The sequence below is a fragment of the Cydia splendana genome, chromosome 9 (assembly GCF_910591565.1).
Source record: "Cydia splendana chromosome 9, ilCydSple1.2, whole genome shotgun sequence".
NCBI classification, from domain to species: Eukaryota; Metazoa; Arthropoda; class Insecta; order Lepidoptera; family Tortricidae; genus Cydia; species Cydia splendana.
In genome coordinates this window covers 9,111,092-9,233,331 of record NC_085968.1, presented here as the reverse complement: position 1 = coordinate 9,233,331, position 122,240 = coordinate 9,111,092, and the positions used below count along the sequence as shown (strand labels likewise).

Below are 122,240 nucleotides of genomic sequence, written 5' to 3'. Positions count from 1 at the left end.
TGATATAAGTATGAGACGACTCATTTTTTCTAAGTGGCCAGTTCCAGGAATTTTCAGTATGCCATAAGTAGGTACGTTTGGAAGGGCAAAAATCAATTCTATTATCAAGGTTAATTGTGTCCACTGAAAGTATTAAGTGTAAGCATGCGACTTTTACCACTTTCATCGCCCATTAGTCAGTTTGCTGAGCTAACCTTGATCGAACCTGACCGTGACCAGTGACAAATGAATAATTTCACCTACCTAGTGTAGGTAACTGTGTTATAATGCGCGTTAATAAGTACTCATACTCATACTCATATATTTTATTGCGTTTCATGTGTACAGTGGATCTTATGATATAAATACAGCCTCAACATGAACCCTGCAAGGGTATACCAACATAAACTACCTAAACTAAAAGTACCTACTTTTAGTATTAAAACAAAAAAGGATACTTTATTTTAAAGAAAAAAAAATATCAATTCAGAAAACTAGTTTTTTGGTACAATGCTAAAAACTTTCGAGTTAATATAAGTGGTACAGTCACCTGCAATAATATGTTCGAAGGCTGCAAAAATATGTGACATGCTCTTATGGTTCTACAGATAAGACCGAGTCCGATATTTTTGCGGCCTTTGTTGTGTAACATATTATTGCACGTGACTGTACAAGAGTTTCTCAAAACGAACTATGCATGTATTTGTATGTTGAATACTCTACAAAAATAACCGTAACATATAACAAATTAAACTATAATAAATCAGGTTCATATTTTCATATGTAATTTCATTTCATAAGGTCTTATGATTTTGACTCACCATCATAAAACAAATGAATAAATGTAAATGTAATGAATCAACAATTATAATAATTTCAAAATCCATCCACTACCCATTTTCTTACAGGTAACCAAAATACATTGGCCCCTAGATATGTAAATAAAAAGCTCTCTGAGGCCAAGTTTCGTAATTATGTCGAAGGGGAAAGAGGCTCATTCAAAATTGGTTACTGTTTTCACAACCGTCATAATTTGTCGAAGAAATAAACTATTATGAACAGACTATATGTCAATAACAATTTTAGGCAACTTAGCGCGTTAAATATATCTAACTAGATTAGAAACTTTTTTTAAGTACAAGTTGTACCTATAGGTAGGTACTTGTTGTATGGAAACAGGTGTTACTAGCGCCTTTTGTAAATTAAACTTATTTAATTTAAGGAGTACCAACAGTTATAATAATATAATATTATACAAACTTAGGTAAGCCAATTACAGGAACTCGCAGATAGAAAATTGACAGAATGACAAACAATTAAATTGAAAACTGAAGAAAGAAGCGCCACCGCGTAAAATGGTAAGAATATGAATCGACTTCATAACGCAAGGGAAGCCTTGGGTAAATCAGAATAAGAATTAAATTCCCATTTAGCAACCCGTTTCAAGTGAAACTATTTCAGTGTACACAACAGTGGTGGTTTTTAAAGCAAGGGTGGCACGTGGCGGCCAGCGGTCAGTCGTCACCCCGCGGTCGACCGGTCGATCCGCCATGGAAACCTCGCACTGAACGCTCAACACAACGCCATGACCGATGACATACCAGGTGAAATTGTGTTCCATTTTCAAACTAATTCGCCAAATTGATCGGCGAAATTAAAAAAAAAAAACATTTTTTTCATTTTAATTGTGTAATTCATTAAAAAAATATATATTTGGTTTGTTTGTCGAAAACCGGTGAGTCCTAATTATTTAATGTTTTTTTTTTTCGTCAATAACGGGGTACTTTCCATACGTTAATGTCAAGGATTTTTATTTTAATATAGGCTTTTAACTTCTAGTAAAATAAAACGATTATTGGAAACGTGTATCGTGACATAAAATTATTACCTGCTGCACCTAATGACACGCTTGAACCCCATTTTTGTAATCATGAAAGTCCAATGTAAATGTGTAACACAATAATGACACAATACCTATCTAATGATTGTTTTGATAGTGAGTTTGAGTATTAGAGTTACACTATTTTATTTTGCAGTTACAAATACTTAACAAAACACGAAGTACGTTTGTAAATAAGTTACGATACATTTTATTATAATACATGAATACTAAATAATGCCATAGAAGACGTTTAAAATAACACTTGCACCGCCTGGGCTATAAAAATCGCTGCCAACTTAGCTTGGTCTAAGTCTAGTAAATTTTGTTTTACACACGCTTTGGCGCAGCAGGCACTGAATATAACGAAAGCTGCTGCAACTTGATTCCAGAAATGAACTAGTCATTATTGAGATTTAATCCCGTATGTACACGATGTTTTCTTCCACCGAAACAAAGCTTACCGTAAATATCGTTACTTTAGTTATTTAGAACCAGAAATAGAAGTACTTTTATTCGTAAACACAAACGAGACTATTTATCTACATACAGGGTGATTCGTGAGACGTGAGCAGGACTAATCCTGCACATCACTCAGTAACTGATAATTGATCGATCACCGTCGTATTTAGGTGAGGGCAAACTTAATTCTCTACAATCATGGTCACCCTACAAGACCTAATCAATAAACATAAAACCTCTTTAACCGTAATGACAGCATTTTGATTAAGAAGAAAATAAACTGTCAAACTTGAGTGAGATACGAGTTCAAAAGTAACCAGACCGTGATGACAGTGGTGACATTCAATTTGACACAGAATATCGGTAGTTTATTATTCTAATTTTAGGGTGACCATGCATGTCGTAAATAAATTAATAACTTTTTTTTTTTTCAACACGACTAGAAAATTATCGTTAACCTCACTAATACTGATACGAAACAGTTGCTTATAAGTTACGAAACGCGCAGTGTTAGTCCTGCTCACGTCTCCTGAATCATCCTGTATAAAAACGTATAAAAATAAAGTGCCACAAAATGGCCTCATTTCGGCATGTTATTAGCGACTTCCATCAAGTGAGAAGAATCACGGCGGGTCTTTATACTGAATTCTAAGTAATAACCTGACTAACTCGAACCTACGACCTCCGGTTTGGCATTGGCAGCCATAAGCCTTACCGCTAGGCCACTAGAGGTGTTGTTGTCTTGCGATAATGTTAAGTATTTTTATTATAACTACGAGCATATAATTCACACCGCCTTACGTATGGTAATGTCCGATTCGCATGCCACCGCCCCGCCCCCAATGGTAACGCCAACTACGTCGTTAGACGACTATACATAAATTCTTGTAGTCGTTCTTAGTCCATTTTTATAGCTTGTTAAGGCATCCCTATCAGTACCAAGCAAAAATAGCCGAAAAATGATGCTCTTTACTAGGTTGAGCGAAAAGTGCGTAAAAATGTTTTGGTGGTACTTACAGACCGTACAGTTAGCAGCAGAAGTTGCTAAGCGGGTGAGGTGTTCAAAATTACCTTGACACGCTCTTATTTTCTTAACAATAAAGTCGCGTCAAGATCATTTTGAACACCTGGTCCATTTAGCAACTTCTGCTGCTGACTGTACTATCGACGACATTCGCGGTAAACCAGTTCAGAAATTTTTTGCCTCGATGCAAACATGCGAACTAAACTCCGCCTCACATAGAAGTAACCAGTTACGATAGGGTAAATAATTTATAATAAAATATACTGATGCCTCTTTATGTGCCTTTGGGAGTAACTGTCCAAAATCATTTAAGATATTATATATAAAACTACAACAGTTATTACTTATTACTTTAGCGTGGCTATTTTAACCCTATGACTTGTTATTTGGCTATGTTCCAACTATAAATTACTTATTATGTATTCAAACGTTATAAAATTATCATAAGAAAACGTTTATTATAAGTGGCCTTAAGTGATTTCACAGACCTTGACGAGTCTCATAAAAGTCATAAATGAAGAACATTTTTTTCAGGAGACTTTTTTGGATTAAGTATAATTGAACCGACTGGTTAAAAGATAACGTACTTATTAAGTTATTCGACCAATGGTGACTTGCGTGTTTGTTGGAAGTGTTGGAACTAAAACTGTTAGGTCATTAATAAGGAGAGTAAACAATGCACTTTCGAATTGGCCTGTCAAACTCAGTGGCGGATTTGCCCTAAGCCCGGGCCTAGGGCGGCAAGATATTAGGGGCGGCAAAATGTGACAAAAAATTCAATGATGATAGCAAGAAATAACTCAAAATGTAGTCAATATTATGGGTGCTAAGAAAGGGGCGGCTACAGGGTCTGGGGCCTAGGACGGCAAAGACTGCAAATCCGCCACTGACCAAACTACCACTTTACTGTCCCGATGTACCACATACCGGAAAACGCTGCTACGAAGTTCGGCCGTAGCGCAGCAAGCGTAATATCTAAAGGCTCCACTTACACAGTGGTCAAGGATGGTCCATGCCAAGCCATGCTTTGCAATGCGCAACTGTAGGCCTATATCACGTAGATGTTCAAACAATGGTGCATCAAAAAAAAAACGAAAAAAAATCAAAATTGCAGGCTCATTAATGGCCGCCACGGCTGACAACTGACGGCCAGTCGTCCGCCGTTGTATACCATTGCCCCCTGTACACAATGGCGACGGCGTGGCGTAGCCCATCCTTCACCACTGTGTACTGGGGCCTTTAGGGATATAAGTAGACTAGTAGAGCGCACACATATTTATCTTGAAGTAGGTATACTTAAACCCCCTTATTCATAAACGTTTACTAAAGTTGACAAGCCGATAATAATCGTTTGTCCCTTTCCGACGTATTGGTATGATGGAAAGGGACAAACTATTATTATCGGCTTGCTAACTTTAGTAAACGTTTATGAATAAGGGGGTAAGTGTTTAATTCAACGAAGGATGGGCAACGGCGGCGCGACGTGTGCTACGCCGTAGTTCATACCATGGGGCCGATTTTTGAATTTCAATCGCTCGATTTCGTCACTCGAAAATCGGTGGAAAACGGCGAAATGCTAATTTTTGAAATACGAGGGATCGAAATTGGGAATCTAGTAGTATTGACCACTCGATTTCAATTCTATTAGTAGAATTTAAACGCCTAGTAGTGGAGATATCATTTAACGAAATACACGAAATCGAGTGGTCGAATTTCAAAAATCGGCCCCCACAGCAGTAAATTTCCTTTATGTAGCGAAAAGCGTACGTAGACTTCGCGTCAGTTTCATTAAAAAGCTTTTTGGGCCCTACCTATTATAAATTGTTGAAGTTTTTTTAAATCACATATTCGTAAATTGTGATGGATATATAGAACATTGAAACTCCTATATTATGTACAGATGTAACAAATCACGATGTATTTTCAGAACTGAATTTTAAAAATCATTCTTTTTTTGTGACAAATTGGGATATTGAACGCTCCCACTAAACTTTAATAAAATCCGACGAAAGGAACATTTTATAACAAGATATCGACTCTTTTTTTCTAGAGGTACAATCAAGCAAATCAATACGTCTTTGTACTAATAAATATGAAATGTCACGATATACGTGTACAGAACGTGTGGTTTCATGAATTACGTACCTAGGTACTAAAAACTTAAGGGTTTGAGGACTTAATCTACATAAGCAATCTACCCTACTTGTTGTTGGACTGTATCAAGATGGACTTTAAAACAACACAAATATTAAGGTACCTACATCTAGAATTTTCCACCTAAACTGCCAGTCTATAAATACAGTGCTATAAAGCCATTATTACTTAAGGCTTCTAAGTAACATGTAACATTATTCGTCACGCCGTAAATGACGTCATTGCGAATGAGAATTCTTTTTGGAACAAAAGTGCTCTTTTTGTTCGTGAGCCATAATTTCCGGCGACCTTGCCGGGTTACGTTGTAATCTGATCAGATTCCTATCATCCAGGATTTACTGGAGCCTATTTTTATGCGCAACAGCAATTAGAGTGAAATGTTAATTAATTTTACACCTGTTTGTCGCATGTCTTAAATAGGAAGTCCGTTTAAAAAAAATAGGGAAGACGTTCGACCGTTAGACAGAGAAAAAAAGCTACGTAGTTATATTACTCTATAACCATCATAGTCTAATAAAACATGGTCTTCCATTCCCAGAGTGACACGGGCCTACGTCACAACAACATGGCCGCTATATATAGCGCAATCGCATATTATCATATAGCGCTGTCGCATGATGACGTAGGCCCGTGTCAGTTAGGTGACCTAGAAAAGACGGGAATGGAGTACCAGGCGGAGTATATTATTATACCATGTATAACCATCATTGTATCGGGCTGTCAGTCACAACAATTTGTATGTTTTCCAGCTTTATTTTATTCCATTTATTAATTGACATTAAGGATTATTTTTTAATTCACCCGACTTCTCTAAGTATGTTTAAGAAACGAGTTTAATTATGTTTGTCCTATTTGTCTCACAATTCAAAATTTAAATATTTATCAAAGGGCTCTTTCACGAGTCAAAACTACATTTACAGTGACAACACAAAGATACACGAAAAATTGTTAAAAAAAATCTGGTACATGCTTTTATCGCTGACTGTACTTTTCTTTCCACAGACAACAACAACTCATCGAGACAATTCTAACAATCCCAAACCAAATTAATTAGTTTGCGTTGTTTTATCACAAAGTTCCTATGGCCGCTTTCCAGTTTCATCATCAGATCAGCTCCATGTAATAATAATATTGAGTTGTCATCCAATTTACATACATGGAAATATTCAGCTACATCGGAAACCGAAAAGTGGGTCAAATGTAACTTGCAAGATTTGACCCGTACAAACATAGTTAGTTAAGTACATTAAGTACATACAAGTTAAATAAAAGCTTGTAAATACATAGGTAGCAACATTTATACATTGAACAGCCAAGACCTATACTTTATAAAACAGCTCTTATATAAAGAAACGAGGAAATGAAATTCAAGGCGCTATAGGTCATAGACAGAAATAGCTAAGAATCCGCCTTAATTGTAGATTACATGTGCGCTCGTAACATAGATCAAACTGCTTGGAATGTTTGCTGAAAGCTGCTAGGCGTATACCTACTGTAATTGCTCTATCTTTAAACTTAGACGAAGCAAAGAAATAGGTCAAGCATTGGGTCCAAGTTACGGTTGAGTTATTCTGGGTAAATTTTAGACAGTAAATAATATATATTGATTTAAGAAATATCCACCGGCTAGCGGGCCCTAAGTACTGACTCGTTGTAAAAATAAAGAAAACTTATTTTGTATAATCAAGACATTCAAGACGCTTGAAGCTGTTCGTCCGTTTTTGCTTCTAAACCGTTTATTTTTGCAGATACGGGCGCCGTTTTCACGTTCGGCAAGTCCCACTTTGCCGACAACGAGCCGAGCCATTTCTTTATAAAGAATGATCCCATCGTCGCTATTTCTTGCGGTGACGAGCATAGCGCCGTCATATGCCGTGAGTACAGTCTGAAGTTAGAGTTACTAAATAAATACTCGTATGACTCATCAAAAATAAATTGAATGTATTGAGAAGGTTCGAGAGTAGCTATTAAGAAAGTAGCTATTAGTGCAAAAAAATATTAAGCCTATATCATTTATCACCAGTTCATGTTTGCCTAATGCCCAAATCGGGATGTTTACTATTAGAATATTTCTTAAATCTACACTTACAACCTACCTACTTATAGGTGTAACTGTTAACGTCAACATCCGTAGGCGGCCGATGGTGTAAACAACCCAAAAAATACGATTACAATATTTATAAGTAATTCTAATAAATTGTTCTCGTCAGAAAATGGGCGAGTGTTCGTGTTCGGCGGGAACGCATGGGGGCAGCTCGGTCTCGGCCACAAGGATGAGGTGACGCGGCCGTCGTGCGTGAAATGGCTCAAGCCACATCGCGCCATGTTCGTGGCATGCGGTCGCGCGCACACTGTTTTCGTTACAGGTTTGTACTTAAAGAACTATCAGAAAATGGGTAGGGGTTTGTGTTCGGTCGTTACCTAAAAACCTATGGATCAGCAACAAGGAGGTGGTACGGCCAACGTGAATCAATTCGGTCAAGCCCCATTGTGCCAAATTCGTAGGTACCTTGCTTCTGGTTGCTCTAAGAAATTATGATTGCAATATTAGAATTTCACTGACTAAGAATCACCTTCCACATTCCATCACTGACAAGTAGGGTTGCCAAACATACTATAATATATAGTATTTTACTTTATTTGGCCTCCGTATACTTTATGAAATAGGAAACACATAAAGTATGCTAAAATACTTTATTTTAAACTGAAACTAGAACAAGCAAAAATGTGTAAGAAATAAAGAAATACTTACTTTATTTTTTGATCCTTTAAAAGTTTAAACCACCAAATACTAAAAAAATCTGGCAACCCTACTCACAAGAGCCAACGTTGACACCATTTCGCAGGTTTTCTGTCAGCAATCCCAAAAATGGTCCCTTCAAATTCAAACTGTCTGTGCCAAAATTTATATTTAAATTGCCTCTTACTTATCACCTGAAACATTTTGAGATGTGCCAATATTTGACGATGCGACCCTGTTTCACACCTCGTTGTTTCGCAGACACAAACTCAGTGTACTCTGTGGGCTGCAACGATGAGGGGCAGCTGGGTACCGGCGACTTGGAGCACCACACAGTACCACAGTACGTGGAGGTAGACGACCAGCCCAACATCAGACAGGTGTCGGCAGGGAGCAACCACACAGCGATACTCACTGGTAACTACCCCGCAAGATGTTTTTACTGCTATTTTTACGGGCACAGACTTATTAAAAGTCGAGGCCGAGATATGCAGGTAAGTAGTCATACACATTTTTTTTTAAGACAAGATCTGTACAACAACAGTAGCAGTCTAACAGCTAAAATCCCCCGGGAAAAGCACTCGTTACAATCAACCTGAGAACAAAGTGTTACAAAAATTTGCTAAATATGATATGTATCATCATTATTCGCTATGTTCATTTGGAATAGGTACTTGCGTTAAGCGCAACTTGTATAAACCTGTCCAGACGGTTGCTATTTATAAAACTAAAGGCACTTCACTACTCCAGGTTATGGGCCTAGCAAATTGATTTTAACTACATCATTTTTGTGTACCCAGACGACGGCAGAGTGTTCGTATGTGGCTCGAACACCGAGGGCCAGCTCGGGCTCGGTGAAGACACGAGATCGACCACCAAGTTCACCGAACTCAAGTTCATGGAGAAAATCGCCTTCGTCGAGTGCGGATACTACCACACGGTTTTTATTACAAGTACGTAAAGTTCAATTTTATTTAACATTGTAATTTACTCATGATCCAAGTTTATAGATAATTATGTCATTTTCCCTAATTACAATTGACTTCCAAAAGAAGATCGAGAATACAATCGGCTGTTTTTATTATAAGTAAGTACATATTATGTATTTAGATCCGATCCCAATGTTAGAGAATATACTAAACATATGCCACAAGGAGAATCCCACATAAATTGGGTCAGATCGACGAATGGCGCAATCGCTATTCATTGATCTGACCTAATTTATGGATGTACATACAAGGTTTATTTAGCAATTTATACCTATCTAATTACGAGCCTTAATTTTAGCCCAAGGCGCAGTCTTCGTGACGGGCGACAACGAAAACCAGAAACTCGGCATCCCAAACACGGCGACCACTGTATACGTGCCCGAAGTTCTGCCTCTTGACATAACTATCAAAAGCGCGTGTTGCGGGGCTTCCCATACTTTCCTCCTTTCTATGGATGAGACGAAAATCATGGCGTTCGGGTCTAATGAAAGGGGACAACTAGCAATGCCCCAGGAAATAGAGTTTGTAGCTGAGCCAACGGAAATTGACATGGAGAAAATGTTTGAGGGATATCAGTTGAAATTGGTCGCGTGTGGAGCTATGCATACGGCGTTTGTTACGGGTAAGTTATGCTTACAATGTACTTTATATGTGTTATTTGTGATCTTTCTACCGAGTTAGTTATTTCTCCTTGAAGAAAAATATAATCTGAATTGTATCCGTAAGAAGTGGCGTAAATAGTGAAATAAAAATATCATTAGTGAAATAAAAAAATTGTTTTTTTCTAGAATACTTAATCTAAATAGGTAGACCAGGTATAAATTTATTTTGTTGAGCAAAGGTACAAATAGGTAAGTATTTTTTTTGTCAATAGGCTATATTCCTACCTCGGAGTAATTAACAATGGAGCCGCCATTAACAGGCGTTCCCCTCTGTCGAAAATAGGCGGCCAATGGTCAACAACTTGTCAACCATATGTATGGACTGACGTTTATCTGACATGACGTACCTATACATTTGATGTGCCCCTCCCCCGCAAAAAACGGCAGACTATTTTGTACCGATGATTTTAGACATGGCGTCTCCGTTGGTTATATCCTCTAAGATTCCTACTAGTCAAATCAGCTTCTTTTTTAGAACTGTCAAAACGATTTGCTAATATGGAATTTATATGAAAACTAATGTAGTGACGTCACGGTAAACTCACCTACTTTTTTTATATTTCAATCCGATTTATTAAATACAATTTGTGTTTAAAAATAGCTGCTATCTATGTTTTTCTAATAATTATCTGGTGCTTTATTTCGTGCACGGTTTGAAATAATTTATTTTAAGTACAGGAAACATCCCTATTGTTGTTATTATCTTACTCAGCAGCAGCTATTGATGTGCTAGGTATGTTATGACTTCTTGGTTAATAGTAACAAATAATTAAATTCCTGGTTACGCCCCTAATGACAAACCAATCAAATCATTCAAATGTTACATAGGTATACATAGCATCTATTTCATTAAAGCAACGAGCACTTAAACATATACCTTACAAGGACGTCACCGTCAATCGTACATGCCTACTTCTATTTTAGTACATTCGATTCCATCAAATGATACCTGGCCATTAGGCCCTCCACCCGTCAAGGGTAACAAATTGATAGTCAGTATTGACGGCTGCTTTGTGAACAGTGGACATATTTTGTGGAAAAAATTAGAATTCTAAAAGTTGGGCGGCATAACATTGGAGTTGTACGTACCTACTATATCTAAGAAAGGTGTTTAAAAGTATATCTAAGACTATACCCAACCATCTACTACATACGTCACAAGTCACAAAGTACACCCCAGCGAATGTAGGTACCTATACGTACCTACTCGTGTCGTGCCTAAGTAATTGTTCCAAGGATGTTAATAACCTTTTAATCTGTAATTTAATAAATATATAAAGTCTAAAGTATTAAAATAATGGAAATGGGTTGGACGTTGGTAAATATAAGTTTCGTCCTGAATGTAGGTCATGACACATTTAGTAGGTAACGGCAGTAACAAAAAGCTATAGAGTTTCGTTAGAAACAACGCATAGTTTACTTACTAATGTGTTATATAATATTTAATATATTTAGATTATAGACAATAGATTTGAAAAGCGCGAAAATAATTTACACTTACAGAAATAGGTAAGTACGCTCAACGTTTGCCGTAGATACGCAGTCACGCACATTAACTTACACCTCTTTACTTACTTTTTTTTTTACTTTTAGAAAAACCGATCATAAGTTTTACATCTAATGCCACAATATATAACTTTGGAACGACTCAAAAAATAATCAACCTAGAAGGTTTATTAATTTGTTAGTTTTCATATATTTTCTACTAATTTATACTTAATTATTTAAGTTAATGTACCCTGGAAATACAAATGTTAGGATCCCCTTAATAAAATATAACGGTACCAAAGCAAAATATTTATTGTACGTGTTTGTTTATGTTATGACTCTTTATCGCTTTATTGATTAAACGTAACTTAAAGAATACCTAATATACCTACCTATCAGTAATAAAAATAACTACATCTCCGGGAAAACTTCCACTAAGTACAGTTAAGTTTGTTACGATACGTACCTACCTACGTATCGTAACAAATTGTTACCTAACAATATTGTAGTATTGAATCAACATTTTTTTAGATAACGGTCTCCTATACACCTGCGGCGAGTCCAGGCACAACAAGTTGTGTTTAGACGACAATGACGGCAATTCAAACGAGTCCAATCAATACTCGCCGAAGCGGGTCACCGCCATGAATGGCTTCATTGTCGACAACGTGGCCTGCGGCGGCTGCCATACTCTACTCACCGCCACTAAGGGCTCCAACGCAGACTTTACCAACAACGACTTTAACGTAGTCAGCGAAGAAACCAGACTCGTATCCCTGACGGAACTACCACCCCTAAAAGTACCCATAAACAAAGGAGACGAACTGCACACTATGGAGGATATTACCAACTCTAATGTCGACGTAAACACCGATAACATCAATGGAAACGTCGATGAAACCGGATCGATCGATTCGCTGGAAGCTAACGTGAGCGGATCGCATATTGTAAACATAAACGACCTTGAGAATGACAATGGAAGCACACATGGTATTGAGGATATTAAAGACGAGTTGGATTCCACTACGGCCGCTTTCAAAGCTGAAGCAATGCATGCCATGGAGACTATGGACACTATGCTGGATAATGCAGTCGAAAAAGTAGAGGAACACGCGAAAGAAACAACAGATAATATCAAAGCAGCGGCAAATGACGCGTATCAAGCAGCATCAGACAAAGCTCATGAGAAAATCGAGGTTGTTGAAGATGTTATAAAGAAAACTGAAGCAAAAATAACTCCTAAAATAGACGACATGAAAAAGGCGTTGCTAATACCCGACAAAATCGTTGAAGTAGCAAATTCACCACCACCGAAATCGCCTATTTTACAAGAATTGCTGCATATACCAGACTTGTCTCAAATGAGCCCGAATTTGAGCAAACATAGCGACGATGGCCAAAAAAGCGAAACCGGCCAGTCGGAGAATGAAACGATTCCTTGTGGATCGGACAAATCAAGCCCTCAGGCAGGAAAGGGGGCTAAAACACAAGCAGTGCTACCCATACTAAGGAGCGAAGACCACATAGATAATGACGATGTAGGACAAAACGAGGAGAGCGATGTTGTGGTCAATAAAATGGCCGAGAAAGGAAGATTTGCCCGCATTTTTCAGAACATAAGAGACAAGGAAAATTCTTGTATGGGCAAGGGAAAAGTTATAGAAGAAAATGTTGTAGGTATGTAAACCTACCTGTTTAGTTTTCACCCGAGAACTGTGTCACTTACTTTTTTATTTAACATATTAACATACTATCCTATCCCGTATATTTTTCCACATGGCACTCCACACACTAACACACACGCCCCCGTAATGAAAATGAAATGTAATTCTGTAGTTTGCAAGTCATGACTTCTCTTTCGGTCTCACTACTTCGTCGTAAAGCATTGTCCAATTCATGTATGTATGATAATGGTCGTTACTATAATTGTTTTTTTTTTTCAGATAACATTCACAAGGGCATCGATCACGCCGAACAGTCCGTGCACAAAGTAGAAGAGACCGTCGAGACCGAAATCAGGAATCAGACGAACTCTAGAACATGCACTATATTATAAACATGTTTCCGTCTTCTAAGTGTTTAGCCGTTATAAATAAAGTTTTTATTATTATTATTAATGCAAATTGTGCTTTTTTACTACCTATTAAGGCACATCACACACGAGCTAAATTTTATCAGAAATAAAATTGTGTCGTAAATCGTGTTTCGGTCGGTTTCCTACTACCACTAGGTACTCTGGGTAAACTACCCTATTGTCAGAGCGCCGATGGATGAGGGCGTGTGCTGACACGACCGGTTATTGTGGAGATCCTTAGGGCGTTCTCTAAATATGTAGTTCCCTTTGCTTAGCATAGCACTTTCGGCTAATTAATACAGTAATTTTATGCATTTTGCGTTTGCGTTAAATCCGGTAGTTCTGATTTTTTGCAGACGTGTTTATGATGTTGGCCCAATGAATAATACAAGTTTGTGACTTCGAGCGCCGAACGCAACTTTGTCAAATATCGAAAAACCCGCGAAAATTTCGGTTTTCTTTTAGATTTGGGCGATTATAACCCTAAAGGACTAGTTTTTGATAGTGCCTTCTCAGGACGTTTTTAAAGTGGACTAAATTTGCTACAATACGAGACTAGAATTGTCTCTGTACATCAAGTAGTTTCCGAAATAAAATCTTTCAAAATTTATAATTTTTAGGGTTCCGTACCCAAAGGGTAAACGGGACCCTATTACTAAGACTTCGCTGTCCGTCCGTCCGTCCGTCCGTCCGTCCGTCTGTCACCAGGCTGTATCTCACGAACCGTGATAGCTAGACAGTTGAAATTTTCACAGATGATGTATTTCTGTTGCCGCTATAACAACAAATACTAAAAACAGAATAAAATAAAGATTTAAATGGGGCTCCTATACAACAAACGTGATTTTTGACCAAAGTTAAGCAACGTCGGGAGTGGTCAGTATTTGGATGGGTGACCGTTTTTTTTTTTGCTTTTTTTTTTGTTTTTTTTTTTTGCATTATGGTACGGAACCCTTCGTGCGCGAGTCCGACTCGCACTTGCCCGGTTTTTTTGAAATTGTATTCGTAGGGTAAGTAAGTGCAGTGAGTATGCACTTTTGTCTCAGGCGATGCAGCTTGGCACGATTGTTCCTAAGGTCAAACAAAGCTGATTTGGCCAGGTAGCTTGAGATCGTACCGTGCCTACCCCCCAAAAAGGGAAGCGCAAGGGTCGGATCACCAGGTCCAATCTATGCTATAGGTATTTCTTCCTGCTCTTAGCAACTAGGGCAAGTAATATATCATTTTCATATAATTTAGGGATTCCTTATTCTATAAAGTATCACTTCAAAGCAGGCAGTCATACATTTATTTGGAAAAATACGTAGCGGATTGAGTGACGATTTCCATAGAAATGTAATTATGACCAAAGTCAAAGGTTAAAAATGTAAAAAAAACACTTAACTTGGCGTTTTAAACGTATGAATATAATGTGCTCGTCCTTAAATTATATGAAAATGATATATAACTTGCCCTAGTTGCTAAGAGCAGTAATTAGTGACAAGCAAAACTCACTAATTACCACCACAAGTTCATAACCATATTAGTTCATACCTACTAAAAGAAAGTTGATTTTTGTTTAAATGCTTTTAGTAATTAGTGAGTTTTAAGGCCAGCGCAAACCGGCGGAGCGCAGGGCAGATCACCGAGGAGGATTTACGCCGCGCAGCGCACACCGGCGAGGTAAAATCCCCCGCGATACCGCGAGCTCCCGCCAGCCCGAGCGCTGGCGGTCGGCGCACCAGGGAGCACTTCGGCGCAGGCCGGGGGATGCCGCCGCGTGTACTCTATCACAAGAGATTAGTGACTAGTGTGCACGAGTTCTCCCCCGTAGTCCAGGCGCTACTCCGGCGCACTCGGGAGGCCTCGGCGCATGCCGAGGGATGCTGCGGCATGCCGGCGCCTACCGCCGCGGTATCCTCTAGCGTGCTCCTCGATGCCGCGGAGTAACAATCCTCCGTGATGCTCCGAGGTCGGTCTCAAAGCATTTAAACTTATACCTGAAGGTAATTGAAATAAGGAAGAAAATACATTGATCATTTTAAAGTGATCTGCGCTGCGCTCCGCTGGTTTGCGCAGGGCTTTACTTGTCACCTGACGATTTTATGATTAAGTACCTACCCAACTTAGTGACTACTTTATTGTATCTTTTGATCCTTCTTTAGCCTACAAGATTGGTAAGCGGGCTTTGTAGACTAGCCAACTCAACACCTTTTTCCAAAACCATATTGGATTTTTAACCGAATCATGTTAAAGGGTAACCGAAAATAATCGTCACTGTTGGTCGACACTTAATCAGCATTACCTAATTAACTAGTAGAGGACCACCATGTCGCAAGACCACGGCCCGAATTGTATCCCAGGTAGGGCTACACCTTAACTAACTCTATAGAAACAATGCTATTATCTAGTTTGTAAGTATGTACACGCCAGATGGTTTTTATTCATTAAAATGTATACCTTGTTACAATACTATCAAACTGCACAACGGGACTTAATCGCGTATTTAAGTTTTAAGATTTACCTCCGACGTTTCGAGGACGGCGTTGTCCCCGTGGTCTCGGAGAAGACTGGCTCAAGTTGACATCAACATCTTCTAGCCGCGCGAGTTTTCCGAACTACCCGCACTTGGTCTTGTTTATCAGTTTGAACGTTTTGCGCACTAGGGATGTCACTCTGTCGACACACAACACTAACGATATTCGATTTATCGACTGTCGATATTCGTTTCCGCTTACATTTACTAATGACTGGATTCCATGTGGATGAGATCTTAAAACCCTCGTCTCGATTAAAATTGCAATGTTTTTTTATTTGACGACCGGTCTGGTCTAGTGGATAGTGACCCTGTCTGCTAAGCCGATGGTCCTGGGTTCGAATCCCAGTAAGGGCATTTATTTGTGTGATGAACACTAATATTTGTTCCTGAGTCATGGTTGTTTTCTATGTATATAAGTATGTATTTATCTATACAAGTATGTATATCGTCGCCTAGTACCCATAGTACAAGCTTTGCTTAGTTTGGGGCTAGGTTTGATCTGTGTAAGATGTCCCCTAATATTTATTTATTTATTTATTTATTTATTTCAATGGCTTCCCGCACTTTTCTACTGTAGAAATGGCGATCCGTGGAAAGGATTTTAGGGTTATGCAGCTCAATCCAGTGGTTTGGTCCTGACTCCAGCAAATGCTCAGCCACGGCAGACTTGTTCACTTAACGATTTTTGACAGCTGCGATATGTTCCTTAACTCTTTCTGCTATGGTGCGCTTAGTTTCTCCGATATAGGAACTACCACAACTGCAATCTATTCTATAATCGTGAAAGTTTAAATCAGTGTCTTGTTACAATAGTCATAAAGTCAATATTACTAAGTTATCATACGATTCATTTAGAGACAAAAAGTTTTATTTTGTGAAATGTAATGTATAAAAACCATCTGTCATGTCATGTCCTAAAGATTGCATTGTTATATTTTATTTCGATATGTGCAACTTTATCTGTGATACACAGTTTTGGAGGCGAGGAATCTGCATTTATTTTATACCTATCTTAAGCTGTCCTTAAACCTCCTATCAAATGGCATAAATAAAGCAGCAACATGCATGTACGTTACATCTGAGATGAGACATGAGAGATTTTTCAGAGCTTGGGTATGGTGACAGCCGTCATCTCATTTGCGAGATTTTGCGTTTTAGGGTTATAAATTGTATGGAAAAGACAGCTGTCACCGTACCCAAGCTATGTAAAAAAATATGCCAGGCGGACATACGCATTTATGCCGCCTTCAAGGTAGATAACATTCAAAGGACTACATTACAAGAAAGACATTAGTTAATTTATACTTTATTTAAAATATGTATGCCAAAACGTTACTTACAAATACCAAATTTAAACAACACATGTTACTGGAGTCAGTATGTGTAACATACACCTGACTTATATAGGTGCCGGTTCGACTATGGGTTTACAGGGTGACAGTGTTAATGCTTTAAATTAAATGTTTTTGTTTAGTTCTTGTTCTAGAACTAAGTAAATACAAACTTACGTCTATGTGATCGTACAACAAACATACTCGAGCATTTCATATAAAAAATCAGACTTACAGTTCAACAGCAAAGTGGATATTGACAAACTAAATAACTGATTTGAATAATAGTACACTAACATCTCATCCACCTGACTACATTTTGCCATACCTCAATATTATTATGATACATAAGCATATGTATAATGACATGGCAGCCTCTTTTTGTCAAGGCCTGTTTGGTAAGATATATTAATAAAATTATGAGTAACCCTTTTAGTTCATATCAGTTAATTAGTTCATAAACTACTTCAGTATCACTTTGCTAGATGTTATAAAGCTCCGAATACGAAACAAACGATCAAACATCAACCTAAAACACGACTTCTGTTAAATAAAATAAACTATTTGACGAAACATTATGAGATAACTCTAGCATGTCCCTATCAGATTCTAAACGTTACAAATGCTACAGCAATCTAACTGTAACTTTTAGTAATCATATACAGACTTATAGCCCAATCAATAATTTGATATATCAAATATCATTACTTAATCAATAAGTTTCACAACTGGACCAATCATAGAAAAATCGTTAATACTCGCACACAGTGCGAATAATAACTTAGCATTTAGTTCACAACATAGTAACAAGGTATAGAAGTGTAGCATTGAAGCAGCACCACTGAACATGGAGCTTACACTAAGCAGAACACACAACCGTGGCCGCGGCGTTGCGTGGTCAAGCATATCGAAACTTTGGTGTGTAGGTAAATCACGCAATCATTTTACACGAACAACACTTAATCGCGCGCATTTGTAAGTTTTGCGACTAATTTTTCAACCAAAATAATCAGAATATTAATTGCATGAGCTCCACTTTTATACTCTGCTATTCATAATAACGAGTTATCCCATACATGTAGTACAAATAATTCAGACTAAACAGTATACAGATTCTTGGTGGCCGAGCTGTGTTTGACCATAGTGTCTCTATGGACCTGGAAGCCGATTTTCCCGTGGATCCCGAGCTGCTCCTTCAGTTTTCTGCCAATCTCTACAGTAGCATGCTGTTTGGAAGCATCAGCTGTCCACACACCTGCAAAATAAAAATATTACTTTTACATTATGCACAGAACCTATTATAGATAGAGTAGTTTCAGACAATACACAATTTGGTATTGCATTTTAAGTTTGTATATATAAGTAGTACTGACACAAAAAAAAAATCCAAACAATATAACCTGAAAGAATAGTTTTAGCCCTTTTTACAAAATTAGGTGCAATACAGGTTGAACCATATACTAATATTGAAAATAGAATGAATCATAACACTACATAATGTAAAGTACCTTGTAAATGTTATTTTGAGGTTGTGAAATAAAGAGGATAAATTTGCATTGTATTGTATTGTACCTTGGAATGACTTACCTATTTTATCAAGTTTAGGCCTAACATTCACAACTGCTCCACAAATTTCATCAGCATTCTCGAAATTCTCCCCAATGAGTAAAAGAACCTGGAAATAAACAAAATTGACTTTTAATGTGGCCTCAGACCAGTACATAAGGTTTTTGGCAATGGAATTTTAAAAATGTTTTATTTGTGCAGTAAAATTCAAAGACTTCAGAAATAAAGATAAGACTTTAATTTATTCTGAATGAATAGAGTATCCTATGTGTACTCAGACTGAAAGTAACCTAGCAAAGATTCTCTCAAGACAGGCTGTGATTGATAACACTATGATAATATTTAAAGAACAGTAGGTACAAATAAACAATATATTGCTTTGAGTGCTTACCACATCTAACCAAAACCGGTCCAAGTCGGAGTTACGCTGTTTCTTCTCAAGACTGATAAGCCATCTGCCTCCCATCTTGTTGGCGTCATCTTCCCACATGGGACGGATGCCTTGTTTGAACACTGCATAGTCGTGCCCTTGGCGTAGTTCTGATGGTAGCTTTATGTGGTGGTACAGTCTAGAAAATATTAATTCAAATTAGGTACATGTTATAGAAAATGTAATAAATGTATGGTTTATGTCTCTAGGCAAAATATTATAAAAGCAAATGGTGCTTATCAGGTTCAAGTATTTGTCATGGTCACAGCCCAACTATGCATAATTAAAAACTGTTTGGAACCATTATTAAAAAAAGTAATAAAATCCATTGTTATATCATTACAATTTATTGGGTTTGCATTGGGTCTCTAATTATCTTTAAACAGGTAGGTATATCATTGAGCAATTAGTGTATTCTGTCTAAGCTAACTCTGAACTGAATTGAATAGAACAAAGTGAGATGGTAACACTTTAAACTCTTGCGTTTTGAACACATATTTAATTACACAAACGGGTCTACCGTGATATAATTTCATTGTTTTTACCTTTAATTCCGACGTTTCAGCTGAGTTGCACCAGCTGTGGTCACGGAAAGACTGACGTCCCAACAAATCAAACATCGGAATTAAAGGTAAAAACAATTAAATTATATCGCGGTAGACCCATTTGTGTAATTAAATAAAGTGAGATGGTGTCATTAGAATTGTCATATTTTATTAGAAATTTGAATTTAATAATGTCATTGCAAATGCCATGCATAGTTAGCTTGGTCCGGGTATTTTGGTGCTATTGTATAATGAATATATTAATAGCAGTTAACATAGAGTTAATTTACTACTGCTAAATTTTTACTCATAACATTTTTACATAGTATAAAATGTCAACAGATCTTTTGCCTAGGAAATCTTCTTCTTTCAATTTAAGAGCTAGGCTCTTGTCGGTGCAGCGTGATGAAGTTGTCTCCACCTTGGTCGGTCCAAAGGAAAGGAAATCTACATATCTTAAAATAATAAAATAAACTATAAGTGTAAGATTGTTTATCAAAATAGGCTTTTTAACATTTAAAGTAGGATCCAATTTTTACACACACACACATATACACAAACCAAAATTATAGGTTCACATTATTAAGCACTTCTTATAGCTTTTATGCAACCAATATTCGTCTGACTCATTATGCAAAGTTCTGGAATGAATATGCTACCAAAACTGGAATAAACCAGATAATAAGTGGCTTCAACAACATACCTCCAAAAGTCCTCGACTGTATCAAATGTGGTGAGTTCTATCAGGTTCTCTTCCCATGTCTTGTTTCTGTCATTATCGTAAAACCAAAGGCTCCAAGTGTTCTGTAGGGGGTGCTTGATAAGGAACTCTGGCGGTACTTCCGCAGCACTGTTGGTCTTCACATCGGTGGTCGCGGACCCCTTGAAAATACAGGTCATTTTTCTGATAATTCTAACCTCCAACAATTTCGTATTAACAATCAAAACGTTATACAAGGGTCAGTTTGAAGCCTTCTGTGCCGATTAAACCAGGGAGTAGCAAGCAGGAAGTTATAAAATGATAAAAAATCCGGTGAACACGAAACAAATGCTATAGTGAAAGTTAGTTCAGCCACATCACCAGAACTCGCAATAAGTAAGGGAAGTGTGATGTGATATTCCATAAATTCGGGTAGAACCCTTGCTTCTTGTCATATGTGATGTTATCCTACCCACCTCTACTTCTTCGGTATTATTTCCGGCCATATCACAAGAATCTCACGATCCCGATTTTTACCAAAAGAAAGACCACAGATTATAGAAAGGCAGCGTTGAGTGTTGCTAGGTCAGTCAAACAAACATAGACAATGACGGCTATGACGGCAATGTAAGTACATACAGCCTTGTATCAGCCTTTCGGCTCTCGGCTGCCAGTCTTCCAATACTTTGGCTTCTTATAAAACAATTATGTCAATTATATATAATAAAAATGTAAAAATAATGGTGATATTTTTTGTAATACATTAAATTTGATTTTCAAAGCTGTTGGTACAAAACTCGAATGTCGAATATTTCTACTACACAATATTTTTTGCAATAAGCAACCCTTTCTAATAAATGTCAAGTCAATTCCCTTTTCAATCAAAAATACAGCAAGTACCACTTTAATATTCTTCCTCGATTCCCGGTCCCGTCCAAGTATTACTCCATATTTAATAATAGTACAATCTTTGTACAAATTAAATAATGTCGGTGCAAACGTTATTAATGGACTTTTCGATTGACCCCGCCCGTTTAGGCGACGAAAGCGGTCAAAAGGCAGTTTTTAGTCAGCTGGAAACCGTTTTAAAAGATTATGTGCCGAATCTTATTTTAGCCGCAGAAGTAGCCGTAGATGGCGGGTCCTTGAAACTATTAACGGGTAAGAAGGGCACGACGGTATCAGTAAGACTGTTCGATCGTGGCCTGGTTACAGTAAACATTGAATATTACAAAGAAGACTCTGAAGAACCTTTAATAAGTTTCAAGGTAAGAATAATTCCTTTACCACCGCTATTACAATGTCATAAAACTACCTGTACTCTGACCATAATGTGCGTTTTGTGTATATTGTTACTGAGCATTATTTTATCTACAGTGCCAATAGCTTTACATTTTCATAAAATTGTAAGACTTGTGTCATAATTTTAAATGTATTGGCATTCAGCCAGGTAATGTGCTATGAAATGTTTGCCAAAACTTCTAATACAAACAAAGATGTTACCTTCAGTATATGTATATTAGAAAATAAAATCTTATTAAAGCTAATTTATTAAAGGACTAACCGAAATAAATATTTTCATAGAAAGTAATTTAGTTTGTTCTTAGAGGGTTATTAAGGTTAATATGCCTCTTATCAGTGGCGTAGCTAGGGGGGGGCGGCGGGGGCGGCCCGCCCCGGGTGTCGCCCATTTGGGGGGTGACCCGACCGTGAACATCAGTAGTGCCATCTATAAAAAATCGTAAAACTGTGGCAGATTGCACAACCGCCATTAAGGAAATAATATACAACATGCCCGCATGAGGAACCCGAGAGATTTTAACAGAATAATCCTGATCATATTTAAAGACTAAAATGTCCTATAAACTATTTTGGAATTCGCCTAGCTTCATAGTCCAGTACCAACAGCATAGCAATGTACAAATTGCAGAACATTCCCAAAAAGTGGAAACGTTCTCGAGAATGTTCTCAGAACATTCCTGCAACATGGAAATTATTGTTCCGCCATCTTGGATTTTTTCAAAAAAAATTTTTTGTCATAGGAATCTAGACGTCCTATCTCCCGCCATGCCAAATCTCAGCGCGCTCGGACCAACTTGAAAAAATTAAAAAAAAAGTCGCCATTTTGTTTTTTTTTAATGCAGGTTGTTTTGTCTCGGGGCCCTCTATGACATTTGGTCGAGCACCCCCCACCTATCACGCACCGATTAAAAGTTGCCATACAAAATAAAAGTGGCCAGTTTTCCCGCAATTGTAGCATTTTTCCAAAAAAAAATTTTTCATAGGTATTTAGAGGACTCCGAGATTCCGTGACCAAAATTTCAGCGCGCTAGGACAAACTTGAAAAAATTAAAAAAAAAGTCGGCCATATTGAAAAAAAACATGGCGGCGTCAAAAACTGCCAGGGTCCCTCTATGACATTTGGTCGAGCACCCCCCACCTAGGTCTGACCGTTTGGCCGGGCCGTCATACATTTTTCTGACCGGAAGCGGTAGACCAAAAGTCGAAATTTTCTGGGGGTAAGGATACTACACCTAAACTATCGTGAATATTCATGGTATAAACTACGATAAATAGATAAATTCTCGTTCTCGAGAACATTAATTCTCAAAAGTTACCAAAAAATTCTCATGTGGAAAGTTTCGCAACTTTGGAAAGTTTTTTTTTAATTATGTGATTATTTCTGTAATTGACAAAAAAAAGTTAAAATTATTTTTGGGTGACAGTTTTACAAATTATAGCATTTACATTTTATGTACAAAAAAATCGAAAAACGAGAAATTATCATGTGGAAAGTTTTGCAACTTTGGAAAGTTTTTTTTTAAATTATGTGATTATTTCTGTAATTGACAAAAAAAAGTTAAAATTATTTTTGGGTGACAGTTTTACAAATTTACATACATTTACATTTTATGTACAAAAAATCGAAAACCAATTTTATTTTGGCGAAATTGACGTAAATTAGTATATTTTCCTTATTTTGGCCTCAGAAATGCATGGTTAAAATCTCTCGGGGTTCCTGGTATGTAACAATAATATGTTGGCGCCTCGTAGGTTTTTTTATTCAGAAAGGTTTTTTTTTATTATGTGATTATTTCTGTAATTGAGAAGCTATGTCACTGTTTCTAATTGGGTGACTCTGGACTATTTGAAATTCATAGTGAAATGGGATTTTACAGAATCTCTTTCAAATCGCGCACTTGGCAAAAAAAGTTTTTTTTTAACGTAAATTATTTGTATATCTTTCACGGGACAATGATGACTCGGACCTTTGGGAGGCATGCGCGGAGCCCAAGCCAACATGTAGATGCCCTTATGACACTTATGAAATGTGGGTTACACCGAGCGGATGCTGTCCTTGCCCGTGTCATAGAAGGCGCGCAGAGGCAACACCCGCCAGGGTGTGGACTATTGAGAGTTCATGGAATCTAAAATGAAAGCGATGGAGTAAATTGTGAGCTATGGAATATTAAACGTAATTTTATAATTGTAAAATATTAAACATATTTTACAATTTTGATTAAATTTTGGGGTGACACCCACAATTTCCGCCCCGGGTGCCACCCATGCTAGCTACGCCACTGCCTCTTATGAAGCATATATTTAATTGTTAAAATAAGTACTTATTTTAATATTTCCCTAAATTGGCTATAATAAATAAAGAAATACCTGTGGGCAAATTTGACCATTATTTTTCTAATCTTAAGAAAAAAACAAGGTAGAAAGGCCATAGTCGGTTTTCCATAGTAAGTTGGCCCTTAAGTCAATTTGATTCGGGTTTTTTGTTGTGAGTACCTCTTATGGTGAAGGATATTTTTGCTGAGTATCAACATCCTACTAGTGACAGTTTTTGACTTATGATTTTATTAATTTTTTTCTTTAATGTATTGGTTTTCGGGATGTATTCAAGCGATTTGCTTCAATTTTTTAAATAGTGTTCTTTATTTAGGTATGCATCGATACTCAAAAAACGAATACCAGTTGTCACATTAAAAAAAGAAAAAAAAAGTAAAACAAAAATAAAACATTTTTTTTATGTTGTGGTGAAGTAGTGACACCTCTAATTTTTTTTCTAGTTGTAGGCCAGACATTGGCCTACTACTTGCCTAAATATCAAAATTTTCCAAACGGTACTTCCTGTCAAAAATTAGCAATGTGTGTGGTCAAGTTCTGTACTCAATCGGTGTTTTTCAATGTACAGTCAACAACAGAGCTATGAATACAGGCAAAGTGCCAAAAATATGTATACACGAGCTTAATGTACAGGCAATAAAGTACTGTATACATATTTTTGACACTTTGCCTGTATTCATAGCTCTGTAATGTTGTTGACTGTAGTATACAAACATTAAGTTGTCATTGGCATTTTACTCTTAAATATGACAACCTGATAAGAAATCGCAAACAGAATCGAAGAGTTTGTATACTACATTGAAAAACACCAATTGAGAACAGAACTTGACCACACACATTGCTAATTTTTGACAGGAAGTACTGTTTGGAAAATTTTGATATTTAGGCAAGTAGTAGGCCAATGTCTGGCCTACAAATAGAAAAAAAATTAGAGGTGTCAGTACTTCACCATGACATAAAAAACAAATGTTTTATTTTTGTTTTACTTATATTTCCTTTTTTTTATCTGACAACTGGTATTCGTTTTTTGAGTATTGATGCATACCTAAATAAAGAACACTATTTAAAAAATTGAAGCAAATCGCTTGAATACATCCCGAAAAACAATACATTGAAGTAAAAAATGAATAAAATAATAAATCAAAAACTGTCACTAGTAGGACGTTGATACTCAGCAAAAATATATTTCACTATAAGAGGTACTCACAAAAAAAACCCAAATCAAATTGACTTAAGGGCCAACTTACTATGGAAAACCGACTATGGCCTTTGATAAATAAAAAAATGCTATCACTGAATAGCTTATGATCCTAAATGAGAGTATGCTTAAAATAAGTAACTTCATTTTAGACTGCAAAATTACTGAAAAATGCTGTAAAATTGTTATTGGATTTGGGAAGAATCAAACTTTTCCCATTTATCAAGCGTGGCCATAGAGTTGATGTTTACCTCCCAAGTTCAGGTTCGAGATGCGTTTTTTATTAATCCATCATTTGTTGCGTTTTTAATTTCTCTATGTTTTAACTCAATTCCTCTTTTTCCAAATTTTAACAATAGCGTCTTATTAAAAATTTTAACCAATATTATTTTTTGATTGCTGTACCTATTGGGTTTAAAAGGAAGTTTTTTTTTTCAATATTTTGAGGCAAAATGAAAAATGTTTGACAACACGGGACTTACTTTGGACTACCTCTACCTCGAACAAAATCCCTTGCAATCTATGATTATTATGCTCAGTGCAGTGGGTTCCCTAACATAAGTATTCACTTTTCTATACAATCAGTTCGGGAACTTGGGTGACTATAGAATGTCAGTGGCAATTATGGCTATTTACTAGATTCTTGTTTGACTGGACTAATATTGAAATTTAAAAAAAAAACATTAGAATTCCTCTCAAACAATATGCTGTTCCAAATTGATTATTATCCATTGATAATAATATTAATAATCGACTTTCTCACTAAATGTCATTACATTTAGTGAGACTAACATGTATTTTGAAACTAGATGATGTTGACAAGTAAGGTTTATAAAAAGTAATTTATTTTGTACCATAGTATCAGGTGAAAAAAAATCAACTAGCTATTACTGAAACACACCCAACTTGTTAGTAGAAAACGGCGTGAAATTCAAATTTTCTATGGGAACTCAATCCTTCACGCCCACATTTTTTTTAATTTTCCGCCTTTTTTCTACTGACACAGCAGAGTATATCTCGTCAGGTGACAAGCAAAACTCACTAATTACCACCACAAGGTCATAGTGAACCATATTAGTACTCAGATAAGGTTGATTTTTGTTTAATAATTTTTTAGTAATTATTGAGTTTTGCTTGTCATCTGACGATCTATTCTATATGTTTTGCATATGATATAAACCTAATCTAACAATGTCATCTTGTTTTAATACCTATCCTCTAGCCACCCAGATACCTATACAAATGTCTTTCATGTCATTTTATTTTGAATCTTTATTTTGACCAATATTTGTTTTGGCAAGTTTTGAGGGTCAACTAGAGGCTACTTGGATATTAATTTTATTAAAGTTAATAAGGACATTGTTTTTGGGATGAGATTGAAATTCTTTACTAATTTACTGCTCTCCAGTATAAATGGGTGGTTTTATAAGTCTGTTTATATCAGGTTTATATGTATACCTAAGCCAGTAGAATTATACATAATATCAGAGGCAAAAGCCGCAAAACTATGTGTCTCTTTCCACTTTAAGTTTCGAACTTAGAGCTCAAAAAAGTATGAAAGCGATGGAAATTATTTTTGTCGCCGAAATATACATGGCTATACGCAGAAGATACTTGTTTTTAAATATTATGTAATGTAAGTAAGAATAGGTAAACAGCAGATATAATTTGAAAATACAAAGGCGAACTTATTCCTATTCTATATCCATTTCAGACCAAATTTATGGCAATTCTATGTATATAATGATTATATTATAGGTAATTTACACAATATTGTGCGTGCTTGATTCACTTTGTTGTTGAGCCGAGAATATAAAGGGTGTAGCGTTTAGTATGGATAAAATAAGGGCTAATGATAGAGGACCTTAAGGGTTACAGATTTGACCATGCATGTTCAGCGAGAATTAATGGTGGCTCCATACATAACATAACCATCCGAACGGCTTTCAGTCAAATCTAGTAAATATGTACCTATAACTAGTGGAATCTGGTTTGACGAAAATTATTTTTTTAGGGCATTTTTTATAAGCCGGATTTAAAGACATACCTTTTGATATTATGTTCTTAATTAAGTTACAAAAAATAAGTTAGCATGGTTCACTAAGAACACGAAATCAATGATATCACCGAAACCATTAATTTTCGCTGAACGGTAAAGTTGTGGGGACCAAATCACTCAAAAACAGTAGCCTTTTAAGTCGTCTATCATTCGCCTTCGTTTGATCCACACTGAATGCGACACGACACCGTGTATGTAACTATGCACACTCAGCACCCCTGCATACAAACATGTATGCAGGGGTGCCAAGCTAATAGCTTTGCTGACTGCAAGTACCTGTATCTAAATTTGCTACACTATTATTACCTATGTACTGTATATTACAAGATTCGCAAGCCAACGTAGCTTTCCAGTTCTACAAATGCCTTATTGGGGAAGGGATCATATGTTATTATATAAAAATATGCGGTGCATTAAATATTGCGATTGAATTGTCTAATTCTTCTGGCTTAGTCACAACCAGAAACCAGAATGTAATAAAGAGACTTAGGTCTATACAAAGTTGCGTTTCCCTAAATAATTTCAATAGAAGGTGTTCACTCACACAGTTCACTGTCTATTCATGATGATGATCCTTATTGCAACGATGTAAGGTCAGTAATCCGATATGATCAGTTCAATGGAATGATGTAAGTACGGTAATGGAATTTGATTTCTGTACCACTAGGTACAAATCTTGTCACAGTGGCAATCAATGTGAAAGCCGCTAGGGATCTCATATTATTGTCACTGTGATAAGGTACACAGTGGCACAGAAATATAATTCATTGAATGGGCAAATCGCTTAAATTACAGATGATATCACATCTATAAAACTCTTTAAACCAACTTTTTATAGGATCTAGCCTTTATTTATTCGTTTCTACTTCTTATATTGTGGGTTGCCGTGAAATCTGTGTCATCTGATAAAGTCATAGTAATCCCATAAAACTAACCAGTTAGCGATAAGGTTGAGCGTGTTTTGTTTTCTAGAACACTAAACTACTGGAAGGTTCTGTCAGAATTTCATTGGAGTGCGAAAGAGTTAAACTATTGCCGACAATTAAAAGGGGCTATAAGTTTGACGTTTACCTTACTAGCTCAGGTTAGATGGTACCCTATTTGGTATTTACCCCATACTTTTTACCTATGAATGCTATTACCAATTTATCATTTGTCTAACATTTTTTTTCACGGTATATTAGACATATAATTATTTTATAATTAAGTACCATCTTATTATTTTTTGCTACAAGACTTTTTTTCTGCTGTGGTTCTAAATCGGAATACGGATACTATTTATTATATGTACATTTGATTTCCTCTCACTGCCCCATTCGGATTGCTCACCCTGTATATTTATAATATAATTATTATTAGTCACGAAATAGTTTAAGCTATTAGATTGACACCTACTCTAGATTTATTTACGTTTAGTATTTGTACTTGTATTATTGTTATTATATTCTATCAGCATCAAAAAAACCGGCCAAGTGCGAGTCGGACTCGCGTTCCAAGGGTTCCGTATATCACACAATTTTTAACAATCAGTGCCGGATTAAGATATTTTGATGCCCTAAGCATTTCTAGGTGCCCCCTCTCCCTAGGGTCATCAAGATCACATTGATTTTTTGGTAAATTGAGAGAAGTTCATTGCCGCATTACAGCTGAGAATGGAAATCAGTCACATCATTTTATCACGAAAATTGACAGTGCCGCAGCCGTAATGTTGCAACAGAGTACCTAATGCTGTTGCAGTCGCCACCCGAATGTCACCTTTATCATAGCGTAGAAAGTAATAGAAACGCGAGCGAAGCGAGCGCGGAAATTTTTCGATATAAAAACGCAATATGATAGACAGTTGTACATTTTTACTTTTAGTATGGAAATCAGTCACATCATTTTATCACGGAAGTTGACAGTACTGCAGCAGTAACGTTGCAACAGAGTGATGTTGCTGCAGTCGCCACCCGAATGTCACCTTTATCATACCTTACAAAGTAATTGAAGACGCGACCGAAGCGAGCGCGAAAATTTTTCGATATAAAAACGCAATTTTAGTTTTAGTCCCAACCAGGCGCGAATCCAGGATTTCATACAGAGAAGGGATGGGACAGTTTTCTATCAGCCTAGCTTCGCATAGGGCTCGATATTTAAGGGTCTCAGCGAGGTTGTTTTCATGCATAAAATATGCAAGAAAGTAGAGAGCTTGGAATTGAATTGGCGAAGTGTGAGAAAGGCAGTAGGCCCAGCTGCGAAAGAGGAAAGCTTGGATTTGGATCCACGCCCAAGTGTAATTAAGGCAGAAGATCAACTTTGCCGTAAGGCAGAAGGCCTCGCATAAGACCTAACGCCGAACCGCAAAAGAGTGGGTTGAAATCGAATCTATGCATGTAATCACGACTCTTCTACTGCTACCGATTGTTTCCCAAAGAATTACGCGCCATTATTTTTGCAAATTAGCTTTTGGACAGCTAAAAAAATCGTGTGGTAAAAACGATGTGTCTGTCCCTAATTTTAAAATTTGTTCACCTTATTCAACCTGGCATTTTGGTGCCCTCCCTGAACGTGGTGCCGTAAGCACGTGCTTGTTTTGCTTATTGGTTACAAAGTCTTTATTAATTCAACCATTAAAGTCGACGAGTACAAAAAACTTTAAGCTAGCTCTCAATTTTTAAACATTATTTTTAATTTGACCTTACAATTACTCGTAAGTAGGTAAGACCGTTAAATATTTAAAATGATTATCTTATCAGAAAATTATCACCAATTACTCTAAGAAAACTACTACTCTAAGTAATCCGGCACTGTTAACAATGTATTTTTTATGTGAAACGTGAGTGAAATCTCTTTAAAAAATCCGTAGGGGTCGGATTAAAAACCGTAATTAAGTCCGACTCACGCTTGACTGTACATTTCTAATAGGTTTTCCTGTCATCTATAGGTATAGACCTATTTTATGTATTTTTTTCAAAATTTTAGACCTAGTAGTTTCGGAGATAAGGGGGGGGGAATGGTCATTTTTTGCCTATTTTCTTGAATAACTTCTAAACTGTTGATTCGAAAATTATAAAAAAAAATTATTTGAAATCCTTACAATAAGCTCTTTCATTTGATATGTAACATGATATAGTTTGAAAAATTTTTTTTTTCATTTTTTCATTTACCCCCCAAAAGTGGCCTCCATGTTTAAAATTCATTTGTTTACGTTACATGTCCGTATTCGGGTCACAAACTTACATATGTGTACCAAATTTCAACTTGATTAGTCCAGTAGTTACGGAGAAAATCGGCTGTGACAGACGGACAGACAGACAGACAGACAGACAGGCAGACAGACAGACAGACAGACGCACGAGTGATCCTATAAGGGTTCCGTTTTTTCCTTTTGAGGTACGGAACCCTAAAAATGGTTGAGTAGTTTATACAGATGCAAAGTAAAGTATCCACGGATACGGTGTGGGATACGGAACTTTGTTTCAGACTGTACAATATTTTATGACATGAACCGGCATGTTCCTCTACCCTTTTAATATTCCAATGATTTTAACAGATTTTAATTCCAGTAAAAAACGCTCAACCTTAAATAAAACAACCCTGAATAAGATATTTATTGTTGTTTGCATGTTAGCCCGCATACTTATTGGGTTTGTTCTTCCTTATTATTTTTTCAATAGTCCGCAAGAGTATTGGAGAGTCAGCTGAAAAAGTACATCAGTGTGATAAAATCCCAAGCTTATGCGCCGTTAAAACGTTGCCTCTTCGGCAGGTATTACCCGACGTCAGGTGAGTTTTCTGCCTTTCTGGTAACTGCTTTGATTTTTAAAATAATCTCACAGCCATTGTAAATAAGGATATAAGTGATATAACAGATGTAGATGCCTTCCAGTGGCGAGGCGTCCATGGCTATTCGTTTTCTAGTGAAATGACTTACCTATTTTAGGATAATTAGGCAACTTCATGCAGAAAATAAGTAGAATTAGCTTTTGTAAACCAATGAAAGCGCCCCGCCGCTGATGAACGCAAGAAAAATCATTCAAGTAGTAGCATAGCATAGCTTATACTTTTTATAATCATTCCTGCGATCAATGTTACATTCATCTTTAGCTTGAGTTAGAATATTTCGAAGAATAGCTTTTATCGACGTGATTTTTTCTGATTGTTTTATTTGGTACTAGTAATCTTGTATCAGTTTCTTCCTTTCCGTGAGTTTTCCGTAGGTTATTTTGACCAAGGCGAGTCGAGCTGCCAAACTACTATTATTTGCTATAAATCGAACTCTACTTTCCTTGCGCTCGATTCCGAGCAGACAATTTATTAAATTTACGAATAGTTAAGGTTACATTTGGCGCCATTACGCAATTCCGATGCTCATGACATGAATCATCAATCTCTATGATTGTTAAACACTTTAACGGATACAAGAAAATTATTCTATTAAAAAGCCATATATTTCAGATTTAAACTAAATACATCCGGATTCCGGAACATACCGGTTCAGCTTCAGCCATTTCGTCAAAGACCCAAGCATATTATCACGCCATAGAATAACTTTTCTTCGAAACATTCTAATTTGATCTATTCATTTGTCTATAGTCTTCATAAACACGTAGCTACATAACTAATCATGACAATCTTTAAAATGTCACTGTTAGCTATTCAAACACATGTGATGCCATAGTCATACATAGATTAACTAGGTACCTAATACTATTGCGACTTTGGGGTTGTATGTAGTCTTTTGTGTGCTTTTGAACGCTAATACGGCATATATGGAAAATTCGGCAATGTGGCACTCTGGCCCATCGCGGACATGAGACTAAATAAAAGTGTCATCATTTATGAACCAGGCTATAAGAGCTGTGTAAAAATATGTTATTAAGTATTCGTGGAATTGATATGGTTCATGATGAATAAGGATTCCATTTCGCTGAGAGTCAAAGGTAGATTTGTTTCAGAGTTTTCAGACCAATGTTCTGTGGTATTTATACATTTTCCAAGTGTAAAGTATTTAATGTCGACTATAGCTACAATGACTTCTATAGAGTGGTGAACAAGGAATATTGGGTTTTAAAAGTAAACCATGTACTTATTATGGTTGCTAGCTAAAGATTTCCGTTAACGTGAATCTGTGTTAAGTACACAGTAACACACACTACATAGTAACGAGCTGCACTGATATCCTTAACTTCATGAAGTCATATATGTTACTGGTGAAAGATAACGTAGGTAATACCATGTAATACTCAGATAATTCTGTTATCTAATACATACTACCTTCGGAATACGAAATACACCGCCGATAAATCTTGATAAAAGGAACTTACTAGATAACTTTTAAGTTTGCTTACATCTGGATACTTGGTACCAAGTAGATCGTATTTAGTTCACCGCGATGACTAATTTACCGTACACGGTAATTGACATATTTTTAAACACCTGCACCTTTTAGGTATACAATTTCTCTGTTCTCTATGTTGCTAGTTATAATGACAGCCTGTACGACGTGACTAATGACTGGTTGTTTTCAGATGAAAGACTTCTAGAGTACGATATCGACAATGTGGTGTTCGACGAACAGTCCCCCTTCCAGAGGGTGCAGATAGTGCACTCCAAGTCCCTTGGGAACATGTTGGTGCTAGATGACTTGCAAAGTGAGTAAACATGTATTAATACTATTAATAAGATGGCCGATGGGGTCGAAAAGTGCTCGAGTGGAGACCACGGACTAGCAAGCGCAGCGTAGGACGTCCACCCACAAGATGGACAGACGACCTTGTTAAGGTCGCCGGAAGACGCTGTATGCGGGTCGCTTCCAACCGGTATGTATGGAGGTCCAAGGGGGAGGCCTATGTTCAGCAGTGGACGTCTTATGGCTGAGATGATGATGATGATGAATACTATTCATAGATATATTGCAGAAGCAGAAAAATATGGAAATTCCAGTTAAGTATTACATATTGCTCACATCTATTTTTTCCTGATTCCCTTTTCTTGTTCTTCACATCGTCGTGACAAAATCGAATCGTGATATTGTGCAGCTCATTACGTTCCCTCAGTTCGATCTAATGGTACTTAGATTAACACGTTCCCTGCCGAGGTGCCCCAATGTGGCGTCATGAAGCCAGCATGAAGCTTTTTTTCAGGAGTCCGTGCTTCCACTACGGGTTCACAACTTAAAAGTGGAAGCACACTTGGACGTGTGACTTTGTCATATCATTGTGTATGGGGACAGTGAATGTGTTAATAAACATTAATTATGCTATATACGATAATTATACAATTGTATTGTCCAGGCGTTTTAGCATTTTTTTTTTCAGTAAATCTCGGAGGAAGCACATGCAATAGCCTACAAGTAGCCTATTATTAGGGTTCCGTACCCAAAGGGTAAAACGGGACCCTATTACTAAGACTCCGCTGTCCGTCCGTCCGTCCGTCTGTCACCAGGCTGTATCTCACGAACCGTGACAGCTAAAAAGTTGAAATTTTCACAGATGATATATTTCTGTTGCCGCTATAACAACAAATACTAAAAACAGAATAAAATAAAGATTTAAGTGGGGCTCCCATACAACATACGTTATTTTTGACCGAAGTTAAGCAACGTCGGGCGGGGTCAGTACTTGGATGGGTGACCGTTTTTTTTTTGCCGTTTTTTGTATTATGGTACGGAACCCTTCGTGCGCGAGTCCGACTCGCACTTGCCCGGTTTTATTTTGTAATAAAATGACGTAAATGTACGTGTAAAGACTGATTGTTACCCGCTCTAGTTAGCTGGCTAGGGCGCTAGCACACGCTAGAGTCAGACCGAGAAAAGTCTGCAGCGATTTTGATAGCCCACGCAGTGCAAGTGTCATTTTAAACGTTAACTTCTATGAAATTATGACGTGTAAAGAACACTTGCACTGCGTGGGCTATCAAAATCGCTGTAGACTTTTCTTGGTCTAACTCTAGTAATCTGATTTGTAACCATTTGTAACCTATTTACTGGACAAACTTTGAATTAAGAATTCTATCCTAAGTAGAATCCTTGTCTATAAATGTCAAGTAAATGTCACTCTCGCAGAATTTTTAAATAGGATTACAAGAATTTGTTAAGTTATTTTAATTTATACCTACAATGGACACTGATTCCCACGATTCCCTGGAGACAGAATGTGAAAAACTAGACGTGGAAATAAAATATATCATAAACTCATTGGCATGTTTTGAAAATATTGATAATAATGCCGATCAGCCTAACCCCACTGAAGCTAACCAAAACGTGCAACCTCAAGCTGGAACTTCCATGAACTCTGTAGAGTCTGTAGCCAAGAAAAGACAGAAAAGAATATTTGTTTTACCAGAGCGTAGGATTTTACGACGGACTGCCAAGATCCGTGCGATAGTAAAGATTGCTAAGGTCATAAAAACGTTGGGAATTAAGTCATTTAGAGCTCGAAAAATAACGAAGAGGCGCGTTAGGAGGCCAGTGCAAAAAATATCTGGAAACCTTAGCTTACCCTCCCTTAGACCGGAGTAAGATACTCTAGTAGTTTTAATCAATGTTTTAATCCATTTGTTACGGTTTTTTACATTAGTTTATAATATTCTTCTTTGTTAAAAAATAGCAATATTATAGGAATATGAATTGCAATGATTCCATGTATGATTTTATTGTAGAGTTGATTGTAGATATGATTTCTCCGAAACCCTTTTTTGTTGAGCAATGGAGGTATCGATCTTTACTTCTTCTATCTTTGGCCTGTACCTACAGAACGCGACAACCTGTGTACCTACTTGCACCACAAAAATTATAGTAGAAGAGCCGGCCGCAAATTTTCTAACCGACTTGATACCACGATGAAATGCACAATGGTTTCCCATAAAAGTGATGCTAAGACCGAATTCGATAGTCTGCCACGGCGGAACTTGCCGAAAGTACGAAAAAGAAGGCCACTTCCGGTGCGAAAAAGGGGGCTGATTTAACCCATCTGATACCGAAATAATAGTTAGGGCAGCAGTTAGAAATTTACATGTAGACACAGAAAAGCGAAGTCTGCCAGTATTATTTTTGCCGGAAGTGCTTGGCAGACGCTCTCAAAGGTGGCCACCAGGACCCCTAATTTAACCCATCTGATACCACCATGAAACCAATTCCAGTCGGTAGGTATGAACCCTCATGTCAGGAATATATAAGTCTGCCAAGGCTTTTCCTGCCGAAACACCTTGGCAGACGAGATTATGTGAGCAAGGTAACCATCGGTTACCCTACACTAACCCATCTGATACCACCATGAAACCAATTCCAGTCGGTAGGTATGAACCCCCATTTTAGGAATATATAAGTCTGCCAAGGTTTTTCCTGCCGAAACACCTTGGCAGACGAGATTATAAGCAATATGACCATCGGTTACCGTACACTAACCCATCTGATACCACGATGAAACGAATTCCAGTCGGTAGGTATGAACCCTCATTTCAGGAATATATAAGTCTGCCAGGGCTTTTCCTGCCGAAACACCTTGGCAGACGAGATTATGTTAGCAAGGTGTACATCAGTTACCCTACATCAACCCATCTGATACCACCATGAAACCAATTCCAGTCGGTAGGTATGAACCCCCATTTCAGGAATATATAAGCTGCCAAGGCTTTTCCTGCCGAAACACCTTGGCAGACGAGATTATAAGTAAGATGACCATCGGTTACCGTACACTAACCCATCTGATACCACCATGAAACCAATTCCAGTCGGTAGGTATGAACCCCCATTTCAGGAATATATAAGTATACCAAGGCTTTTCCTGCCGAAACACCTTGGCAGACGAGATTATAAGCAAGATGACCATCGGTTACCGTACACTAACCCATCTGATACCACCATGAAACCAATTCCAGTGGGTAGGTATGAACCCTCATTTCAGGAATATATAAGTCAGCCAAGGCCTTTCCTACCGAAACACCTTGGCAGACGAAATTATGTTAGCAAGATGTACATCAGTTACATGAAACCAATTCCAGTCAGTAGGTATGAACCCGCATTTCAGGAATATATAAGTCTGCCAAGGCTAGGGCTTACCCATCTGATACCTTGTTTGACAAGTCCAGTCTGCCAAGTCTGCCAAGGTGTTTCGGCAGGAAAGGCCTTGGCAGACTTATATATTCCTGAAATGAGGGTTCACACCTAGGGGCTATTCATAAATTACGTCATTTCAAATTAGGGGGGGGGGGGGTCTGGACATCGGATGACGGTAGCATGAAGTAGGAGGAAATGGGGTCATTTGAAGCATGATTTTTGGATGATTATAGGGGGGGGGGGGGGGTCAAAAATCGTCAAAAATCGATGACGTAATTTATGGACAGCCCCCTACCGACTGGAATTGGTTTCATGGTGGTATCAGATGGGTTGATGTAGGGTAACTGATGTACACCTTGCTAACATAATCTCGTCTGCCAAGGTGTTCCGGCAGGAAAAGCCCTGGCAGACTTATATATTCCTGAAATGAGGGTTCATACCTACCGACTGGAATTGGTTTCATCGTGGTATCAGATGGGTTATTGTACGGTAACCAATGGTCATATTGCTTATAATCTCGTCTGCCAAGGTGTTTCGGCAGGAAAAACCTTGGCAGACTTATATATTCCTAAAATGGGGGTTCATACCTACCGACTGGAATTGGTTTCATGGTGGTATCAGATGGGTTAGTGTAGGGTAACCGATGGTTACCTTGCTCACATAATCTCGTCTGCCAAGGTGTTTCGGCAGGAAAAGCCTTGGCAGACTTATATATTCCTGACATGAGGGTTCATACCTACCGACTGGAATTGGTTTCATGGTGGTATCAGATGGGTTAAATTAGGGGTCCTGGTGGCCACCTTTGAGAGCGTCTGCCAAGCACTTCCGGCAAAAAAAATACTGGCAGACTTCGCTTTTCTGTGTCTACATGTAAATTTCTAACTGCTACCATTACTATTATTTCGGTATCAGATGGGTTAAATCAGCCCCCTTTTTTCGCACCGGAAGTGGCCTTCTTTTTCGTACTTTCGGCAAGTTCCGCCGTGGCAGACTATCGAATTCGATCTTAGCATCACTTTTATGGGAAACCATTGTGCATTTCATCGTGGTATCAAGTCGGTTAGAAAATTTGCGGCCGGCTCTTCTACTATTACAGTACTTACCAGTGGCGGAGCGTCCACAGAACTCGATTCCCATCGGCTTGTCTGATATTCAGGCTCTTGGGCTATTTTCTTTTAACTTATGAAAAAAATTAAGGGCAACTCAGCTACGGCTTGCCTACGAACAATCTAGACGCGCCGCCACTGGTACTTACACATAAATGGTACTATAGGTCCGCAAGGCATGGAGGATATTGGTAGAGTTACTCCAAGAAAAGTCTGCAATAATTTTGATAGCACACGCAGTGCAAGTGTTATTTTAAACGACCAATTTCTATGAAATTATGACGTACTTATAAATAACACTTGCCCTGCGTGTGCTATCAAAATCGTTGCAGACTTCTTTTGGTCTAACTCTATTGTTCTTGCCATGAATTAATAAACTAATAATAAATTAATAAACTACTGCGTGGTTCTTGCTCCTAAAATATATTGAAGAAAATCTACTCTTTTAACAGTTTTATTTGCAACTCGGGCTGTTGAGTCGCTATCTACGATTACAATTCTCTTTTCTTTTGCTGAAACCAAGATTGCTATGGGGTCGTCCAGAAATCATGTGATCATTTTTGGCCTATTTTTGTGCGGGAGACGCTAGTGTAGTGAGGGTCTAATAGCTGTTAATCTTTATTTTAAGTTTATATTATAGGGCTGTTTTTAAATAATCAATTTCATGTTCCTTACAGATATTTCAGAGGCTGATCTCATATACACAGAAACTTTGATGCAACGAGGCAAGGAAAACTATGAAGGAAAGGAAATCGTTATTTTAGGTAAGGATTTATGTAGGTACAGTAGGTAACAGGGCTATACCCGTAAAAAGCCCGTAAACCACTACTTATGCTCACTTTGTAGGTAACACAAAAAACCATTATCAAACTGCACTCGGGAATTAATCGCGTAGTTTGATAATGTTTTGTAACACAAAAAACTTATGAATTACGTGTATTTTTAGTGCTGGCAACATGGTTCCAACTGCCATTTAGTAGTCCTCGGTCGCTCAGGGGGCCGATTTTTGAATTTCGACCACTCGATTTCGTGAATTTCGTTAAATAATATCTCCACTACTAGGCATTTAAATTCTACTAATAGAATTGAAATCGAGTGGTCAATACCAATAGATTCCAAATTTCGATCGCTCGTATTTCAAAAATCTGCGTTTCGCCGTTTTCCACCGATTTTCGAGTGATGAAATCGAGCGATCGAAATTCAAAAATCGGCCCCCAGTGGTCAATCCCCGCTTGAACTATTAAAGTCGATGCTACGAGTATTATCCTATTTATCGTCATCTACTCGACGATATTCAATCTGATCTCATTTCGTGTAACTTCTATCAGAAAAAAGATACAATTTAACCCAACACTATGATTATTGGAACATTTGACATTACATACAAACAGCAACACTCCTAACTGTACCTTATTACAAAAGACATTAAGTCCACCGATGTACAGTTAACAGTGTGGGTGATGGTAGGTACTGGGTTTGAAATAGGTACAGTATAATAAACCCATTGCGTGTTATACACTATTAATTCCATCACGATCATACTTATACCTTCCTATAACACCTATAATGGTTCACGAGTCACGGACCACCTTACAGATAGAAAAAGGTTTTAAAGTCCTGGTGGCATTTAAATAAGGTGGAATTTTGTCTAGCCTGTTCAAAAATGTTAGGTATTAGTTACTTTTGTATTTCGCTATGTTGTTCTGAACTAAAGCATTCATTCACTCGAATAGTTCATTAGTGCGAAGGGCTATTTTCATACTACGAATTTGTGACCATAATAAATGTCAAATAGACGAATATGGTGTCGTGAAAAAAAAAATACCTAAGTACCTAGGTATAAACCAATAAAATGTTACCATTAAGTACTCGCTTAGGAAAATCGTAGGAAAGTGGGGCTCCCATACAACAAACGTGATTTTTGCCGTTTTTTGCGTACTGCTGCGGAACCCTGCGTGCGCAAGTCCGACTCGCACTTGGCCGGTTTTTTAATACATATTCTGTGATATTTAATTTCAGGCGGTGGCGACGGAGCGCTCCTATACGAGTTGCTGAAGGAAAAGCCCAAATTCGTATGGATGTTGGAGATCGACGAAGTGGTGATGAGCGCGTGCAATAAGCATCTGCGTCCCATTTGCGGCGACGTATTGGAGAGACGAAAGGGGCCTAACTATGAAGTGAGTAGTCTATCAATTCCATGTTTATCTGTATCAAAGACATATGTAACTCCGTATAAGATGAATAAAGTCTAAGGACTTTAGACGTGCCTCGGAAATCAAGAAAAGGTCATTCTCGGATATATGGCGCCACACCTTTGGCCTATGCTCGGTTAGATGGCGTTGACGGCACCTTTTCATATTTAACAATTTTAACACGGGTATCAGTGAAAGAACATGGGTCGAAATCATATAATTAAAATAATATAGTATTTTATACAATCGTGATATAATAGAGAGTTTTTCAGTCGAGTACCGTTTTTAGGCAACGAAGCTTGCTGAGTTGCCTAAGTAAGGTACGAGATTGAAAAGCTTGATTATATCACTATTGTATACAATACTTTTTCTACTAGTCAACAAAAATAATACTTTAAACTAGTAGAATCATACAAACAAACCAAACCAAAAGTATACAGCTAAGATTCGCGAACAGCCGCAATACCTCCATACTGGTACGCGACCCGGCCGCCGCGCCCCGCGTCCTACGGCGGGCTGGTCAACGACACCTTCTCGTAACTCATGAGGCCCTGGTACTTGCTCCGCGCTAAATTCAATTTTTAGACAGTTGTTTTCTCGATTTTGGCCACCGTAGCCTATGGAGACTAACAAGCAACACTAAGTGGTTTTCGTAGTCTATCGATGTTGCTATATTAAGGGTGTCACATGCGCGTTTCTGACTTATGAACCAATTGTTTCTACTATACAACCTAAAATAATTAATTTGAGCTATGGTTTTGTTTCGTCCTCTTGATCGCGGCGAGCTGTGATTGGTCAATTTCATTATAGTTGACTAAACTGTATCGATATGAATATTATAGTTGAGTTGGCAGCCCATACATTAAAAATACCCAATTGCAGTTTGGTATAAGAAATCTTAATTCAAGAATTACAGTCGACTAGTAGAAAAAAATCATTTATCCATATACAGGGTGGAAAAATCGAGTGCCACATGGATGGCAACTACCTTAAATATTTAATTGTAAATAGCACATTTTGTGTAAAGGAGACTTTCCTTTGTTTTTAAAAACAATAAATTCTGCATTTAAGGATTTATGAAAAATCGCTTGCCTAAGTCGGGACTCGAACCGGTCAAATGTGACAAAAAAACAAATTTAAAAGGTAATTGTTAGTTTTCATGGCCTTCCGTTATTCTGATTGTATTTGTTATTTAGAGAAAAATGAACCTTATCAGTAAACCTTTCAATCTGCATCATAAAATACGGCACGTTATTTTTTGTCACATTTGACCGGTTCGAGTCCCGACTGAGACAAGCGATTTTTCATAAATCCTTAAATGCAGAATTTATTGTTTTTAAAAACAAAGGAAAGTCTCCTTTACACAAAATGTGCTATTTACAATATTTAAGGTAGTTGCCATCCATGTGGCACTCGATTTTTCCACACTGTATATAATTTTTTTTTTCACTTTTCATGCTCAAAAAGTGCACCTTTATGTCGTGCGTAGACGACATAAAATCGCATTTTATGCTCTAGAGCATAAAGTAAAATCATCTATTACGACCCTTATTGACTTAGCAATGAAGTCCAAATTCTGCCATACAAACTGCCAGCCCTGCCGGCGCGCCCCCGACCGGCGCTCTCCCGATCGGCGTGCCCCGCGCCTCCGACCGGCCCAAGAACAATTTTCTTTAGTCTTGAATAAATACGTTAAAATAACCTAAAATATTTGATTTTTTGTATATTTTCCTCGCAATCGAAGTGAAAAGCAGAGTGTACAACAAGGGCATAAATGTCCATTTTTACCCTCGTCTACTATTTTGGTCTTCGCTTCGCTCAGACCAAAAAATTGCCTCGGGTAGAAATGGGTCACTATATGCCCTTGTTGTACAATCTACTATTGATAGTTGGATACATTTTCTAAAGCACTAAAATTGCATTTCTACTACCTGAAGGTTGTCTGGAAGAGATCGCTCTTTAGCGATAAGACCGCCTGTTGTTGCTTAGTTTTTTATTTATGTTAATTTGCTGTATTTAATCATGTTTTCATTGTGCACAATAAAGAATATTATTATTATTATTGTACGCACACTGCAGTGACCAATAAAATGTTGCCAAAAATGTAATTCTTAATAAAAAAACTTGTTCCCATTACAGATAATCGTAGAAGACTGCATGTTGACCATAAACAAATTCATCAAGGAGGGCAAGAAAGTCGACTACATATTTGGGGACCTCACCGACATTCCCATCTCGGAGTCGGCCTGCGGCGAGCTCTGGGAGTTCATGATCACCATCCTGAACTCATCCTTCAAGATACTCAAGCCTGACGGGAAGTTTATGACACACGTGAGTACAATGTAATGTCAAATACACTTCATTATAAACCTTGTGATCAAACAGATAAGGTTCATATTTCCTAGTGAACTCTAAATCTAATGATATCTACTTTTTTTATGTAAAATGTTTGCATGAAAATTTTAATTTTTAACAAGCAGAAACGTCTGCTAACGATGCTACTAAGCTTGGAACTCCGGTAGCCGTTTAAGAAGTGTAACACTCTTAAGGTAGATGTCGCTGGGGTCCCCCTGACCCGTAATATGGTGGAAAGATTTGCTGGCTATGGATGAGGTCTTGGTGGCTCAGATGGCATAGCGCTGGAGTATCGATCCAGAGGCCGTGAGTTCAATCTCACCCAAGACAGTAATTTTTCCACTTTTAAATTTATTCTAAGCTTTGTATGAAAATGTCTGCAGTTTAGGTTGGTACTTTGAATAACACCTCCGTCTAAGTAATTTTTGTATACAAACAGGGCAACGGTGCCACCAGCTCGGAGTCCCTAGAGCTGTACGAGCAAGAGCTAGCCAAGCTGAAGCCAGCCGTCTCGTTCTCCAAGAGCCGAGCCTTCGTGCCCTCCTTCCTCGAAGACTGGATCTTCTACCAAATATCCTTCTCCGCCAACAACGGCGCCTAACAACCGACCAAAGACAACAGTTCCTTAATCATCTCCCTAAGTCATATTGCCATATATGTAGTTAGTATTATTGTTAAGCATACACGGATACAAGTATTCGAAACAGTATTTGACGATTTTTGCATTTGCAATTGTTTAGTTTGTAAGCATAATGATACACGATTCGAAGCTATATTGTTGGTATTGATTTATGCTTGTTTTGATTGTTTTATGATTAATAAAAGTATTTTATCACGAAAATTTTTCGTTTTTCTGCTGTACGGCTTAGCTCGTTGTCCAGACTTACATAGATATGGATTGTAAATAGGAAACAAATTTTTGTTTGTAGTCCCGTCAGAGAATAAAAGTCCTTTGTAACCTCATCACAGTATAATATTATAAAAGCTATGTTACAAAACAAATAAACGATAATGCTTCATTAAACTTACCTTTACAAGCTTCATAAAAAACTAAACTAGATTTTTCGGATAATATAGTGAAGTAGCGTTTTTTGTAACTTAAAACTTTATAGACAAAAGTTTTATTTAAAGCAAATTTTATTTAATACAATTCAATGGAAAAATAATAATTAATTAATCTGTACATTATTGTTTTGTTGCACAAAAAGTTACTTATTTCGTGTCGATTAACCTTTTGAACGCCACAGACGGCAATTGACGTCAACGCAAAATCGTGACAACGACGCCAAAGACGGCATTTGACGTCGATCGTTTTTTGATGAAAATCTACTGAAAAACACCCCACTTTTAGGTTGGCATTATTTATACCCAAAACTAAATTTTGGCGTCAGTGGCACGGCAAATGGATGCGCCGTTTAGCGTTCAAAAGGTATCCAAAATTAATGATACTAAAAAAACAAGTAAGTACCTATAGATTTCAAATCCAGGTATGTGTCCAATATACACTTTCAAGACATTAATCTTTACACAGCATCGAAACAATCGCAATACAAACGCGACGCAACAGCGATTGTATTGCCACTTCTACACGCTTTATACAAAACTAGTTCGGTCTTATAATAATCAGAGACAATAAGACACCAGACTAGCCAGCACAATCGCGTTCAAATCTAATGCAGGGAATTTTATTTTTCTTAGGGAGCGCGTGCGTGAGCTGTAGGGACAGTAAACAGCCTCGTTTTAAAAACTTGACGTGTCAATATTAATTCCGATTTAGGCAACCTTTTCGACGCCGTGTCAAACACAAAAGCTGTCACTCGGACGCCACGTCACCGAAGTGTCAAAACTGAAATTGAACTTTATGCATATGCACGTAGGTCTATGTTGCTCTGTGGTATGTGACCGATTAATCCGTCTTTGGCGTTGATCCTGCGGTGCGGATATATCGGTCATTGGCGTCCAAAAGGTTAACACGCACGGTCTCCGTCTGCGCAAGTTATGTTTGCATCTCGTTTTCTATACAACGGACAGAGATGCACCATGCACATTTGGACGAATAGGAAGTAAGAATCCTGCATATATAAAACATTCGTCTCTTACTACCGATTATGTAAGTGAGAGAGAGACCAATGCTTGGTCGGATATAACGCGATTGTGATACTGGTCTACTGGTACAGAATCTCCATAATCTGACAGACGTTACTCGGCTTGCCGCAACCTCGCCAATCTCTGCGTGAGATCGTCCTGCTCCTGCGACACGACCGTGGCTGTGCCCACCGACGTGCTCGGGATACCAGACGGCAGCTCCATGTTTAGTTCCAGACTGAAAATGTAAACGTTAGCGTTATGAATATATTCGTTTGGGTACCTAAAAGCAGGGACCGTTACCAGTATAACTATAAATCAAAATATCTCATAGCATTCACAATATGTCTTTGATATTATAGAATAGTATTTAGGTAAGGATAATGGTTGATCAAATTAGCTAAATTAAATGCAAAAATATACATAAACAACCGTGATACCGAAATTGAATACCGGTTAATTTGTATGAAAAATATACCAGTATTCGGTCTCTGCCTAAAAGTGTAGGATCGAAGTGGAAGCTTGAGCGAGACGAGCGACCTGAGAGCGCTTGGCGCTACGTTCCCGCCCCACGGAACGCACTGCTACTTGCTACACGCTCGCCACTCAGGCCGTACACTAAATACTGTACTCTTCATTGTATTATAAAAAATCGGAAGTGCTGATCGCAATATATGAAGCCCTAGATCCTAGATCTGAACCTGCACATAGTTTTCACATCTTGGTTTCCAGATGACAAGTGGGTATAGCATCATATTCTAAACAAATATAGCTGTCTTCTGATAAATTATTTAAGCATAATTCAGGTAAGCACCCAGTTTTACAATGCATATATTGTAACCATATGTCAAAGCTGTAATTGGATATGACCATATTGAATTTGTTATTAACCATCTTTATTGCAAAGGAACAGAGGTAAATTCATATAACTCTTGCTTTTTCAAACAATGGAAAGAAAAATAGACGAACAATCGAAGATGTTCGCAGTTATAGGCCGGAGCCACAGAACATTAAAGTAATGGAAAGTTTATTTACCTCCTAACAATGCGTGCCTTATCTTATCATTTGTACATGGCGATATTTATTAACCCCCTTATTCATATACGCGCTACAAGCCTCAATTAGCTAATAATCGTTTGTCTTTATCTGTCATTTTGATTAATATATTTGTAAGAAAGGAATAAAGAAAAAACATAATTTAACACGTAGCCACGTCTTCTTGTCGTCCGACAGTCGCGTTCTTGGCGCTGAATTATTATTATTATTTTATTATTATTATATGTAAATGCACAGGCAGCTTAAGGTGAAGGGGTGGGCAAAACCGTAAAAAAGAGGTGTCTTTGTCGAAATAGTTTGGTCATATTATGGCATATGGAGGTCTGGAAAGTGATTATTCCTGTCGAAAATACACTCAAGTATTGGATATTGTAATCGTTATGTGTCTGTCTGTTATAATGAAGTCTAGAAAGTACATTTCATAACTAGTTTTAATAAATACTTATATGCATTTTATTCCATCCGGACAGAATTTTACGACAGCATTTTTTTTTAACTTACTTGTAAGACCTTTGTCTATTTTCTAGTATAACAGTTTTCTTCCAAATAGTTGTAATAGGGGTTGTAGACCCAAAACCACCTAGTGCCTACGATTATTCGTCGGACTACGATTGCTCTGTCATATTGCGCAGGCGCTTTTGTAGCGTAAGGATAAAATTATTACACGAATCTATACCATGACATAGAATAGAGTGTACTCTTTTAAAGAAAAATCTAATATAATGCTTAAATTATTCAAAAATAAAATAAAAAATGATCTAAATTAATTTAGTAAATTACATGGATTTGAACATACTTTGATTTTAAAAAGTTTTAGATTCTAGATAAAGCATTTTGTAGCAAAGAAAGCGACGTTGCAAGTTCGTGCATTGTTCGAAATCGCCACGAGCGCTTTGCACTGTTGCCAGACTGGTTCGCTGTTTGTTGTTTGGATATTGAGAAAACTTGTCAATCTTGCTTGACATTGTGTTGTCTATCGTTCCACGATTCCGTATGAGTTAGCGTGTATTCCTTATTGTTTTATTCCTGTTACTTGTTGTTATTTGTTATTGAACTTAGTGTTTTGTGTGATGCAAGTCGTTTCGTACTAACGCACGTGTGCGTACGTACTTTATGTTTGAAAATCCCTTAGAATGGGGAACAAGAAGGGACGAAAATCTAGTGCATCAGTGAGATTGAAGCGAAAACGAAAGCAAACATGCTCCGGAATGTCGTTACAAAGCTGCTGCACAGTAAGTACCTACCTACAATAACATACTTTTACCTCTCGTGACATGGATCCGTGCGTGAGAGTATTGTTTTGATTATCAAGGTTACTTTCAATGATCAGTTTTAACAGGCCGCATACTAGGGGTTTAGTCTAGCAGGCCACGTTTCATAGAATTAGACCAAAAAAAGTCTGCAGCGATTTTCATAGCCAACGCAGTGCAACTAGTGCAAGTGCTATTTATAATTACGTCATATTTTCATAGAAGTTTGACGTTTACTGATCAATAACAAGGTACAAAAGAAGAATTTCCTTGTCATCCTTATGTCTTGCCTAACGAAATAAGAATCTAATGATCTCGTTAATTGCATGGAATCTTTATAGTATAGCTCAACTACACTTTATTCTTCTTCCAGGCCACCTGATCCACATGACCAAATTGACAGTGAAGTGTGTCAATCTGCTAAAGAAACCACAAATCAACCTGAACCGTAAGTTTTATTTGGATGAGTAATAATATTAAGTAGGTACTTATGTTTAATTTTACCTCACAGCCAGCTTAGCCTGCTTTTATGCTGGCTTGCTAGCTAGAACCAAACTGGTGGTACCCGCAGATCATCATACCTTACCCACATGTCAATATTTAACAAATTCCTTACAGCATGGATACAATTGGAACCATACTAGTAAGCCTCCGCTGTCTATTTTGTCTGTCCATCTGTCCATGTGAATGAAAGCAGTATGTCATGAACCGTAATATGTTCATATTTGAAGTTTTCAGTGCGTTTCTTCTGTTGTTACTTACAAATGATAATAAATTGCATTAGGTACCATAGTGTCTGTAGTCAATAAGTCGGTCAGCAGTTAAAAATTTCTGTAAGGCAGATACAGATGGACTGCAACCTAACTGCAATTTGTGTATGAACTGCACGCCAAATGCAATGTCAGCATGCAGTTTCCATACAAGTTGCAGTTGTGTTGCAGTCCGTCTGTACCGGCCCTAAGCAGTTTGTTTTAAGTAATACAAGTAAATGATTTTGTGAAATAGGTCCGTGTCTGGTGGCTATGTAAATACCTTCAGTCCCAATATCTATCTGTAATTTAATTGAGTTGACTTGTTTTAAGCAGGAAATTGTAAATAAGTCAAATTACAAACATGTTTTGGTTTGTCATACATGGAGTCGGACACATAATGGAGCATGATGGTTACTTGTTTGATTACGGCTTGTTTATATTTTTCATTGTTACAGATCTTTTTCTGCTTATGTAGACTATTTGAGTGAAGACACTGAAGGAAATGATTTTAATATAACACATGAAAATATACCTACTGGCCCTGAACAGTAAGTAAAGATTTTATTTTATATTTATTACATGGGTTCAAAACATTGACATATATCTAAAGACTGGCCTTACATGGGCGATAATTTGTGAGTGACACCGCTGAACAGCACCATTCTTAGTGTAATGCCCGTATGGGTCTTTAGATATATTTAAATGGTTCAAAATAAGTGAATAATTGTATCCCAACAATAACATAAATGTGAAATGAGAGCCAAGGCCAATATTAAAAATATGACTGTCGTTTTTAACTCGCCGACAAAATAATTGAGATCTATATGGGTGCCAAGTTCTGTGCTGTGTAGAAAATCCTGAAATTATAAAGGATTTGACTTGGCTTTGATTTTGTAACCTTCTCTGAAAAAAGGGAACCTATTACTTACAAACTACTTAGTACATTTTTCTTCCTCACTCTATATAGAATATGGCCGGTGAGAACCTTTAAGTTTTTGTGATCTCTAAAGCCTCCTCTCCATATCACGATATGGAGACGGGGCTTAAGATGTGCCTTGACTCCCTTCTCCCAGTGAAGCAATATACATGTGAAACTGTATTTGTATGAAATATTTCTATAAGTTTATTTCTATAAGGTAGGTTTAATTAATGTGTTGCTTTTTTATTAATAATTTTCTATAATTTCAGTGGCCATGAACCAAAATATGGCAGGAGGATTGCAAATGTGGACCAGTTCTTTGACAAGTTGCAAGAAATATCATCTCATGGCCCTCTCAATTGCGGATTAAAATCAGTTCAGATCATATCATATTAGAGACCCAGCCTACATAAAAGAAGCCATTCATGAGAAAGAGAGGAAGAAAACATCTGCGCCACCAAGAAAAAGAAAACTAGCCGCTGAAAACAGTGAAAACATACGCCCCCCCGCCGTCGTCGTCGAAATAAATAAACGATGAAAACTGGTTTATTTGTATTATTCCAAATATAACATAATAGTGTTCAAAATTCAAAATTACACAAAGAAAACCGAGATGTTGGTTTTTATTTTAATGGTTCTGCTAGGTAATGCAAAAATGACATTATTAAATATTTTTTCAAACTGCTTTTATTATGTGTAATTCTGAACACTAGGAACTTTTTAGGCTTCCGTACCCAAAGGGTAAAACGGGACCCTATCTATTACTAAGACTTCGCTGTCCGTCCGTCCGTCCTTCCGTCCGTCCGTCCGTCCGTCTGTCCGTCCGTCTGTCTGTCACCAGGCTGTATCTCACGAACCGTAATAGCTAGACAGTTGAAATTTTCACAGATGATGTATTTCTGTTGCCGCTATAACAACAAATACTAAAAACAGAATAAAATAAAGATTTAAATGGGGCTTCCATACAACAAACGTGATTTTTGACCAAAGTTAAGCAACGTCGGGAGTGGTCAGTACTTGGATGGGTGACCGTTTTTTTTTGCTTTTTTTTTCGTTTTTTTTTGCATTATGGTACGGAACCCTTCGTGCGCGAGTCCGACTCGCACTTGCCCGGTTTTTTATTTTATTAATTGCCTTTCCATGCCCAGTGGCGAATTTGCAGTCTTGATCGCCCTAGGCCCCAGGCCCTGAAGTAAGTACAGTCACGCTTTGTAATTGTTGAGCCATTTAGGCTCCTAATGGTCTAAGATCCCACATATATGGTCGACCTTCACTAATCTGTCTGGCGGATGAAACTATGAAAATATGAAAGAAAATATGTTCCAGAACATAAATAAATAGGGTTGCCTAAAGAAATATGGTCAAGGCTATTTTTAATAAATTTTTGAAAAAAAATATTTTAGGCAAATTTCAGCGATTTGTCTGACGAACGAAATAAGTTTCAATGGAAAGTATACAACTTGTACAACATAAATCATCTACGTTGCCTATCTTTTTCCGGTCACTATTATGTGGTTGCCGTGTTTAAAGAGGTGATTTTATATCTATAATTGCACTCATCTGTCTGACGCTTGAATTATACATCAAAATGATGGTAATTTTATTGCAAATACAATGGTATAGGGTTGCCAGGCTTTTAATTAAAATAAGAAGGGAAGACTTTTAGCGATAACTCATAAACGGCTTAACTGATCAAGTTTGTTTTAATTTTATTTGATTGAGTTTTTTAAGCACTATTTTCAAGATTTTTTTCATATTTTTTGGACAGGTGGTTCAAAAGCTAGAAGGAAAAACCTTTTTTTTTCTTTCTAAACTATTATTTCCGAAATGATTCACTTTATCAAGAAATGTTGTTTAAAGACCCCTATTTATTTTGAAAGGCCTATCCAACGACATCCCACACTGTGAGGTTGAATCAATAAAAAAATTGTCACACACATTTTGTTTCTTTCAAAGCGATTATATCCGAAAATATTCACTTTATCAAAAAATGATCTTTTGAGACCCCTATTAATTTTGAAATACCTTTCCAACAACATCCCACACCATAGGGTTGATACGAAAAAAAAAATCCTAACATTATTTTGTTTCTTTCGAGGCGATTATTTCCTAAAATATTCACTTTATTAAAAAATGTCTATTTATTTTAAAATTCATATCAAATGACATCTTACAACGTAGGTATCAATCGAAAAAAAAGAAAAAAATGTATGTGACCATTTTTTTCGCTTCAACCCTGTAATGTGACATGTCGTTGGATAGTTCTTTTGAAATAAATACGGTTTTTTAGGAAACATTTTTTGATAAAGTGAATATTTTAGGAAATAATCGCCTCGAAAGAAATAAAATGTACGTGAGGATTTTTTTTTCGTGGTAACCCTATAGTGTGGGATATTCTTAGAAAGGTCTTTCAAAATGAATACGGGTTTTAGTAGAACATTTTTTGATAAAGTGAATATTTTCGGAAATAATCGCTTTGAAAGAAACAAAATGTGTGTGACAAATTTTTTACCGTTTCAACCTCATAGTGTGGGGTGTCGTTGGATAGGCCTTTCAAAATAAATAGGGGTCTTTAAACAACGTTTCTTGATAAAGTGAATCATTTCGAAAATAATCGTTTAGAATGAAAAAAAAAAGGTTTTTCCTTCTAACTTTTGAACCATCTGTCCAAAAAATATGGAAAAAATCATGAAAATAGTGCTTAAAACTCAATCAAATAAAATTAAAACAAACTTGGTCAGCTAAGCCGTTTATGAGTTATCGCTAAAAGTCTTCCCTTCTTATTTTAATTAAAAGCCTGGCAACCCTTATTTATTTGTGACCGGATTTTCGCAAGCAACCCTATATAGTAGTATACCCTATAATGGACACGGAACCAGTAATGGGACAAAAAAACACAATTCCTCTAAAATAAGTATATAAAAGTAGTTTATAAACACTGGATATATTTTTATCATAAATAAGAGTCCTAGAGCAGTAAGGCTACCGCCAATACCGAAAATCGTCAATTGCGGGCATTTTTCTCTGTCACTCTAATTACGCCTTCATTGGAGTAAAAGAGTAAGATCCCCGCAATTTGCGAATTTCGGTTTTCGCGGTAGCCCCTCTGATTATATTTGAATTTTTATTAAATTCGGTTATTTTTTAAGAAATGTGCGTCAACCCAAAAGTTGTCGTGCCACTGAAAAAAAATATCACTAAAAATTCTTAACAACTTCGCTAAGAGAGGTGAGTTAATTTATTAAATTTTAATTAATGAATACTTGATGAAAACTAGAATGTGTTTTGTTAATTGCATTTACCATGAGATAAGGTATACAACACACTATGTTGTGACTCCACAGATGTAAAAAAAATAGTGGTATTTGGCCCAATCCCATTATAGGAGCTGTAAAACTGCATACCTCCTATGATGGGACAATTGACATAATGATGCTTGCCATGCCATAATTTCATGTTTTAAACAATACAGAAGTAAAATGTAGTTACGAAATATGTCAACCAGGGGGTATTCTCGGACTTAGGATAAATTAATATCGTTTTTCCAAACTTTTATTTAACTTGCCTTGTTAGTTAGTGTGGGTCAAATCTTGGTAGCTGAATTGAGCTACTTATCGATTTCCGATTCAGTTGAAATTTTGTGTAAGTACGTAATTAGTATGCAAATCGGATGATAATGCAATATTATGATAACATGGACTTGATCTGACGATGGAGACAAGAGGTGGACATGGGAACTTTATCGCAATAAACCCTAACTAATTGTGTTTGGGTATATTACAATTGTCTCGATGAATCTAATACAATAATAATTGGCTGTGGAAAGAAAAATACATTCAGCGATAAAAGCTTATACCAAAAATTTATTTTTTTGCCATAACTTATTCCCCATTTCAAAATTTTATACTGATAGAGCAATGTCCATTATAGGGGGCCCATTACTGGATCCACGTCCATTACCGGGGGCCCATTACTGGAGCTTTGGTGTCCATGACTTGAGAAAAAAAGCATAGTTTTAATTTGTTAATTATGTGGAAACTCATTGCAGTATCTTTGATACAACACGCCTAAAACATGAAAGGCGGATAGGACTTTCATCTTTTAACACTCTAAGCGGAAGACCATTTACATGTACAAGGGAAATATCATAAATACTCCAAATTTCCTCTTAAATGTCCCATGACTGGTGCTGTTACTATACCATTGTATTTGCAATAAAATTACCATCATTTTGATGTATAATTCAAGCATCAGACAGATGAGTGCAATTATCGATATAAAATCACCTCTTTAAACACGGCAACCACATAATAGTGACCGGAAAAAGATAGGCAACCTAGATGATTTATGTTGTACAAGTTGTATACTTTCCATTGAAACTTATTTCGTTCGTCAGACAAATCGGTGAAATTTGCCGAAAAAATTTTTTTTTCAAAAATTTATTAAAAATTGCCTTGACCATATTTCTTTAGGCAACCCTATTTATTTATGTTCTGGAACAGATTTTCTTTCATATTTTCATAGTTTCATCCGTCAGACAGATTGGTGAAGGTCGACCATATGTGGGATCTCCTACTATAACTAAATTGCTTATTCAATACGTACATGTCCAATTTAGCTAGATCCCTAAATGGATCAACAATCACGGAGCGTGACTATACTAGCCGCCCCTTTCTCAGCACCTATCATATTATTATAAACTGCCGTCTCTAATATCTGGCCACCCTAGGCCCGGGCTTTAGGGCAAATCCGCCACTGACCATGCCTGATATAGGGGACAAATGGGAATAGTATTATTCTCATCGGTCGCTTATACCTACAGAGCCGAAAAAAATATGGGCTCCGAAGGGAATCTACCTTGAAATGTTGAGATAGCTCAATTTAGGTACAATTAGTACCTTTTTAACATAAAAAAAAACTGAATACAGTTTTACTAATACCTACAGCAAAATTAAATCATAAAATGTTTCCTTTACGTAAAATAAGCTAAGTATAGACGGTCAAGCAAATCTTGTCAGTAAAAAAAGGCGCGAAATTCAAATTTTCTATGGGACGATATCCCTTCGCGCCTACATTTTTCAAATTTGCCGCCTTTTTCTACTGACAAGATCTGCTTGACCAAGTATATTATAAAGATTTAAAAGGTACTTCCAGGGCCCATAGATTTTTTATACCATGTATAGAGTTGACCTAGGGAAGTCTGCAACGATTTCGATAGCATGAAGAGCAAGTGTTATTTTATACGTCATAATTTATTTCATAAAAGTTTGACATTTAAAATAACACTTGCACTGCGTATGCTATAACAATCGATGCAGACTTATCTTGGTCTGACTCTAGTTGTTAGATCAGCAGTCGATGTGGAACAGAAACATTTTATTTTATTTCACATTTATTTATATTATCTTACCTGTATAAGCGCCATCTGTTCATTGAGCCGCGCGACTGTTCAACAATAGTCGCAATAGCGCTATGGATCTTAACTCTTGAATAAATACAGAGATGGCGCGCAAATCAAAACCAATCGATACAGACATCCAAGGACACTTGCTTTACTCTACACCTTAAAGCTGATACGTGCACATCAATGTCCACTTGTGTTTTGTAGTCTACGAAAGTGTTCATCGAGTTTGTTTTTAAAAGAGTTTATCGAAGGTGCACTGATCACTGACTCGGGTAAACCGTTCCACACTTTCACTACGCGGTTAGACAGGAAGTGTCGTCTGGGGTTGCTACTACTCTGCGTCCGTGTCAGTTTCAGAGAGTGTCCTCTCAGTCTGTCATTTATGTTGCGAGTAAAAATATCGCTTAACCCGGGTACGTTGTAGTGTCCTGTGAGTATTTTATACGTTTCTATCAGGTCACCGCGTTGCCTTCGCTGCTCCAAGGTTGTCAGGCCCAATTCCTTTAGTCTATCTTCATATGGTTGGTTACGAAGAGACGGTACCAATTTTGTGGCTCTTCTTTGGACTTTTTCAATAAGAATTATATCTTTTTTAAAATATGGATTCCAAATTTGGAAGGCATATTCCAGTAAGGGTCTTAATGTGTTAACTAAATCAGGCCCGTAAAAGTTTTATGAATAAGTGGGTAATTATTTAGTACTTATATTATCATTATATGTACTAATACGTCTATTTAACTGTGGCTAATAAAATAATTAGCTTAATCAATACATACCCGGCCTCATCAGCCACCTGCTGCAACAGATTGTCCACGTCACCCTGCGGCACCGTGGTGGTAGTGGTTTGTGACATAGCATTCTCCATGTACGATGACTGGACGTCCAGATCTTCGAACTGACTCTCGAACTTATCCATGAGTGTAGAGATTTTCTCAAGATTCATAGATTTCATTGCTGCATCCATGGCTTTTACTACGCCTGCCATGGAATTTGTGACCTGTAAATTTAATCATTATGATTATTGACTGAGCAAGGTTTGTTACAGCTTGTCAGCATGTTCTATTATTACAAGGAATTTCTGTTGTCAAGTCAGTTTTTTGGAAATCTTTAATAATGGTGAAGCAATCGTGGTTTGAGTGGTCTACAGCTCACAGAGTGACTTGATTTAATTATTGTTGCCTTTTTGAGTCTAGGTAAAGAAAACATAATTTGTAAGTAATTCATTTTTAATAACATTGCCTTGATTCAAAGATTCAGCTAGTGTCGTGTAATAATTGGAAAATGGCAAATTTATAAGAATTGGCTGGCCTAACTTCGCATGGGTTAACAAATTATACACCTTACTCAAGAATCACTCTATTGATAGGTGAAAACAGCATGAAAATCCGTTCAGTAGTTTTTGAGTCTATCGCGAACAAACAGACAGACGCAGCGGGCCACAAGCCACCCAGACATCAAAACTTGCCAATACAAATGCAATTTTGGTGTGTCAAAATAAAGATTCAAATTAGAATGGAACGGGAGACCTTTTTATAGGCCTCTGAGCGGCTAGAGGTTATAAGGTGTATTGATAATGTTTGAACAAAGAAAAGGATCAGAGACAAGTAACTTCTTTAAGGGGCTACCCCACGCCAATGACCTTCGATCTGAATCCCTTAGTTTTCTAATGTTTCTTGTAGCTTATTATATTGACACCAACGGCTTTAAGCAATATAGTATCCCATATTTACTTCAAAGTTCATTGTCTTCGAGATATTTGGCATCAAAGTTGAACAATTTTAGGCTAAAAAACTGGTTTTCTGGCCATAACTTTTGTGTTAATTAGTTTAAACTTAAAACCCTGCACGTTTTTCGAGACGTCAAAGACGAACCCAAATACGTAGATTTCGTACATATAAGATTCTTCACTGCAAACTAGATACGAAAAAAGTGTTATTTTAGACAATGTTTAAAAAATTCATAAAAAAATAAGTATTCATTTTTTTCAAAATCCGGTGGACAAAACCGGAGATAAAATATTGAAAAACCGATAACTGTTTGTCTTATAATTCTATCTGTAGTGCAAAAAAAGGAGATACGATTCAAAACTTATCAAAAATAGATGAAAACCTCAGGTAGCCCCTTAAGATGTTTTATAGGGATTAATTAAAATGGCAACCTTTCTTGTAGTGAGTGCTGTCTGCACTCTGCTTGACACAGCATCTACTCTTGCTGACATTCTGAGGTAGTTTAATGCTTGGTTTTTCTGCCGTATTGCATTTTCTGCATGTATCCGAGCACCTTCCATGTTTCCCTTCTGGATTGCCTTTTTAGCTTTTTCTTTTTCTAACTTTTCTTCTTTTTCACATTTTTTTGAGTTTCTCTCAAGCTCTTTCACTGCAAATTTTAGATTAAACAGATGTTCTGGAGGTGTGAGTTAAGGAGTTGTGATTGACAATTAATTAACAATACTTTACCTTAATTAATTAAAGGTGTGATGACACCTTTAATGGCTTTCAATTACAATTTTTTTTTTCAACAAAATTTACCTAAATTTGTCAAATGGGGTTGGCCCGTAGAAGTATTTAGCAGAGGGCGCCTACAACATGTTGTGTTCTGTGGTGGTTACCACCACCTTTCCAACTACATTGTCACATTATAATATCATAAAAACTATAGTCATAATACTAATAATTTCAGCTCAATGTGACCATGAACTTATGTCACTAGTAAGCAAAGCTAAGTGTGTAAACTAATAAAATTTGTAATCTACATTGTACTCATTAAAGTAATGAACAAAAGACATTTTCAAAAACTTGTATTATACATAATTGAAAAATATATCTACTTCTTCAGTGGTGGTGAAAAAAGAGAAAAGTAACACAGTTTCAAAGAATACTTAGGCATTTTTCAAGGACATGGAATGACAACAATAAAAGTAACTTTATCTCATTAAAATATGTAAGATTGAAACCATTATGTAGTAATCTCTAATCTCATTAGAAAAACAACTAGTTAATTGCATCTGATTCTGGATACTATATAATGAAAGTAAAATAACACTAGATAAATATAATTGCATCAGTCCTTCAGAATCTACTTAATCAACTGTCTGTTGACTCACCTTGTATTAGTCTTATTATGCGTACTAGGATGTTAAAAAACTTAAAAATCTTATCTTACATAGAGCCCTGTTTAATAATCTACTATACATAATATCAACATTATAATTAAAATCGAAACTTCACTAAAACTCAAAAACATTTGAAAAGGATACTTTCCATTGCCGATGAAGACATTTCGTTGCCCATTTATAAAAATATGTTTTCCTTTGAGAACTGTTTGACAGGTTTGCTGACCCGCAACGTAATTGTTTTGAAATGTAAAAAACTTTAAACACAGATAGACAAATTTTTAGATTTACCAAGAAAGAGGGATGACTCAGAAATCACAACAATTTCGTGAGCTGTCAAACTACAGATGAAGATGACAGGTTTTTATGACGTCATCGTCATACCAAAGAGAACTAGACTATAGTGAGATCGAATACACGATAAGCAGAAATTTTTATTGAGGGCTCCACAGACTGTTGCGATTTAAATTTGGGAGTATAAGGCCAAGCGCGCACCACGACTTTTTGTCGCGCGATAATTTAGTCGCAGAAATGTAACGTATGTGTTTATATGGCAGTGCGCGCATATGCGACAAAAAAATCGCAGCGATTTTAAAATTGTGATTTGTCACATTTTTCCGCGACTGCTCGCGACGCGATTGTCGCAAAGTGAATTGCAGCATACGGAGTTGTATGGCCCTGCGCGCACTGCGATAATAAAATCGCACCCCGGACATCAGTCGGCACTTCGCTCTCCAAGCCTCAACATGTCGGAACCTGCTTTGTGACACGGCACTTTGTATGGTTAGCTCAGTTTAACGTTTTTAGGATTGTCTCGAATATAGTGTAGTTTTGTTCTATGGCAAGGAAGTCTTTGATATAGCAACAATATACATGACGGGCATTCAGCCAATAGGAAACAAATTGAAGCTGATGGTGTTGCTACTTCAAATTAAATCCTAAATTTATGGAATAATATTAATAAATATTTAAATCAAAAACTTAATTTATAAATACAAAATAGGTTGAAATATATTCAAATAATTGAATATGATTTATTTCTTTGGGTTATACTTGCATATAAAATTATTCCATGAATTTCATTAGTTACTGTTATTTTGATTGTGTCATCCCAGGGACAGAATGGTTTGAGATCATTTCCTGGCTGGTTTTCGCCCTGGATGGGCATCTTTTATACATAGAACAGTGAAGCGAAGTACATCATGCTCTGGTAGCATCGATCAGAGGCTTGGTTATGCAGTAGCCGCTGCATCCATGAGCTAGGGAGCTCATGCTGTTGTTATTTTGCCACAAACAGTAAGTAGAATATGATAATATATAGATGTCCTCGGGTGCAACTCCTTGTTGAACCTTTGTTTGACCATTTCGCTTTGTTTCCAGTCTGCTGGTAAAACAATGTTGGTGGGAGGGAATATCAGAGCTGTGAGATGAGTCCACTCTAGGAATTTCCAGCTGGTGAGAAACTTAGATCATATAATGTCTCTTAGGTTAGCAGAGCACATGCTTCTAGTTATTAATCTTGAATTGTTTCTTTCAGCTGATTGGGGTTTTTCGTTTTTATGTTACTACGTATGTGAAATCAGTTCGCATATCAGAGTATGGAAGTCTGTCCATATTCCTAAAACTTCAAGTGTGTCTGGTGAGCAGTTCGCCATAAGAATTTCGCTCTTCTGCTGGATGGAGATGACGTCACTTTCAAACTGAGACCTTAGTCCTTCGGTGTTGCTCTGCGGTGTCGGGTCAGATTCCCGCTGCTGCAAATCGGCTCCGGCACAGCGGAGGATGACACGTCGGGCTTGAACTGGTGGAACAGTGTTATGAGGTTGGTGTACGCTTTCTTTCCGTCCTAGAAGCATTTCCAAATTTAAAGTTAAAGAATTTAGTAGAATCATATGTGATGGCAAATGATAATTTAGGGACTAACAAATTTAGATAGGTCTGCTTGTAAATCATTTTAGAACCATTTCTGGCACGACCCAGCTCTGTCGTCTGACATTATTAAAATAAGGTGCTTATGCTAGCTTAATGATTTACATGTAGAGTAACTGCCCGTGTTCGAATTAGTAATAAATGATGTGTCACAAAAACTAACTTTCATTCATGTCCTTTATTGCCCTGAATAGTTGATGGAAATAGGTTTAGCACCTGCTTGAGCTTTTGGTAAGATTTAGTTTTTATTTAATTTAGTAACTTTAATTGTCCGTGAGTTTCCTCAGGGAAAGCCCACAGCCGGGCTAGGAATATTTACGTGACAATTTGGCGCCCACAGATTCCGTCTTAAAGCCCTATTTGCATCATAAATCAGTTTGTATCACTGCCATCACATATAGATAAAAAAAAGTTTTAGTAGTACTTACGTTTAGGTGAAATTTTGAGCTTGTGCTTTGCTTGTGTACGCTCTGACAACGTTAAGTATAGGCTTTAGCTGTTTCACTTTGAGTTTTGCCTAAATTATTGCACGATATTCAGTATATTTTGTAAAAACTTAGAAGTAAGTGCTCGAATTTTCAGTTAGTTACATTGTGCTGACGTTTTGTCAGGAAGTAAAGTGTCAAACTTTAAGTACCATTTGGCTACTTTTAATGCATGAGATTTAGACTTAAGAGGCTGTAACTTAAGTTATTTTACATATTTTCTGAGTATTAAAAAAAATAATGTGTAATTCTAGTGCATAATTTAGTACTCATGCACTATTTTATTGTAGCTGAGCTTTTATGAGTATTGCAATTGAATTGAGTTGACACTTTGTTAAGGCGAAGTTCGGAAAGCTTTTAAGCTCGTGCAGAAATTGCTTTAAAAATTGAGAAGCTTTGTATAAATAAGTTCAGACATTTTGACTCGAAAGTTTTTTAATAACAGTAAACATATATAGGACAGGTTATTTTTACACACAAATAAACTAATTCAAAAAAAATTGTTATATTTTATTAGAAAGTATAAAAAAAAAAACGAATTGTGAAATTTTGACATTTATGAACAGACACTTTTACTTGAATTTTGAACGATTTTTTTAAATTGTGAACAATTTTGGTTTTGCATTCACTGTTATATTTTGGGTCAGAAAATTTAGTTCAATAAAGACAAGGAAATATACATACACAGATAAAAGGTAAAACATAGTAAAACACATTGATATAACATTGTTTAATATAATTGTCAGACTACAATAGTGTGAGTTGGATTTGTAAATCTTTTGCCATCATATTTGTTTATTTTTTGAGTTAAACTTATTATACAATGGCCACTTCTGTGCAATTTCACTCTTTGCTGCGCGATGAATTGATTTATGAAGTAAAGATCAGGTCAGAGACACCACACTCAACAGTTGAGGGTCTTAGGAAACAGTTGAGGAATTTGGTAGGTGAGTGTCGGCCAGATGAGATTTTGGATACAGATTTGAACCCGGAGTCAGAATTGAAAGTTATTTCTGATAAATTAAATGATTTGTCATCCTTAGTAGCTAAGTTTGTTCAGTCGAAGGATAGATACTCCGGGAACAGGTCGAAGGCTCTGGGTAGTCATTTGTACTTCAGGCTTCTGCGGGTTCAGGTGGATGAAGATCCGGGGAAGTTGGCTCAGAAGATTCAATTCACAAATAGGCTTGACGCTTTGTTAGCACAGTTGGACAGTATAGGGCAGGCAGGCAGCAGCTCTAGCGACAGTGTGGCAGCAGTGACTCAGGTTTCACAGGCAGTCCCTACTAGGGAGCTGCAAGTTCACTGCTCCGGAGACAAGAATGTGGCTAAATGGGGAGTCAAGTTTAATGGCAACACGGATCCGAGGTCTTTCCTAGAGCGTGTCGATGAACTCAAGTTGGCTTATGGTGTGTCAGATGTGGTTTTGTTTAACTCGGCAGCTCAACACACTTGTGACACGGCACTTTGTATGGTTAGCTCAGTTTAACGTTTTTAGGATTGTCTCGAATATAGTGTAGTTTTGTTCTATGGCAAGGAAGTCTTTGATATAGCAACAATATACATGACGGGCATTCAGCCAATAGGAAACAAATTGAAGCTGATGGTGTTGCTACTTCAAATTAAATCCTAAATTTATGGAATAATATTAATAAATATTTAAATCAAAAACTTAATTTATAAATACAAAATAGGTTGAAATATATTCAAATAATTGAATATGATTTATTTCTTTGGGTTATACTTGCATATAAAATTATTCCATGAATTTCATTAGTTACTGTTATTTTGATTGTGTCATCCCAGGGACAGAATGGTTTGAGATCATTTCCTGGCTGGTTTTCGCCCTGGATGGGCATCTTTTATACATAGAACAGTGAAGCGAAGTACATCATGCTCTGGTAGCATCGATCAGAGGCTTGGTTATGCAGTAGCCGCTGCATCCATGAGCTAGGGAGCTCATGCTGTTGTTATTTTGCCACAAACAGTAAGTAGAATATGATAATATATAGATGTCCTCGGGTGCAACTCCTTGTTGAACCTTTGTTTGACCATTTCGCTTTGTTTCCAGTCTGCTGGTAAAACAATGTTGGTGGGAGGGAATATCAGAGCTGTGAGATGAGTCCACTCTAGGAATTTCCAGCTGGTGAGAAACTTAGATCATATAATGTCTCTTAGGTTAGCAGAGCACATGCTTCTAGTTATTAATCTTGAATTGTTTCTTTCAGCTGATTGGGGTTTTTCGTTTTTATGTTACTACGTATGTGAAATCAGTTCGCATATCAGAGTATGGAAGTCTGTCCATATTCCTAAAACTTCAAGTGTGTCTGGTGAGCAGTTCGCCATAAGAATTTCGCTCTTCTGCTGGATGGAGATGACGTCACTTTCAAACTGAGACCTTAGTCCTTCGGTGTTGCTCTGCGGTGTCGGGTCAGATTCCCGCTGCTGCAAATCGGCTCCGGCACAGCGGAGGATGACACGTCGGGCTTGAACTGGTGGAACAGTGTTATGAGGTTGGTGTACGCTTTCTTTCCGTCCTAGAAGCATTTCCAAATTTAAAGTTAAAGAATTTAGTAGAATCATATGTGATGGCAAATGATAATTTAGGGACTAACAAATTTAGATAGGTCTGCTTGTAAATCATTTTAGAACCATTTCTGGCACGACCCAGCTCTGTCGTCTGACATTATTAAAATAAGGTGCTTATGCTAGCTTAATGATTTACATGTAGAGTAACTGCCCGTGTTCGAATTAGTAATAAATGATGTGTCACAAAAACTAACTTTCATTCATGTCCTTTATTGCCCTGAATAGTTGATGGAAATAGGTTTAGCACCTGCTTGAGCTTTTGGTAAGATTTAGTTTTTATTTAATTTAGTAACTTTAATTGTCCGTGAGTTTCCTCAGGGAAAGCCCACAGCCGGGCTAGGAATATTTACGTGACAGCTTCTCCGATGGAGTCTCAAGATGAGACGCTAGATGTTGACCATTTAATTATGGAAATAGAAGGAGATCACCTTTGTGGTATAAATACTCAAAGTTATACGGCGATCGCATATTAAAGACACGTTTCATGACAAACGACTGGTACGAAATCCATGTTGAGAATGAACAAATCGTCGACTTTTTCATCGCAGTGCGCGCAGTGAATTTTCTGCGATATATTACAGCGCGATTCTAAAATCGTGTCGCAAAAATTAAAATCGTGGTGCGCGCTTGACCTAATTAAAAGGAGACAAAAGTTGTCAAAGAAGTGTCAATTATATATCGAAGTGAAATCGTGATCAACTTGCGCTAGAACTAGACTATAGTGAGATCGAATACACGATCAGCAGAAACTTTTATTGAGGGCTCCACAGATTGTTGCGATTTAAATTTGGGAGTAAAATTAAAAGGAGACAAAAGTTGTCAAAGAAGGATTCCTGATCAGGATTCCGAACGTCTGCGGCCAGCCTAAATCGAAACAAAACCATAATCGAAATCGAAGACAAATTCGTATTGTGTTATTGTTATATCTATAGAGCCCTTAAAAAAGTAAAAATGCATGCTCTATGGTTATTCATTTTGTGTAGGTTGGTGCTCCATGGAAATTTCAATAACAAAATTGAGTTGAGTAAAAAAGTACCGCTGGTAGATTTTGGTGATCAGCGTCGTAAAATCTTTAATATTTGGATAAATCCTTTAAGCTTATTTAATATAAGTAGTTAAATATTAATTCTAGTGTTAGTTTACGTTTAGTAATATTATTATTTTTGATATCGTGTTGCTTGGTGAAATTGGTTGAAATCCTAAACCAGTTATATTGTGTAAAGGACGTTCGTTGGGCGTAAAAAGAAAATGGCGTGTGCTACACTGAAAAGAAATTTGGATTGGGAGGCTCAGTTGCCTGCTAAAAGAAGAAGATGTGCTCCGTTTGCTGCAAGCTCAAGTACAAGCCCAGGAATTAGAGTGTCAGAAAGTAGACCCTCTTCTTTTGGAGAATCCGTCAGCGCACCTGCTAAGTTGACTCCAGGTTTGTTCCCCGATCACAAAAGATTATTTGCGTCTCAATTACTGTATTGATTGAACATTATTAGTTACATTTATTGTGAAATTACCTCATCAGGCAATGAATATAAACCTACACATCACAATATATAATCAGCTGTATTTTTTATCGCCATTGTTTTTGCGCTATCATGAATATTTTTATAGTGTTGGAGTGAGACGGACGTATTAAAACCGTTGGGAGGATTTTGTTCTCTTGTTTTTAATGTCCAAGCTGAATGTTTAATAGATTTGCAATTATTAACGTACAACGAAATCAATCATATCTATTTTCATTGTAATGACGAAGCTAATCAAAAATAGTTACGCTAGTTTTCGTTTTGTAATGGCTGGTTATCTGGCGTCAGATTGCACGCTCTCTCTCGAAAAATGGACTCACAAAAAACTCTTTGTTGCTTTATACCTGCTTGGTTTGGAAACCGACCTTTTCGCGTGGGTTTTTTTTCACAAAACCTGAGTTTTTTTGCCAAAAGCAATAGCGATTATTGATTGACTGCGCTATAATGCACCAATGCTCATAATTTTGTTTGATTTGGGATTGGTCTATTAGTCCATACATAGAAAATAATATGATATTGAAGTACAAGGTCTATACCTCCATTATTTATTGTTTTACATCTTAACTTTTTCCTTTGTTGCACCAATACTATTATGAATGATGCTTTTTTTGGTCTCACTATCTTTAAGTACACGATTTTGTTGTTATAGTAAGCGTGAATTCAACTCTCCTGGCAATCAACCTATAATACCTATACTCATTGTTATGTGATATAAAATATATAAATCTTAAGTTTGTTATGGAATCATCTTTAAATAAATCTGTCTGAGACTGAAACACCATAGAATAATTAATACCATGGTTGCCTCACAAATCTTCAATAAGGAAACCATGATAGGTATCTAAGAATAGATACTGCTGATTTCAACAGAAATGAGAATCATGATGAAATGGGAGGAAAATGCACAATACTAAATCTACTCAATAATAGCTCTCTGATCAGTATTTACATTCCGTCAACTTACTTTAATTGCAAGATCAATCCCTACCCACACCATTGGGATAAAAAATATAATTTATGCATGGCAACTTGCAGCTTTCTAGCACTAACAATCACGGAGCAAAGCCACAGATGGACAAACAGATATGGTCAAACTATAATGGTTCCTAGTTGACTACAAAACCCTAAAAAAACTGCTAATTTGTCTAGCACCATATCCTCTATGACATCCTATTCAAAATAAGTAAAATAAAAAGCCTTTATTAATTCTCTACAATATTAATACATAAAAAATTAAAAAAGTTTTTAAAAAGTTAAAAAAATATTATTAATTTGTAGAGACCCCTCTTTGGGTGAAGGCATCCAGATTCAGCCAGTTTTTCCTGTCCTTTGCCTTCTGTGACCAGTCTTGCCATGACATCCTATTAGATGTGTTACTTATTTTACAAAAGTTTCCCCATGAGAAAATACCAGCATCAGCCAGTCCATAAAATTAAGTCCAATGAAGTATACATTTTTATAAATTAACTAATAAATAATAACTATCCAATAACTGAAAAACAATATAGTATTATGCTGCTGCATGGGACATCAGATTGATTAAGGTTCCGTCACACAGGCGCGTTTTCCGGGCGGGGCGTGAGCGTTTTATATGTAAAAGCGGCGCGCCCCGCTCACGCGCCGCCCGGAAAACGCGCCTGTGTGACGAAGCCTTTACAAATATTACAATATCAAAATAGGGATTTGTAATAAAGTCAGCAATAAATGAAATTTATATTTCCCATTTATAAAATTTTTAATTTTGTAGAATATAATTATTTAACATTTTTTTTTTATTTTGCCAGAGCGCATGGCCCAGGAGATCTGCGACGAGATCAAACGCCTGCAGCGGCGCCGACAGCTGCGCGTGGCGTCTGGTGTGCCATCATGCTCATCGTCCAGTGGCTCTGAGGGTGACGCCTCGCCGCCGCATCGCTCCACGCACAGCCAGCAGCAAAAGGTCACCAACCGCGCGCTCTTCACATTCAAGCAGGTAAACACCCGACACTAATCATGTTAAAAGAACGTAGCTTGCATCTGAGCCCTGGGGCCCCTCCCTGGAGTCCCTCTGGAGGGGTGAGATGTTCTGCCATGTACTGTGCACACTGTGTGCAGTCTTAATATATGTTATGACTGCAATATTTTGTTCAGAATGTGACACTATGCAGCATATAGCATCAAGTGGAGATCCAGAGCCTCAGACCAGTTAGTACAATTGCTGCCAACTCCTTACCCTTACACATAAAACTTAGCAAACCTCTGTTAACAGGGAAAACTAACCTCAATGGAATTTTAGGTTTGATAATTTTACTGTGTATGAAATATTAATATGTAGAGCCATTACAGTTTTCAATTGTCAACTTTTTGACTACTGTGCAGATATTAAGCAGAAAAGTTCTGTTTCAAACTCTGATGTTGTGCTACCAATGCCCTAACATTCTAAAACCCCAGCTAATGTAAAAGTCAATATACTGTGACATAATGTGGATATATGTGTATGCCACACAGAATAGGTTTAAATTTTCTATATTGTAGGTAGAATTAATCATACTGACTTGGGTCACCTTGTGTTTTACACCTACATAATGTTGTTTTATTTAATCATCAGCTCAGCAGCCAAAAAATATGTCATGTTGCCAAAACTGCAATTACACAGATAATATTGATGATATTAATGTGTTTGTCATATTTAAAGTAGGTTTATAGTTACTCAGCAGTTCAAATGGTTGCACAATTTAGTCTGTACTAAGTAAAGATGACAAGTCATCTCGTTCACAGCATATTCCCTTGGCAAAGATATGATCACTACCAGGCGTGGCTCACTCCGCGATTTCGTCGGTTTGCTACAGGTAGCTAAAAGTTCCACACCAATTTTGGTGGCTAGCCATAAGCCGCGCGTGGAGCTGTCGCGACCTAGCGGCCATATCTGTCCTGATCGTAACAGACGCGTTTTGTTAGAGAGTGAGTCTTCTGTACCTAGAACTATTATTTATTCTGTGTCACTACACCTTATAAAACAAAGTCCATCAACCGCGTCTGTCTGTTTGTGTGTTTGTATGTTTGTTCGCGATAAACTCAAAAACTACTGAACGGATTTTCATGCGGTTTTCACCTATCAATAAAGCGATTCTTGAGGAAGGTTTAGGTGTATAATTTGTTAACCCATGCGAAGCTGGACCGGATCGCTAGTTTACATTAAATTTGTAGTTTAGCAACTCAATTTGCGACAATAATTGCCATTAAGCAAATTTTGTTGTCAATAAACCATTACTAACATAACAATTAACCCTTCTTTGCATGGTGATGGAAATTTCCATCATAACATTGTCCTATGAATTAAATTATACTTTTGGAGGTGATTGAAATTTATTTTTAAGACTGTCAACTTTCAACCATATCCATTTTCCGACGTTTTACTTAAATTTACGCAGTATTTTAATTTATAAAAATTACATTTGTTTTAAGACTAAATATCGGATAATTTGGAAAAACCCAGAAGTTGATGATTTTTAGTATGTTATTTTGGGCGTTTTTTTTTTCGGAGTTTGTAATTGTTTTATATTTATAAACTTTATCATAGGTATATCACAAATAGTGTACCATTCTGATGGTACTAAAATTTTTTATATATCTCTTATTGATAATTATAATATATTTACATAAATATGATTTAGCCTATGCAAAGTTTAACACTGTTTTCTCAGTAAAAATCGATGTTATATTTTATTTACTATTTTTCCCAGAATCAGCAAACAATTATGTGACACATATATTCATTTCAGGCAAAAAGAAAAAATCATGCAAAGAAGGGTTAAGATGATCTTAGAAATCATAATTTCCAACTGTTAAGATTGCTTTTCATAATTGGGGATAGGGTCCAACTCACAGAAATGAGAACTGTCAATAAAATGATAATTTTGTGTCAAAAACAAGTTATTATTTTCAATGTCAAATTAAAGAATCCTTTCTACTATGCTATGCTATGTCCAACTGTAATATAAATAAATTTTGGCGTTAATAAGGACGTATTTTGTCATACAAACATGAATGAAAAACCTTTTGGCAGGTCCGCATGATATGCGAGCGCATGCTACGCGATCAGGAGGCAGCTCTGCGCGCAGAATACGAGACTGCTCTCAGCAACAAGCTTGCCGAACAATACGAGGCTTTCGTGCGCTTCAACCTTGACCAGGTAATATATTATTACTTTTAAGCCTCATCGCATAGGGGCACCATGCAACAACAGCACCACACTTCACGCAACAGGGTTATACACATTGAGTGCCTACTAGGGAATGCAATCCCGCATGAGGAATTCAATCCCGGTATTCTGCGGGATTGTCATTTTCAGTCCCGCTGGATCCCGGTATTTGCGGGATCCCGCAAGTTGCTATACAATTTTACGAATTGGTACTAAATTTAAAGGTTTAAAACAAGAAGTAAACTAAAATTAGAAATAGTACATTTTGTATTAAGGGTATACGGTATATAATTGCGGTAATCAGAAATTTACGAACATGTGTGAAGGCTTAATGAACACGAGTTCGTAATTCATGTACCGCCCGTGGCACACACAATGTTTTTTCATCACACCTGTGAAGAAAATCGAGGGAAGAAATAAAACGTCTGCCTGATTTCGGACGTACCTACATGATGACAACCCTGGGTTCAAATTTAGAATTTCCGAACCGCGTCGCCTGCGTGAAATAATACCTTTTACGAGCAAGTGTGATGAAATAAATAGACAAATTCGGGCGAAATGCTCTTCCGTGTCATTACCCCTTTCTTGCATAGATGCATTTAGGCTCCGTGAAGAATTTCCGCCAGTAGGCACGCGCCCGAGCACGCGTTACTTGTAGTAACACGTAAGAACCATGTCGCTTTTCAATCCCGCAAATCCCGCGGGATTCCGCTTAATTTACGTGCGGGATTAATCCCGCAAATTGCATGCGGGATCGTGGTATCCCGGTATTGCATTCCCTAGTGCCTACTGCATGTTGCGTTTTGTGGAACGTAGTTTAAGATGGTTATTGTACTATTCCTTATTGTTTGTACAGATGCATCTAGATGTCCACTCAAATATACAGACGTAGTATTTTTTGAGTATCTTGTTGCTGCGGTTACTACAATCTCTTCTATCCCTATTTAAAACATGGTTTAATAGATAATTACCAAACATGTACCTTTTTTATTGCAATTGAACGGATGTTTACAAAAACAACATAACTGACTACACTGGTTGACACCTGAAACGATTAACAATGTTCTTAAAAAAGTGTCAATCACTCTAAGCAGTTATGATGTTTTTGTAAACATCCCTTCAATTCTAAACGCATTCATTGCCCACTTCCAAATGTTTCTTGCTTTAAAGTAAAATCACTAGCACTATAAAATTCTGCTAAATTTAACAAACAGCCGTAATTCAGGTATTGTAAGGGTCGGTTGCACCAAACTGTTCGTATCGTTAAAGAGTTCGCTAAATTTTTATGTATGGAAAGTTTCATAGTAAAGCGCCGGGGCGCGCCGGCTGACGTTGATCAGTCTGTCAAATGTGGTTGGTGCAACTGGCCCTAAGTGAACTCAAATGGTTTTGTGCTTGTGATGCAGGTCCAGCGTCGACCCCCGCCCCCCACGTGCATGCCGCTGGGCATGGACGCCGAACACCACATGCATCAGGATCTAGTACCAAGCTGTAAGTACAGATTCTTTTGTATTCGAATTCTTTCATCACAAAGTTCCTTAAATAAACAACGCCCAAAAGAGAAGGCAGTCAGGCAGTCGTTCAATTTCCGAACAGACGTGTAGCTATCACAATGACGACAAACTTCACCTTTGGGAAAAACTGTTATAAGCTTGAGTGTTTCTGATGCCTTTATGATAAAGATACACATTGCTAACCCAAAATCATACTACCCCATTTATTTTTTTCTATTTTAGTAACTGATATCTAGCTTCTAGGCATGTTACTTTTACCAGACTGACTGAAGTATAATATGGCCCCCTTATGCTTCTCTTTCTATTACTAAGCTTTATTAGATTATAATCGTCTGGATCGTACTGTACTAATCAATATACAATTACCATCAGGGGGGTCTAGCATGAGTCGCGCGCGAGTCCATAGTTGAATTCGCGCGCGCGAGAACGCAACTCATGCTAGACCGCCAGTTGACATTGAGGTCAAACACCTGTGTATTTTGCACAAACCAACCATGTAATTAATTATGCTGAATCTGTTTCAGATCTGTCCTAATAACGATGGTGTCGACTATGCGGTGTTAAACTGCAAATATATCAAGACAAACATATATGTGAATAATATACGCAAGAATATGTCCTAATTAAACAAGACAAGACATTGTGATCGCTGGTGGAATTTTTACTGCCATTAATATTGTGAAATGCATTTTGCTGGCCAACTATAGGTATACAGTATTAAGAATTATATACAAATTTGTGCCCCACCTCTGTTATAATGATTATAAATGAAATGACAGTAACGTAATGTATTGTTAATGATTCACAATATTGACAAGGTTAGATTCCACAGCTTTGTTCATGCCACATACACATAAATTAGCTTGTAACGCTTTAGGTAAGGTTTGCTGGATAATTGTGTTCATAGACTGAGGATGGATGCCGGAGTGAGCCGGGACTAGCTGTTCAGTTTCCAGCACTCTAATGTGACTTGAGCCTACTAAGAGCCCACGGTATTTTGTATATTTTCTAATCGTGGAACTATTAGGAACCTAGTACTAACACGAATAATAAATTCACGCAGAGTGCCTGTTAAGATATCATTGTCCTCAGTTTTGTTAGCCATAATTTTGATTGGTATTTTGATTGTACTTTTGTCGAATTATAGTTGTATTTGATTGGGCGCATCAGCCGCCGTTTATTAGTGATCTAATTATTATATTTATATGACGACGATGAGCGTCAAAGTGGTAAATCTAGGAGCAGTCCTTGATTATTGAAGCGGAAGGCACTGGGTTGGTTTGATTCAATGGATCGCAGTACTGTGTGACCATTTTGACGCTCAACACGCCTTATCATGAGAATGATAAACTAGCTTTATTTCTAAGTTATTTTCTCGATAATGTAGAAGACTTCTCGACTGCTGTTTCGGAGATCGAAACGCAAATGTAACATTGTTCTCGCAGGTGAGCATTGTTGGGAATTTGTTTTATATTGTGTAGTTAAAACTTTTTATTGAATACAAAAAGGATATGATTTGTTACCAAGCATTATTCAATAAAAAATTTAGAATAGTCTTTTTTTAAATTGTATTATCAGCTCATTATTAGTAAGTCGGCGTTTAAGAACTGAAAATAAATTAGCTAATTACCCGTAAATGCTTTATATTTTCATGTCAACTAATAGATTCCTTACTGTCGTTAAATTTAGCGCGTCCGGTAGCTGGCGCGGGTGCACGGAGAGGACGCACGCACGCGGGTTCCATTGTATGTACGTACTAGCGTACGAACGTGTTATGCTATTTCAGTCAGTCTCAGTAATAAAAGTACTGAGGTTGGCTGAAGTAGCATGACAAATACGAACGTTCCCGAGAAAATACGATGGGGATTATGCACTAAGGCTAAGGTATACCCGGGTAAGATCGTATGATCGCAATTACTTCCAAAGTAGTAGTTATTTTCATCACTAGCAATGCAATGTCTGACGACATTTCACCCTGGCCGCAGACGTTCGGAATTGTCATTCGGTTTCCGGTGGGTAGAACGGAAAACGACTCGCCGCACACGGACGGAATTTTTCATTCGGTTTTCGTACGGAATGACAGGTGTGAACGGGACGTCGCTATACACATGCATAGTGCTGTCACAGAATAATTAATAGTACTACCGTAGTGCTGTCTCGCTACCTTGTTCATAAAGCACACATTACTTCGAATCCGAGCGATCGCCGGCGGCGTGACTAGCGTAAATATATACTAATCTTGTCTCTTTCACGCAAGGCGGAACTAAGACATTACTAAAGGGAAAGCTTTATAAAAAGCGCTTAATGATAAGGGATTGCAAGGCATATAGGTAAGGGTTAGTCAAATGAATGGGCTTGCAGTTCAAACTGGATAGTCTTTCAATGTGTTAGCCGTGTTTAAGAGACGCCCATTGAAAGGCTTTTATCGCGGAAAGGGTTGTCCGGTCCCTGATGCTGAGCCGAACGGAGCCGAGTTTACCCGAAATCAGGAATGTCTTCCGACCGTCTGTATTCCCAATTCGAATTCCTGATCAGAAACGTCTGTGGCGAGCCTAAGGCCCCATTCGCACGGCAGCTTTTTCAACGCGCGTTTGAATGACACAAATGACAGCGGTGGCGCTTTTTATCGAGCGTTGTTGGATTTTCGACTTTAAGCCTTGGTCGTTAAATCGAATTTAGATTGCAGACAGATTCAAGCGCTTTTTAACGCGCGTTGAAAAAGCTCCCGTCCGAATGGGGGCTAACTTGGGGCTAACGTCACTGTAAGCCCCCATTCGCACGGGAGCTTTTTCAACGCGCGTTAAAAAAGCGTTTGAATGACACAAATGGATAACCACGTATGTATTCACACGACAGCGGTGGCGCTTTTTACCAAGCGTTGTTGGATTTTCGTGTGCTACTCTGCAGCGGCGCCACCATAATGAATACCAATGAATTATATGGTGAAATGATGTACCTAAAAGGTACATCATGTACGTATAATGTTTATGGCTGTACCTGTGATAGGAAACGAAATAATCGGCATTGAAAGTGGCGCCGCTGGGGAGCATACTCCCCAGCGGCGCCACACAGTACTCATAGATGGAAATGATATTAGCTATTTTTTTCTTAAGTAAATTGATGTACTAATGCCTTATTACGTACCTATTGAAAAAAAATAATTATTTTGCATTGATTAGTGATTTTATTTACATTTCAATTCCGCGTTCCACCTAAACGGTATGAGTTGTAAGAGAGGCGCGTGGGTGAGCGAGATGGTGATAGAAATTCTTCCCGCGGCCCGTTCCGATTTTCAATAATAAATATTTTTGTTTTTGCTTTCGTTATGTTTCTGTGTCTGTACTTCTGTATCAAAAGAAAAATTATATTAAGTACGTTGTATTTTTTTTTTATTTAAAAGTATATAATTAAATAACATTTTCTGTATGATAGTTTCAGATAAGAATTACATCTTGTTTCATTGCGATTTTCAGTAGTCGCGTTTTAGTTTTTGAACTTATTTTCATAAATAATATTTTTGTTTTGGCTTTCGTTATGTTTATGTGTCTGTAAAAAGAAAAATAGTTATTCGTTTTACGAGGGGGCAAAGTTGTTGTCCAAGATTCCAAAATTATATAAAAAAGCGAATTATTGGTTCGAATAATGGAATCTTGAGCGTTGCGAGAGTTACAACATTGTTCACCACACCAACCCGACGAAAATACTAATGTAAAATATCAAACAAATTAATAAATAAATATCATAGGATTTTTTTACACAAATTGACTAAGCCCCACGGTAAGCTCAAGAAGGCTTGTATTGTGGGTTGTGGGTACTCAGACCGCGATATATATAACACTTGCACTGCTTGGGCTATCAAAATCGCTGCAGACTTCCTTTGGTCTAACTTTATACGCGATATAATCCGTTTTAATAGTTTTATTTCATGAGTAACATATGCAATCGCGGTAACCGAAGACAATACATATTATAATACGTAACGTATAAGTTAACAACTCAAAATTTGCATTAGGTAATTTAATTTTCACCACACCAGCTCGGAAAGACTTACTTTGCACTTCAAAAACGGATAGCAAAGTTGCACTTTGCTATCAGTAATTCCCATGTGGGGCAAAGTAATGAAATGCAAATTTTGAGTTGTTTTCTTATGTTTACTGGTAGAATTGACTTTTAAATGATGATTTTGGATGATAAATATTGAATAACATTAATTTGAAATTGATTTGATTTTGTCTGATACTGTCATTATAGCCAACTTTGCCCGCTTTTTTTGAAAAAACACGAATTTCTCAAAAAAATATATAACACATCATATGACTTTTTTTGCTCAGCACGTCCATATAGTGATCAAACGCATCAGTTTAATTGAAGAAAATTTTTAAATCATGTTTTTACCCACTTTTTTTGGCGTTTTAGAGGGCGGGCAAAGATATCCGGGATTTGCGCCAACATTGCCCACGTCAATTTGGTGTTCAAATACAGCTCGTATGTATGATGATGATGTCTAAAGGGGCCCACTTATTAACAGTCCGCCGGACGGTATCGGCCTGTCAGTCGTTCGGAACTGTCAAAATTTTGTTCTAACTGACAGGCCGATACCGTCCGGTGGACTGTTAATCAGTGGGCCCCTTAAGGATTATTTAATGGTTTTGGGCAATCGTACCGTTCCCTGTTAATAACTTAGCGATAAGTGTAATAACTTTTGAATTGGTGGGCAATGTTGCCTACCCGTTTTTGGCCATTTCCATACAAGACTCACCTAAGCATTTTACAAAGGCTAAGGTTGTCACTTTAGAGAAAACCTGTAGTTTAATGGACTAAAATATGAGTTTTGCTGTAGTTTTCATGCGTTAAAGGGATAAAACATCTAAATAAAGGATAATAAAACCAATCAAAAACAGTATATAATTATAAACTTACTTTAGTGTACAAAACATAACCATAACATTCGCTTACTTGCGAAGTTGGGTAAATTTGTCAAAAGTGACAACCCTAAGCCGTTTTAAGTGGTGGGCAATGTTGGCATCCATAGGTCTGTAAATTACCGGATTACATTGCCCACCGCCAAAACTTTTGTGTCTTTAGGCCTTTTTACATTAAATCTCAATGGCCATAATCTATGCTTCATATTTTATAACTGAAACCCGGAAATATTTGTCAGTGTTCTCATTTTTTTTTCTACTTGCATTCATTTTTCAACAAGTTTTGCCCTCCGAAATATACCCTATATTTGACAACTCGCTGAAAATTCCCAAGTCAAGTTGAGCATATGTTCGGTATATAGTTTTGTCACAAATTTAGCCTATTTCCTTTAAATATTTAATAATTTAACCTATTATTTAATGTTTAAAATTGTCGTTTTGGGCAAAGTTTCCCCTGGTGGCAAAGTTGGCTATAATGACGGTATTTAACATTTAATATTTGCTTCGGGTTGGTGAGGTGAAAAATTTTGTGTTTCACTCGGAGACAAATTTTGTTTAACCCTCGTGCTTTAAAACCCTCGCAACGCTCAAGATTCCATTTTTCGAACCACTCGCTACGCTCGTGGTTTAATTTTGGAATCTTTCGCTTGCTCGGGTATCAATATTAGCACGAGCGGTTAAACAACAACTTTGCCCCCTTGTAAAACAAATAACTATTACTATTGAAAATCGGAACGGGCCGCGGGAGCGCGGTCCCGCGGTAAGAATTTCTATCTCCATCTCGCTCACCCGCGCGCCTCTCTTACAATTCATACCGTTTAGGTGGAACGCGGAATTAAAATGTAAATAAAATCACTAATCAATGCAAAATAATTCTTTCTTTCAATAGGTACGTAATCAGCAGCATTAGTACATCAATTTACATAAGAAAAAAATAGCTAATATCATTTCTATCTATGAGTACTGTGTGGCGCCGCTGGGGAGTATGCTCCCCAGCGGCGCCACTTTCAATGCCGATTATTTCGTTTCCTATCACAGGTACAGCCATAAACATTATACGTACATGATGTACCTTTTAGGTACATCATTTCACCATATAATTCATTGGTATTCATTATGGTGGCGCCGCTGCAGAGTAGCACACGGATTTTCGACTTTAAGCCTTGGTTGTTAAATCGAATTTAGAGTGCGGACAGATTCAAGCGCTTTTTTAACTCGCGTTGAAAAAGCTGTCGTGCGAATGGGGGCTATGGCTTCATATTAACGAGCGCTTTTTCATCGCGCGTTAAAAAAGCGCTTGAATCCGGCCGCACGTGCATTTGTGTCATTCAAACGTTTTTTTAACGCGCGTTGTAAAAGCGCTCGTGCGTATGAAGCCTAAAGATGAAACACCCGCAAGCTATAGACGGTCAAGCAAATCTTGTCAGTAAAAAAAGGCGCGAAATTCAAATTTTCTATGGGACGATATCCCTTCGCGCCTACATTTTTCAAATTTGCCGCCTTATTCTACTGACAACATCTGCTTGACCAAGTATATATGCACCGAGTGCAAGTGCAAATATTCAAGTTGGTGATAAAAACGCCTGTGATTTACAATCGTTTGTTTTTTTTTACTATAGCACAACTGTCACTGTCAATTTTGTCGTGTAGCAAATAGCAATCAATCCAAAGAATACAGTAAATAATTCACTATAAAATTCGTTACTTCCATCATTACAAACTTATAAATCCAAAATGAGCTTCGATCAATCCTCAAATAGTAACAGTACGAACGACAAGCCCGATAGGAAGGTGCTCGACCGCAGCAAACCTGACGACTTGCAAATTTCGCGAACAGACATGAACATGTTGATTATGAATTATTTAGTCACAGGTTTGTGTTGTTTAAATCTATTTCCACCCTTTATATATTATATTTTATTTATTTATTTGTACTGTTAATATTAGGATAATAAGCAATAATATTATTATCCTTAAAACAATAGAATATATATGATCTGAGATGTGCTTTACCTTTTCTTTTGTGGCGACGATGACCTTACGCTAGTTGACGCTAGTCAATACACAAACTATTTTGGAATAAGTAGATAGTCTCACTCATATTCACCTGCATACACAATACTTCTTCCTGGCAACTGACTGTGTATCCAACAAAGCAATTCTTTCAGTGTACAAAGGCAAAATAATATCTAGAGCTAGAGAATAAAAAATTTAAACAGTACACAGGTTAATTCAGCACCATTCAATTTACAGTTTGAATTTAATATAGCAATATTTTACTCTGAACCTTTTAATTGACTTAAGTGACCTCAAGCTACTTCATATTATAATTGTCTAAACAAACAAGATTATAATTAATAAACATTAAATCATTAAAAACGAATGAATGCAAATGTATGTGGAAACACCCTGTTGTATCTAATCATATTTAATAACTTAATGAAGTGGGGTCTGGAGACCTTTCTGTTTTGCTACATCATTTAAAAAAAAACTTGGAAATATTCTAGAGGGCTTCAAGGAGGCTGCATTAAAATTCCAACAAGAGGCTGGACTGCAGGAGCCCGCTCTCTGCAGCTCCCTGGATGAGCGCATCATGATCCGTGAGGCAGTGCAGAGCGGCCGCATCCCGGACGCCATTGCCATGGTCAACTCCCTTCACCCGGAGCTACTAGACAATGATAGATACTTATACTTCCATTTACAGGTTTGGATATATGCCTTATTAGTGTCTTAGTTTGGTAGTTACCTTATCCAAATAGAAAATCTTTAAAACCCATAATAGGCAGAATACCGGGCACAACACCTCGGCTTACCGGGGTCTCTCCCAGAAGTTGTCGGCAACGTCGAGGGTCTGCTAGGCTTCTTGGTAGAGTTGGGTTGGCAAGAATAGTGCCGCCAACCCACCACGCAAAATAGGCGCAATAATATGAAGTCGAGTTGCGGAAACCAAGCCCGCGAGCACCTACAACCTATAAAACCCATAATACTGGTTAACTCCTATTTCATTCATAACCACTGCACCAACTGCAGACAAGTGATTTTTTTCTGGAATAGTAGCCTAGCTACATTTATAATTATAGAGACTATGAACCTTTTCTAAAAATTACATTTGATTTATTACAGCAATTGCAACTTCTGGAGCTTATCCGCGCCGGGCGCGCCGAGGAGGCCCTATCGTTCGCATCAGCTACCTTAGCCGAAGCTGGCGCCAACGACCGCACGGCGCTCACCGAGCTGGAGCGCTCCCTCGCGCTTCTCGCGTTCCCGGACCCACACGCGTCACCCTTCGCTGACCTGCTGCTGCCATCCCACAGCCAGAAGGCAAGTTGACAGCAATGTGAATAAACGACTTGTTGTGACATGTCACAAAACAATAAATTGGACGTAATATAAATCGCGGGATTATAAATAAGATTACCATTACCGATGAAAGGTCTGAATATTTTGTTGTGTGGTATAATATAAATATAAATACTTAGGGTCAACCAGGATAAATGCGTCTCTTGTGGTAAATGCCGTATCATAGCCGTCTACACTAAAAGTTCAGTGACCACACTTCGAATAGGGAGGGTTGCAATAGTTCTAAAATGTTCCATTTAGAAGAAAGTGACGCATTTACCCCGGTTGACCCTAGATTTCAAACAGACAGTATATCTAAGTTATCTTCTTGTTAATCTGATTTTTGCGGACTTTTGTATTGAAGTAACTGTCTTTGTATCCAACAGATCGCCAGCGAGCTAAACGCAGCCATACTAAAGATGGAGAATCAAGAATATACCAACCCCAAGCTATGCAGCCTCCTGCGTATGATCCTCTGGTCCCAGAGCGAATTAGACAAGCACAATATCAAGTACCCAAAGATGACCGACCTAGCCAATGCCACTATAGAGAATCCAAGTTTTAAGTAAGCTTCAATGTGGTTTATTTATAAATTTTAATGTATTTTATTACCATTGTAATTTTTACATAACACTCAATTACTAAGTAAAACAGTTCCATTTAATTTTACAAACATAGAGTCTGTCGCAAAAGAGATGGAAACTGTCATCTGATAATAAATTAACCTTTTGGACGCCAATGACCGATATATCCGCAGCCGCACCGCAGGTTCAACGCCAAAGACCGATTAATCGGTCACAGACCACAGAGCAACATAGACCTACGTGCATATGCATAAAGTTCAATTTCAGTTTTGACACTTCGGTGACGTGGCGTCCGAGTGACAGCTTTTGTGTTTGACACGGCGTCGAAAAGGTTAAGCAGTAAATAGGTACTAATTTTAATTACCATGCTATTAGTATATACCATCCAATGTTGTGTTGTTCCACCTTTATCCAATGTAGTTTCACATGGGTAAATGTATATTTTATTTACTTATCAGATCTAATTTGAATGGAGAAGATGAATTATAAATTGTGATGAAATAATCAAGGTTTCTTATTATAAATTATCATATATTTTTATTGATCACAACATACCTAAACTCTATCAAACATAGACAAATTTAAATTGTACTGGAAAGTGTTCCATATTTGTAAAAAGTTAAGTAATGATAATGATTTCCGCTTATTTTTTTCCCGACTAAGACGAAGGAAGTGATATGATTCTATAGTTCGTTTTTTTTAGCATTAGAAAAAGACTACGCGATCTTGACGTGTCTTTTAACTGAAAAACGCTTTTTTAAAATCAGTAACTATTACTTATGAAAGGAAAATAGTGTAAATAATCGTATATGATTCATAATTGTTACATATTTGCAGAGACTTATTTTTCAAAAGGGTTTTTCAATAAAAAGACAATGTCAAGATTGTTTACCTTTTTTCTAATGCTAATAAAACGAACGATAGCAGTCTACTGTAGCGTTTTGTGGCAGGTGGCATAGACTAAATTTTAATTTAATTTTTAAATTCTCTACGATAAAGAAAAACCGTAGTTCGGTTAAAATTTTTAAATTAACTTATTTTAAAATATGTCTATATACAGTAACTACAGTAGAAAAGCCCAGAACTAGCATTGCAAATAAGTTATAGGATTTCCAAGGATTTGGAAGGTGGAGAAACTAAACTAAAGGCTATTCTCTGCACTTGTGTAGGTAGAAACAGCAACACCCTTAACTGCCCATCGATGGACCTTATTACAAAAGGCATAAAGTCCACCGATAAGGCGATGGAACACACTAGGCGCGGATTTAAATCTTGATTTCTCGGAGATCATGAACATACTGTACCTTTTAAATCGATTATGGCCATAAGGCACGTCACGCCGTAAGGCACGACTTGCTATATAGTACGAACATCTAGTAATATAATACGAATATTACAAACAATAATACCGGAGGGTGGTATTCCACCTACCCAATTTCTTTGTCCAATGTGTATTGCGTCTCACACTTTGCTTTCATGAGAGAGTGAGACGTACTGACATTGGACAGGTGGAATACCACCCTAACACACAATAGGGCAGCCAAAACGCGTCCTTATTCCAAGAGGGCAAATATTTGTGATACCTCAGAAATACTTTTGTTTACAAGTACAGTCCGTAACGATTTGTCGATTCTAGGTATCATTTGTATGTAGAAAAGTTTTAAATTGAAGTGATAGGAATTCATAGTTAACCTTAGAATACCTCAGAGTAATAGATTGGACTAGATTAAGAAAATCTATTAATTATTAATCGTCACTTAAAATGTATTTAAAAATAAGGTTTTTGTATGTAATTTTTAGAATTAAAGTATAAATACTTTAAGAAACTAATTGTTTTATTTTATTTATAGAAATCAACTGATCATTCACTTACTACAATAATTAAATATTAGTGGATGTTGTAACTAACCTAATTTGCTAATTACATTAAAAATATTAAAATAATTATTCACAAGATTAAAAAAAATTACAAATGGCGACTATTATGTTGCTTATTAGGGATAACTGCATTTTGTCTTAATTTTCGGGATCATAGTTATATCGGAACGGCCGAGGTGTTCCCAAATATGAACCTTAGCCTGGGGGCCGATTTTTGAATTTCGATCGCTCGATTTCGTCACTCGAAAATCGGTGGAAAACGGCGAAATGCTAATTTTTTTAATACGAGCTATCGAAATTTGGAATCTAGTGGTATTGACCACTCGATTTCAATTCTATTAGTAGAATTTAAACGCCTAGTAGTGGAGATATCATTTATCGAAATACACGAAATCGAGTGGTCGAATTTCAAAAATCGGCCCCCTTATCCTTATCCTGCCTGCCTGCCTGATATTATACCTGAACCTTAGCCTCTATTATCAAAACGTTAAAGTGCATGTTCTGATATTTGAGCATCTTGACCGCTGTAGCATAAATATGATGGTGACCGTCATTGTTAAAGTAATTTTCAAGAGTTTAAAGCATCTCTTTTGTTGTGAATGTTGTGATGAATAGGGTTAAATCAGTGGCGGATTTGCAGTCTTTGCCGCCCTAGGCCTTAGGCCCTCTGGCCGCCCCTTACTCAGCACCCATCATATTGTCTATATTTTGAGTTCTTTCTTGTTACCATTAGCGAATTTTTTCACAATTTGCCGCCCCTAATATCTTGCCGCCTTAGGCCCGGGCCTACTGGGCCTTAGGGCAAATCCGCCACTGGGTGAAATAAATTGTCGTAAGTCGTAATTATCATTTCGTGCTCAAAACTATAATCACAATTACTGATGTGCCGACGGAAATTTTCCGAAATTGCGAAATTTTCCTCATAGGGAAGTTTCAGAAACTTTTCACATTTTTGTATAGTAATTGAAACTCCGAAACGTAAAATGGAAATTTCTTATATTTATGTGAAATTTTCAAGAAATTTCCGAGAATTTTTCCGACTTTTTGGAAACTTCCCGCAACTTGCGCATCTGTCATCACAATCAGGTCGGTCAATTACTTGATGACGATCACCTTTGCAAGTTATCTCCGTCAGTTTGAGAAGGTACTATTTTTTTATCGACTAATAACTTAAAGTTTAATAGTTTTGCATTCCCTCATATTGTAATTTGGCTATTCATTAAAGCATGTTGATTTTATTATTTACATTAGAAAACCGTTATTCTGTAGTTATGATAAATGGAAATGGTCTTCTAACTTAATTTTGTAACAAGTACAGGTTGTCCATTTTCTATGTAGGAGAAAATGCAAGTTAAATTGATGAAGTCTAAAAATATTTCATATCAAATCATGTCACAGTAGATTCGTTGATACACCGTTGATAACAGTTCCGTAGAATTCCACAGAAAAATGTATCTGATAGCGACCATATTATGCTGTAGAATACTGTAGATAATGTAAATACGAGTTAACTGCATGTTTTTTTTGCGGCAAGACGCATCGATGTATGTTAACCGCCACACACAGTACAAAGAGTCTACATACGCCCTACTCATTGTTACGAAAATATCAGTAATTTGTAGTCCACAATTCATAGTCTATCATAAGCCACAGTCGCCTGACAGCGTTGAGGCCGTGTCACCAGCCCAACACGTAGTCTAGGGCCTTGGAGATGAGGCCGTTGGAGCGCTGCGGCACCGGCGCGGACGGCACGGGCGTCGGGCACAAGGAACGGGCGCCTTGGGTTTGTCTGAAAACAAAAATTAAAAACTATGTAAAACTTAAAACTTCAAGTTTTCCTAAGGCCGCGGACTGGACGCAAGCGGCGCGGCGTTTACTATTTCCTGTGCTATTTCTAAAGGTTCCGTCACACAGGCGCGTTTACCGGGCGGGGCGTGAGCATTTTATATGTAAAAGCGGCGCGCCCCGCTCACGCGCCGCCCGCAAAACGCGCCTGTGTGACGGAGCCCTAACACACGCCCGTATGGTGGGATTGGGATAATACAAAACTGTGAAACATGGGTGTCCTCACCTCGTGACGCTCGGGCTGGTGGGCTGCCTCGGCGGCTCGCGGCACTCGGCCACGCCCACCATGACGCCGGGCAGCACCTGGCGCCCGCTCAGCGCCATGGCGCGCTCCTTCTCGGCTCGCGTCGCGTAGCGGATGTGCGCCCAGTTGCCTTGCGTTGGGTATTGCTTGTCTGTAAACATCATGTTTTATAAGTTGTTAACTTTTTAAGGTAAGGAAAAAGTTCCTGTACTTGTTACTTAGGGGTCATCCATTAATTACGTCACACGTTTAGGGGGAGGGAGGGGTCAAGAAAATGTGACATGTTGTGACATGGGGGAGGGGGGAGTCACAAACATTGTGACGTCACTTTAACTTCATTAGTAACCGAAAATTATAATTTTTTTATTCGCTGTACAGTTAAATAATGAGTTTTTGGAAGTAATTTTCGTTCTTAATTGGTTTTGAGTTAATAAAAATTAAATTTAATAAAAAAATAATGCCGAGTCAGTATTGCCGATTTCGTTGCCTAAAACGTGACGTCACACCAGGTGGGGAGGGATTTGCAAAATGTGACCAAGTGTGACAAGGAGGGGGGGACGGGTCAATAAACCTAGAAATTCGTGTGATGTAATTAATGGATGATCCCTTAGTTACACTTTAAAAATAAGTTATAAAATAAAAGAAAAGTTATCTTGTCTGAATCAGTTCAAGTTTATTGAAAATAAATTAAGTTTATAATATGTATAGTCTCTAACACATTTTTTTTGCTAGCCTATTATGGTGTCCTACTGCTGAGCAAAGGCCTCTCCCCTTGTCTTCCTCAACTCCCAACATGGCGCCTGTTCTGGCCAGTTGTTGAAAAAGGTGTCTAGGTCATATATTACCCTCAATAATACTGTGCTGAGTTGAAAAATGTGGGTGGCCAAAGGTGTTATGTTAATTATCAATAAAAATATAGAATTTTACAGATTTATGTGACAGAAATGGTTGTCTAACTATAGAACCGTTAAAAAAAATAGAAACAGAAAATTGCCTTACCTAAAATAGCACCACAATTGCTGAATCTCGCTAATACAGTGTTTGCGGCATTGGGTGGAAATCCAAACACCGTCACCCAGTATTCTTCTTGCTCCTGGCTCCCGTCCCACGCCACTGGGTTCATGCTAGATCCATTCATATTGTTCATATAAGAATTTTGCAACGCAGAGTTATTGTAGCTTTGCTCTTGGAATAGCGACTTGTTTACAGATGGTTCATTACTTTTAATTGTGTCAAACAAGTCCTCTATGGGTGGTCCTGTAGTCTTACTGTTGTTGTAAGACATGTTGGGTGGATTGTATGACATGTTGGGATTGTATGACATATTGGGATTGTATGATGTGTTTGGTGATGTAGGGCCATTGGCAAACATGTTTTGCTGGTTGTACAGGGCCTGCTGGTGCATGGAGAGGTTCTGACGGTAATGTTTTTGGTCTGGTGTGGAGGTTTGAGTTGGGCTTGTGGGTGAACCTGAAATTACAAAATATTCTGTGTAAAAAAACTGTTGGAATTGAGAAAAAGTAAACAATGAATTAAGTGGTGATGATCCTAGGTCCAATTCTTGCCTAGTAATAGTATGACAAGCACAGACATTTGTTCCCAAATTATAGGTGTTTTCTATATATTTAAGTATTTATCCCTAACACTTTAATATCCAAATACTCACAGAATGATTAATCACATAAAATTAACAAAAAAACTTAAAACAGGAAGGTATTCTATCCAGAACAGACCCAGATGCCCAGATGTGGTATCCACATCCAGATGTTCAGCAAAAACTTCTGTAGGAGAATAAGAGTGGCTACATGCTTTTTTAATTGTTTTATGTGCCCCAAAGACCCCAAAGTGAATGAATTTTCTAATTTAATTAATAGATCTGATGTTCTTCAATTTTGACATCACTGATAAGTTTAGATACAACCACTAATAATACTTGACAAGATTGTTTTGAAGTAGATCATCAAAGACTGCAATGCAGCAAAGTTAAACAGAGCCTCTTTTTCTCTCCATAACATGAGTGAGACAGTATATAACTAAGATGCTTTACTTTTTACTTACCAAACGCGAGGTTCCGACCCTTCGTAGGAGATAGGCTGTTGGTTCTGGGTGTAGACGGAGGGTTAATTTCCCCTAACAGGAAAGGTGGCAGGTATCCCACATTCGGACTCCCTGACGGCGAGTGTGTTGGACTTCCAAGCGTCATCGGCTCCATTTTTATAACTAATATTGCAAATTTGATAGTTCTAGAAATTAAGTGGAACTAAGCTAAAGCTTATAATTGTGTCGTCAATTTTTTAGAAGTAACAAGTATCGTGGCGCCCGTGGCGGTTGCACTGAAGGCGATTTAGACATTACACATTTTGTGATTTTGACAAGAAAACGTACAGCGGTTAACTGACGTTTATAATAATGTTGCTACATTCAAGAAAATAATTCTAAAACAGTAGTTTATAAGAGTATGTTTTTAGGTCATACATTTTTAAACATGGACAATACTTGATTACGTGAATGAATATACTATGACTCAAATATTAGTCATGATCTTATGATGGGTAATTTTCGTAAGACAAACGCAGTCTAACTTTAAACTAAACGCAGTTAGACTAGACTGTAGTGCGGTTGTGCATCTGCCTCAGTTTTACGAATTTTTATAGTTGGCACTACTGATGTTCACGGTCGGGTGTCACTCCAAAATAGGTTAAATAGGTGTTAATACACAGCTGTCATATGAAAAAACGAGTGAAAGGGCTTCCACGCCTCCTTTGCTGTCTCACTAACTAAGGCAACTGCAACTGCAAAGTCTGTGCAGAGTTAGCTTGGTCCGAGTTAGCGAAGGGTGGTATTACATCTGTCCAATATCTTGATCAAACATCATAATATTCATAATTCACGTCGTATGTAGTTTCACGTTTAAAATTACACTTGCACTGTCTGGGCTATCAAAATCGCTGCCAACTTAGCTTGGTCTAACTCTTTCACAACAAAAGTACAATAGGGTAAATTTGACTGTATTTAAAATAAATTATTTTACTCCATGCATGAAATAAAGTACCAGAAGATTAATAGAGAAACATAGACAGCAGTTATTTTTAGACACAATTTCTATTTTACGCCCTTATAAAACTATAAAGAGTAGGTAATTTGATTGTGACGTCACATGCTAGTGTTTCATATAAATTCCATAGTAGAAAAATTGTTTTGACAGTTCGAAAAAAGAAACTGATTTAACTAGAGTTAGACCAAGAAAATACTGCAGCAATCTTTTAGACCACGCAGTGCAAGTGTTAATTTTTAAACGTCAAACTTCTATTAAATTATGACGTACAAATAACACTTGCACTGCGTGGGCAGCTGCAGACTTTCTTGGTCTAACTCTAGTAGTCAAATACCCTATTGAGTAGTAGTAATTTGTATACAAAACTGGCAACATTATGATATCCGTTGATTTTCGAATATTGACAAGCCGTGTATTTACGAAGTTAGTCATGGTCATGAATAAATATCTTTTATTATATTCATTTATAATATTACTTTTGTGTTGGATAAGCAATCAAAAAATATTCTAAATAAATTTTACAAAACAAAAACAGCCAATTGGAGGGCTATGCAATATTTTGAGCTATGAGACATGTATATTTGGCAACATTTAATGTGCTAAAAGAATTGTGACTTTTTGGCGGGAAGTCGAAAAAAGCGGGCGATTTAATTTTCCCAGATTTTCACAAATTGATTTCTTTGTATATATTAGCTTAATTTAGGTGTAAATAATAAGTTTGTGTACATAGAACATTGTGTTAATAAAAATGGGTGAAAACACCGGCGGGGGCCAGCCCCCCGGTGATAAAGAACCGAAAGAACGAAAGAAACGAAAGTTGGCGACTCCGGACCTTAACACGAACTATAAAATGTTTGTTAAGCCTAATTACAAGCGACAATTCCCAGACAATCACAGTGCAGAGTGCGTTGTGTATGTAGAATCGCAGGAAAATGATAAGTTGGGCAATAGGAATCCCATTGCTCTGACTAAACTATTCACGGACAATGTTAAAGGAATAGTCGGCGTGCATCGAGTGAACGCGCATAAAGTAGGCGTCACTTTTAAAAAACCTGCACCGGCCAATAACTTTCTCAAAATGGACAATTTTTTGGGCAAACATAAGTTAAAAGCTTTTGTACCAGCACACCTTACAGAGACGACAGGCGTGTTACGCTACGTGCCTAAGGAGATGAGTAATGAGGAGATTTATAAAAACATTACCTGTGACACGGAGGTGATCTCGGTTAAGAGATTTATGAGAAAAGTGGACGGCAAATTGGTACCCATAGGTACGATTGCTGTTACTTTTGCGGCTACGACTTTACCCCAATATGCATACATGCAAATGTACAGATACCCCATACACATGTATATACCACCACTGCTGCAATGCTATAAATGCTTAAAATTCAACCACTCAGCAAGAGTTTGTCGAGGCGAACAAATGTGTTCAGCTTGTTCCGGACAGCATTCATATAAAGATTGTGAAGTAGAGGAAATCACTTGCATTAATTGCAAAGGCAATCACTTGGCGATCTCCAGAGATTGCCCTGTGAAACAAAGGAAAATGGAAGAAAAGAAAGCTAAGTATGAAAACCTCGGCCGAAGTTTTGCCACTGTGGTGAGTAGTACTGCACCATCAGCCCCTGTACCTACTACTAATCCAAAAGTATTTCCAACCATAACCAAACCAAATAATACTGTAGGCGTAAGCCAAACTTCCCTGAATATTGAGCAACTACTGAATGACGACACCATCATTAATGCATTAATCAAATCTTTGGTTATGCTTGGGAATGACAGAAGTGATACTCCAATTAATAATACAAGAATAAAAGAAATACTCAAAGCAAATTTATTAAATTAAATCATGGACACTTTTTTACATCTAGCACAGTTTAACATTCAAAGTTTGTTACATAAGAAAGCCCTATTAAATACATTTCTTGCAGAGCAACAGATAGACATTTGTTTATTAAATGAAACATGGCTCAAAAGTACAAGCACAATTCCTAACTTTGCCCCATACAACTTTATACATAAAATTTCAAAAAATGCCAAAAATGGAGTAGGTATACTTATTAAACAAAACTTACAATATAGTATCATAAACACAACTTTTTATGAATCCATTCAGAATATCTGTGTAGCTATAGAAACATCAGTCGGTAAATTATACATTCTTTGTGTTTATTGTCCACCCAATGGTAGCAGGTTTGATGTTCGTAAAATGAAAAAGGTGTTACTTGAAACCCCCAAGCCATGTCTAATCATGGGTGATTTTAACGCTCATCACATATTATTTGGCTGTCAATCAAATAACAGTAGAGGCAATAGTTTATACAATATTATTGATGAATTTGACTTCTGTATTTTAAATGATGGTAGTCCGACAACAGTGCAATATCCAAATAGGAATCCATCTGCAATTGATATAACTCTTGTCAGTCCCACGATAGCTCCTCTTTGTGAATGGCGAGTTCATGATGATCCAATGGGCAGTTACCACTATCCAACTCTGGTTGATGTAAATGTGAAGCCATCCATATATGAAGCCCGACCTGTGGAAGAAAAATATATTTATAATAGAGCAGACTGGTCCAAATATTATAATTTATCAGAAACCTGTTTTTCTCATTTAGACATTGATGATAATACAGAACCTCTTATTTTGTATAATAATTTTGTAAATATTTTATATGACATTCGTTCAGAAACAGTTCCAAAACTAGAGTCTAAACAATCCATGAAAGTTGTTAGGAAACCTGTTCCCTGGTGGAACCAAACATGCCTTGAGGCTGTAAAAAAATCTAAAGATGCTTTAAGTCAGTATAGAATATCACCCAGCATTACTAATTTTATTAACTACAAAAAGGTTGATGCTCAGAAAAAAAGAACATTAAAAGAGGAACGCGTGAGGTCTTGGCATGAGTTATGCAGTAGTTTTAATAGAATGACACCGGTTTCTAGAATATGGGGATACATGAAAAAGTTTAAAAGAATTGGCTCTTCTCACAATAGATATTTAAATGATGAATGGGTGCCAAGTTTTTTAGATAAATTATCAGACTCATCTCCATTAAATAAAAATAATTTAAATAACATCATTAATCAGTCAGATGAAACTCCAAGTAACACTTTTCTAAATAGACCATTTACACTTAATGAACTGTTTATATCACTCAAAAGTAGAAAAGACACAACACCAGGGTTAGACAATATACCATATATGTTAATTAAAAAGATGCATCCTAATGCTATAGAAATACTTTTGCATATTTATAATAAATTATGGGATTGTTTAGTCATTCCAGAATCATGGAAAACACAATGTGTCATTCCCATCTTAAAGCCAAATAAACCAGTTAATAGTCCTTCATCATACAGACCAATTTCATTGTCATCATGTTTAGGCAAACTTTTTGAAAATATGTTAAAGTTACGTTTAGATTACTACGCAGAAACTCAAGGAAAGCTACCAGATGTTCAGTTTGGATTCAGAAAAGGCAAAAGCTGCACTGAAAGTTTTGTTTCATTTATTAGTGACCTCAAAAAGGCTAAACTTAGTCATACAAATGTTATATGTGTTTTTCTAGATGTAAAAGGTGCCTTTGATAATGTTAATATTGAAAGTTTAATTTATGTATTACATCAATTAGATCTCCCTGCTAAAATTTTAAACTGGATTTTTGGTTTTTTACACAATAGGACAGTATATGTAAAATTCAACAATAAGCTGTATGGCCCCACAACAGCTAACAAAGGAACAATGCAAGGTGCAACCTTATCACCCTTATTATACAACCTGTACACATCTCAAATCCTTAGCTTTGTAAATACATCCAGAGTTAAAATATTGCAATTTGCTGATGACTTGCTTTTATACAGTGAAAATCAAAATCTAAATATGGCTGTTGAGAATATGAACACTGCTTTAACTCAATTACAAAGATACTACAGCAACATTTTGAAATTAGAAGTTAGTCCTGATAAAAGTAAAGTCTTAGTAATTAGTAGAGACCCATATGCACAGTCCATTGTAAATATTAGTTATAATAATAATGTAATTCCTATTGTCAATCATCACAAATTTCTAGGTGTTGTTATAGATGATAAACTGAAATTTGATAAACATATAGACTACATAAGTCAAAACGCTATGAAAAGCATAAATGTAATGAGAAGCTTAGCAGGAACATTCTGGGGTTCCGACCCAAAAACATTAAACATGCTTTACAAGAGTATAGTCAGAAGCCATTTTGACTATAGTTCCCTAGCGTACATGAATGCAAGTAGCACAATTTTAAGAAAGCTGGATGTGTTACAGAACATTGGTTTGAGAGTTATAAGTGGAGCCATGCGCACCACTCCCATTCATTCAATGGAAATTGAAAATTGTATACCTCCATTGTCCTTGCGTCGTTTACAGCTGGCTGAGAGATTTTGTTTAAAGGAGTTGTCTTGTGAGAATCATGTTGTCTTGGATAAAGTGCTACACCCTGTAGAAATTGCGCAGCCAGCTAACATCTCAGCGAATACTCTGATTACAGGTTCTTTGCCTGAAATATCCGTAATAATGATGAACACCAAAAATGTGACAAAAAATATGTACATCAATAACCAGTGGCCAATTTATAAGTACTCATATAATACTATACTAAGTTATTTTGATGTTAAATCTCACTTAGACTTGATTAAAAACAAATTCGACTTTCTTGAATTTTTAAATGATAAACATAACTTCTATATTATGTATACTGATGGCTCCAAAAATGAACATGTTAAAGCTGCATATTATGACCCACAAATGAAAGTAACAAAATGTATCAAAATCAATAGTAATTGTAGTATATTCACAGCTGAAGCTTGGGCAATACTAGAAGCTTTAACATATGTAAATAGTAATGTAAATAATGTAAATATTCTAATTGTAAGTGACTCTAAGAGTGTTTTAGCTGCCTTATGTAATAGTTCGTTAGAATATAAGCAAAATTATATAATATGTCAGATTAAGGATATGCTATGTAAGTTACAGAAAAATGTAGAATTTTTGTGGGTGCCCTCCCACAGTGGCATAACAGGAAACGAGGTGGTGGATCAGGCGACTCGTCGGGACCACGACCTGGACCTCACAGAATCTTTTCAAGTACCATTTACCGACTATTACCATTACTTCAAAATTATTACTAAGGGAATGTGGAAAGAATATTGGAGACATAACACAGAAGTACTGGATAAAGGAAGATGGTACGCAGATATACAAAAAGACTTACCAACAACACCGTGGTATTATCGCTTTAAATATACCAGCAGGAAATTCATAACGTGCATAAACCGTCTGCGATTTGGTCATTGTTTGGTCCCAGCACATCTCAAGAGGAAGAATATTATTACTGATGATAAGTGTACTTATTGTTTTAAAGAAAATGCGGACATAAAACACGTTATATTTGACTGTGTATCGTTTGCCATGCAAAGGCTGTTACTTGTCAGTGTCATTAGTGATGTTGCTGAAGATAACTCGTTAAGTGTTCCCCGCCTCGTTCAAGATTTATTATCTAACCCTGTTTATTTTATACCAGTATTCAATTTTATTTTAAATACTGTAAAAGAAATTTAATTTAATTTAAATGTATATATTTCATTGTCATAACAGATATAAATTACTTGTATATTAAGTTTCAAAAGAGTTAAGGTTAAATAAGTTGTGTTTGCTAATTGCTATAAAATTGTTATTCTTCTGTGTACTAGTTTATCTTATGTTGTTATGGCTATTATTGTGTATTTTTATGGTTTTTATGTAATGTTTATGAATACGACTGAAGGACTTGTATCCATGGTCATGAAATAAATTAAAAAAAAATAAAAATAAAAGAATTGTCAAAATTTCAGTCAATCAAACAAACATGGATTCTTCTCAGTGTGAGGAATCAGAAAAATCTTTGCATAATGAGAGTGATATGACGAAAATGTATAATAGTGTCCCTAAAACCATGTCAGGACATAGCAATAATATTGTTCATAAGCTATTTAACAGAGAGGTAAGTCTAAAGTAGACCAATCTAAGGTTGTTTACACGATTGAACGCTTGTATTTTTTTTGCATATCTATTGAGACTCAATTTTACCTGCGACGTCTCATTGTAATGTATTGTTATGACCTTAAGTTAAAGAAAGAAATTAGAGATGGCATATCCACACATTCTTGCTATTCACATTTTATGACCTTTTCATAAAATAATTGACTAAAAGCTTGATTTTTACTAAGTATATAATCATTATGTAGTCAGGTGTACTTGAGCGATACTTGATACAATCCGAAACATTACCGGAAACAACTATTTATAATCTAATCAGTGTATTACTCCTTGCATTATAAGTAGATACTTGACTTCCAGTATATCACCATACATAGGGACTTAAAAGAACCTAACAAAACATTCACTGGAATGCAGTACACTAACTATTATTACATCAATAACTTAACTGGCACCGAAACAACACTAAAGCAGGGTAATGTTGTGAAATACAAGTCCTAACACTGTTTACCTTTGTAGCAATGTTTTTGAACTTACCTACCATGTACTTATCAAGTTTTATACTATGTTGTTTACGTTTTTAGCCTTTGCTGAAGTGTATGTGTTCTAATCATGTTCAGGAACTATACTGTCCTTGTATAGAACTCTACTCTTGTATAGAATTTAAACCAATATATTATATGTGGTTCACACATTTTTATACCTTAAATATTTTTTGTCCTACCTTCCTCTGATGCAACTAAGATATATGAGGGAAAACAATTGATTGTACTTAATAGGGGATATTACTGCAATGTTCTGCCGCCAGAGTGAAGCACTACCGACTCTAGTAAATTCATAGACTAACTTATACATACTGTGCCTTAAACTGTTTTTTGACAAGTTTTCACAGACAATAAAATATGACATTGATGCATCAAGGCGGTTTGTTAACAAGGGCCTACCGGTAAACGCGAAAATCCAAATTTAGTTATCTGCCTCTGTATCGCTCGAATATGCAAGAGTGACAGAGAGGCAGAAACCAAACTTTCGATTGTCGTGTTTCACGGTAGGCCATGTGATTGACGTAGTGACTGATGTGTCATTGATGTTTGTTTACTGTATGTGCTAGTTGTGCCACCTACGCAAATATTCCCTATTAGTACCTAATATGATCTAATTACTGTACTTGTCTAGGGAAGAGTGTGGCAAGACTATTAATTATCATTTTGTTTTTCATTAAAACAGTTAACTAATCACTAAATCGTAAATTGTTGGGGAAGGTAATAAAAAGATAAAACCTTTGAGACTTTTACTGTTAATATAACAATACATTTTTAATAAACATAGGTATTGTTTTTTCCTTTTTTTATTGTGTTTTATTTACAGCATTATATTTTTTTTTTGTTAGGCTGGTTTAGTGTCACACTGCTGGGCAAAGTCCTCCCCTCCTTTCCTTCACTCAACCCTGTCATTTGTATGTTCCCGCCAATCCGGATAAAATGCGTCCAAGTTGTCCCGCCATCTCCTTTTTGGTCTGCCTGCACCCCGGCCAGCACCATCTATGGTGTTCCAAAATGAACTACGATCAACTCTGGCTAACATGGGATTTGAACCCACATCTTTGGCTGGTACAATACACAAATCTGGTACAATAATTAAAATAAAAAAAACTAGAGGCTAGAAAGAAAAACACTTATTATTTAAATATTTTTTTAGACCAAATTAGACTCATTATCTCATATTATTCTAAGATGTTGATTATCTTTTGCACAGACCTCAGGCTACACGTCACGTCGCTACAATGACCGCGGCCGCAGAGTATTCGAGCGAATCCCGCCTCGGCTGCGTTTCTGCCTCATGGACATTGTACCCATGTCCTACTTCAGCAACCATGTGTTCATGGGTTTCTCGCAGTGTGGACAGTATCTGCTCAGCTTCACCTATAGCAATGGGTCACAAGTTTACTTCAGGGAGAATGCTAAGTTTACGTAAGTCTTAAGATCACCAATACCATAATAACAATACCATAATAATTATTACTAAATAAAGTAAATAATAACAATTAATAATAATTATTATAATAATTATTGGACAATATACCATAATAATTATTACCATAGAGTAGAGTTGACAGATAGACAGAGATTGTTTAAGATAAAACTGTGACTTACTCACTCTAATACTCATTTATCTGGTTTGAGCCATTCACAGTTCAGCCCTCGAGTTGTGCAAGTGCATTTGTGCGCATCAGTTTCTCGTTTTCGAGAAAATCGGCGTGTTATGGAATTATAGTTTTTAGTGACCCTATATACCGGCCTGGCCACGACATTGGTCTTAAGCGACCAGCGGTGTGGCGGGCGGTGCGGCAAGGTAGAGCGGCGCGGCGAGCATGCCACGACTTCGCAGCAGCGGCGGCGGCGTCGAGCGAATGGGACGTACTCAAGTGTTTAAAAATGTCTTTGACAAAAGTGGCTCTTCAGTGCCTCGCAGCGGCTCATATTTCATGAAAGATATTTTAAATATAAGAGAAGGTGTGCACGAATTTAATAGACGCCGTTATACGTTAGGTGAATTTAGAGTGTTGTACGAAGAATATAGAAAAGCATCCCGCAAAATTTTACGAGTAGGTACACTTACACTACAATGAGTATAGAAACATTTGATTATATACTCCAAAACTTTCTTTTATTTCTTCCCACAACCTTTTAATTACGTGCCGCAACTTATGTTTAGGACGTTTCGCCCGCCGCACCTCGCCTAGCCGCCGCCGGTCGCTCGAGTAAATTCGCGCGAGTCGCCGCTGGCAGCGGCGCGTCGTGGCCTCTCTCTTCTTTTCGCCTTATTTTGTAACATTCGCTTTTCGCTCGCCGCCGCCGCTGCCGCTGGTCGCGCGATGTCGTGGCCAGGCAGCACCACTGCCTATCATTCAACTCTGTAGACAATATCTACACCCTTTTAAGTGTTACGCCTCGATAAATTATAAAAGCAACCAAAGGATCGATATGTTTGCAGCTTGCACTTCTTATCCTGGGTGCCCGGAAGAGTGGTCCGCTCAGTGCACAGAGTGCCCCTATTCGGCGGCGACGCCGTGGACAGTCGACTGACTATATCCATGGCGCAGTGGAAGCACAACCCTGGCGTGCTGGTGGTCTATGGCCTACCGTGAGTTCCTAATTTTTTCCTAAAGATAGATAAAATCTTAGTAAAAATAAACATGTATGATGCAATGCAAGTAACCATGATTTAGTCTTATTAGCTTCCAATACTTTTCATGCAAAGCGAGATTAAACTATTTTGTACAACATACAAGGTACCATACTTTTTTTACAGGGATTCATGTACGGAAAGATCTCACCTCAGTGTCATTGGAGTGCCACGGTTAGGATGTAGGAAATGCGCAGCTATGGCGAAAGAAGAAGGTAAAGCAAATTATCTAGCAAACAAAAAACAATACTATATCACTTCCATTTTGGTGGTTATAACTTATAAAAATCTGAACATAGCTTTGTTGTCAAGGTGCAAGAGTATCCTTTCGTTTGAAAACTCACGACGTAAATATTTTGTACACATGTTAGGGGAGGTGTTATATGATGCGTCTAACACACATAAGAAACTGGGATAAGCTCCCTGAATCGAGAGAGCAATTTCTAGCGATCTAATGTAGTGTTAATGAGTCAGAAACAGGGTACAAACAGCAACACTCCTAACTACATCGGTGGACCTTATTGCAAAAGGCATTAAGGTCTACCGATGTACAGTTAACATTGTGGGCGATGGTACTCGAGAGGACGCGTATTGGAATACCCCTCATTATGTTTTCTGAAATCCTTTAATCATATTTTTGAGCAGCGTATTGCTTCACTTGCTTGCTACGATTTGTGTAATTAATAACAACACTCAAACACTCTTACGCTTTGACAAGTCTTAAATATGGAATGAGTGGTAGAGTAAGTGAATAACGCACCTAAACTTCTTAGAACGTTTTTTTTTTAGTTTCTACAGCCACATTAATATTTTCAGATGGTCAAAATTGGGGCCAAAAATGTCTGGAGCACAACTTCGCGATTCACACAAAGTTCTTCTGTACATCGGACTCCAGTGTCTATGAGCCGGTCGTACAGCTCGCCTACTCCAATCAAATCATCATCTACACTGATTTCATACACATCCTAGAAATAGACTTCGTCAAACCCGACCAAGATAAACCCATGGAAATCGATGACTGCAAATCATCATCAGACAGAGACGAGACTAACTCAATTTACACCAATCCAAGCACACCCGCGTCTGACGTGTCAGCTGTCTTCCATTCCCCTAAATACCAGAACACGGTTGTGCAAAATATTTTAGAAGACTTCTCCGATTTAGACGCAGAGCCTTTTCAAATGTCGAAACCTGTACAGTTACCTGACGTGATGGGACAAGAGCTCTGTATTCAAGCGTCTTCAATATCATACAATTTAGTCGAAGAATGGGAGGGCCCTTCGCCTTCCATTAGGACTTTAATTTCACCTCCCTTGAGATCCCCCAGGAGAAGACCCGCAGAAAGTATGTCCAGGTTCAACGAAACGCATAGAATCAAAGCGGACAAAGCTTACGAATTCGTAGAAGAAACCGAAACGAAATGTGAAAAACTTAGTATCTTCAGGAAACGAAGATTAGCTGACAAGAAATATGAGTTTTCTGAAGACAATAATGAAAATATAGTCCCGTTCAGGGTATTAAGGAGTAATAGAAAATACTTTACTGGGTGCACTAGCAAAATGCGACGACCAAAGTCCCCGCCAGTCGAGGTCTTAAGAGCACACAATCAGATAAGTAGACCTCCATCCCCAACCACTAGTGAAAAGGACCAAGGTCTATCTTGCTTAGAATCTGATGACAAAAGCGAATCTGAATACAGAGTTATGGAAATGCTTGACGATGGATCTCTAAAAACTGTAGCGGTACATGATAATACTTCGAAAACGCTGTCAGAGTGCCCCGTAAACGCGCACGATCCGTATTTGGTGCATTCGGAGAATTCTAAGTGTAGCAAGTTTTTCACGAGATATTTTGTGGAAAGTGATGATGAAATTACTTCTATCGTTACGGATTCTGAAGGTGAGTTCACTTTTATCGTTTCGTTTCGTTTTGACTTTTGGCTCCAAGATCACGGCTAAGCTATTTTTTCTTATGTAGTCGCCATGGGAGTAATTTTTGTGGTAAACTGGGTACAGATTCTAAAAATACAGCGACGGTTTCATGATTTTATTTCGATAATTTTTTTCGATGTGTATATGATCAACTGGTGTCCAAATAATACTGAGTGTAGACGATAATGAAAGCATAATACCATTAACTAGCGACCCGCCCCGGGTTAGCAAATTATACAAAAACCTTCCTCAATAATCACTCTATCGATAGGTGAAAACCGCATGAAAATCCGTTCAGTAGTTTTTGAGTTTATCGCGAATATACTAACACAAACAGACAGACGCGGCGGGGGACGTTGTTTTATAAGGTGTATTAGTGATACCTATGCTCAGTTTAAAGCCGTGAACTGTTCTATCCTGGTATTTTCAGACGACTGTATATCGGGATACCACGTAGCGCTCCACTTGCAAGCCCACGGGGCGGGCTACGCGCCGCTGCAGGGCGTGAGCGCGGGCGCGTGGGCGCGCATCGCGAGCGCGCCGCCGCCGCTCACGCTGCGCGCGCAGCAGCGCAGCCTCGACACCGAGCTGCTGTGTAATGAGGTGAGTGTATGTATGTATACCACGTAGCGCTCCACTTGCAAGCCCACGGGGCGGGCTACGCGCCGCTGCAGGGCGTGAGCGCGGGCGCGTGGGCGCGCATCGCGAGCGCGCCGCCGCCGCTCACGCTGCGCGCGCAGCAGCGCAGCCTCGACACCGAGCTGCTGTGTAATGAGGTGAGTGTATGTATGTATACCACGTAGCGCTCCACTTGCAAGCCCACGGGGCGGGCTACGCGCCGCTGCAGGGCGTGAGCGCGGGCGCGTGGGCGCGCATCGCGAGCGCGCCGCCGCCGCTCACGCTGCGCGCGCAGCAGCGGAGCCTCGACACCGAGCTGCTGTGTAATGAGGTGAGTGTATGTATGTATACCACGTAGCGCTCCACTTGCAAGCCCACGGGGCGGGCTACGCGCCGCTGCAGGGCGTGAGCGCGGGCGCGTGGGCGCGCATCGCGAGCGCGCCGCCGCCGCTCACGCTGCGCGCGCAGCAGCGCAGCCTCGACACCGAGCTGCTGTGTAATGAGGTGAGTGTATGTATGTATACCACGTAGCGCTCCACTTGCAAGCCCACGGGGCGGGCTACGCGCCGCTGCAGGGCGTGAGCGCGGGCGCGTGGGCGCGCATCGCGAGCGCGCCGCCGCCGCTCACGCTGCGCGCGCAGCAGCGCAGCCTCGACACCGAGCTGCTGTGTAATGAGGTGAGTGTATGTATGTATACCACGTAGCGCTCCACTTGCAAGCCCACGGGGCGGGCTACGCGCCGCTGCAGGGCGTGAGCGCGGGCGCGTGGGCGCGCATCGCGAGCGCGCCGCCGCCGCTCACGCTGCGCGCGCAGCAGCGCAGCCTCGACACCGAGCTGCTGTGTAATGAGGTGAGTGTATGTATGTATACCACGTAGCGCTCCACTTGCAAGCCCACGGGGCGGGCTACGCGCCGCTGCAGGGCGTGAGCGCGGGCGCGTGGGCGCGCATCGCGAGCGCGCCGCCGCCGCTCACGCTGCGCGCGCAGCAGCGCAGCCTCGACACCGAGCTGCTGTGTAATGAGGTGAGTGTATGTATGTATACCACGTAGCGCTCCACTTGCAAGCCCACGGGGCGGGCTACGCGCCGCTGCAGGGCGTGAGCGCGGGCGCGTGGGCGCGCATCGCGAGCGCGCCGCCGCCGCTCACGCTGCGCGCGCAGCAGCGCAGCCTCGACACCGAGCTGCTGTGTAATGAGGTGAGTGTATGTATGTATACCACGTAGCGCTCCACTTGCAAGCCCACGGGGCGGGCTACGCGCCGCTGCAGGGCGTGAGCGCGGGCGCGTGGGCGCGCATCGCGAGCGCGCCGCCGCCGCTCACGCTGCGCGCGCAGCAGCGGAGCCTCGACACCGAGCTGCTGTGTAATGAGGTGAGTGTATGTATGTATACCACGTAGCGCTCCACTTGCAAGCCCACGGGGCGGGCTACGCGCCGCTGCAGGGCGTGAGCGCGGGCGCGTGGGCGCGCATCGCGAGCGCGCCGCCGCCGCTCACGCTGCGCGCGCAGCAGCGGAGCCTCGACACCGAGCTGCTGTGTAATGAGGTGAGTGTATGTATGTATACCACGTAGCGCTCCACTTGCAAGCCCACGGGGCGGGCTACGCGCCGCTGCAGGGCGTGAGCGCGGGCGCGTGGGCGCGCATCGCGAGCGCGCCGCCGCCGCTCACGCTGCGCGCGCAGCAGCGCAGCCTCGACACCGAGCTGCTGTGTAATGAGGTGAGTGTATGTATGTATACCACGTAGCGCTCCACTTGCAAGCCCACGGGGCGGGCTACGCGCCGCTGCAGGGCGTGAGCGCGGGCGCGTGGGCGCGCATCGCGAGCGCGCCGCCGCCGCTCACGCTGCGCGCGCAGCAGCGCAGCCTCGACACCGAGCTGCTGTGTAATGAGGTGAGTGTATGTATGTATACCACGTAGCGCTCCACTTGCAAGCCCACGGGGCGGGCTACGCGCCGCTGCAGGGCGTGAGCGCGGGCGCGTGGGCGCGCATCGCGAGCGCGCCGCCGCCGCTCACGCTGCGCGCGCAGCAGCGCAGCCTCGACACCGAGCTGCTGTGTAATGAGGTGAGTGTATGTATGTATACCACGTAGCGCTCCACTTGCAAGCCCACGGGGCGGGCTACGCGCCGCTGCAGGGCGTGAGCGCGGGCGCGTGGGCGCGCATCGCGAGCGCGCCGCCGCCGCTCACGCTGCGCGCGCAGCAGCGCAGCCTCGACACCGAGCTGCTGTGTAATGAGGTGAGTGTATGTATGTATACCACGTAGCGCTCCACTTGCAAGCCCACGGGGCGGGCTACGCGCCGCTGCAGGGCGTGAGCGCGGGCGCGTGGGCGCGCATCGCGAGCGCGCCGCCGCCGCTCACGCTGCGCGCGCAGCAGCGCAGCCTCGACACCGAGCTGCTGTGTACTGAGGTGAGTGTATGTATGTATACCACGTAGCGCTCCACTTGCAAGCCCACGGGGCGGGCTACGCGCCGCTGCAGGGCGTGAGCGCGGGCGCGTGGGCGCGCATCTCGAGCGCGCCGCCGCCGCTCACGCTGCGCGCGCAGCAGCGCAGCCTCGACACCGAGCTGCTGTGTAATGAGGTGAGTGTATGTATGTATACCACGTAGCGCTCCACTTGCAAGCCCACGGGGCGGGCTACGCGCCGCTGCAGGGCGTGAGCGCGGGCGCGTGGGCGCGCATCGCGAGCGCGCCGCCGCCGCTCACGCTGCGCGCGCAGCAGCGCAGCCTCGACACCGAGCTGCTGTGTAATGAGGTGAGTGTATGTATGTATACCACGTAGCGCTCCACTTGCAAGCCCACGGGGCGGGCTACGCGCCGCTGCAGGGCGTGAGCGCGGGCGCGTGGGCGCGCATCGCGAGCGCGCCGCCGCCGCTCACGCTGCGCGCGCAGCAGCGCAGCCTCGACACCGAGCTGCTGTGTAATGAGGTGAGTGTATGTATGTATACCACGTAGCGCTCCACTTGCAAGCCCACGGGGCGGGCTACGCGCCGCTGCAGGGCGTGAGCGCGGGCGTGTGGGCGCGCATCGCGAGCGCGCCGCCGCCGCTCACGCTGCGCGCGCAGCAGCGGAGCCTCGACACCGAGCTGCTGTGTAATGAGGTGAGTGTATGTATGTATACCACGTAGCGCTCCACTTGCAAGCCCACGGGGCGGGCTACGCGCCGCTGCAGGGCGTGAGCGCGGGCGCGTGGGCGCGCATCGCGAGCGCGCCGCCGCCGCTCACGCTGCGCGCGCAGCAGCGCAGCCTCGACACCGAGCTGCTGTGTAATGAGGTGAGTGTATGTATGTATACCACGTAGCGCTCCACTTGCAAGCCCACGGGGCGGGCTACGCGCCGCTGCAGGGCGTGAGCGCGGGCGCGTGGGCGCGCATCGCGAGCGCGCCGCCGCCGCTCACGCTGCGCGCGCAGCAGCGCAGCCTCGACACCGAGCTGCTGTGTAATGAGGTGAGTGTATGTATGTATACCACGTAGCGCTCCACTTGCAAGCCCACGGGGCGGGCTACGCGCCGCTGCAGGGCGTGAGCGCGGGCGCGTGGACGCGCATCGCGAGCGCGCCGCCGCCGCTCACGCTGCGCGCGCAGCAGCGCAGGGTCGACACCGAGCTGCTGTGTAATGAGGTGAGTGTATGTATGTATACCACGTAGCGCTCCACTTGCAAGCCCACGGGGCGGGCTACGCGCCGCTGCAGGGCGTGAGCGCGGGCGCGTGGGCGCGCATCGCGAGCGCGCCGCCGCCGCTCACGCTGCGCGCGCAGCAGCGCAGCCTCGACACCGAGCTGCTGTGTAATGAGGTGAGTGTATGTATGTATACCACGTAGCGCTCCACTTGCAAGCCCACGGGGCGGGCTACGCGCCGCTGCAGGGCGTGAGCGCGGGCGCGTGGGCGCGCATCGCGAGCGCGCCGCCGCCGCTCACGCTGCGCGCGCAGCAGCGCAGCCTCGACACCGAGCTGCTGTGTAATGAGGTGAGTGTATGTATGTATACCACGTAGCGCTCCACTTGCAAGCCCACGGGGCGGGCTACGCGCCGCTGCAGGGCGTGAGCGCGGGCGCGTGGGCGCGCATCGCGAGCGCGCCGCCGCCGCTCACGCTGCGCGCGCAGCAGCGCAGCCTCGACACCGAGCTGCTGTGTAATGAGGTGAGTGTATGTATGTATACCACGTAGCGCTCCACTTGCAAGCCCACGGGGCGGGCTACGCGCCGCTGCAGGGCGTGAGCGCGGGCGCGTGGGCGCGCATCGCGAGCGCGCCGCCGCCGCTCACGCTGCGCGCGCAGCAGCGCAGCCTCGACACCGAGCTGCTGTGTAATGAGGTGAGTGTATGTATGTATACCACGTAGCGCTCCACTTGCAAGCCCACGGGGCGGGCTACGCGCCGCTGCAGGGCGTGAGCGCGGGCGCGTGGGCGCGCATCGCGAGCGCGCCGCCGCCGCTCACGCTGCGCGCGCAGCAGCGCAGCCTCGACACCGAGCTGCTGTGTAATGAGGTGAGTGTATGTATGTATACCACGTAGCGCTCCACTTGCAAGCCCACGGGGCGGGCTACGCGCCGCTGCAGGGCGTGAGCGCGGGCGCGTGGGCGCGCATCGCGAGCGCGCCGCCGCCGCTCACGCTGCGCGCGCAGCAGCGCAGCCTCGACACCGAGCTGCTGTGTAATGAGGTGAGTGTATGTATGTATACCACGTAGCGCTCCACTTGCAAGCCCACGGGGCGGGCTACGCGCCGCTGCAGGGCGTGAGCGCGGGCGCGTGGGCGCGCATCGCGAGCGCGCCGCCGCCGCTCACGCTGCGCGCGCAGCAGCGGAGCCTCGACACCGAGCTGCTGTGTAATGAGGTGAGTGTATGTATGTATACCACGTAGCGCTCCACTTGCAAGCCCACGGGGCGGGCTACGCGCCGCTGCAGGGCGTGAGCGCGGGCGCGTGGGCGCGCATCGCGAGCGCGCCGCCGCCGCTCACGCTGCGCGCGCAGCAGCGCAGCCTCGACACCGAGCTGCTGTGTAATGAGGTGAGTGTATGGGCACGGGTTAGAAATGAAGGAAAACAAATATGGAATTATTGTGGACCTACGGAAACATGCTATCAGTGGGTGTAGTGTTTGATAGACTATATCATTGTAAGAAAGTGCTCTTACAGTATCGATTTCTTTGTCTGTTGACTCTTAATAACTCTTATAAGTCTATCTGCTGATACAATGTAAGACCACCCAACACTAGCGTCTTTTAAGCGTCGGCGTAGACGCTCAAAAGAACTGACTGGAGTCAGCGCTATGGAAAATGGCGTTACAGCGCAGTTGCACCAACCTTGCGTCGAGCATAGCCATAGAGTTAAGTAGACGCCAACGCTTAGAAGACGCTACAGTGGTTGGGCCTTAGAATCATACCCCTTAATGTTTTTTTTTTCTTAAGGTTTGCGGGCGACTTTGCAAGCTGAACGGAAAGAAATTCATATACTGCTTCGATTGGGGTTGCCATGTCATTGACGTATGTCAGAGCAGCGGCTGCTTATCGGGGGTGAGTATTTGATGCAACCTGTATACACATGCAATACATTATTAATTTTATTATTCTCTTGATTATTAGTAAAGCTTATAACTTATAATTTATTTATTTATTTATTGAAGTGAAAACTTCTTTAGCGGCGCTAGGCACTTTTTGAGGTGGGGAAAAAATGGTTTTTTTTTTTTATATTATGGCATGTTATAATAGTCGTGGCGTTCAAAGGGGTAAGTTGGCTACTTGGCTCCAGTACACTTTGGACTCCTCCTTTGCAAATAGGTTTAGGAACGGTCAATACTTAGGTTGAGGGACATATAACAGTATGATGAGAGTCATCGGGTCATTTGGGCCGCATCGCGAAGCACTAGGCGTTTGCCACGCGAAGCTACTTCGGACTTACGTTATAAGTTAGAGGGCGGTGAGGGCGGGTTTAAAAGACATGGCTAGTCCAAATCTTGTTGGTGTGGTTGGACATAGACTTAAGTATAGCCTCCTAAGGCCCAGCCATACAAATGAATAATCCAAAATTTGCCACTGCAATTTGAACCTATAGTGTAAGAAACAGAGTTGATTTTGTTTTGTATAAAAATTGAACGACGCAAAACAAATGCACCTCTGTTCCAATTGGATATGATTTAAATTTCATCGAACTGAATAAGTACTATAGGTAGGACCTTGGGCCTTACGAGGATAGTATGAATTTTCTTAAATGATTTTTACGCCTAAGACCTAAATCTGTTAAACAAAAGCCATGGTTTCTTTTGTGCGAGCGGTGAGCTCCCGTGTTGGGCGTGTGGCAAAACAACAATGTCGTTTAAAAAGCGTCTATATCGTCTTGGTTTTAAGGTTCAAACGTACATGTAACATGTTTTAGTAATGTAGGACGATCGACCACCTCAATGTAGGCTAGCGCTCATATTATTACACGGATTTCAACCTTAACACTATCACGATACAGTTGCTTTTCAAAGGACATTGTTGCCATTGTCACGTGCCTAATACGGGAGCTGACCGATCGCACAAAAGAAACAATGGCTTTTGATCAACAGATTAGGGTCTTAGGTGTAAAAATCATATGAGAAAATTCATACTTTATTTCTTTGTGGTAATCCCTTAAGGCTCATTTAGACGGTGCGAGAACTCGCATGCGAGTTTCATTACATTGCGGTTTTGGATTGGTCGGCTGAATTGGATGTCACCAAATGGTCCTCAATGTAACTAAATACGCACACGAGTTCGCGCGCCGTCTAAGGGCTGATTTAGACGATGCGTGAACTCGCATGCGAGTCTCATACCATTGCGGGTTTTGATCGGTCGGTTGAATTGGACGTAACCAACAGTCCGCAATGTCACTAAAATCGCAAGCGAGTTCGCGCGCCGTCTAAGGGCCAGTTGCACCAACCACACTTGACACCGGCGCGCCCCGGCACTTTTCTATGAAACTTTCCATACATACAAATTTAGCGAACTCTATAACGATACGAACAGTTTGGTGCAACCGACCCTAAATCAGCCCTTACTGTAACGCCTGATTGCAGCTGTGCGCGATGTGGTTGTGGGCGAGCGACGACACGGGCGCGTGCGAGCCGTGCCGCGCCATCAGCGCCGGCTGCCCCGCGCACCGCCTGCAGTACGCCGCTGAGGTGAGTCCCGCGGCAGCCAGTGGTTAAAATCCCTCCGTGACGCTGCCGCTCGCGTTACGTGTATGAAAAGCCGCAACTTACAAAAGCTGAGCTTAGACGCTGACGAAACATGTCGTCAATTTGATACTCATGCCATACGTCATCTTATCACCATATTATGTACTAACGTAAATAATGTTTGGGTGTCAGCATCAAGTTTCGAGGTTTTAATAAAACGAGACTTCATTAGAAGTATTTTTTCGATGCTCTAACAAAACAAGACTTCCAACTATGGAAGTTCTTTTAAGTAGTCACACTACTACATATAAATTATAAACTGAAATAGATATCAATGATCCATACATTAAAGAAAAAGTGACCAAGTGAACAGATCGCCTGTGGACTTTTAGTTTATAAAACTAGACATCTTTAATAAACGTTTTCCTTTTTCAGTGCCTCTTTGTGTGGGATTTAGTGAGCGGTGTCTACAGAACCGAAAAAGTTACAATGACTGAAGACGCAAGCCAAGAAGGCTCCAGAGGTAAAGATATATCAACCATATATTTGTATTTTGAAAACAGTATAAAGTCATATCACACAACAATAAGTCTTAAAGTCCGTCCGTCCGTCTAAACTAACTCAGAGAAAACTGACTCTGAAGGGACAAACCGTGGAAATGCAAAGAGAAACATGATATTTTTATAATAAATTAACGTTTACGGTGACACTTTCACACTCTGTCACTGCCGTCTGTAAGTTAAAAAAAATGATGGTGTTTGTATAATTTCAGTGTCTGGGGCAGACCGAGCGCGCGAGCTCGCGAAGAAGCTAGGACCAATCAACATGCCGTCGGGCTGTGAAACTAGGCTGCTCACTACTCTTACAGGTAACTTATAGTTCTATTGAGCCCAGATATAATTTTAATTTTGATCGCAAAGGGCGAAAGCACGTTCCACTGCTTTCTAATGTTTAATGTTTAAATGTTTAAATCTTTCTTTCGGTGTCATGTTGACCAATTATGCAATAGGTTGAGTAGTGCTGTCTTCGCCATCAAGAAACTACAGCCACTTATATCACGAAAAGCACTGAAGGCTGTGTATTTTTCCCATTTTCATTCATTAATATCTTACGGGACGTTAATATGGGGAAATTCCACAGATTCAAAGCGAGTCTTGATACTTCAAAAACGGGCGGTTCGATTGCTAGCTGGAGTCCAAGCTAGACATTCGTGTAAGGAGCTATTCAAGCAAATCGGTATAATGACACACTACTCACTTTACATATTTCAAGTATTAATGTTTGTAAGAAATAATTTGCCAATGTTCAAACGTGTCGAGGTTGCGGGCAAACAGCTCCGATCCACGGGTAGACTACGCACAGTGCCGCGTCGCATGGCACTTTCAGTCAAAAATCCGAGGGTGATTGGACCAACGTACTATGAACGTCTACCTGCAAAATTGCGAACTGAACCATCTGACGAAACATTTGAACGCCAATTGAGACTCTTTTTATTGGATAATCCATTATATTCTGTAAATGAATATATGGAAATGACATGTAACACAATAAACTGAATGTAATTAATTTTTCTTTGACCTATATTTCATTTTTATTTTTATTTGACGATCATTATGACATATCCATGCTTACTGTATTGACATTGTTTTTACATTTTATATTATTTGACATTGTTAAAAAAAAATTAGTTAATTAATTGATTGCTTATAATAGTTATAATGGTTTTTAAATTGTGTGCTTATTGCTTGACATTTGTATAATTATAATCAATTCTTATTTTCCTACTTGACGATCATAATATAAATTCGTATAGATTAGTGTAAAATAATTTATATTGTAATTTCATATTATGAAATAAATAAATCTAAATCTAAATCTTTACTGTAATGATAAGGGTAAATGGTTCAATTTGAAGTCCATAAAAGAAGTAATGGCGTTCGGTCGCGAAACTTCCCAATTCACAACATAATTGAGCATTTTACTTGTACTTATTTATATGGTTCGATTAATTGAGGGTGTGGCAAGGCAATAGGCCTGATCACAAATTTTGAAATCCCTTTTATTATTGTCGGTACACTTGTATTGGTTCCGAAAAACACAATCAGCTATACTCATAAGATTTAACATAAATAATTGCATTTTATTATAGCTAGTTTAAAACTCGCGCGAAAACGCCTAGCACGACATTTGTGACGTCACCATTTAGTTGGTGGTAGGGTGGTAGACATTGTGTACATACTTACAGTTACGAATTTCCCTTGAATCCGAATGATATTGTTAATTCAGCACCATATATTACGATTAGGGATGATAAATACATTACAAAAATTTATCACAATAACTCATTATACACAAAAACTCTCACACGGTTGCAATTTAAGATGAATTATTTAGATACATGTAAATTTTGAGTGAAAATCACCGAGCGCCGGTTTTACTTTTTAATTTTTCATTTTTTCTAGTTACGACAGCCAACATGGCAATGATAGTTCCATTCAGCCAAATAATTAAAAAAGTTTGTTGGTGAAATATCGTATTATTTAGCATTTTCTAGATAATAACAAATAGATATCTCCTTTATATCGTGTAATAATATTTTTTGGACGTAATAAATGTTTAGTGGCGAAATAACATTTTTTTTGCACCTTCGAACTCTTTGGTGAGAACGTATGGATTTCGGTCAATGAGGTAGTCTATGTTGCTCTAAGAAATATGTTATGGATTGATGACGTCACTGTTTAGAATGCTTCTGATTGGCGTTTCAGTAATAATGGCCGGTTGGAGAATTTTGCAGTTTTATTTTATTGAATATATTAATAATCCTTCAGTTTATACTGAGATTGGGCCATGTTTTAGAATCATATTAACATATATGTTTCTTTGAAACCATTATTTCCGTGATTCTTTGTTACTTGCAACAGGCCTATTGCTGCTTTCAAATGTTAATTATGTATACCTTTAGACTTCCAAATTATTATGAGTCATGATACGAGACTTTTTGAACCGTTTCAAAACTTAATAATGGTGAATTTTCTTAGTGTAATAATAAAACTTTTCGCTATTATAAAATCTGTTAACAATATGATGTCTACAGCTACTCTAGAAAGGATAACATTTTTCAACAGGGCGTTCGTTAAAGAGACTGACAGACGTGGACAACTGCATCGAGATCACCAAGAACCACCCGGACAGCTCCGAGTCCGAGTCGGAACCCGAGGAAGAAGACTCCGACTGAGCGACCACAGTACTCCGTCCATTTTGTAAGTTCCGACTGGTGTAAAACTGCCTATTGCCGAGACACTTCACTTGTTGGTACATTCAAACTTAAGACTCGCACGTACCTATATCTCGTTTTTAGGGTTCCGTACCCAAAGGGTAAAAACGGGACCCTATTATTAGGACTCCAATATCCGTCTGTCTGTCTGTCTGTCACCAGGCTGTATCTCATGAACCGTGATAGCTAGACAGTTGAAATTTTCATAGATGATGTATTTATGTTGCCGCTATAAAAACAAATAATAAAAAGTACGGAACCCTCGTCGGGCGAGTCCGACTCGCACTTGTCCGGTTTTTTTTAACATCAATAGAAAAAGGGTAAACAATCTTGACGTGTCCTTTTATAAGAAAGCTCTTTTGAAAAATAAGTACAGCAAATATCGTCGTTGCGCTTTCCAAAGCTGATATGTGCTCGATTTTTGATTGACAAATAGTCACCTAGCAACAAAATACATAAGGTATATATATATATTACTGAATTATCTATTAATAAATTTAAGAATTATGTAAAGCGTAAACTTATTTCTAAAGCTTATTATACCACACAAGACTACATGAATGATATTACAACGTGGGATTAATTGTTATTCGAAATGATTATTTATTTATTAGGTATAATTGATTATTGATGAGGAAATGGATATTCCGATGTAATACTATCTACTTCTTTTGTCACTTATGCTTTTTTTTGACATTTAGATTTTATTCTAGAAATTCTAGACTAGTATTTTTTTATACAATCTTTTTAATGTTTGACGATCCTTTTGTGAAATTTTTAGTGTTAAATTTGATATGTATAATAATCCAATTTTATTATGGAATAATATTAACATCAATAAATTGCTCTGATAATTAGATTAAGATTAATTACGATTCATAAGAGCTTGTTGCTAGGCCTACATGAATAAAGTAAATTTTGTTTGTTTGTTTGTTTGTTTGGTATTAATTCATTTGATTAAAATCTCGCACATATCAGATTTGGTAAGCGCAACGACGATATGTAACAATAGGCCTGTTGCAAGTAACAAAGAATCATGGAAATAATGGTTTCAAAGAAACATATATGTTAATATGATTCTAAAAAATGGCCCAATCTCAGTATAAACTGAAGGATTATTAAGATATTCAATAAAATAAAAGTGCAAAATTCTCCAATCGGCCATTATTACTGAAACGCCAATCAGAAGCGTTCCAAACAGTGACGTCATCAATCCATAACATATTTCTTAGAGCAACATAGACAACCTCATTGACCGAAATCTATACGTCCTCACCAAAGAGTTCGAAAGGTGCAAAAAAAAAAATATTTCGCCACTAAACATTTATTACGTCCAATAAATATTATTACACGATATAAAATAGATATCTATTTGTTATTATTTAAATAAAATGCTAAATAATACGATATTTCAACAACAAACTTTTTTAATTATTTGGCTGAATGGAACTATCATTGCCATGTTGGCTGTCGTAATTAGAAAAAATGAAAAATTAAAAAGTAAAACCGGCGCTCGGTGATTTTCACTCAAAATTTACATGTATCTAAATAATTCATCTTAAACTGCAACCGTGTGAGAGTTTTTGTGTAAAATGAGTTATTGTGATAAATTGTTGTAATGTATTTATCATCCCTAATCGTAATATATGGTGCTGAATTAACAATATCATTCGGATTCAAGGGAAATTCGTAACTGTAAGTATGTAAACAATGTCTACCACCCTACCACCAACTAAATAATGACGTCACAAATGGCATGCGAGGCGTTTTCGCGCGAAGTTTAAACTAGCTATAATAAAATGCAATTATCTATGTTAAATCTTATGAGTATAGCTGAAATATTGTGTTTTTCGGAACCAATACAAGTGTACCGACAATAATAAAAGGGATTTCAAAATTTGTCATCAGGCCTATTATATATGTACTTACTATTTTTTTACAGTTTAAAAAAAAAATGACATGTCAAGATTGTTTTCCCTTTGTCTAATGCTAAAAAAAAACCTGGCAAGTGCGAGTCGGACTCGCGCACGAAGGGTTCCGTACCATAATGCAAAAAAAAACAAAAAAAAAGCAAAAAAAAAACGGTCACCCATCCAAATACTGACCACTCCCGACGTTGCTTAACTTTGGTCAAAAATCACGTTTGTTGTATGGGAGCCCCATTTAAATCTTTATTTTATTCTGTTTTTAGTATTTGTTGTTATAGCGGCAACAGAAATACATCATCTGTGAAAATTTCAACTGTCTAGCTATCACGGTTCGTGAGATACAGCCTGGTGACAGACGGACGGACGGACGGACGGACGGACGGACAGCGAAGTCTTAGTAATAGGGTCCCGTTTTACCCTTTGGGTACGGAACCCTAAAAACGAGGTATAGCCGCGTCTATATAATCGAAGTTACTTGTAATTTCGAGCGATAGAGAGGCAGATAATGGTTATAGAATTTTTAATGTTGATGGTAGACCTTCATTGAAATTTACAACTCTAAACTGCGCCTCTGAATGATCTGATGAAAGTGGTGTCAGCGGCAATTATGTGCAAGTATATTATTTGATGTGCAAGCCCTTCTAGCCTCCTATAGTGTAAACAACGTTATTTACGGTATTTGACGTCTGTCACTCACTACAGCAACACTACGTAAAATGTTTTGCACATCGAAATCACAAAGGAAAACAACTGCACTGCGAACGTTTACGTTCTACGTCTTTTTTTTTTAATTTTAGGGTTGGCCGAACACCATCGTTATGAATCGGTAGTCGTCTAAGTAAATCGATATGAATTTTTCATTTTTCTTTTAATAAAAATAAGGAAAAGGTGGATAATTAACTGTAAATATGGATATATTTATCGTCACTTAACAGACAACAAATTTGACACAGAAATAACATAAATAAACTTTAAAATAGATCCCCAGTTAGTTTCAATTTTGACAATGGGTGCGACCTACTCGGTCGGTGTATTAAATACACCGACCGACCGGTAGCTTGCGGGAAAACCATATAATTCTAGCTTTATTTAAATCTCAAATAAAAATTCATTATACGTCACAATTCGATACCTCAGTCTACGTGCCATCCAATCGTAATCGCTTGCTGTGACAATCGATTTGCGTTAGTTACATCTCTATATACGTCAGTCATAATGTGTCAAATACCGTAAATAAAGTTGTTTACACTATAAGGCCCAAGGTCCTACCTATGGTACCTTTTCAGTTCGATGAAATTTAAATATTCAAACAAATAAAAATCAACCCTATTACCTGCACTATAGGTTCAAAATTTCATTGGAAAATTTTGGTTTTGGCATTTGTATGGCTGGGCCATAGGTGGCTAGCAGCTACTTATGTTTCCACGACCAGTCTGACCAAAAGAGACGGTTGTATGGTATGAGTGAGATAGAAATAATTGTCATTGCGTCCTTTTTGGTCAGTTAAGATGTTAGGATTACGATTTAAATTGTCAGTAAAACTAAGAAAGTAGGTCACACGCACATTGACGTTATTAGTGTTATTACATATACCACTACACCTTATAAAACAAAGTCGCCCGCCGCGTCTGTCTGTTTGTGTGTTTCTTCGCGATAAACTCAAAAACTACTGAACGGATTTTGAGGCGGTTTCCACTTATCAATAGAGTGATTCTCGAGGTTTAGGTGTATGTATGATTTGTTATACGTTGCATGCATAGCACGTTGATGGGCTCTTAAATATGACATCTAAGTGTTTTACCCTATAGGATATCCCATCCCATACGGACCTTAAATAAAGATTCTAAATGTATATGGGCTCTGATTATTGTCTATGGTAACTTAAATATTTATAAAAAAAAATCACAGACCACAGGTAATAATTAGATCCCGCGTGATATAGCCCTGTATCTGCTAATAAAGTGACGCCATGGTATTAAGTTGTATAAAGTGTAAATAATTATTGACTAAGTACATTATAACCCCCTTATTCATAAAACTTTACGGGCCTGATTTGGTTAAATTATGTTTTATCCCTTTCTTACTAATACATAAGTCAAAATGACAGAAAAGGACAAACGATTATCAGCTAATTGTGGTTTGTAGCGCGTTTATGAATAAGGGGGTTAAACTTTTTTTTTTTAAGTATATTCATTTGATATAACGACAACATGACGAGGGTATTATTGTAACACAAAATGTATTTAGGTTTTTTTTTATGACGAGGTGCTTGTTTAATTTTAAGTAAATTCGAAGTTTGAAAAGGCTCAATTATATTAAAATTATTATACATGCGCTCTCAAAATAGTTTACAAGAAAAACGATCAAACTTGATCCTTTGTATTAGAACAAATTAAATTATTTTCAGTAAATATTTTAATTTTTTTATTTTTTCCAAGTAGAAACACTGCTACATATATGTATGTATAAATTATAAACTGAAATAAAAGTCATATACTAAGAAAAAGTGACCAAGGTCTCCAGTGCCCAGGCTGGAATCGAACCAGCGTCCTCTGCTATCGCGGCAGGTGCCTATGCCATTCGGCCACCAGGCCACAGCGGCATAGGTGAATTTTTCCATGTATAAGCACTTCGTGGCACCCCTAAGGTAGAACAGTATGGTTCGACCGTTCTTTTTCTTAGTATATGTATATGACATTTATTTCATTTTAAAATTTGATCCTTTCTTGTAGCGTTAGTGAATTATTTAAGGTCCATCCTAAATGTATGATATGAAAACACAATATTGTTCTAAGTCATAATGCAACAATAACGGTATTTCAATTGATATGTAAATGAGAGCTAACAGTGAATGAGACAAAAACATCGACGGGTGTCCGCTAGCAGGCGCGGGTGGGTTCACGAAGCGGGCGCACGCACGCGGGTATAGTTGTTCGACTTGTAACTGACCCACAACGGCTAATCCTTTGTCTATTGTTAAGTAAAACCGCACGTGCCATTACCTGCAAAAAGAGGGTCGTATAGATTCTAATAGGCACCTGAGCGCGGGCTAGGTGCGCTCTCCGATAACGCGCCTTTGTTACGCATCTCGATCACACATTTTAGATTGGTTCTGTAGCGCTCGACTCAGTAATTACTTATTCTGTGGTAGAGGGGCAATGAAATGGCATATTATTTTTCCATTTATTGCAATTTCCATAGTACAGTTGTAATTCAATAACCGGTTAAAGTGACCGGTGCAGGTCAGGCACGTGCGGTTTTACTTAACAATAGATAAAGGATTAGCCGTTCTGGGCCAGTTACAAATCGAGCAACTATACCATTGTAAGTAAAATCCGTCGCACGGGTCCGCGCCTGCGCCCATATTGCTTATCGAGCTCCATGCAACCGCGTCAGCTACCCCGCTAGCGGACGACTTGTTTCCACTTAAATATTCTGTTTGTTCCTACATAAGCTCTGGTCATTTTTTCTTGATTGGGTAATATGCTTAATTAATGTTTTTGTCACTGAGGTAGGCGGTCATGCTATTGGCACATTAGCTTTGTTTTAAACTGAAAATTTCTCAAACAAGCGCCCTGAAGTGCCAACTAGTGAATATTTATAAGTTTATGCTTTACATTATTTGAAGCGGACTGAACTGACTGGCTTATTACATTTTGATTCTTCGTGCTTATAAAGTAAGGTCGATATTTGAATAGGTTATATTGTTAAGTTCATCTCAAATAATTTAAAATGTATCCTACTCTATTACATGCATTTATTTTCCTCGTAAAGACTAATGGACATAGCAATTATAAGTAAACTACTTGTAGTAATAAAATAATCAACGACTTATGAAGTAATCGTAATCCTAAGGAATTTGACGTCATCAAGCGCATTATTGTGTCATTCAACTACTTACCTGCTGAACTAAAGTATTATAATTGTATATCGACAACGACATATAGCCAGAGACAAATAAATAATAGAGATTTAACTTGCGTTCTTTCGTCATCATCACAAGGTGTCGGTGCCGTATATTTTATTGGGCTTCGACGCGACATTCAATATAAAATATTTCGAATATGTACTCATTATCGCCTACACTCACTTTTGTGAACCACCTATTTTTCTAATGATGTTAGGGAGTTGCAGTAGAAAATAGAATCAAACGCCGTAACCCGGGTGTACCCAAGTGGATACAATGGGTGCTAATGGGTTAAATTTGTATTCCTAAGGGTGGTATTCTACTTGTCCAATTTCATTGCGCAAAGCTCATTAAGCAAAGTGTGAGACGCAATACACATTGCACAAAGATATTGGACAAATGGAATACCACCCTAAGAAACAAAATAAAACAACAATTAATCACTGAAGCCAATTAAAAGGGTTGTTGATACATACATTTTTTTACTTGGTGATTTAAGCAAAGAGTAGTTAAAGTGGCGATATCTAAAGCAATGATGAGGAACGCAACCTTGTATTTGTACAGAGGGTGACAATCTCTATTATTTACGTGCATCTTATATTACCAGTCTTTTTTTCTCCGGCTGATGACCCTGTATTCCACCTGACCAATTTCTTTGTCCAGTGTCAGTGCGTCTCACTCTCTCATTAAAGCAAAATGTGAGACGCAATACACATTGGACAAAGAAATTGGATAGGTGTAATACCACCCTAACATACATTATAGTACTTTTTTTAAGTGACGCACTGTGCTCTTGTACGTAATCATTGTGGTTTCGATGTGAATTCATTGCTCATTGTAAGGTTGTGATCGTTTGACTGTAGTTGTGTTTAAATGAAGTGCCTCACACATGTCATGTTTAATTTATTTGTATTAAACTGCGCCGCCCGTTCTGTCATCATGCGAAAACAATTTTCTAACAGTAAAATGTTTCTTTAGCCTTCGAATTAAATAACACATTGGAGCGACAAAAGATATCAAACTTTCTAACTATAACTCCAATACGGTCACATCTCTGAAATACAGTCAGCAGCAGAAGCTAAGCGGGTGAGGTACTCAAAATGATTGGAACAACTCTATTATTATTAAGTAAGAGCATGTAGAGATCATTTTGAACACCTCTCCCGCTTAACTAAAAAGTACCGTAAAAGAAAAAACTTTGCCCTTTAACACAACTTTAAGAGTAAGCAAAATATTCACTCATCTGATATACGTAAATATAAGTGAAACATTTTATGTCACTACTGTAAAATAAGACAAAATCGTATTGCAAAAAATGATTTGCCATATTGACATAATGATTTAGACTCGTTGGTAATTGTGCCGTGTAAGCCGGGATGTTCGCGTTGTTATTTTCGTCGTTCTTATAAGGTGCGGGGGGCCATTTCGACTGCGCGGTCATTTCAACTAATCGAAATAACTTCCATGTTTTTATTATTAACTAGATGTGTGTGACTCTATTGGAGAACATGGGAGATATTTCGATTAGTTGATATTATCCCGCAGTCGAAATTGCCCTCCTGCACACTTCTTGCATTTAACGAAAACGTTTATCATAACTATTATTAAGTTATTCACAAAATATTAATCGTTAGAATCCAGGGATTATACACCTTCGTGAAATGTAAGATCTGTACTTGATTTATTGTCGCGTAAACTTTTTATTTAAGCATATAATGCATGAACGACTTGAAATAAATGATTTCAATTAATTTCAACGCGAACTACTTATACCAACAAATTATACGTACCTACATATTTTTAAATGGGCACTGGTTATGATTTACTTGCCATGATATTGTACTTTATAAAGTATGAAAATAAAAAATAAATTAATCGAACGAAAATAGTTTTATTTACTCAAACCTATTACATGTTTACCAATTTATTTTAAGTATATAAGGTAAGCGTCCCAATGTTTGACATTCTATATAATTGACACATATTGCTATGAATTAATATTAAAAGTTCCAACTTAGGGGAGTGTTGAGCATAAGGACATTTACCTTATAGGTACAGATATTTAGATATATCATTACATTACATTAAAAAAAACTGTTACATATGCATAGATAAGTATCATAGATTGCACTTTGTACAAGTCTTAAATGTGATCTATATCACATAAAATCAGTGGGTTAGGGCAAGTGTTCGAAGTTATTGCTAGTTGCCTTGGTAGGGACTAAGGCGCTACCCAGTAGTTGAGAGTAACAACGGGTTTCTCACCTCTAATGTAACCTCTGAGTAAAGAAATTCTCTGGTGAAGTGAATCTAATTCAACATAAATACGTAATCAATTAAAAAAAAACAACGGGTTGCACTCCGGGAGTGCCGACAGAAGTGAAAACTCAATGACTAGTCCAAAATGTCTGCAGCACTATGTATAATTGACCCATCCTCCTTTCTATTGAAAAACTAGTTCCGAAATTGCTGGCCAGTGAGCTTAAATTTGTAGCGTTAATTGTTTAAAATTCGAATAGAAATTGTAAAGTTACCTTGCAGACCTCGCATCTAAATATATTTGGTCATGATATTTTGAGTTTTATTCACCAGTACTAGAGTTCACTTTTATTTGCGATTTCATCAAGATGTAGCTTTATTGAATTATATTGGAGTGATATAAAGTTAGAATGTAACTGTGAGATCCTCGTATTTCAGCCCGTACAAGATTAGAACATTAAGCTTTATTGCTTAATATAAAAGTCCAGTTTTAAATAATTGACCTGATTATGATACGTTATGACTAAAGTTCTTTCGTGAATAACATTGTCCGTCACACATGACATAAGTCACGCAAGCGCCCTGCGCCGCCTACATGAAACAGCAGGCTCAGGCATACATTTTCGCCGTGCGGTAGAAAGAGAGGAGAGACGCCTTACGCGTTACGCTGTCTCGAGTTTATCATTTTTTCCCCACCTCAAAAAGTGCTCAGCGCCGCTAAAGAGGTTTTCACTTCAAAAAGTCTAAATTGCTGCCATCTCATTGAAAATACATTTTTTATAGAGTCCGACCAAGAATAGTCTGCAGCGGATTTGATAGCCCACGCAGTGCAAGTGTCATTTATACGTCATAATTTCATAGAAGTTTGACGTTTAAAATAACACGTGCACTGCGTGGGCTATCAAATCCGCTGCAGACTTTTCATGGACTGACTCTACAGGCCCACCAATGTAGATATTTCTAATATGTAAATTTTATATGAAATACTTAAATGAAATTCAGTTATCAATTTTGTTTACAATTTCAGTTCAATTGAAGTCAAAATATTATATAATTCATTATTTGTAGCAAATCAAAAATCCATTGTTACTCGCCGAGTTATTAACCTTTTGGGCGCCAATGACCGATATATCCGCACCGCAGGTCCAACGCCAAAGACGAATTAATCGGTCACAGACCACAGAGCAACATAGACCCACGTGCATATGCATAAAGTTCAATTTCAGTTTTGTCACTTCGGTGACGTGGCGTCCGAGGTCCGAGGTTTGACACGGTGTCGAAAAGGTTAATGTTATTAAATTAACATAAATGTGCTTGAATTTGACACTAACATGTTAGTATACCTTAATCATTTGAACGCCAAACGGCGCATCCATTTACCGTGCCACTGACGCCACGGGGGTAAAATTTAGTTTTGTGAATAAATAATGCCAACCTAAAAGTAGGTGTTTCTCAGTAGATTTTCATCAAAAACGATCGACGTCAAATGCCGTCTCGTCGTTGTCACGATATTGCGTTGACGTCAATTGCCGTCTGTGGCGTTCAAAAGGTTAAACCTGACATTCATACCATAGAAATAAAGGAGAAATATAGCTTGTAAATTATTTAATTTCGAGTTTCAATCATTGGGATCTTTACCTTACATCAAATACAATTGAGCTTCCAGGGGTAGCAGTCTCCAGTAATTTTTTTCCAAATTAAACTTATCTTTTCAATATACATAATTATATGAACGATCAAAGCTTATCAGTAAACAAATATTTACAGTCCATAGAAATAAAATAATAGAGTATCACAACACAATGTTACAGTTAACTGCAGTTTCCATACAAACTTGTTTATTATTATTTGATGTTTTTCAACAAAAATGTTTGTAAATTTTTTAATAATTTTAAAGCCGTGAATGCTTAAATATGTCTCGATTTACAGTTCCTAAAGCATTAAGAACAACTATTATACTGTCTAAGCATAGAGAAATATAATTAAAGAAAGATTGGTAACTCCATACATCAGTTCTCTTACCAAAACGCGAGTTATTTCGTAGTCGACATCTAGCGTTAAGTAGCGGAATTTATCAGTACTGCTAGTCGACAATAGATGTCGCGACGAACGAAACTCTAATACTCGACAATTTTCAGCTAATATTATAACCGGAACTCTATTTTCTCCTGCTTATAATATTAGTTGTAAATTGTTTTAGCAGTACATTTTTCGTCTTGTGACATCTGGTATCAAGTAGAGGTACTGATAATTCAATTACTTGACGTTAGAAGTCTACTACGAAATAACTCGCGATTTGGTATTTAAGAAAACTTATGTATGGAGTTACCGCTCTTTCTTTACTTATATTTCTCTATGATCTAAGTAACTTTTATGCTTTAGAGTGGTTACAAATTAGCGTTTATTTGCGCATGTACGGTTGTTTCAGCGTTACGCGCTTACACGCTACATTTGGTCTATACACGCCTACACGCGTTTCTACAAACGAACTTATAGGCGCGTATAAAACGCTAGTGTGTAACCGCCCTTATAGTAACATTTTTGGATATGAAGAGCTGTGAGTGTTCAGTTGTATGGAAATTGACTTGTCACAAAGATCATCAACAACATACAGCTATACAACATACAACATAGCAATGTGGCAATGCAACTGCAAAATAAGTGTACCGGACTAAAATTTACTACATTCAGAATAAATATATTTCATAAGTATTAAAGGGATCAACAACATCACAGCTTAAAATGTATTGATGTAAGACTTATGTTGCATCATCTTCCAGTATGATTTTGAAAATGAAAATATTTTTTTTATTAGGTAGTGTTTTTACCAACAAGGACAAGAATGTTGTGGTAAGAATGATACAAAAAATATGTATGGGCACTAGCCAATAATGGCAATAACATACTATTATGTATACTTTTTTAAAACTTAAGTCATACAAGTCTTAAATTGGCAAACGGAGGGAATTAGGCTACTACACATTTACAAAAAAAAACTAAAATGACCCCTATTTTAAAAATTCATTTGGATTGTATATATAGAATAAAAAAGTGAGAGCAAAACCTGTCCAGGTGTGCTTATAAAAAACAAGGTTTTTTTTTAATAAGCCCTTAAATATGAATACCGCATAAAATACATGAAAAAAAAAGACATTCAAAAAATACCAATAAGGATTTATGAACATTGTTAAAAACACATCAGATAATGTACTTTCAATGAATATCAATGTAGTCTTTTAAAGCCATAAACATTATAACATTTGATTTAAGATGTAAATCAATTCGCTCCGGAAGGGTCACAAACCATACATGTCCTCGTTTTCTGGCTCATTCTCAACCACTGGCCGGCTCTGGCCGCATTCCTCTAAAAGGCAATCCATAGACAACCGGTCTATATCATCCCAAGACAACTTATTAAACTTATCCTCTACAATTTTTAGAAGTTTATTAGCTGCATTTGTGGCTTCTTTATCTGTCATACCCAACTTTTTAAAGTATTTCATTGAAGCTTCAAATAGACCATCAGGTTTTTTCACAACAAGGTTGAGTTTGGTGCCGTCTTTTATAGTTGGATACGACTCAATAGTCTGTTCATCGGCTAAGGTGCGCCCAAGTAATAGAAGCTTTTGTTCTTCAACAGGTATGGCTAATTTTCCAGCAACTTCCCGTTTTATTTCAAATATAGATGTCGTTGGTAGCACCTGTAAACAACAAAAACACATTTCTAGAGGTCGGCTGAAATCTAATTTTTCACGCCACTGTTCGGAAATGTGGCAATAGATGGTCTAAAACCAAGCTGGAAAGTAGGCAATAGCTGTAGCACATGAACCACCACTACTACAATGTTTCATTGTTATCATCATCTGTCATTGGTGACGGTTCGCTACAGCAATGAGTATCATTTAAAACATAAAAATCAATAAAAGGTCTTTTTTGGCGCAACTTTTTCCTTCAAAAATAAAATTAGGTTATTTATAGGACCAATTTCTTGAAAGAGAAAGAAATGTCATAACCATTCAGTTCATTTTTTTTTAACAATTATCCATTCAGTTCACGCTTAAGGCGTTTTTTAGTTTTGTAGCTGTTTGTGTTTTTTTTTAGCAAAAACGCTTCTAAGTTTATAGTCGGTTTGAAGCAAATAACAGAAAAACGCCTCTTAAAAGTGATAAAAAAAGTAAAAAAGGCGGGATTTGAAAATACTTACTGAATTGGATAGTGTAAATTGTGTTTGACTAAAAAATACAAGAAACGCGTATCTACGCTCGCTATAAAAATGAGTTCTTCTAGTGAAGAAAATGATATTCTTACGCTGACGCCTACCGAAATTCAAGAGACAGCACAGGCAGTGGCTAGTAATTTGCTACCTGAGAAATCGCGGATTGTACTTATAGTTATGCAAATGTTTTCTTATTTCCTCGCAGTAATCGTGAAAAGCACTATGTAATGCCTCGGCCGGAAACGTTAAAGATGGACTCGTATTATTTGAGGGCCTCCACTAGCGTGTCGGCCCTCAAACGACTCGTCCATCTTTTAGCGGTTTTCCATCCTCTCCTACAATGTACTATAGTTATTTTATAGTCTTCATAAGTTTAAAATAACTAAATGTATAACCTATGCAAATATGGGAGGTGAGGTGAAAGTGGTGAAACATCTGGACGCATTCTTGGCATAAACCTTGGAACTTATTATGTGTAAATGCTTAAAAAAAGCTCGTAAATTCTAAACCTTCTGGCTTCTCTCCAGATAAACTTTAAAACAATATTCTAATACGTACACAGTTGCTACAAGTTAAATTGAGATTTTCGGACACTTACCTCAACACAACACTCTCCACCTTGCAACTTCTTAACTGTTAATTTCATTGTAATTTACGGTTTATCGAAAGGAATATGATTAAAACATGTGCCACCAAGAAAACGGAAATTATTTTTATTGATATTATAATTATTGATTGCAGCCCACGGTGATGAGTTTTAAGTGACACTGACAAGTGAAGTAGTGGACAGACGTCAGTGACTTTGACAGTTAAAGTGATGTCCAAAAGTATCTCAAATACATTATACTTAGGTACTCTATTAAACTATTATTAAATCTAAAAATAAAACCTAAGATATTCCAATAATGATAAATAAAAATGTTTTAAAAAGTGGTTACAGAAATATATGTACAAATAATAGATTTAAATGGAATTTGAAATAAGAAATAATCAAAGTGCGAAAAGTAGGAAATTCGCAACGAATGGCGATAAACACGACCGAAGGGAGAGGCCCCCTCAAACACTTACAAGACGCACTGTTGCGACAGAATGGATATAAAATTATGGTATTAGTTAGATGCCACGAGTAGTGGTTTTGGTCGAATACTTAATTACCGAATTTCGAATATTCCTGGCAAGGCCTGTTCACTTCCTAAGAAAGTTATGTCCCCAAATAATTGCGCATGTGTGCGCCTTAATCTTCTATGTGTGCGTTGGCCTCCGGGAAAAAGTTGCGAGTAATAAAAATAAAAACATTTTTCTACAGCAACATTGCTCCCAACTCTGATTTAAATTATCACGAATTTTATACAATATTAATCATAAAACGGGACTTAAAACGCTTAAAACTTAATTACATGCGATTAAGTTTTATAATGAATATTTGCTTCCAACTGTCTTTATCAATGTTCATAAAATATATGGAGGGTAGGTACGTCTACCCACCATAATAAAAAATATATTTGTCAATGACTCTGTCCAACTGCTGTGGTTAAAGTTCATAACGAAAATTTTATTTATTAACTCTTTAAATAATACATACAACGTGTACCGCTACGTACCACTTAAGACTGTAAGTCTGTACCTACATGGATTACAGCAATGCACATAGAAAATGTGCTAAATGCGGAGCAACGGCTATTGAAGCAGCCAGAGTGAAATTTACAACTTTAGTGGGTTCAGAAGGAACCGAGTCATAACGCATCTGGAAAGCGTATTAATTAACCGCGAAGAAATGTATGAATACAAGTTGGAAATCTGTGTAAAATGCCGTATGTAAAGTGTAGTGTATCTGTGTGTAAAGTGTAATAGGTAGGCATGCCTAATGTTATTTGTATAAAAGGTACTGAAAACTTTGTGAATGCGCTTTATTAATGTCTATTTTTTTATTAAGTTGCCAGTTGCCAGTTTTCAGTGTATATTTTTATATGTAAAACATTTTTTAATAAATAATATATATAATGTTATAAACATAAACATGCCTTTTATTTAAATCAATTGATAATACCACAAACAAGGGGTAATATTTGCATCTTGCATATATTTCGTGATATGAAGATAACAAATATGTTTATCACCAGAATTACTACCTACCAATACCCGCCAGGCTAAACCGGTTGTCAACTTTAGTTCCATTGGTACACAAAGACGGCGCCACTAGTATAAACGTATAAACGGTTGGGGACATTTTTTTGTATGGAGTTACCGTTCTTCTCCTAGTGAGTATTATATTCTTTGATTCCTGGCATCTCTATGTATAATGACATGTATTTTTTTATACCACGACCATAGCAAACAATCGTGCAGCCCACCTGATGTTAAGCAGCCACCGCAGCCTATGGGCGCTCGCAACTCTAGTGGAGTTACACGAGCGTTGCCGACCCTAAAAGCTTAAGGCTGGCGTCCACTAGACCTGCCCAGCGAATCGAATCGAATCGCAATAATTCGCCTCCTATATTTTCTATGCAACTGCGTCCATTGACGAAGAGCCGCGGCGCGCCAATTCTTGTGTAAAAATATAGGAGGCGAATTATTGCGATTCGATTCGATTCGCCTCGGCGAGTCTAGTGGACGCCAGCCTTGAGGATTTCTCATTAGGAGCAAAACCTTACTCACGATGGTGGACAACAATACATAGTCTACATTAGATATGAGCGCCGATAGGCATTTAGCCGGCGGCCGTCAAAATCAGTCGGCGGCGGCGGCGAATCGGCGGCGTGGCCTCTTGAAACACCTTTGATTATTGGAAAAATTAGAAAACATGTTTTTGCTGTAAGAAAGTTATAAAATAAGTGCATTTTTCAATTTCAAGGATAATTTATTGAACAAACTTGAATAAAGGTACGAAAATAGTTTTATATAGTATAAACGGTATCGCTCTGCATCAGAGCCGGTCTTAATCTTGGCGAGGCCCTGGCCGGAAAATCTTTGCGAAGCCCTTATCTGTTGTG

The 122,240-nt window shown here is 38.4% G+C and overlaps 9 protein-coding genes and 2 long non-coding RNA genes across 13 annotated transcripts; 7 read left to right on the top strand and 4 right to left on the bottom strand.

The window, feature by feature from the left end:
- Positions 1-1,549: 1,549 nt before the first annotated feature.
- Positions 1,550-13,494, top strand: LOC134793498 (uncharacterized). The gene is made up of 8 exons (XM_063765076.1): positions 1,550-1,583; positions 7,247-7,372; positions 7,709-7,864; positions 8,500-8,655; positions 9,039-9,191; positions 9,526-9,849; positions 11,909-13,054; positions 13,321-13,494. Exons 1-8 carry the CDS (start codon positions 1,565-1,567, stop codon positions 13,431-13,433), a joined length of 2,193 nt encoding a protein of 730 aa, XP_063621146.1. The 5' UTR covers positions 1,550-1,564; the 3' UTR covers positions 13,434-13,494.
- A 3,769-nt stretch (positions 13,495-17,263) lies between these two features.
- Positions 17,264-21,150, bottom strand: LOC134793548 (eukaryotic translation initiation factor 4E-like). Its single transcript, XM_063765158.1, has 5 exons — positions 21,018-21,150; positions 20,545-20,723; positions 19,258-19,435; positions 18,888-18,975; positions 17,264-18,555 (listed from the first exon to the last, which is right to left on the bottom strand). The coding sequence occupies exons 1-5, from the start codon at positions 21,045-21,047 to the stop codon at positions 18,398-18,400; spliced, it is 633 nt and encodes a 210-aa protein (XP_063621228.1). The 5' UTR covers positions 21,048-21,150; the 3' UTR covers positions 17,264-18,397.
- Positions 21,151-21,402: 252 nt separating this feature from the next.
- LOC134793533 (spermine synthase) lies at positions 21,403-42,962 on the top strand. 3 transcript variants are annotated; one of them, XM_063765139.1, is made up of 7 exons: positions 21,403-21,809; positions 28,404-28,515; positions 32,942-33,064; positions 38,252-38,338; positions 39,594-39,751; positions 41,906-42,097; positions 42,561-42,962. In XM_063765139.1, exons 1-7 carry the CDS (start codon positions 21,528-21,530, stop codon positions 42,720-42,722), a joined length of 1,116 nt encoding a protein of 371 aa, XP_063621209.1. In that variant the 5' UTR covers positions 21,403-21,527; the 3' UTR covers positions 42,723-42,962. The 3 variants fall into 3 exon arrangements, with proteins under 3 accessions (XP_063621209.1, XP_063621208.1, XP_063621210.1); XM_063765138.1 differs by lacking the exon at positions 28,404-28,515 and adding an exon at positions 25,525-25,636; XM_063765140.1 differs by lacking the exon at positions 28,404-28,515 and adding an exon at positions 31,088-31,196 and having other exon boundaries at positions 21,405-21,809.
- Positions 42,963-44,288: 1,326 nt separating this feature from the next.
- LOC134793549 (charged multivesicular body protein 1b) lies at positions 44,289-56,997 on the bottom strand. The gene is made up of 4 exons (XM_063765159.1): positions 56,844-56,997; positions 55,746-55,990; positions 54,364-54,584; positions 44,289-44,444 (listed from the first exon to the last, which is right to left on the bottom strand). The coding sequence occupies exons 1-4, from the start codon at positions 56,875-56,877 to the stop codon at positions 44,321-44,323; spliced, it is 624 nt and encodes a 207-aa protein (XP_063621229.1). The 5' UTR covers positions 56,878-56,997; the 3' UTR covers positions 44,289-44,320.
- Positions 46,188-47,812, top strand: LOC134793993 (uncharacterized). Its single transcript, XR_010144611.1, has 3 exons — positions 46,188-46,494; positions 46,886-46,960; positions 47,720-47,812. It is a non-coding gene; the product is annotated as an uncharacterized LOC134793993 (long non-coding RNA).
- A 5,717-nt stretch (positions 56,998-62,714) lies between the features above and the next one.
- On the top strand, positions 62,715-70,543 carry LOC134793550 (akirin-like). Its single transcript, XM_063765161.1, has 5 exons — positions 62,715-63,125; positions 65,004-65,191; positions 67,265-67,390; positions 68,806-68,890; positions 69,438-70,543. The coding sequence occupies exons 1-5, from the start codon at positions 62,951-62,953 to the stop codon at positions 69,446-69,448; spliced, it is 585 nt and encodes a 194-aa protein (XP_063621231.1). The 5' UTR covers positions 62,715-62,950; the 3' UTR covers positions 69,449-70,543.
- Positions 70,544-75,478: 4,935 nt separating this feature from the next.
- LOC134793545 (glucose-induced degradation protein 8 homolog) lies at positions 75,479-79,573 on the top strand. Its single transcript, XM_063765154.1, has 4 exons — positions 75,479-75,708; positions 76,343-76,539; positions 76,959-77,156; positions 77,561-79,573. The coding sequence occupies exons 1-4, from the start codon at positions 75,570-75,572 to the stop codon at positions 77,741-77,743; spliced, it is 717 nt and encodes a 238-aa protein (XP_063621224.1). The 5' UTR covers positions 75,479-75,569; the 3' UTR covers positions 77,744-79,573.
- Positions 79,574-81,176: 1,603 nt separating this feature from the next.
- LOC134793543 (nucleoporin Nup35) lies at positions 81,177-84,004 on the bottom strand. Its single transcript, XM_063765151.1, has 4 exons — positions 83,784-84,004; positions 82,725-83,195; positions 81,708-81,876; positions 81,177-81,425 (listed from the first exon to the last, which is right to left on the bottom strand). Exons 1-4 carry the CDS (start codon positions 83,935-83,937, stop codon positions 81,314-81,316), a joined length of 906 nt encoding a protein of 301 aa, XP_063621221.1. The 5' UTR covers positions 83,938-84,004; the 3' UTR covers positions 81,177-81,313.
- Positions 84,005-90,643: 6,639 nt separating this feature from the next.
- On the top strand, positions 90,644-107,166 carry LOC134793496 (uncharacterized). Its single transcript, XM_063765075.1, has 11 exons — positions 90,644-90,803; positions 92,555-92,769; positions 93,794-93,943; positions 94,112-94,200; positions 94,802-95,884; positions 96,347-96,519; positions 101,937-102,041; positions 103,565-103,669; positions 104,102-104,189; positions 104,439-104,534; positions 106,792-107,166. The coding sequence occupies exons 1-11, from the start codon at positions 90,669-90,671 to the stop codon at positions 106,899-106,901; spliced, it is 2,349 nt and encodes a 782-aa protein (XP_063621145.1). The 5' UTR covers positions 90,644-90,668; the 3' UTR covers positions 106,902-107,166.
- A 1,692-nt stretch (positions 107,167-108,858) lies between these two features.
- LOC134793495 (uncharacterized) lies at positions 108,859-113,696 on the top strand. The gene is made up of 2 exons (XR_010144556.1): positions 108,859-109,522; positions 110,124-113,696. It is a non-coding gene; the product is annotated as an uncharacterized LOC134793495 (long non-coding RNA).
- A 3,063-nt stretch (positions 113,697-116,759) lies between these two features.
- Positions 116,760-120,006, bottom strand: LOC134793494 (ubiquitin-like protein 4A). The gene is made up of 2 exons (XM_063765074.1): positions 119,849-120,006; positions 116,760-118,735 (listed from the first exon to the last, which is right to left on the bottom strand). Exons 1-2 carry the CDS (start codon positions 119,894-119,896, stop codon positions 118,331-118,333), a joined length of 453 nt encoding a protein of 150 aa, XP_063621144.1. The 5' UTR covers positions 119,897-120,006; the 3' UTR covers positions 116,760-118,330.
- Positions 120,007-122,240: the final 2,234 nt, after the last annotated feature.

What these genes read in the sequence shown, in the direction of transcription:
- LOC134793549 (XM_063765159.1), bottom strand. Translation starts at nt 56,877, where the DNA reads ATGGGCAACGAAATGTCTTCATCGGCAATGGAAA. An exon ending in GTCTTCATCGGCAATGGAAA is followed by an intron (nt 55,991 to 56,843) that starts GTATCCTTTTCA and finishes TCACACCTCCAG; the next exon opens with AACATCTGTTTAATCTAAAA. An exon ending in CAGCACTCACTACAAGAAAG is followed by an intron (nt 54,585 to 55,745) that starts GTTGCCATTTTA and finishes TTAAATTTACAG; the next exon opens with GTCACAAATTCCATGGCAGG.
- LOC134793498 (XM_063765076.1), top strand. An exon ending in GCATACGGCGTTTGTTACGG is followed by an intron (nt 9,850 to 11,908) that starts GTAAGTTATGCT and finishes ACATTTTTTTAG; the next exon opens with ATAACGGTCTCCTATACACC. An exon ending in TATAGAAGAAAATGTTGTAG is followed by an intron (nt 13,055 to 13,320) that starts GTATGTAAACCT and finishes TTTTTTTTTCAG; the next exon opens with ATAACATTCACAAGGGCATC.
- LOC134793543 (XM_063765151.1), bottom strand. Translation starts at nt 83,937, where the DNA reads ATGGAGCCGATGACGCTTGGAAGTCCAACACACTCGCCGTCAGGGAGT. An exon ending in CAATTGTGGTGCTATTTTAG is followed by an intron (nt 81,877 to 82,724) that starts GTAAGGCAATTT and finishes TGATGTTTACAG; the next exon opens with ACAAGCAATACCCAACGCAA. An exon ending in ACCAGCCCGAGCGTCACGAG is followed by an intron (nt 81,426 to 81,707) that starts GTGAGGACACCC and finishes TTTTGTTTTCAG; the next exon opens with ACAAACCCAAGGCGCCCGTT.
- LOC134793533 (XM_063765139.1), top strand. Translation starts at nt 21,528, where the DNA reads ATGTCGGTGCAAACGTTATTAATGGACTTTTCGATTGACCCCGCCCGT. An exon ending in CGTTTACCTTACTAGCTCAG is followed by an intron (nt 28,516 to 32,941) that starts GTTAGATGGTAC and finishes GGTTGTTTTCAG; the next exon opens with ATGAAAGACTTCTAGAGTAC. An exon ending in GGTGCTAGATGACTTGCAAA is followed by an intron (nt 33,065 to 38,251) that starts GTGAGTAAACAT and finishes TGTTCCTTACAG; the next exon opens with ATATTTCAGAGGCTGATCTC.
- LOC134793496 (XM_063765075.1), top strand. Translation starts at nt 90,669, where the DNA reads ATGGATTCTTCTCAGTGTGAGGAATCAGAAAAATCTTTGCATAATGAG. An exon ending in CCGAGCTGCTGTGTAATGAG is followed by an intron (nt 96,520 to 101,936) that starts GTGAGTGTATGT and finishes TTTTTTCTTAAG; the next exon opens with GTTTGCGGGCGACTTTGCAA. An exon ending in GCAGCGGCTGCTTATCGGGG is followed by an intron (nt 102,042 to 103,564) that starts GTGAGTATTTGA and finishes GCCTGATTGCAG; the next exon opens with CTGTGCGCGATGTGGTTGTG.
- LOC134793545 (XM_063765154.1), top strand. Translation starts at nt 75,570, where the DNA reads ATGAGCTTCGATCAATCCTCAAATAGTAACAGTACGAACGACAAGCCC. An exon ending in TATGAATTATTTAGTCACAG is followed by an intron (nt 75,709 to 76,342) that starts GTTTGTGTTGTT and finishes GAAATATTCTAG; the next exon opens with AGGGCTTCAAGGAGGCTGCA. An exon ending in ACTTATACTTCCATTTACAG is followed by an intron (nt 76,540 to 76,958) that starts GTTTGGATATAT and finishes GATTTATTACAG; the next exon opens with CAATTGCAACTTCTGGAGCT.
- LOC134793494 (XM_063765074.1), bottom strand. Translation starts at nt 119,896, where the DNA reads ATGAAATTAACAGTTAAGAAGTTGCAAGGTGGAGAGTGTTGTGTTGAG. An exon ending in GTGGAGAGTGTTGTGTTGAG is followed by an intron (nt 118,736 to 119,848) that starts GTAAGTGTCCGA and finishes TGTTGTTTACAG; the next exon opens with GTGCTACCAACGACATCTAT.
- LOC134793550 (XM_063765161.1), top strand. Translation starts at nt 62,951, where the DNA reads ATGGCGTGTGCTACACTGAAAAGAAATTTGGATTGGGAGGCTCAGTTG. An exon ending in ACCTGCTAAGTTGACTCCAG is followed by an intron (nt 63,126 to 65,003) that starts GTTTGTTCCCCG and finishes TTATTTTGCCAG; the next exon opens with AGCGCATGGCCCAGGAGATC. An exon ending in TGCGCTTCAACCTTGACCAG is followed by an intron (nt 67,391 to 68,805) that starts GTAATATATTAT and finishes CTTGTGATGCAG; the next exon opens with GTCCAGCGTCGACCCCCGCC.
- LOC134793548 (XM_063765158.1), bottom strand. Translation starts at nt 21,047, where the DNA reads ATGGCCGGAAATAATACCGAAGAAGTAGAG. An exon ending in ATAATACCGAAGAAGTAGAG is followed by an intron (nt 20,724 to 21,017) that starts GTGGGTAGGATA and finishes TGTATTTTCAAG; the next exon opens with GGGTCCGCGACCACCGATGT. An exon ending in GCCTAAACTTGATAAAATAG is followed by an intron (nt 18,556 to 18,887) that starts GTAAGTCATTCC and finishes TTTATTTTGCAG; the next exon opens with GTGTGTGGACAGCTGATGCT.